The sequence below is a fragment of the Nasonia vitripennis genome, chromosome 2 (genome assembly GCF_009193385.2).
Source record: "Nasonia vitripennis strain AsymCx chromosome 2, Nvit_psr_1.1, whole genome shotgun sequence".
Lineage (NCBI taxonomy): Eukaryota > Metazoa > Arthropoda > Insecta > Hymenoptera > Pteromalidae > Nasonia > Nasonia vitripennis.
Genome location: NC_045758.1, coordinates 20,446,293 through 20,576,764, shown reverse-complemented (window position 1 = coordinate 20,576,764; position 130,472 = coordinate 20,446,293). Strand labels below are relative to the sequence as shown.

The 130,472-nt window shown below is 38.5% G+C and overlaps 5 protein-coding genes across 24 annotated transcripts; 3 read left to right on the top strand and 2 right to left on the bottom strand.

Annotated features, from left to right (window-relative positions):
- Positions 1-41,777: 41,777 nt before the first annotated feature.
- On the top strand, positions 41,778-46,080 carry LOC100116538 (replication protein A 70 kDa DNA-binding subunit). The gene is made up of 13 exons (XM_031923414.2): positions 41,778-42,191; positions 42,488-43,040; positions 43,148-43,195; positions 43,302-43,498; positions 43,578-43,753; positions 43,827-43,923; positions 43,993-44,155; positions 44,226-44,430; positions 44,492-44,604; positions 44,682-44,848; positions 44,929-45,247; positions 45,330-45,524; positions 45,601-46,080. The coding sequence occupies exons 2-13, from the start codon at positions 43,011-43,013 to the stop codon at positions 45,709-45,711; spliced, it is 1,821 nt and encodes a 606-aa protein (XP_031779274.1). The 5' UTR covers positions 41,778-42,191; positions 42,488-43,010; the 3' UTR covers positions 45,712-46,080.
- Positions 46,081-46,792: 712 nt separating this feature from the next.
- Arpc2 (actin related protein 2/3 complex, subunit 2, 34kDa) lies at positions 46,793-48,973 on the bottom strand. 3 transcript variants are annotated; one of them, NM_001167807.1, is made up of 7 exons: positions 48,759-48,973; positions 48,401-48,494; positions 48,220-48,319; positions 47,922-48,129; positions 47,503-47,723; positions 47,191-47,392; positions 46,793-47,115 (listed from the first exon to the last, which is right to left on the bottom strand). In NM_001167807.1, exons 1-7 carry the CDS (start codon positions 48,830-48,832, stop codon positions 47,088-47,090), a joined length of 927 nt encoding a protein of 308 aa, NP_001161279.1. In that variant the 5' UTR covers positions 48,833-48,973; the 3' UTR covers positions 46,793-47,087. The 3 variants fall into 3 exon arrangements, with proteins under 3 accessions (NP_001161279.1, XP_031778318.1, XP_031778319.1); XM_031922458.2 differs by having other exon boundaries at positions 46,797-47,115; positions 48,401-48,506; positions 48,759-48,967; XM_031922459.1 differs by lacking the exon at positions 48,759-48,973 and adding an exon at positions 48,610-48,703 and having other exon boundaries at positions 46,797-47,115.
- LOC100118376 (UDP-glucose 4-epimerase-like) lies at positions 48,553-104,034 on the top strand. 3 transcript variants are annotated; one of them, XM_031923419.2, is made up of 8 exons: positions 48,553-48,716; positions 59,530-59,687; positions 84,459-84,712; positions 84,789-84,902; positions 84,965-85,141; positions 85,220-85,400; positions 103,508-103,789; positions 103,856-104,034. In XM_031923419.2, the coding sequence occupies exons 3-8, from the start codon at positions 84,461-84,463 to the stop codon at positions 103,930-103,932; spliced, it is 1,083 nt and encodes a 360-aa protein (XP_031779279.1). In that variant the 5' UTR covers positions 48,553-48,716; positions 59,530-59,687; positions 84,459-84,460; the 3' UTR covers positions 103,933-104,034. The 3 variants fall into 3 exon arrangements, with proteins under 3 accessions (XP_031779279.1, XP_001602357.1, XP_031779280.1); XM_001602307.5 differs by lacking the exons at positions 48,553-48,716; positions 59,530-59,687 and adding an exon at positions 83,220-83,495; XM_031923420.2 differs by lacking the exons at positions 48,553-48,716; positions 59,530-59,687 and adding an exon at positions 83,588-83,779.
- On the bottom strand, positions 61,680-67,252 carry LOC116416160. 2 transcript variants are annotated; one of them, XR_004226690.1, is made up of 5 exons: positions 66,699-67,251; positions 66,552-66,617; positions 66,394-66,465; positions 61,922-66,121; positions 61,680-61,842 (listed from the first exon to the last, which is right to left on the bottom strand). XR_004226690.1 is itself a non-coding variant. In XM_031923413.2 (4 exons), the coding sequence occupies exons 1-4, from the start codon at positions 66,828-66,830 to the stop codon at positions 66,092-66,094; spliced, it is 300 nt and encodes a 99-aa protein (XP_031779273.1). In that variant the 5' UTR covers positions 66,831-67,252; the 3' UTR covers positions 64,575-66,091. The 2 variants fall into 2 exon arrangements, 1 of the variants encoding a protein (XP_031779273.1); XM_031923413.2 differs by lacking the exon at positions 61,680-61,842 and having other exon boundaries at positions 64,575-66,121; positions 66,699-67,252.
- Positions 69,259-74,504, top strand: LOC100113496 (40-kDa huntingtin-associated protein). 15 transcript variants are annotated; one of them, XM_008213905.3, is made up of 8 exons: positions 69,259-69,384; positions 70,534-70,585; positions 70,700-70,794; positions 70,866-70,912; positions 71,004-71,408; positions 71,477-71,692; positions 71,766-71,944; positions 72,029-74,504. In XM_008213905.3, exons 3-7 carry the CDS (start codon positions 70,706-70,708, stop codon positions 71,933-71,935), a joined length of 927 nt encoding a protein of 308 aa, XP_008212127.1. In that variant the 5' UTR covers positions 69,259-69,384; positions 70,534-70,585; positions 70,700-70,705; the 3' UTR covers positions 71,936-71,944; positions 72,029-74,504. The 15 variants fall into 15 exon arrangements, with proteins under 15 accessions (XP_008212127.1, XP_032452258.1, XP_032452259.1 ...); XM_032596367.1 differs by having other exon boundaries at positions 69,276-69,324; XM_032596368.1 differs by having other exon boundaries at positions 69,276-69,324; positions 70,531-70,585.
- Positions 104,035-130,472: the final 26,438 nt, after the last annotated feature.

The following is a 130,472-nucleotide window of genomic DNA, read 5'->3' as shown; positions in this document are numbered from 1 at the left end:
CGAGGAAAAATCGTTTTTGAATCACGATTGAACCTTCCACTCGTGTAGAAATATACTATTTTAGTTTGTGCGAAAGGAGACTCCTCCCAAAATTTCAGCCCGATCGGTCGAAAATTGCGTAAGATATCGCATCTCACACATTTTTCGCTGACAAAACTGTAAGGCACTTCCGTTTCGCGGTCGAACCTAAGAGAAAAAGAAAAAACGAGGCTAGAAAGATTAAAATTCATTTTTTCCAACACAGGCATGAAATGGGCACTTTTTCATGCCATAAAGTAGCGTAGAAAATGCTAACTAAATCCAAGATTTTAACTTGATTATTGCCTTTTTAGTAAAAGGCAACTGAGTTTGTACTCCAGTATACGCGTCTCGGCTGTCATAACCGCCGCACTTATAAAATGTAGCGGCAGACTAGCAAATAGCTGTGCTAGTCTGCCGCGTACTCATGTGCCTAGCGTTGAGAGCGTGAAGAGAGATCACCATTTAAACCAACATGATTATTCGCATAGTTATGGCGAATTTTGCAAAACCTAAGGCATTTTTACAATCTCTGTGAAAAAAGTTAAGATAGATCGATTAAATTATCAATGAATTCTATGCTAATTCTGAATCCCAATTTTTCTATAAGGACTCGATTAAAATTAATTAGAATCAACAGTAGTCAATCGATTTTAATACGGAAAACAACAATTGAAGTCGATGGGTAATACCGAATTTTAGTTTCTAGACCTTTTTTTATGGAATTTCATCGATTCCTATCAATTCTATCGATTTTAATCAAGTTCTTATGTAAAAAATGATATTCAGATATAACTTAGAATTCAATTAATAATTTAATCGATTTCTATTGACCATTTTTAACAGGGATCCGCAATTAAATTGCAAACGTTTCGTACTAATCTTACGCCAATGTACAGTTTTTATATCGTAAAAATAGGTTATCTCACCGCAAAAATCTAGAAATAGCATAAAACCTTTGTAATTTAATTGCGGATTCTACAAGTGCCTTGGTTTTGCGAAAATCGCGGTCATTGTGCGAAAAATAATGTTGGTTTGAGTGACGGCTCTCCTTAATGCTCTCCACATTATACATTTGAATTCGCGGCAGTTTGCATTCTATTCTTCTATAGGTACGTGCAGCCATGGCAGCCGAGACGCGTACTGTCGCCACCTGGGTCGAGCTTGCAGGGCAAATATCCTTGCAGGGCAAAAATACCAAGCGAATTTCTTTTTTATTAATTACCTCGAAACTTATTGCATTCATCGGAATCGAGTGAAAAATCGTTTCTAATGCAAAATTGAACGCCCCTCCGATTGGTGATAGCTATTTCGTTGTAGGTTAAGCCACTGTCGAGATACAAGCAAAAATAACTTTTGAACGCTGTTTTCGCATAGAACCCCTTGTTTTAGGAAGCTGCAAATTTCTGAATCGGCTTTTTCGACCTAGATTTACCTAATATCCAAAATACAGTCATTTCCACCGCAGGTCGATTTCAGGCCTAATTTTACTGGACACGCGCGCGCATCACGCAGATCACGCTACCATCTTTGTCAGTGCGAACTCTCAAACTGAAGCCGCTAGAAAGGCAGCCCTCAAAAATTTTCGTCGCGACCCAAACCTTCACACTAAACTACTTTCCGCTGAAGATCATGCCAGAACCGTCTTCACTCAAGCTAAAAAAGACTCCTATCGCTATAAGCATGTTCTTCTTTGACCCTTCGCTGTGACCCAAAAAGTTCTGGGACCTTATTCAAAGGTTTAGACACCGCAACCTCGGCTCATCTAACGCTCGCAACAACATGGCCAATATAGATATTGCAGAACGACCTAATTCCCTCTATCTGCCCTCCCTCATATCTCTACCCCAACTTCCCCTCTGTTTTCACCCCTGCTCTTCTTACTACTAATCTATTTTGCAAACCCTTTTCTCGTACCGAACCCGACATCGCCGTCAACCAGTGCATTGTCAAGACCAACATGGTCCCTGGTTTAGATAAAATCGACAACCTTCTCATCTCTCACTTTCCAGATATCATTCACGATCATCCTCTCTCCATCTTCAACGATTTCTTCTTGAAAGGTGAATTTCCGCCTTCATGGAAAGAATTTCTAGTTTTCTTCATCACTAAAAGCAACAGCGGCAAATTCCGATATATCTCTCTTGCTCAATCTCTTCTCAAAATCTTCGAAAGGTTGATTCTTTGCAGGCTCGACTGGTGGCTCGAGAGATACGAAATCATCCCTCGCTACCAGTTTGGCTTTCGCAAACGTTGCTCTTGCTCGACAACCTTTCTATCTTTACCTGCTCCGTCTATTCCAGCTCTGTTAATAACTCTTACACTGCGGCCCTACTTCTAGACATCAAGGGCGCCTTCGACGGTGTCGACCCCGGCATTCTCGTTCACATCTTCCGCGATCTTGGCCTACCTTAGCAAATCTGCAAATTCTTTTATAACCTCACCTGCTCTAGATCTGTTTACTTCAACGTTGGTGGCGAAATACAAGGGTCCTTCGAAACGCTCAAAGGTGCCTCGCAGGACTGCTGCAGCAGCTCTGTCACCTAAAACATCTACATCCATAAACTCACTGATCACATTGACCCCGACTGTCAATATATCTGCTTTTCAGATGATGTTACTCTCTTCGTTTCTTTTCTTGATCTCAATTTCTGCACCACTGCCTTTCAAAACAGTCTCAACACCATTGTCAGTTACTTTGACTCCCTGGGCCTCTCGATTGCTCCTGAAAAAACCGCTGCCAAGTCATTGGCACTTAGCTTCCTCCTATTCCGCTAGTGGAAGATAATTACATGTTTTCTAATAAATCTGTACGGATGTATTTTGACGATTTGAGAGTTTAGAGGCATGTACTATATATGAGTCAATCAGGTAGAGGGGTGGGGTGTCAGTTAAAGGGGTGAAACGAAAAATTTAATTATTATAACTTTTCCTCTAGGAGGAAGCTATATAGGAAAAATTGTAACACTAATAGTAAAATTTGATATAATTTTATTAATAAAATTTATAACCTTAGATAAAAAAATTTGTTAGTATAGCACTGTGTTTATTATCCAGGACAAAAATGTTTAAAAAATAAAAGAAAACTCAAATAAAAAAACTTTCATAATTTGCCTTACACGTCATGCATACGTGAATGTGTAATATAATCTAAGTTTTTATGAAGCTCTTTAATTTAATGTAGATTATAGATGCATTGCTTTTATGGAATTTTTTTGTTTGTTCGCTTTGATCAGTTGGAGAATCTTGCTTTTTTGCTTTGTATAACTGGAAAATTCTGTTACAATGCCGCTACCCTAAGCAGGTCTTGGGCGTTGTCGTCCAGATCGGACGGGTGGGTGCCTATCACCACTACACAGCGCGTCCTTAGGTTGCGGATAGAGGAACAGCCCCTGAGAAAGAGGTTAGCTGCGAATAAATTGAATAAGCAGCCGCGGACAGCCGATAGGAACAGGCGTGGGTGTGATGAGCCCACACTGTCGAACGCATTCATCTAGAAACACTACGCAAGCATCACAACAACAAAAACACTTCACATTATCTCTTATCTCTCAATCTATCTCTTTCATCACACATTACAAAAATGGGCAAAAATCCTGCTGCCGAGGAGGATGCGGGAGCGATGACAACTGCCCCGAAAGGGAATGTGTAGAATGATTCGTCACCTGGTCTTACGCGGTAACGATGCCAGCGAAGGCGCGCTGTCTTGCAGGGGGGCATTAGGATGCGAGAATGAAACCGTAGTGTGTCTGACGACGAATTGACACTGTCCTCGTCAAAGTCGGAAAGCTCTCATACTTAGTTCTAGAGAGGTATGGGGGTTATCACCTCTAGAACGGTGGACTCACCTGCGATCGAAACAGGATCCGAAGCGCGCGGGTTTAACATAACATCATGGCTCAAAAAAATCAAATCCGAACCAAAAGGGACTTAAGGATCGGAACTTGGAATGTTCGCAGTCTATACAGAGCAGGTGCGTTTAAAGAACTCGTAAAGGAAGCTGATAGGTACAATCTAGATTTGGTAGCAATACAGGAATCGCGGTGGCCAGCTGGTGGAGTACTAGCATCGGGTAACTTCACGTACTTGTATGGGGCCGGGAGTGGGGGATCTCTAGGCACCGGATTTCTCGTAAGCAAAAGCATCATACATTCGGTTAAAAGTTTCAAATCCGTCAATGATAGGCTCTCGTACATCATTATCGAAGGTAAATGGTATAGATATGTATTTATTAATGTACACTGTCCTACGGAGGACAAAGAAGAAGAAGCTAAGGATCTCTATTCTATTACGAAACTTTAGAGCAGGTAATCGACCAGTTCGCGTCTTACGACACAAGAATAATATTAGGCGATTTCAATGCTAAAATAGGTAGGGAGGAAATGTTTAGGCCTACTATAGGTAAGGAAAGCCTGCACGAAGCCAGCAATGATAACGGTATTAGGATCATAAATTTCGCGGTGGCAAAAGATCTTATAATCAAAACTACGTGTTTTAAGCACAAGAACATATAAAAGGCAACGTTGACATCGCCGGACGGGGCCACACAGAACCAAATTGATCATTTCCTCATTGAAAAAAGACGTCATACTAATGTTCTTGACGTAAGGGCTTACAGAGGGGCAGATAGCGACTCGGACCACTTCCTAGTAGTAGCCAAATTAAGAGCTAGACTAGTAGCGAATCAAAATAGTAAGCGAGCAAACAAGGTAGAAAGCTTCGATATTGAGAAACTACGAGATAGAACAGAGCGAATTAGGTACCAGATATAAATTAATAACAGGTTTCAGGCACTTGAAGAAGCAAACACATCGCCGGAGGGGAATGACGAACCGAATAGTTTATGGGGGGACATCGAAAAAACGGTAAAAGAGGCCGCGAACAAAGTACTGGGTAAAAAAAAAGCCAAAGAGCAAACCATGGTTTGACGAAGAGTGCGAACTCTGGGTTGAAAGGCGCAAAAAGGCTAAATTAGATAGCTTACAAAATAGAAGCGATAGGACCGTAGAAGAGTATTCTAACGTAAGGAAACAGACGAGCGCGATCTACAGTTATAAGAAGCGGGAGTATCAAAAGAATCTTATTAGGAGAATAGAAACTAATAGTAAGGAAAATAACCCCCGCGAAATGTACAGAGGGATTAACGCCATCAGAAAGGGTTTTAGGAGTAGAGCGCAATTGATGAAGGACGAAAACGGGGACCTCGTAACAAATGACAACGAATTACTGTCGCTGTGGAAAAATTATTTCGATAAATTATTAAACGTGCACGAAAATAGCGAAGAATTAGGGGACGAAATTCACACTGCTGAACCCCACGTGGAGGAACCGAGCTACCAAGAAGTAGAGGCCGCGATTAAAAAACTAAAAAACAACAAAGCCGCGGGAAATGACTCTATACCAGCTGAGTTACTCAAATATGGGGGCGTCGAGCTCACTTTCAAAATCTATAAACTAGTATGTGCCATCTGGAAAAATGAAACAATACCCGAAAATTGGAAGGAATCTATCATTATACCGATTTTTAAAAAGGGGGATAAGACACACTGCAATAACTGTAGCGGTATTTCACTTTTAGCAACGTGCTACAAAGTTCTGTCAAACGTAATACAAGCTAGACTCACTCCATTCGCGGAAGATATAGTAAGAGATTATCAGTGCGGATTTCGGCGCAACAGATCGACGAGCGATCAAATGTTTACCATAAGACAGTTGTTAGAGAAAAAGTGGGAATTTTGCGAAACCATACACCAACTATTTATAGATTTTAAAAAAGCGAACGACTCTATTAAGCGAAGCAAAATGTATCAAATTCTAGTACTTCTCGGTGTACCGAAAAAACTCACGAGATTAATTCAAATATGTCTGAACGGAAGCACGGGAAAGGTCCGAGTAGGCGGTAATGTATCAGATCCCTTCATGATACGCGATGGTTTAAAACAAGGGGATGGGCTCTCTACGGTGCTGTTCAACTTAACGTTAGAGTATGCCGTTAGAAAAATGCAGGTTAGCCAGCTGGGCGCAACGTTTAATGGAACAACGCAGATACTAGGCTACGCAGATGATTTGGATATACTGGGGGATTGTAGGGAAACGGTAGCAATAAACGCGGAAATCCTCATAAAAGCGGTGGAGTATACAGGGTTAGAAGTGAGTGAATCAAAAACAAAGTACATGATTGTGGATAAGCTAGGCATCTGCAGAGGGGAGGAAGATCTCAGAGTTGAGAATTTTACTTTTGAAAAGGTTAGCGAATTCAGGAATCTGGGTACGACCATAAATGATAGAAACGAGATTAATGTCGAAATAAATAAGAGACTCCATTCGGGTAATGCTTGCTTCTACGCCGTGAGTAATTTACTTAAGTCGAGGCTGTTGTCTAAAAACGTTAAAATAAGAATATACAGGACAATAATACTGCCGGTGGCTCTGTACGGGTGCGAAACGTGGGCTCTGACTAAGCAGGCGGACAACCGTTTTAGGGTATTTGAAAATAAAGTCTTGCGAAAAATATACGGGCCGAAGAAAGATGAGGAAACCTGGGAATGGAGGAGACTACACAATGATGAGTTACACAATCTGTACGCGTCACCAAATATTAACAGAATAATAAAATCGCGCAAATTGGGATGGGCAGGGCACGTAGCGAGAATGGGAGACGACCGTACGGCAGCGCGTGTCATGAAGGGCAGGCCGATGGCAACGCGACCTCTAGGTAGTCCTAGACGTAGATGGGAGGACAACGTAAAAGCGGATCTAGTAGAAATAGGACGGGTGGGTGTCGATCGGAGAGGTGCATCTTGGGTGGGGTTGACACAAGATAGGGCAGCGTGGAAGGCTTGCGTAGATGAGGCGATGAACTTTCGAGTTCCAAATGCCATGTAAAAAAAAAAATAAAAATAACTGGAAAATTAGTCTATCAATTGTAGAAGCATTTCCATGTTTAATTTGTAATATTCTTCTAGTTGTAATTAATAAATATAATGTAAAAAATAAACAATATATATTATAAAATAATATGATGATGTATCTGTGGTTGACAGGCAAAATGACTGCGCGCATCGCCGCAAAAGTATCGAGTTATGTCGTTATTTCGGAAACTTTTGACTTATTTAGACTGCGGTACTTGCCCGCGAAATACGACAATACTGATTGCAAGGCAATCGGCCCACCCATCTTTCTTATCATCCTTAATCACCATGATTTGTAAAAAGTTTCGCAGTGTAGTTATGAAGTTAAAACGGTTTTGAAAAAAATTTTGTAAAAATTAAATCTTAAATATCTCAAAATCTAATGGAGTTAAGAAGCAGCCCAAAGAAAGGGATCAAGGCACCAAGGAAATCTATCTAAATCTAAATTTTTAATATGATTCATGCCTTTTTTCTTGAGTTATCGTTGGGAAGAGATTATCAGTAATTAAGATTTTTCTCGGGAAATAATTGATGAAATAACTTGATATTTGTACACGAAGTAGTTCTCATTATTCTTAATCACCATGCTTTTTTTGAAAAGTTCTATTATAGAGTAGTTATCGAGTTATAAAGATTTTAACAAATTTTACTTTTTGTCGTATAACAAAAGAACGACGACCGATAATCTGAATTCACCGCGGTAAAAAGATAGGTAATTTTATTCTCTTTCAGGTATACATATTCAGTAATTTACTTTTATGAACTTTTTTAATAACTTTATTAGAAAAAACTGAAATCTCAAAATTAAAAAATCGCTATAAAAAAACGCGTCTACAAAATGCAAAACGGACTTTTTTCCCATTATGCTATAGTAAAAACAAAAAGAATGAGCCTTGGTGGGTTAAAATCCACAAAGTAGAAGCTAAGATACAGCGGTATACAAAAACACTATATTTCGACTAAAAGTACATCAAAACACATTTTCAACATGTTTCTAGACAACCTCAAAAAGTCACTATTACAATGCTTCCTCTATGAGGGAGCAAAACTCAGCTCATCATTTTCTCATGCAAACAGACCGACACCTCGGAAGTCTCTCTCACATTTGGCGACACGACCATTCACTCCATCCCTCAAGTCAAACTTCTTGGCGTGACCTTCAACTTAAAACTCTCCTGGACTCCTCATTATAAATCTCTTATACAAAAAGGCACCCTTTACACCAACCTTATCCGCTCGCTCTGCGGCACTTGGTGGGGAGGCAATCCTCAATCTCTTATTCAAATTTACAAGCCTACGGCTCCATAGTCTTCCTGCCCCGGGATAGATCTCTCCACGAGAAGCTGGGTGTTACGCAACGTCGAACACTCAGATCTTGCCTAGGCCAGAGGTCTTCGCCGCTCTACCCCTAACCGCATCGTTTACGCAGAATTTTGTAAACTCCCTATCTCTCTCTGCCCCAAAAAACTCGCTATGCAATTTGTCCTTAGAGCCCTCGCGATCAACAACAACCCTACGATTCACTCACTCGAATCACTCTTAATTCGTTAGTCGAGGAAATAAAGCACTAAAAACGGCCTGACACTGTCGATTTTTTGAGCAGTAAGAGGGATTGTAATGCGGTTTTTTGCATTCGATTCGTCAGAGCGTCAAGAAATTTTGTGACCTAGTGCGATCAATTACTTTTTTGAAAATGCATTATTGTATAAATAATAAGCATTTTAAAATTGCATTCCGAGAAGATACTGAATAAAAAATTTACAACTCGGTAAATATTGATGGAAATGAGTCCAGTTTTGCTACTCGGGGGTTTTTAGGGTCGCTGAACACAAATATGGCAACGGCAACGGCCTCCGAGGTACCTGGTACCCAGTGTAGACTGCATGAACGTCGTCTCCGAGAATTTTACGGAAAATTGTAACATAGCGACTAGAAACTCATTACTCGGGGTTTTTTGGGGTCGCAGAGCACGAATAGGGTGACAGGGACGGCCTCCGAGGTACCTAGTGCCCAGGGTGGACAGTATCAACGTCGTCTCCTAGAGTTTCGTGCGAATTTGAAACATAATGAGACGAAACTTATGAGTCGGGGTTTTTGAGGTCGCAGAACACGAATATCGTGACAACAATGCTCCCCGGGGTACCTGGTGCCCTGGGGGACCAGTATCAACGTCGTTTCCTAGAGTTTTACGAAAAATCAACAACATATTTCGTCAAGAGTTTTTATTTGGGGGTTTTCGAGGTCGAAGAACAAGAATATTGTGACGGCAATGCTCCCAGAGGTACTTTGTATCCAGGGTAGATAGTGTCAACGCCGTCTCCTGGAGTTTTGTGGGAATTTGATAGTAATTAAGTCAAATACGTTACTCGGGGATTTCTCGGGCCACTGAACATGGATATGGTGTTTTTCTCAAGATAATTCTAGGAGATGACGTTGATACTGTCTACCCTGGGCACCAGGTACCCAGGAGGACCTTGTCGTTGCTATATTTGTGTTTAGCAACCTCGAAAACCCTAGAGTAACAAGTGTCAACCAAATATGTTGTTAATTTTCCGTGAAACTCTCGGAGACGACGTTCGTACTGTCAACCCTGGGCACCAGGTACATCGGGAAGCGTTGCCGTCACGATATTCGTGTTCTGCGACCTCAAAAACCCTCGAGTCCCAAGTTTCGTCTCATTATGTTTTAAATTCAACCTTCGCTATCGCATTTCCTCCCATTCTTCTATTGCCACGGCTGAAGCCCTCGCCATTCAGATAACCCTCGAACACATCGAACAGCGCTCAATTCTCAATTGCACCATCTTCACAGATGGCCGACCAACTTGCCAAAGAAGCATCGCGTATCGGTATCACCCTCGATCTCCCTCTCCCTCATTCTGACTTCTCTTCGCTATGCCTCTCCATCTCCCGCTCAGAATTCAACAACTATCTCACTCACTATCGAACCAATACAGGTAGCTTTAACTTCTCTAACTATCGTCTCGACTCCCCTAAACCCTGATTTCACTCTCAAGGCCTCGACCGTCTCTCTATTACCACCGTTTACCGTATGAGGAGCGGTTACTACAGCCTCGCCATCAGCTTACATAACAAAAATCTTGTTGACTCTCCCTTGTGCCCTTGCAGCGAAGATGACGAAGATCTCAACCACATCTTCTGGGCCTGTCCTCGCTTCGGCACCCAACGCTCTCGCTTTCTTTTTTTCCCTCGCGAAACGCAAAATGTTTCCACCCTTTACAATCTCTTCTTTTATTCACCAACCTCGCAGTGACATTATTGAAATTCTCCTTTTCTTTTTAACGGATTGCGATCTCTATATCTAATTCCTCTCTATACCCTTTCCAGTCTCTCGGACTCCCTCGCCCACTGTCAGCACTTTTCCAATGCTCTTTTTTTTCGCGGTCAATCTCCCTTCAGCGAGACTAGGTTCACCCCCGTTGTCTTCCCCACTGCCCCGCACAACGGGAGAACCCTGGTTCTCCCGGGCCTGCGGGGTGGTCGGGAAGCGCTACCTTTTTTTCTGTTGCAGGCGGCGAAACTTCGGGAGTCCGAATGATTTCGACGTTCAAATTCTCCCACTTAATTCCACGCATGCGCAACATGCACCATGAGATTGTTGATAGCCGTACAGACCTCTTGCGCTACTAACCACAAAGAAGAAGAAGAAGTCAGTGCGAACGCGTTGGGTCAACAAGTCATTTAGCAACCTATAGGATTTTCTAAGGACATCACAGCCTGCCCCATATCCATCAGGGACATACATTGCAACGTCTGATTTCGCTTTCCGGCGTATAGAGCGATCTTACGCGTAGAATACGTCCTCGAACACCGTTGTAAAATACCGAATAGGACGCCACCATTAACCCTAAAACTGCGGATAACTCGCGACTTTTACGCTAGACACGGCGCGCGAAATTCAAAACGCACAGTATAAAAACGCCGAAACTCAAAAACTCAGAAAGGCCTTAGAGAACCGTAGAATGTTGGATTATCACTCGTCTCTCAGGAGGCTATAGAACAATAAAAGCGTAGATACACGGCGAAAAACATAGGCAGCCATAAAACAGAGACCCAAGTCGAGCACTAATGACGGTCTGGGGAAACCCAACGCCGTCCAACGGCGCACAGTGGGAGAAAATGGGCAAAATTCGAGCCACGCGTCATTTTTAATTGTAGAGTCATGATTTTTTTAAAACTCTTTAAAAAAGCATCAAGTTTAAGCTACAGGTGTGGAAATTATTGTATCACCTTCCCTAAACTCATGCGATCTCTAGAAGCCACCCCTACCAAACCACAAGCAGTCTAACTAGCCTAACCCTGGGAACAGCGAGTTAAATCGCTTTATTTTTTCTCAAAATAATTAAGCCATACACCAGAAGCCAACAAATCACCTAAATACTTACCCCTAACCCCTAGAAACCACCCTACCAAACCACAAGCAATAAAACATGGTTTAAAAAAAAATCTTTATTTATGTCGATTTTTCACATTGAAATCATTTAAGATTTAATGTTTAGAGCGAAGAAATCGTGTCCTCGAGACTTAAACTTCAGTGTCACAGTTTAAATTTTGAAAAAAAAGGTAAAAGCACATAAAATGGCGGCTAACACGGGAAAATCGTGAAAAATTTCCAGAATTTTTTACTTGAGAATGATAGACTTTAGAAAAAAATTTTACTGAAGAAAAAGTTCATAGATGAAATAAAAAAATACGTTGAAAATCTATCAGAATTTTTGGAAGATTTCTCGAATTTATTATATTATAGTATAATTTAATACAATTAAATCTATTGATCATACGGGTGTTTGATGGTTAAATGGCAACCTTGACGTGGTAAAGGGGCTTAAATCTGTTTCAACGCAGATGACTAATAGCAGTTCATTCAACAATTACAGCTAACAAATAATGTGACGAATTTACTTGTAATAATATCTTGAATTACGTGGTTATTCGATTCTGCGTGTTTCCGGTCTGGCCTGTGGAGTGGGTTTTTATTATTTTTAGAAAAAATAAAGCGATTTAACTCGCTGTTCCCAGGGTTAGGCTAGTTAGCCTGCTTGTGGTTTGGTAGGGGTGGCTTCTAGGGGTTAGGGGTAAGTATTTAGGTTATTAGCTGGCTTATGGTGTGTGGCTTAATTATTTTAAGAAAAAATAAAGCGATTTAACTCGCTGTTCCCTGGGATAGTTGAGTTAGACTGCTTGTGGTTTGGTAGGGGTGGCTTCTAGGGGTCGCATGGGTTTAGGGGAAGGTGATACAATAATTTCCGCACCTGTAGCTTAAACTTGATGCTTTTTTAAAGAATTTAAAAAATATCATGGCTCTACGATTAAAAATGATGCGTGGCTCGAATTTTGTCCATTTTCTCCCACTGTGCGCCGTTGGACGGCGTTGGGTTTCCCCAGACCGTCATTAGTGCTCGGCTTGAGTCTCTGTTTTATGGCTGCCTATGCTTTTCGCCGTAAAAATAATAAAAACCCACTCCACAGGCCAGACCGGAAACACGCAGAATCGTATAACCACGTAATTCAAGACATTATTACAAGTAAATTCGTCACATTATTTGTTAGCTGTAATTGTTGAATGAACTGCTATTAGTCATCTGCGTTGAAACAGATTTAAGCCCCTTTACCACGTCAAGGTTGCCATTTAACCATCAAACACTCGTATGATCAATAGATTTAATTGTATTAAATTATACTATAATATAATAAATTCGAGAAATCTTCCAAAAATTCTGATAGATTTTCAACGTATTTTTTTATTTCATCTATGAACTTTTTCTTCAGTAAAATTTTTTTCTAAAGTCTATCATTCTCAAGTAAAAAATTCTGGAAATTTTTCACGATTTTCCCGTGTTAGCCGCCATTTTATGTGCTTTTACCTTTTTTTTCAAAATTTAAACTGTGACACTGAAGTTTAAGTCTCGAGGACACGATTTCTTCGCTCTAAACATTAAATCTTAAATGATTTCAATATGAAAAATCGACATAAATAAAGATTTTTTTTTAAACCATGTTTTATTGCTTGTGGTTTGGTAGGGTGGTTTCTAGGGGTTAGGGGTAAGTATTTAGGTGATTTGTTGGCTTCTGGCGTGTGGCTTAATTATTTTGAGAAAAAATAAAGCGATTTAACTCGCTGTTCCCAGGGTTAGGCTAGTTAGACTGCTTGTGGTTTGGTAGGGGTGGCTTCTAGAGATCGCATGAGTTTAGGGAAGGTGATACAATAATTTCCACACCTGTAGCTTAAACTTGATGCTTTTTTAAAGAGTTTTAAAAAAATCATGACTCTACAATTAAAAATGACGCGTGGCTCGAATTTTGTCCATTTTCTCCCACTGTGCGGCGCGGAGAGGGCAGCACAACAGAGCCAGGTCAACGCGCGCATTCGCCGCCGGCTTTGCGACGGACCTTTCCACCACTCCAGTCACTCACGCGCGCCCTCCCTCAGGGCCCAAAACACCACCAAGGAGGGAGAAACCGAGGGGAGATTCAGAACGAGAGAACATCAAGCAGACCAATTAGGAATGTTAACATGGAAGCTCGGCCCAGAGGGCGTCTTGGTTCCCAGCCCCAAAGCTGTGTTAAATGTATGTGTATATATATATATATATATATGTGTGTGTGTGTGTGTGTGTGTGTGTGTGTGCTCACGGACACGCTCTTGCATGTGTGAGTTAGGTCACGTGATATACACACACACACAAGATCGTGTCCGTGATCATATATATAGATATACATTTAACACGGCTTTGGGGCTGGGAACCAAGACGCCCTCTGGGCCGAGCTTGCATGTTAACATTCCTAATTCGGGACGTGCTTAGGTTCACAATTCAGATTTTCTGTAACTTCAACGAAAAAAAACACAAGACCTAGTACATTATTCTTAGTCCTGTTCAACTAATTCAGTTTGCTGTTTCCATCGAACAAAATCCTGCTAAGATCAATTCCTTCTTTCACATAAACCTTTGTCGATTAACGAAATCTACTCGATTCAAATTGCGCGCGCGAATCACGCTACCATTTTTGCCAAAGAAACGCACTGGGTTATCACACCGTTCTGATTTTAAGGCGCGTAAGGAAGGGAGTTTGAATTGAATGGTAGTCTGAGTCCTCAGTAAACTCCAAACTGGAGGGTATACTTTGTAGGCGAATTATTAAAGAATACAAGTTGTTGTTCAGACTATGGAGTACAGAGATCGCAAGTCAGACTCGAATCGAGAGAGGCACACGCTACGAGAGCCGAAACCGAAGTGTCGTCCCTCGGTCTCCTTCCCAGGCTCCGTCGGCTTCGTGCTCCTCTCCTTCCTCCCTCCTCTCGTCCTCTCGAGTTTTTTTCCGACGTTCCTCCTCCGCCGAAGCGACCTCGGCCGTCGCGGAGGGAGGGAGGGTGCACGCACCGTTACCCCGATGCGTTCCAGGCATGCCGTCCTTTTACCCGTTTTTGAAGGCACGGGGCTGTAAAACGTCACCTAGGCGACTGCTGGGTTTTCCCCGCATTTTTATGGCAGCTCCAGTACGCGTTTGCTGCCCCGCACGAAGGACTATCCGAACTACTCGGTCCACAAAAGGGATTGTTGTGATTGCTCCGCGTTTTTGCGTCCCTCCGGATTTCCCAACTGGGGACGGAAGAGTTCTCGAGCACATGTTCGTCTTGTGCGGATTACTTGCTAAGTTTTTCTCTCTCCGATTTTTTTCGTTTTCTGCCGACGCGATTAACTCTACTGTTTTTAATGTTCGCGCTCTCTAATTTGAATGTTCGTGCTTGATTTCGGTTACGCGTGTAATAACCCGGTGCGTTCACTTGGTGAAAGGTGGTAGCGTGGAGCGCGCGCCTTTTGAGTCGGCGTTGCTCCCGGGAGATGTTGGGACAGGAGCCGCTCTTGGCAGGTTTTAGTTAGGAGGAAATAGCGTAGCTAGGATTTCAACTGTGGGCACAACTTAGAACAAGCTCTAAGTTTGCGTTTATTTAGTCTCAGAAGATACAGAAAAACTGCGAAGTGTTCTGGAGCGCGGCTCGAACCAATCTGTCTCTGGGGTGCTCTTCTCTGCCGTACGTAGCCACCGTTCCCTCCTCCTGGTCTGGAAAGGGATGCTGACGGCCGTGGTGGTGGAAAGCGGCAAGGCCGGGTAAAACCCCGGGGAAAAAAGGCCTCGTCCTAATCCTGCCAGATGGTGTCTGGACATTCCCAGGCCCTCCTTGGCCGTCGTCTCGGGTCTTGGTTTTTATGGCGTTTTATGGCCCTCTTTATGGCTCGCTCGGTTTATGTTCTATAGCCCTTCGAGCGATGAGTAATAATCCCACATTCTACGGTTTTCTAGGGCTTCCCGAGTTTTCGAGTTTCGACGTTTTTATAATGTGCGTTTGAAATTCGCGCCTAGTGTGAGAGTCGCGAGTTAGCCGCGGTTTTAATGGTGGCGCCCTATTCGGTATGTCCCAATAAACACTGGCGGACTTTTAGACATCTGAATTTGGAGTCGAGATTATCCGCAGAAAGGAAAGGAGCTGGAAGGTGGAGATCCAGGTCTCTGAATGAGTAGACTGTTCAATCTAAAAGCGCTTTTATTCTTACATCTAAACTATGTCTAAGTAATCAAATCTAAGGTAAAATCGAAATCTAAATCGAGTTGAAAGTGCAGCCTTGAGAGGACCGCTCTGGGAGACCACTCAGAACTATCTGAAGAAACGTACTCCTCGTCGCTACATCTGAGGCGGCTGTTGGCTCGAGAGATGTGGATTTTGCCTCTGGTGGTTTGGGGGTTCCGGCTCTATGATTCGTGGCTCAGAAGAGCTCTCTCGACACCAAGAGTTGTTTGCGCCTCGATCGCGGCGCTGACATAGCTGGTTGTGTCGCCACATGAATACTTATCTTTCTTGAGAGCTCTTTAAGAATTTCTAAAAGGCATCAAAAAGACGCCTTTTAGACAACTCACTGAAATTTGGAATAGCTTATTACCTATCTTTCGGAAGACTGATTTAAGATTTTCTAAAAGTCTTCAAATTGATAGCTTTTAGGTCATAGAAAAGGGTCATCAAACTTTTTAGATATCTTATGAATTACCTTTTTTTAAGAGTTCTTTTAGAATTTCTTAAAGTAGTCGACTTTTTCAGAGATAAGTATTGATGAACTAAAATAGTATTCATTAAAGATCACTTTCAGACATCTTTCACATTTCCTTTAAGACTTTTTTGTAGAAAAAAGTTTCAGAAATATCTTATATGAGAGCGCTTAAAAATTGCTTTAAAGTGATCATATTAGATATCTTTTAGATAAGTTGTGTATGACAAAATTTGAAATACATTCATAGTTTTCTAAAAGTTGTCTAGTTGACGTCTTTTTTTCCGCCATGTTTCCGCCGTTTGTCTCATAAAAAGTTGTCAAAAAGCTGTCTGCTAATATAGCTAAAATTTTTATACAAAATCTCTTCTGAAATTGTACAAAAAGTGTACAGAAAGATATCTCCGGGTGTAAAAAGTGACTATTGTGGAGCTGCCGCCAGGTGGTGTCCGGTTTTTTTCACTCACAAGCGGTAAGAATCTATGGTAGTTAGTATATAAGATGGTATAAGTATATAATTATATATTATAAAATAATACGTGTGCATGAATGTAGGCGTATGCGTTTAGGATTCGGCATTGCGAATGCGGAAATAATTATAAAGTGTATGTAAATTAAATAAATAACCCAATAAACAAACAAGTATTCTAAAAGCGCACTTAAAGATAACTTTCTCTAGGTAAACGAATGCTTTCAAGAAATTCTGAAAAGAATCGTTTAAGATGGCTTATAGGTAGCGGAGTGTCCAGTCGAAAGGTATCTTTATGGAGTCGCAAAGCTCTTAAAGTGATCTTTACGATGGCTTCAAGATTACATTTATAATTTCTGAAAGATATCTTTGCGAATGCATAAAGATACCTTTCGGCTGGACACTTCGCAACCTATAAACCATCTTAAATGATTCCTATCAGAATTTCTTAAAGACGTCTGTTTACCCAGATAAAGTCATCTTTAAGTCGCTTTTAGAAAACTTGTTGTTTATTGGGTTACACGCGCGATGCGCTCGCGCGGTCTAGTGTGAAGTAACCCAATAAACACTGGCGGACTTTCAGAGATCTCCGAATTTTATCTCCTTGAAATTAGCTGCAAAGTCATCCAAAAGTTGTCGACAAGTTATCAATTAGATATTCGGATTAATTATAGCCTCCGCTGCAAATGTTTCCCAGAAAAGTTGTCTATTAAGTCGTCTGAAAGTTATCAATTTGATAACTTCAATAGAGCTGCTAAATTATTTACAAACATGATGTCTTAAAGAGCGCCTATGAAAGTCAACTTTCTTGACATCTTCAAAGTTATCTGCTCAGTCCTCGTAAAGCTATTAAATCGATGACTTTAATAACCTCACTTGACCAGTACTAGAAAACGATATCTTTAAGAACGTCTGAGGAAGATAACTTTAGAATGAGATCAAAAAGCGTTCTGCTAGTGCACTTAAAAAAATAAAATTGCAATGTTACTTAATTAATAAGAAAAAAGTGCGCCTCAAGATGTCTTGATATAGAGACATAGATGCATAGATTTTTCGCGCGGATTTGCCATTTGCTACCCGCAAGTTTCCAGTGAGTGCATAGTCAATTATAAGATTCTGCAATAAATGAGCTTCAACGAGGATAATCAACAAAAATCGGAATCGTAGGTGTTTTTCAATAAAAAAGTAAGTCTGATTAATCTCAACTTTACGTAAAATCATAAAATATTATATCAGAGCTAGCTAACCTCAAAATCTGTATGCAGTATAATATATTATAGAATTCATGAATATTTATACAATTCTAATTTACACGTTGAAAGATGTCACTCCTAAAGCTGTAAATAATAATTTTCAATAATAAATTTCAGCAGAGTTTGTCCGAGATTGTCGACCGTGTGCAATCATCATCCCAGCATCAAAATACTCTGCGTAAGAGTATATATTAATTATTATATCCAATCGAGTGGACTACAAAGATGCAGCGATCATCATTAGGACACCTGTAGATGAGGGGTATCGAGTGTCAGGAAGATTTAGCGGCTACCATCGGAGACCATCTCCATTTTTCTCAATATCAAGACTATCAAGACTAACAAGTGAAAATTTTGTTTAAATATTATTTTTGGATTCTATATAAATAAGTAGATACATTTTTTAACAATGTCAGAGAGAAAAGACTATGCGAGTCTTAGTAAAAAGCAAAAGGTTAGACGTCTTGATAAGATTTATGAGAATACTTTGCATGATATATTAAATAATAGGCACGCAAACAATGTTTTATCGAATGAATCGAATGTCTCCTCAATATCTACTCCAAATATAAATGAAACTGAAAATGATTCTTTTATTTTAAATGTAGAAGAAGAAAGCCAATCCAGTTTTGAGAGTTTAGATGCCGAATCAGGTATTTTAAAAGACCCCGGCGAAAATGATAGGGAAATTGGGTCCCGGTAAATTTAGACATAAATATAACCAAGTTGTAGCTATCGGTTCCGTGAACAAAAGTCCCCATGGGCCCAAGTCTCAGAAATCCACCGTTTTCGAGAAAATAATGATTTTATGCGCCGATTTTGGCGAAGGTTAGAAAGGCCGGCGCATAACTTCAGACGATCTCCAGGCGCAACAGGTTATTGTTGTTGTTTACTTAACCCCCTATTAATGTGTATTATTCTCTATCGGCAGCAAGAATTCACGCGCAGTCGCTGTAAGTAATCCGGCAGCCTTAAGGAGTAATCGCGGAGTCTCGAGAAGTTTCAAGAAGTAACGTTGAAGTGTGCAGTGCGCTAATACTAAGAGTTGCAATGCGGATGATGGATGTAGGAACAAGCAAGCGCGTGTAAGTAATTATATTAAAATCATATGATACTTGATTGATTACTTATTACTGGCTCGCGCAATACCTGCAGAAGTTTCTCGCGACGACTCTAGCCGGCGACTAATGCAACGGCTTGGCCGAGAAGCGCAAGCTCTGCGAGGTGCACAAGAACCTACTGACCGACCAGCAGATGCTTATCCTGATGGTTCACTAGGAGGAGCGCCGCGACTTCACGATTATCGAAGAGTCTAATGCCCGAACTGCAACGAACCTGAACAACGGGAGCCTTGCTCGTATCATGGAGAGGTACGAAGCCGTGCAGACCGCCTCGCCGCCTAGAGGTGCAACAGGATCGATCAAAGCAAGCTGCTCTCCTAACCTATTACGGATGTCGACCGAGAAAGGGCTCGAGACGAGCAAGGCCATCAAGTAGTCAGCTATCAAGAGCCAGTTGGACTCGACGCAGCTGCACAAGGTCAGTCTCGTAAACTTCACGAGATAGCTCAAGGTGCGTGGTGTCACGGCAGGGCAGGGGCACGCGTGCCTCAGGCCCTCGGACATAAAAAGCTTAAACCAACAGGGCTTCTTCCTCCATCAACAGCACGGCGTACGCGCTCATACGTATCCGCACCGCGCGCCTTTATAAGGCGGACAGCGCAACACGGTAGGAGAGTTCTACTCGAGCTCCACTCCAGGTAGCATCGTGCGCACACGTTACTACAGGGAACGAGAGATAGATCTGCGCCGACGAAGTCGTCTCGTGAGCGCACGTGACGATTTGGTAGACGAACCGAAACCCGTATCTCCGAACCCCGAAACTCCGAATTGCCGTCGTGAGTACACGAGGCAACCCGGAACACCCGAGCGACATCGAGCCTCGTCTACGTGAGCACACGTGACGATACCCGGTGCCACCGTAAAAATCCTAACCAACAAAGCCAGCCTTACGCCGACATCTCACGGCTCGCTTTACCTCTGTGCGCATACAGGATAAAGAGAGGAACGAGACGAGCGACGAAGATTTGTGAAGCCCTGCGCACACGACTTCATAAATCCGAGGGATAACCTCAAAATCCCGTTACACTATCCTGGCCGCTACTGTGCGCACACAGGGCGGTCGAGATTGTTGTTACGCAAGTCACCCGGATCGGTGTAGCCATGCGCACACGACTCCACCGTACCGAATGAAATCTTAACCTTCAAACCCATCACCGATCCGCCATACCGTCACCGCACCGAAACACCGTAGCCGTAACCACCGACGCATTGTTGTAGCGAAGTCGCGTAGATATTTTCGTAAATTGTTAACAGCGCTAGTTTAAACAATTCCATTTGTAAAGGCGAAATATTCTTAACCAAGCGCATAATTGATTTCTGTTTCAGACGGGATTTAACGACTGATTCCCAATTGCTATTATCTACTTAAGGAAATATATTTTGTTAACATTAAAAGCATAAAAAGACTCTTTTATTGCCCCTTTCCCCAATCCAGATCCTGGAACCGACTGACTGTCCAACATCCTGGGAAAAGTTGAAGCGTTACATGGCGCTCGGACAGGGACCTGATTAAGAATATTTCGCCTAAAAAAAATTTTTTTTTTTTTTCGATAAATTGTACACAAGAATTCGCATCGAAGTAAAGCCAGTAATTTTTTTTTACGATGAGGGTCAGCTGGATTTACCGCCTCAACAAGGAGCAGCTTATCGCCGAGCAGGCTGAGAAATTTTTATTTATCGAGCGGTGAGCGGCGGAATCTAACCGGACAGGTCGCCGAACGAATTCAGAAACCGAACGAGAATATAAGGGCTTACTGCAACGCATTGACCACCCTGCTCAGAAGAAGGGGATGATATACGGGGATAGAGCAACTCGATAATATATACTACAATATGAAACCCGAGTTACAATTACGGGTGCGTCGGGAGGAGATAACCGACGTACCTCAGCTCATACAACGCATAGAAGAATACGAAGATATCGTCGCCAAACTCCACGAGCAAGAACGAAAAACCGCCATCAATAGCGCCTCCACGAGTAAAAACACCACGAGTAAAAGCACCACCGATTATTACAACCGGGCCGAATGCTGTTGGCGATGCAAACAACGCGGCCATTCCCGCACTGACTGCAAGAACATAGCTTGGAAGTTCTGCTCCGTATGTGGAAAGGACGGCGTTCTCACAAGAGATTGCCACGGGTTCCCGGATCGTTCGGGAAACGCACCAAGGGGCGGCTCAGCAATAGAGGGAGACCTCCCCAAGACTGCCGATATCTCGTAAACGTACAAATCAATCATGAAACGGTGCGGGCATTAGTCGACCCAGGAGCAGTGAGTTCGTTCGTGACACCAGAAACCGCCATGATAGGACGAAACAATGGTTGGCAGCATGGGAAGCAAGAGACAATCGCCACGCTGGCCGACGGCTCAACGACCGAACTGACAGACTACGTGGAAGGTAAAGCGACGACCCTCGGCGCCACCTTCAGGAGCAAGTTTATCGTCATAGAAGGGCTACGTCATGAAATGCTATTGGGGATGGATGCGTTACGCAAATTGAACATCCGTGTAATCATAGCCGGTAGGGTGTTACAACCCAACCGGTCCATTACCTCGGTACTCTCTATCAGCAGCGTCGGCATTCAGGAAATCTCGCAAGAGCAACAGGCACGAGTGGACGAACTCATCCAATATGAGAAAGAACTCTTCGGAAGTATCCAGGGCCCCACACCGCTCATCGAATACACCATAAAGGTAACCGAATCAAATCCAATCAAACAACGCTACTGGCCACGCAACCCCGCCATGCAACAGATAATCGACGAGGCAGTCGAGGAGATGAAGACGTGATTGAGCCATCCGACAGCGCTTGGAGCTCCAATATAGTTCTTGCCAAGAAAAAGGATGGAAAGAGGCGCTTTTGCATCAACTTCCAGGGCATCAACAAAATCAGCATCAAAGATGCGCACCCGCTACCGCAAGTTCACGCGACGCTAAACAAACTCCGGGGGGCGAAGTACCTAACCACGATCGACCTGAAAAATGGATACTGGCAAATCCCGCTGTCAGAAGAAAGCAAGAAGTACACCGCTTTCACTATCCTCGGAAGAGGTCTAATGCAATTCAAGGTGCTTCCATTCGGTTTACACTCGGCACCAGCAGCATTCATGCGGCTAATGAACGCAGTTATCACACCAGATTTAGAACCAAATGTGTTCTGTTACCTCGACGATTAACGACACTGACACGACCGAAGACTGGAAAATCTGCATACCCACCGAAAAGGGAATCGAAGTGTTAAAAGAATGCCATGACGATCTAATCGCAGGGCATCTGGGAGTGGCCAAAACACTACAGCGGCTGACCCGGAGATACTACTGGCCAGGTATGCTACAAGAAGGAGCTAAGTATGTACGTAGCTGCATAAATTGCCAAGCTTACAAAGCTCAGCAGCAGACAAAAGCGGGCACCATGCACGCAACCAACATCGAGCAGCCTTGGGAGATGGTCTCGATCGATCTTGTCGGACCTCAGCCTCGATTCAACAAGGGAAACATATGGCTACTGGTAATGCAAGACAGATTTACCAAGTGGGTGGAGCTAGCAGCACTTAAGAAAGCAGACAGCAAGGCCATAATCCGTCACGTGAAGGAAAAAATTTTCCTGCGCCATGGTTGCCCCAACACGCTAGTCAGCGACAATGGTGGGCAATTTGTCAGCAGGGAATTTGAACAATTTCTGAAAGAAAATGGGGTAAATCACCGGAAAACCCCACCGTACAGTCCGCAATGCAACCCGGTAGAACGGACCAACAGGGTGGTTAAAACAATGATCGCCCAATATGTAGGCAAACACCAGAAGAAATGGGATGAAAATTTACACGAACTAGAATTGGCCTACAATACCGCAAGCAGTACAGCCACCGGCTACACTCCGGCATACTTAAACACGGGAAGAGAGTTTAGAACGCCAGGTAGTTTTCACCAGAAAGTGAGATCGCAGCATACTACACCGTTATCCAGTAGAATTCAGCACATAAAGGATGCCATTGAATTAGCAAAGGCGCAAATGGCCCGTCAATTCGAAAAGCAACAGAATCATTACAACCTTCGGCGACGGGAATGGATGCCGAATATCGGTGACAAGGTAGTCAGAAAGTTGGTAACTTTGTCGAGCAAGGCCGACGCACGAAATGCCAAACTAGCCCCAAAATACTCAAAGCCACTTACGATCAAGAGACAGGTGTCGCCGGTTATATTTGATCTACAGGACGACAGAGGGCGCTACGTGCGGCATATACACGCGAAAGACCTCAAGCCCTTCACCGACGCGAAGCAGGAGCTATAAAAGCGCCAACAACGAGAAACCTCGATCAGTCGTCAGCTCAACGCCGAGAAGGATGGACAACCAGCTGGTAAGAAGCGCCCTCGTGAGAGCAACACCGATGTCAGTGGGGATGTCGGTATACGGTCAAGAGTTTATCGCCGTCATCGACACCGAAGCCCGGATTTCCACCCTAAGCTCAGAAGCCGCGGAGTATTGTTTAGAGCATGGGGCAGAAGCATTAACAGCAGAATCAACAGTCGAGCTCCGTTTCGCCAGCCATTCCAGCAGCAGCATCCGAAAGACTCTACTAGTACAAACACAGATAAAGGGACTCTTGCTGACGAGTCCTTGGGCAAAAATAGAGGAACAACAGCCACATTGGATTATAGGCATGAATATCCTAGGACCCGTACATGCACTAATCTTTATGAGCCCGGTCAACCGAGAAAAAAAGAACCAGAGGCGAAAATTCAACAGGCAACAGGCACAATGATTACGATGGCGCAACACCGACGAAGGACTTGGAAGTAGCTCCGAAGAAGAGGAAGGTAGAAATTTAGTTCATATAATAAAATTAAAATATTGTATTTTAGTTATAAGTTAGATTAAAGCGACAATAAGCGATTAGGTAGAATTTAAGTCAGGGTAAACCAGTAGTTTGCAACTAATCAAGCTGGTATTGTAGACTTAGCCAAAAATGTCACTAGGATATAGGAACTAGGCTAGTTCGACGCCTATGCGCACGGACATTGGGTCTGCAAACACAACCGCTACAGAAAACCTGAAACCACCGCGCCGAGCGTGATCAAAACAAATCGCCGAAGAAGCGAGAGATTTTCCCTGTAGAAGTAAATACACAACAATACGAAGGAATTGTCGCGCGTGGAGAAAATGTAAACATGCGAAATTTCGAGAATGTCTCACAAATGCACACATGTACACGTAGCTAGATTATAAATAGAGACGATAAAGGGCGCACCGGCAGTACAATGGAAAGCTTCGATATTGAAACTCTGGACGAGATTCTCGCGCTGCTGGAGGCCGATCTCCCAGCAAACGCACTGGAGTATAATCCGGGTGAGCCCGTATCGGCGCCGGACTATACTCCATCACCGATCGCGCCGCGTCCGCAACCGACACTGGCACAAGAGCCAGTGCAGGTGCCAGCAGGGGACAATCCGCGGCCAACGACAGCAAAAAGCGGATAATCAGCGACATCGTGGTGCCTCCTTTGCTGCACCTCAAACCGGCACCAAAAGTAAGAAGGACGGGGCCGAGGAGTACCGCACGCCGCGTGACAGCTGGGAGGAACCACCGGGGACCACGACAGAGCACGATTGCAGCTACGGTCGACGTAACAACACCGCCATCGTCACCGAAAAGTCATCTCCCGTGACATTTAATATATTCATTTACGGTAACATTATTTCGAAAAAAATTTAACGATTTAAAATTTATTATATATCTAAAGATACTTTTCTGGCTGATTTAACGGAATAATAACACAGCTGAAAAACCGAAGTATGATTTTCTACTTTGTTTTTCGTATTTTTGAGATTTTTCTTCGCTAATGCTTTGAGTGAACAAAGAGTAACCATCACCATGTAGTTGGTTTCTTTTTCATGTGGTTTGTTTTATGATAATGAACGATATAATACTATATTTAGATAGCCGCGCGTTAATTTGTATTTCGAATAATGCGATATTGCGTTACTATGGTAACTTTTGTTAAATATAAATTCAAGGAACTGTTGACATTTAGAGCATCGATAACATAATAGTATAAGCCTAGTTATTGCAGACCAGAAAAAGGTGGATGGTAATAAGTGGCAAAACATATGTAAAGCAATATTTTATTAAAAAATCCCACCGGCATGAAGTGATTTAATTTCAACCTATATCATCTAAACTTCAGGTATTATGGTGCACAAGTTCTTTACTTTTCTAACGTAAGGTTAGGTTATTCACTTTTTCGCCTGTTAAAAGCTAGTACAGAGCTAACACACACAAGCGCACATGTACTGCAATCACGCGTTTGTGCATACACACGCTTACGCAAACCAATGCATTCGCTCACATACACGCGCCCACGCACAGCCACACGTTCGCTCATATACACACGCTTATGCTAACAGGCCGGCCTCTCTTCCTGGCAAAAAAAAATCTAATAATACACGCGCCCAAACACAGTCACACGTTCGCTCATGGTTCGCACACGGCTCACAAACAGAAGCACACATACACACCACGCACAGCCACGCATTCGCTTGCGATAAGCCAGTACAGAGAGGCCGGCCTCTCTAAGTGGCTTTTAAAACAACCGCACACGGACACCCATGCACACCCCCGGATTGAATGACACATGCACGCTTATACACAACCTCGTTTGCGCCCGCGATAAGCCAGTACGAAGAGGCCGGCCTCTCCCCCTGCCTCGCGAAAAAAGATCACATACACGCGCATCCACGAACAGCCACACATTCGCTCATGGTTCGTTCACGGCTCGCAAACAAAAGCACACATACACACCGCGCACAGCCACGCATTCGTTCGCGATTTGCTAGTTCAGAGAGGCTGCTCTCTACGTGGCTTGTAAAACAAACGCACACACACCCCTGCACACCCCCGCATTAAATCACACACGCACGCTTATTCACACTTCTCGATTTGCCCACGATAAGACAGTACGAACAGGCCGGCCTCTCCCACTGCTTCGCGAAAAAAAGCTCACGTATATACTCTCTCACGTACAGTCACACGTTCGCTCATGGTTCACTCACGGCTCACAAACAGAAGCACACATACACAACACGCACACCCACGCATTCGCTCGCGATTAGTCAGTACAGAAGGGCCGGCCTTTTTACCTGCTTTAAGAAAAAAAGCTTACACACACCCATGCACATTCCCACATTCGATCACTTACGCACGCTCATACACACCCCTGCATTTGTCCGTGATAAGACAGTACGAAGAGGCCAGCCTCTTACCCTGCCTTGCGGAAAAAAGCTCACATACACACGCACCCACGCACAGTCACACGTTTGCTCCTATACACACGCGCATGCACACAGGCCGGTCTCTCTTCCAGGCATGCAAAAAAGAGAAGAAAAGCTTACACACACATGCACATTCTCGCATTTGATCACATACGCACGTTCATACACCTTCACTCCCCTCATTCACTCACGCACTAACAAATTCACCCGTTGATACTTACTCCCTAAGCAACCAGCATTAAAAATTTAAAAATGCTTGGCGGATGCTACAAATATAATATTTGGAAAGTACTGGCTGCTGTTAAGACGTTATTTATACAAGTGCAACCTCATGCCTGCTTTAGGTCGAAAGGATAAAAAAAATTCCACTAGTGGTAAAAAAAAAAAAATTCTTGTCTAGTATTTTTGCAGTATTTATCTCTGGCTCGCAATGTACAATTGCTTTCAGATCATACGTAATTTCAAGCTTATTGCAAATCTATTCTTGGCCTATAGTATCACTTCCGTTCTGCTATCATTTTATAACTTAATGTTATAGCGAATTCTTTTTTACAAAAAATGGTATGTAATAAAAGAATCATACTCATCTCAGAACTATACCTCCTAATATTATAAAAATGAAGATCAAAGAATTCCATGCGTTATTTTCTTTGATTGACTTACGACTAACCTCATCCTATTATTCTGTAGATCAGTCGATTAACTATATTTTACAAACATGTATTCTTTAGTGTTTTGGAAGAACAAATCAAATTGGAGTTTAGTTCTTACTAAAAATACAAGAATTCGCAGAAATTGTGTTGAAGCTAAATGGCGTGGTGATTGGTATCCCGCTGAAATTCTTCAGTCAAGCGGTAAATATGCTGCATTTTGATATATTTAGGTTATTCAAATTTTAATATCTTTTAATTCATGTTATAATTGTCTTATTATTTTATTGTTACAGATAACAAAACTGATTTGCTAAAAATAAACGTGATGTCAGACGGTTCGATTAGTAATTGCGGCCGTGTAAAAAGTAAATAAATATTTTCTTTACGCAATTAGAATTTGTTGTACACGTATGCGTGTACAAATATTCTCCCGCGACAAGCTAGTACAGAAAGGAGGCCTTTCTCTATATTATTCTCGTTCTCTCTTTCTCTCTCTCCCTCGCTCTCTCTTTTTCTTTCTCTCTTGCTCTCTCTTTTTCACTGGCCTGCGTAGATTAAGGTTCTTTAAATATCAACATCATTTACTTCGTATTGTGATTTCTTTATGATTTTTTTGTAACAGATAACAAAAATGATTTTTCGAAATAAGAGTTAATACGAGTTATTTCAGTCACTGATTGCCGCCCTGTTGAAAGTAAAGGAATATTTTTTTTAAGAAATCGAAATTCATTTTTACGTTTAATACATATTTTAGTTCAATTTATTTGTTTTATCACAATTTCGTAATGAAGTAGTGCAATTCAAATACGTAACATAATCGTAAGTTTCTTTGTGTACTGCATCTCGTATTTCCGCCACATCAGAGCCTCATCTACCCTCCTCGACGGGGAAATTGAGGCGAGTTCTCATTGGCCAAGACGACGTTTTCATCCTTGGGACCTGCCCCTGCAACACTCAGCGGATTGGACGAAGCCGTTTCTCCGCGGATCGTCAGAACAGTAGATCCCCTACTGAAAAAAATCAGATGACAATCAACTGATAATCAGCCGATAATCAGCTGATAATCATGCCAAAACGTCAGCTGATTATCAATTAAAAAAAAATTTGTTTAAATTAAATTAATGAAAAACAAAAATATTGGAGCTCACAGCTACAGTTTTCGTGTTATCATCCTGATGGCAACACCAGTACTGGCCCTCATTATTTGAAATTTATAAATTTTACTTATTTTAAACAACTTATAATAAATATATTAAAGGTTACAAATTTTGAATGATTATCACCTGATTATCACCTGATTATCATCAACATTTTATCTCACATAAACGCATATTTATAACTATCAGCTTTATTAAAAATACTGAGCCGAAATCACCTGATAATCAGCTGACATTTTGGCATGATTATCACCCCCCCCCCCCTACCCCAGCCTATAAAAGTATATTTTTTGTAATAATAAAAATATTGACCGATGTATTTTAATTAGCTATATCCAAAAACATCGCCAGATTAAACTGCTCCACCTTATATTTCTAATGAAAAATCAATAAAGATTTGGGGAAAAAAAATAAATTATCCTAATTTTGATATAGCCATATCTTTTTAAATAAACAATATTTCAAACTGCTCCAAAATGCTCCAAACTGCTCTACATCCATATAATACTGCTCCATAGTAATTTTTATCGGCTCCGCTATAGTTAACTGCAAAATAAGTAAAATTCATTTTGTCAGAAATGAGCTGACTGAAGCTCGTAGCGCGCAGGCGCGGATCTCATTCATTGCCGTATGGATAAAGTTTAAATTAAGGTAAAGAATTCATGTGTTACAAACTAAGTTTCTAACGAAATAAATTTTTTTATTATTATTTATTGCCAATGGTGTTTAATGAAAACGTATTTTATTTTAGATTCTGCCTTAGGTGCTACTGTATTAACTATAAGAAGGAGATTTTTAGTCAAATAATCTGTGATAATCTACGAAATAGCGATGGTAGTTTTATAATACTTCTTATAGTTAATACAGTGGCACCTAAGGCAGAATCTAAAATAAAATACGTTTTCATTAAACACCATTGGCAATAAATAATAATAAAAAAATTTATTTCGTTAGAAACTTAGTTTGTAACACATAAATTCTTTACCTTAATTTAAACTTTATCCCGGCAATACGGCAATGAATGAGATCCGCGCCTGCGCGCTACGAGCTTCAGTCAGCTCATTTCTGACAAAATGAATTTTACTTATTTTGCAGTTAACTATAGCGGAGCCGATAAAAATTACTATGGAGCAGTATTATATGGATGTAGAGCAGTTTGGAGCAGTTTGGAGCAGTTTGAAATATTGTTTATTTAAAAAGATATCGCTGTATCAAAATTAAGATAATTTATTTTTTTCCCCAAATCTTTATTGATTTTTCATTAGAAATATAAGGTGGAGCAGTTTAATCTGGCGATGTTTTTGGATATAGCTAATTAAAATACATCGGTCAGTATTTTTATTATTACAAAAAATATACTTTTATAGGCTGGGGTAGGGAGACTTGTGAAGTTAGCGCCCGGAATAAATAAATATTATTATTTATTAACTTACCTTACGGAAAACGATTCCTCCTCACTTGCGGAAATAATCTCCACTCAAATTTTCACTTGCGGATTTTCCGTTTTTCAATAAATGTAAAAAGAAAATCGCCGATTCAGGCGCGGCGCTAAAACTATACTTGATGCTATTACCTCGAAAAACAACATTTTGACATAAATTTTTTATTGAATTCGATTCCTCCTCATTTGCGGATTACGTAGGAATCATTATTATATGGATTATTAATTAAAATAATTTTAAAAATCATATCATAAATTTTACTCGGGAACCTGGTTTATTTTTAGTGACTTTTGTTCCGTCCGTTCCGATATTCCAATAATATCCCTAAACGTGCCTACAGGCGCTGTGACGATAAAAGTAATGTAGAATATTACGGAAAATCGGTGTAATCTGGCCTGAATATAAGTGCATAAATCGTTTCCTCCTCACATACGGATTATCGTCCAATAGTTGAAAGATGCCATTGAGCTGCATTATTATTGAAAAATATCGCCTAAATATCGCCAGCCACATAGGCCGATGGGTTATGTAGCATCAGCTGATTATTGTTTTCGTCGTGTAGCTTTGGCTCTGCAGTAATGACTGGACGTTCTGGATAATCTCTGTTTCTCATCACGGTTTGCTGAATATTTAACATCAGATAAGTATTACTCTATCAACATTTTTACAATCTGTGTAAAATTGTTCCGGGTACTTTGTGTTTTTCTATTTTTTTTTTCAGGATTTTAACGCTGCAAACACAGAGTCGGATGGACGCATTAAGGTTAGAAATTAAACACTTTACTCAAAATCATGTCTTATTTACTATTTCTTTTATGAATTTCAACAATAGTATTATAACAAATTTGCTTAATCTTATCAGATTCAAGTTTTATAATGTTGTCGAACATACAGTAATGAAGCTATTTTACACATCACAGGAAATTTATCCACTATTATCTTTTTGCAAACTGTTTCAGCTAATCCATCACGTATTTCCCATGTATTTTCACTATGATTGAAAATAGTAAAATAATGGGCTAAACCTCCACTAACATTTGAACCGGTGAACGCAATAAGTCCTGATAACGAGTAATTAGCATCCCTTATTTTTATAACCTTGGGAATCTCTTGAATATTGCTCGCTGTATTTGATCTAATACATTAATTTTTTTATTTTTCAGATTTTCTACTACATCATCTCTGTAACAGTCTTCTGTGTCTATTATTAAATAGGAATTAATGTTATACGTCAAACTTGCATAGTTAGAACAATTTTGGCAATACACGTTTGTATTATGTAAAGAATTTGTTATTTCTTTTTCCAAACAAGAGATACCATTTGTTATGATTGATAACAAATTAGGTACTATTACAGGTACAGTTTTTGATGATCTATATTGACAAAGATGACAATATATCTCTTGGGTGTTATTACAAGAAGATTCCGTAAGGATTGAAAACAAATTATTTACATTGTAGTTACAATTTAATTTCTTGGGCAATTCTTTTAATGTTTTAACTTGCAATATAACACGTATTCTCTCTCTGTAAAGATAGTCAATGGAACATTTGTTAATAAGATAACATAACAGTATTTTAAAAACATTCAAATTATTACCTATATTTACTGAATTATATAATAAGTTCTACATTTCATTTTCTTTTTGTACCGTAAGAATAATAAGTTCAAATATGCTATCAAAAGGACAGGTATGGATAACTGAAATTAATACATCATTGTAATTTATGCGATCCATCTTATTTCCATTTATCAGAAATGTGTGTTGAGATAAGTCTATAGCATTTATTTGAATTATACAAGATTCTACTGGTTAATTTTAAGTTTTAATAATAGTTTTACTTGAACTTTTAGTGATATTCGGTGTAGTAACTTTTTTTGTTGAATGTTTCTTATCTGTACTACTGTAGTTTTCTCAAGTTTTGAATTAATTAAAGTCTCTTGTTTATGCAATACAGGTAATAACTTTGATTGGAATTTACTATTTTCAACAATTTTACTTTCAGTCGTTTCATGAAATGGTAGACTTTCGGAAGATTCTAAATTGGAGTTTATAATTTCTAAAATTTCACTATTATGTAATTCTTCATTATAACTCATTTCCTGATCAATTACTTTAAGTGCCTCATTTTCACTTTTATGCAATTCTTCATTATAATTCAATTCATGATCGATTACTTCAAGTGCCTCATTTTCATTTTTATGCAATTCTTCTTTATGAGATACCGAGAGGTCTGACATTTGCATAAAACTTGATTCGTCATCTAAGGTTTCAAGTGTTTCATTTTCATCAATACAGAAATCATATTTTTCATTACCTAAACCCATTCAATTTTCATTTTGATGAAAATAACTTTCATTTAAATTTTTTTTCTCAGATTTTTTTAATGATTTTGGGCTAGATAATTCTATTCTTGCACTTCGAATTTCACTTTCTAGTTTTTTAATATTTTCTTGAATGAATTGATCAACATTAAATTTTTTTGTAGTAGTAACGGCCACATACGACGATGCCAATGACAATCGACTGAATTTATTTTTTAATAAAGAGGTCCATAATGAAAAATGAGTGCATAATTTAATTAAATAGTTAGTAAACTCTTTACACAAATAGGTATTTGGTATGTCATAAAAACTTTCTCCACTACTGCATAAAGATTCAATGTCTTTGCTTTTTTGTTCAAAAAATTCTGTCAATTTTTCAGGTACTTTTGTATTTATTATGTCTAATATGTTACCAATTTGTGTCTTATCAAAGTTTAATGCACCCTGTGATTCAAATTTTTTAATTAAGTTTTGTCTATATCTAATGACATGCTCATTTTCGCACTCACTTAGTAAAAGAACAAATATTTCTTTTAAAGCATTCAAAAGCCCATCCCATTCGTGTATTGAACTTAAGTATAAAATACTATGCATATAGAATCTTTTTATACTATCCTTTTTAAAGCACTCTAATTCTTCCATCCATGTGAGTACACTTGTGATCGGTATATGAAATGTGCACTTTGGTAAACGATTAGAAACCAATAAATTTGAAAGAACAAGAAAACATTGCTGAAGATACTGCTCATAAGTAATTGATCCATTGAATGCATCACAAACAGCGGATAAAACTTTGTATATAGGAGGACAAAGAATTTCTTCAGGTATCGATGCACCAGATCTTATCCATTCTGAGAAGAACAGATATAATTTATCAAAACTTTCTGAAAGCATTTGACAAAATGAAAACACTTGACTGGAATCAGAAGCTCCAACAATTGTACATAAATTTATCTTTCCACTCGTATTCTTTGAAATACTTATTTCATTAATACAATCTTCCAATACCAATAGTTCTAAATAGTTTATTTTTCTTAAAACTGATCTGTAAAACTGTATTTGTTCTGGACTCCACCACATTTTTTTCACTAACTTGAGTCCAAATTGCATTTGACTCTGGTAATAAGTTTTCATTTTCATCAAATATTTCTTTAAACTTTTTCAGCTCTTCTAGCCTCACAGAATGCTGTACAGCTCGTTTACCAGCAGACATCCTAATTTATTAAAAAAATTTAAGTTATTGTTATAAAAAAAGTTAAAATAAATATAAATAGAAATCATTTCATTGTTTACCTAATTTATATAACCTCCTTACGTATCCTAAAACATATAAACTGTTGAAATGTTCATTCAAGTGTCACTTATGTTTATTTCAGATTTTTAATGACTTTTTATGGCACTCATTATTAAATATGTATAATGCAAATAATGTTTTTCGATATGACTCGAGCGGCCGAAAGCTCAGAGAACAGGAGCATTTTAAAAACAAGGCCGGTAACAGCTGTATCTTCCAGGATAACCAACAAAGAACAGATTTCGTGGAATAGCGCGACCAACCCAACCGTCGCTTTTTTCGTGAGAATTCGCCCATAAACTTGTAATCACAGTTTAGACACAAGCTACGTCTTTTTTATAGTCAATATAAACAACTAGAATCAACTGCAGTTAAAAAGTATTTTATTGTTTGCATAAATATTAAGAATATTCAAACTTTGTTGACAATTATATATCCACCTTTGCGTTTGTATTATTCTTTTAAGATTTGTCAAATTGAGGTTATGTTCACATCTAATTCGAATAGTTTGTAACTATTATCCATTTTTTAATTCAGGATATTTGATAAAACTTGTATTAATGGAATATGATAGTGTTATTGCTAACTTGTTGAAAAATTGCCATAATATGATGAATAATATATTCTAAACAATAATATAAATTATGTGATTTTTTTGCAGATCAATCGCATCTTGAGATATTAACTATCTTATAAGTATTTGCTACTTAGATGAACAACTACACTTTTATAATGTTTGAAACGTCTTTTTTTATTAATTTTTTTTTTTTTTTTTACATGGCATTTGGAACTCGAAAGTTCATCGCCTCATCTACGCAAGCCTTCCACGCTGCCCTATCTTGTGTCAACCCCACCCAAGATGCACCTCTCCGATCGACACCCACCCATCCTATTTCTACTAGATCCGCTTTTACGTTGTCCTCCCATCTACTTCTAGGTCTACCTAGAGGTCGCGTTACCATCGGCCTGCCCTTCATAACACGCGCTGCCGTACGGTCGTCTCCCATTCTCGCTACGTGCCCTGCCCATCCCAATCTGCGCGATTTTATTATTCTGTTAATATTTGGTGACGTGTACAGATTGTGTAACTCATCATTGTGTAGTCTCCTCCATTCCCCGGTTTCCTCATCTTTCTTCGGCCCGTATATTTTTCGCAAGACTTTATTTTCAAATACCCTAAAACGGTTGTCCGCCTGCTTAGTGAGAGTCCACGTTTCGCACCCGTACAGAACCACCGGCAGTATTATTGTCCTGTATATTCTTATTTTAACGTTTTTAGACAACAGCCTCGACTTAAGTAAATTACTCACGGCGTAGAAGCAAGCATTACCCGAATGGAGTCTCTTATTTATTTCGACATTAATCTCGTTTCTATCATTTATGGTCGTACCCAGATACCTGAATTCGCTAACCTTTTCAAAAGTAAAATTCCCAACTCTGAGATCTTCCTCCCCTCTGCAGATGCCTAGCTTATCCACAATCATGTACTTTGTTTTTGATTCACTCACTTCTAACCCTGTATACTCCACCGCTTTTTTTATTAAATACAATTGATAATTCACGGTATAGTACAAACAATGTTTCCATAGTATACATATGATTTATACACACTGATATAAATAAAATTGTTAAAATATATATAATATTTTATGTCTTACAGCAATGCCTCGTTGCTCAGCAGTGTCGGTTGATCAAATTTTCGAGATCTTGCAAAAAAAATTGTTTTTGATAAAAATGAAAAAGTGCTAAAAAAGTCAGACAAAGTATGGAAAGAAGCAAGTTCAGCAATCAATCATTTAGTTTGTGGATCTACTTTATATTTTTATGTGTTCAAAGATTGGAAGGGATTAAGCTCAAAATTAAAACAGTATTATTTACAGAATCAAAATGTTGAATGTATAGCAAATGTAAAAAAAGAAAAAAAAAGCTATAGACAATTGCTCAAAAATTGAATTTACAATTTCCTTTGATAAAATAGAATGGCAAAGGATTGAACCAATATTGCGAAAAGGAAAAAAAGTACTGCCTGAAGGATGGTCACACGTTATAGTTCAGAAGATCTGCTCATGTGAGCAGATACCTTGTCCTTATAGTTTTGAGAAAGGATATGTAACTCGTAAAGATGATTCTATCAAGCTTATTGGATATTGCAAGGAATGTGGAAATTCTATGAGAGGAATTTGTCGTTACATGACATCTGCAGAAAACTATACATTCCAGATTAGCACACAAGACTCTAGATCTATTAAACATTTTACTAAAAGACCTCTATCCGGACCTTTAAGAGAGGAGTGTCAAAAGATTCTTATGCATGAAAAAGCGTTAAAATTCAAGAGGCATGAAGCTGAGAAAAATATCGCTTATGGAAATGTTGAAGGACCACTTGTTCACACAACTCCTGTGTTGCGAAAAGCAAGACAGGATGGTATTTTTAAAGCCTACGGTGTAAAATCTACTAAAAATATTGTTGATGCAATAATTTCAATGAAATTTGATTAAAAATGGTCTCCAATAATTAAACAAATTAGAGATTTTCCATTTAACGTTGTATTTTGGTCTCCTGAGCAGATGGATCTTTGGAACACTATTAACTCTAAAGAAGATGTCACTATATCTCTTGACGCAGCTGGACGTTTTGTGAAAAAAATAAGGATTGGAAGTGAAGTTTCGTCACATATATTTTTATATATTATAAGTGCATCAATTGGTGGAAAAATTTATCCAGTTTTTCAATTTTTATCTGAATATCATGCAGCAATTTTTTAAAAGATTGCTTGAGCTTATGGCTTGAATCCGGTGCCTCAAAACCTCAGCAACTAGTAACAGATCGATCGAGTGCTCTTCAAAATGCTGTATGCCTAGCCTTCAATAATTGTTCATACAAAGAATATTTGTTAACATGCCATAACAAAGTTTTAGGATTAAGAGATGATTTGCCAAAATGTTTTGATAAATACTCACCGAACATTAAAGATTTTTACTTGAGAATTATTCATATCTAAGTACGTCAACATCTTATCAAGATTTTATGAAAGTAGTAAAACTAGTTTTCATTGTCTGCTTAAGTCCTGGAATTGGAGGTGATTCATGTGAAGTGGCTCGAAGTTCTTCATATTTGTTTAGTGTTATAAAAACTCATGAATGTAAGTATTGCGAAGAGTCATGTACCTGTGATTTCTGTAATGAAAAGAAATTAAATGACGATGAATTGTCGGAGGAAGATGATCTTAACAGCATTGAAACTGAAATAGAGAACTTAAGATTAAGTGCGATGAAGTATATTGCTGAAACCAATAAAAATGATTTTTATTGTCCTGATCTGGTTAAGAATTTCAAAGATTTATGTTCTGAGTATCCCACGTGGACAAACATATTGACAGAGTCTTACAGCTCTAAGATTACCGTAGCTTCATCAGGTCGTTCAGAATCATTATTCAGCGATATGAGACATATAACAAATATACGTAGACCTATTTCAGGTCATTTATTTATAGCAATGTATTGCGTTTTTCTTGATGGTTCAATGAAACTTGGAAAAGCGTACCTTGTAAATGAAAAATTAATGTCTACAACCATTAGAAAATCTTTGTCTTTGAATAGTTCCAAGCTTGCAGGATGTACTGATCTTGACAACTCTATAACTCAAAGTAACGTTACGAAGAAAAGAGGAAAATATTTAGAACCATGCTCCGACATTCAAATTCAATATAGTCAATCTAAAATAAAATCATCTAAAGATATTATTGTGAATGGTATTTTGCGAAGACCTATTGAACATAACAAAATTATATACCCGTATACAAGTTCCTGCTTATTTGACAGTATAATGGAACTATACATTTCAGCATATGGAAGTTACGCTTCTTATGAAACTATTGTTAATGATACTTGCCAAAATAAATCATGTTTTGGAGCAGTGATGATAGAATACTTATTAACTGGAAAACAAAAAGTATTTTATAAAAAACGATTTGATTTATGTTTCAAATATTTTGATGTAAACCATGGTATTTCGTATTACAAAAAATCTATTGGTCATCTAATTCAGCAATTTTTTAATGAATGCACAACAGATGTTTTTTATGTGCTATTGCAACCAAAAACAATATCAGAAATACTAAATCTGAACAAACTTGATTGTTACATACAGGAATATACTTTAGATACACATTTATCAAAGTATATTTTTATTGATATGCAAAATTTTTCTGAAAGTCAAACCTTTAATATATTAAACATGCCTGTAAAACTAATGATACACAAACAAATTTTTATGTTAGTTGGCGTAATAGCTTATAGTGCATCAAAATTTAGCACTTTAGTACATTATACGACTTATTGTAGATCTGTTAAGAATAATTGGTATTTGAAAGATGATCTGGCAAAAACAACTCAATACCCAAAAAAAAAGTATACACACATTAAAAATAGCTATTGTAATGTACGTAGAAATTTGATAACATGTTATATGAAAAAAAGTTGCGTACTACGTTAAAAGTTAGTTAATTATTCTTCTTGCAAAAACACAGTTGATAAGAGTACAATTGGTAATCTGAAAATGTATAAATAAATTAAATAGTAAAAGAAGACATGATTTTGAGTAAAATGTTTATTTTCTAACCTTAAAGCGTCCTTCCGAAACTGTGTTTGCAGCGTTAAAATCCTGGAAAAAAAATAGAAAAACACAAAGTACCCGGAACGATTTTACACAGATTGTAAAAATGTTGATAGAGTAATACTTATCTGATGTTAAATATTCAACAAACCGTGATGAGAAACAGAGATGATCCAGAACGTCCAGTCATTACTGCAGAGCCAAAGCTACACGACGAAAACAATAATCAGCTGATGCTACATAACCCATCGGCCTATGTGGCTGGCGATGTTTAGGCGATATTTTTCAATAATAATGCAGCTCAATGGCATATTTCAACTATTGGACGATAATCCGCATGTGAGGAGGAAACGATTTATGCACTTATATTCGATTACACCGATTTTCCGTAATATTCTACATTACTTTTATCGTCACAGCGCCTGTAGGCACGTTTAGGGATATTATTGGAATATCGGAACGGACGGAACAAAAGTCACTAAAAATAAACCAGGTTCCCGAGTAAAATTTATGATATGATTTTTAAAATTATTTTAATTAATAATCCATATAATAATGATTCCACGTAATCCGCAAATGAGGAGGAATCGAATTCAATAAAAAATTTATGTCAAAATGTTGTTTTTTGAGGTAATAGCATCAAGTATAGTTTTAGCGCCGCGCCTGAATCGGCGGTTTTCTTTTTACATTTATTGAAAAACGGAAAATCCGCAAGTGAAAATTTGAGTGGAGATTATTTCCGCAAGTGAGGAGGAATCGTTTTCCGTAAGGTAAGTTGATAAATAATAATATTTATTTATTCCGGGCGCTAACTTCACAAGTCTGGGGTAGGGGGGGTATGATTATCGCTGATTATCAGCTAGTATAAAAATGGCGTCGTTATGCGATGTGACGTAAGCCGTAATCACGTGATCACGTGATTGAATATAAGCGCGTAATTCAAATTCTTATTAATAAAATCGAGTATATTTTATGTACATCTTATAAAATCATTTAGAGAAAGTACAAAAGCTTTTCTGTATTCTTGGTCACTCAACCGTTAGGAAAATAGAACATAAATTTTAGAAGTAGTGGAAAGAAAGATTGTGCGCTCGCTCTCAGTTTTTATAATTCATAAAAACTGAGGACTGAGAGTTAGGGTGGTCAACACGCGTGCGCGAAGTGCGTCATCATGTGCCTGCCCGCTTTCCGAATTTTCCACTACCACATAGACCCCCCTACCCCAGCCTATAAAAGTATATTTTTTGTAATAATAAAAATACTGACCGATGTATTTTAATTAGCTCTATCCAAAACCATCGCCAGATTAAACTGCTCCACCTTATATTTCTAATGAAAAATCAATAAAGATTTGGGGAAAAAAAATAAATTATCCTAATTTTGATATAGCCATATCTTTTTAAATAAACAATATTTCAAACTGCTCCAAAATGCTCCAAACTGCTCTACATCCATATAATACTGCTCCATAGTAATTTTTATCGGCTCCGCTATAGTTAACTGCAAAATAAGTAAAATTCATTTTGTCAGAAATGAGCTGACTGAAGCTCGTAGCGCGCAGGCGCGGATCTCATTCATTGCCGTATTGCCGGGATAAAGTTTAAATCCTCTCTTAAAAAAATGATGGACTTGGTTGTGAAGCCTTTAATACGTGATTCTGATCCTCTCTTAAAAAAATGATGGACTTGGTTGTGAAGCCTTTAATACGTGATTCTGATTGGTTGCTATGGTCGGTTGCCTAGGTAACAGATGAGAACCCGCACGCTTTAAATTCATAACCCTCATAACAGTCATAACCCTGGTAGAAATTTTTCAGGTGTTTAAAATAAAATGAAATGAGGTTAAATAGTATGAAATCTGAATAGCGGATTCAGAAAAAAATATATGCAATATTACCAACAAGAAATCTTGATAAATTAATCATTACCAAAAGTGTAGTATTGAAACATGTGCATTGAAAAGTGTCACCCTAACCCTATTTGAAGTAGGTAATAATGTGTGTGTGTGTGTGTATGTTATTTAGTTTTTTTTTAAATATAAGTGAGAAGTGCAATTAAAAGAATAAAAAGTATAAAGATATATTGTGTCTCCGTGCCCAAAGTCGCCCACGGTGAGGTTTAAGAAGTGAATTTAAAGAAAAGTTCAGTATCCGAGTCAGTGAATTTGAGTTTATCACTACAATGCCCTTTAAATTTTAAAATATGTAATCTAGATAATTGAACTGTTTTCATTCATATTTTCACACCAACGGCAATGTGAATTTTTTAATTTAGCGGCTCACATTTTGCTTATAGACAGTCACGCAGTAACTACTATCTCTAGCACATTGTATTTCCGGTTTCCGTATTTTTACCTGGAGAAAATGATAAATATTTTGGCTTTTTTGTTAAGGCATTAAATGAGAATATTTACTTTTAATAGTTGTGAGAGATTTTGAGATTTTTCCATTGCATTGCATTTGCTCTCATTTAAAAACTAATTTCTAGAGAGCTCATTTTTTGCATATATATGTCTGTTTTGGTTGTGAAAATATTTAAAGTTGAATTGACCTTAACTGAAATACTTTTGATTTCGACTTCAACACCCATGATAATTATTTAGTCGTATAAGTTATTCACATCAGTGTCGGAATCGAAATAAAAAGTATTTCAGTTAAGGTTAATTGAACTTTGTATATTGTTTCATTGACACAAAATAAATCTATATGTAAAATATGTACTCTCTAGACCCGTTAGTTTTCGAATGAGAGCAAATGCAAAAATAGAGAAATAGGCATCGATCTCAAAATCTCTCACGACTGTTAAGAGTTAAAATTCTTATTAATGTCTTGACAAGAAAGGCAAAATATTTATCACTTTCTTCATGTAAAAATACACTGAAAACCAAAAATACAATGTGCTAGAGATAGTATTTACTGCGTAATTGCCTATAAGCAAAATGTGACCCGCCAAATTAAAAAATTCACATGTGCCTCAATGTGAAAATATGAATGAAAACAGTTAAATTAAAATCATCTGGATTACATGTTTTTATAGGTAGCATATCAAGTATCTGTGTAAAATTTCAATTGCCTAGCTTTTTTACAATGCAAATGAATAGGGTTGTAATAATAGGCTTATACTCACTGACTCTTCTACTGAACTTTTCTTCAAATTCACTTCTCAGACCTTAACGACAACGACTTTGGGCGTTGTTAATATATTTATATTAAAAGTATTACAGAATATGGTAACATATGGTAGGTAATATGGTAAAAATATTAGCAGAAATTAGTGTACCCAAAACTTATGTTGTTTTTTCTACCAGGGTTATTAGACATAGATAGAATAAGGAGCGCGCGAAGCGCGCCTTCATTCCTAGTTAAGGTAAAGAATTCATGTGTTACAAACTAAGTTTCTAACGAAATAAATTTTTTTATTATTATTTATTGCCAATGGTGTTTAATGAAAACGTATTTTATTTTAGATTCTGTCTTAGGTGCCACTGTATTAACTATAAGAAGTATTATAAAACTACCATCGCTATTTCTTAGATTATCACAGATTATTTGACTAAAAATCTCCTTCTTATAGTTAATACAGTAGCACCTAAGGCAGAATCTAAAATAAAATACGTTTTCATTAAACACTATTGGCAATAAATAATAATAAAAAAATTTATTTCGTTAGAAACTTAGTTTGTAACACATGAATTCTTTACCTTAATTTAAACTTTATCCCGGCAATACGGCAATGAATGAGATCCGCGCCTGCGCGCTACGAGCTTCAGTCAGCTCATTTCTGACAAAATGAATTTTACTTATTTTGCAGTTAACTATAGCGGAGCCGATAAAAATTACTATGGAGCAGTATTATATGGATGTAGAGCAGTTTGGAGCAGTTTGGAGCAGTTTGAAATATTGTTTATTTAAAAAGATATCGCTGTATCAAAATTAAGATAATTTATTTTTTTTCCCAAATCTTTATTGATTTTTCATTAGAAATATAAGGTGGAGCAGTTTAATCTGGCGATGTTTTTGGATAGAGCTAATTAAAATACATCGGTCAGTATTTTTATTATTACAAAAAATATACTTTTATAGGCTGGGGTAGGGGGGGTACCACATAGGCCCAGCGGGCCGACGCTGATTCGAGCTGGTAGTTCTGTAAGGGAGATTCCACATGATTGTACTTCCCTACCCCTTTAGCCGTACCGCGTCCGACTTTGTCATCGAGTTTTCATCTACATGATTCTGTGGTCATTGGAGAATTCGATCTGTGAACGTGAGAAGCGCATCTATGTAATGTTTGTATTCATATTCCTTGCTCCAGTTCGTTTTGTCGACATCGTTCGTCGTCGTTTCCGTTTTTCTGTTTTGCTGTTGAGCAACTATATGTTTTTAGAAATTTGCTTTTTAACTACGCCAAAGTCATTTCGGAGCTGAACAGAAAAACAGAGAAAAACGGAAACGATGACGAACGATGTCAACAAAACGAATCGGAGCTAGCAACACGAATACAAACATTACATAGATGCGCTTCTCACGTTCACAGATCGAATTCTCCAATGACCACAGAATCATGTAGATGAAAACTCGATGACAAAGTCAGACGCGGTACGGTTACAGGGTAAGGGGTAGGGAAGTACAATCATGTGGAATCTCCCTTAGGGGTATCACACGTAAAAAGGAATAGCGAGGAATAGCAGCTGACAGCCAATCAGAAGTAAGCGTTAAACGGACTTGTTCCTTATTGAGGTGGTGGGGAGAGAACATGAAGGAATGAGTCCGTTTAAAGATTGCTTCTGATTGGCTGTCAGCTGCTGTTCCTCGGTGTACCTTTTTACGTGTGATAACTGATAGCCCTAAGTCCGCGCGGAGTCGCTCTGATTTGTCAAAACTACATCCCTGATCCCTTCATTCAAGGTCACGCCCTCAACGCCAGCAGCAGAGGTCTTGCAGCATCACCGCCACTCCGGAGGACAGTCAGAATCGCGAATCCGTAGAATTATCAGCTTAGCTTTAGAGTAGATAATTAGTAGATTCTTGGATTTAGGTTCTTTGAGACAATATACATCCTTGAAACTGGTTTGACTACAAACACTGTTTTAGTTTATTCACTACCTTCAAACCATTTCGCGATTGTAGAGAGTATTTTAATGCTCGTTCGAATGACCCGGGGTTAATATATTTTGTGCTCCTAAAGACATCGTCTAGGGTTTTGCGCGACGTCACAGCTATACAACATGTCAGTTGGCGGGAAATGGAAATGAACGCTGCTGCGTGACACTCAGAACGCCGAACCGTGCTAGATCCAACTGAGCTAACTTTTATAAAAGTAACGTGAATACATTTATTAACGTATTTTTCAGAAATAAGATTTATAATTTGAAAAAACCAAAACCGATACATAATCAAATATTATCGTCAAGAAAAAGTTAGCGGCAACATGTATCGACTAACTGAAGGCGCTTTAAATGTAAGTCTTTTGTTCTTCAAGATTTAGGTTATGACTCAATTTGTTTTCTTATTACTTTTATTCTTTCTTCAAAAAACATACCAATGATCATTTGTTCATGCTTCCAGAGAATTATGAAAGGAGAAGAAGTTGATGAACCAGTTTTCCAAATTCTGGTGGGGTTACAATGTCAAAATAACTATACAGATATAACTTATCAGCATCATTCACTTATAGGTCATTTTTTCATTTTCTAATTTTGTTTTCTCTTTTTCGAAACAGGGTCATAAAAAGCTTGCAAGTTCAGCAAGCGGTGATAGATATAGATTACTAGTGTCTGACGGCATCTTGTCTAATTCTTTCACCATGCTGGCAACTCAACTAAATGATTTAATCACAAATAACACTTTATCAGAGCATTCTATTGTTAAAATTAAACGATATGCCATAAGTACAGTTAACAATGGTGGTACCCAAAGGTGAGAAAAGTTTTTTTTGCACATTGACAGAATCTTATTGAAAGTCATAATCATCTACTTTTTTTGCAATTTTTTTTAGAAATGTAATGGTAATACTAAGTATTGAGGTTTTGGTTCCTGGTCATGAAATTGGAAGAGTTTTAGGAAATGTCAATGCAAACAATACAAGAACAGAAGAAGCGGCTCCAGCAGCTACTCTTGCAACAGCTTTAAGATCTAATAATCAACAGAATGCCAAACCAGCATCCCGAATAAGTAAGACTTGTTTTGAAATACTAGATAGAAAAAGTAACAATATACATGTACTCAATATTCTATTTTTTGTTAGATAATCCTGCTGTAAACCATTTAAATGAATCTCTTTTAAATGGTGGAAATGGTATAAACGCAACTCCCATAGCTGCGTTAAGTCCTTATCAAAACAGGTACATAAAATATCTGTGAATTCTCAGTATATTTCACGTTCTTTATTTTATGAGGTTTATAAATTTCAGATGGGTTATTAAAGTCCGTGTGACCAATAAATCCCCAATAAGAACATGGTCTAACTCTCGCGGTGAAGGAAAATTATTTAGCATTGATTTACTTGATGAAAGTGGCGAAATCAGATGTACAGCTTTTCGGGATCAATGTGATAAATTTTATGATATGATAGAGGTATATATTTAATACAATAAATAGCAGCTCCACAAGAATTGAAAAAATCAAACAATTCATTTTTTCATAGATAGGAAAGGTCTACTACATTTCAAGATGTCAATTAAAACCAGCAAATAAACAATTTAATAATTTAAAAAATGACTATGAAATGACTCTAACTAGTGATTCTGAAATAGCAATTTGTAATGAAGAAAATGAAGGAATTCCAACTTTGCAATTTGATTTTGTACCAATCAACACTGTCGAAGCTAAATCAAAGGATGAATTGATTGGTAAATGCATAACTCAAGCAGTATTTTATATTACATACATATTTTCGTTTTTTTTTTATAGATGTTTTAGGAATCGTCAAAACTTGCAGTGATATCCAAACTCTTACTGCTAGGACTACTGGTCGTGAACTTAAAAAAAGAGATATTGGTATTGTGGATGAAAATAATGACTTGGTATTTAAAAACAATATTTTATTTATTAAAAAAACAAAAATGTATAGTATCAAATTATGAAAGTTGTGTTTTTGTAGATAACTGTTACACTTTGGGGTACCCAAGCAATAGATTTTGATGGATCTACGAATCCTGTTATTGCAATCAAAGGAGCAAAAATTGGTGAATTTAATGGGGGGAAAAATCTTTCTTTGGTTGCTTCATCCATGCTTCAAGTAGATCCAGATATTCCACAAGCACATAGGTATGTTTTATTCAAATTTTTCTGCCATGCAATTTATATTTGTTATTAAATCGTAACAAATAATTAGAATAAATTTTTAGATTGCGAGGGTGGTTTAAGACTGTTGGTGCTACAGAAGAATCACGATCCTTATCCCGAACCCTTGGTGGAGGTGGAAACTTGAATGGACCTTGGTTAACATTTAAAGAAGTTGAAGATAATAGATTTGGACATCAAGATATGCCCAATATGTTCATTGCTAAAGCTACAGTTAATCTTATTAGAGCTGAAAATGCTCTGTACAAGTCTTGTCCATCTGAAGGTTGCAAAAAAAAAGTCATTGACCAAAGCAATGGAATGTACAAATGTGAAAAATGTTCACGAGATTATCCTAATTTTACTTACCGTTTGCTGGCTAGCGTAAGTTATATTAAAAATTAAAAAGTAAAACATTTCAACAATAAAAATGATATATTAATATTATGTTTTTCCAACATCATAGACTAATTTAGTAGACTGGACTGGTAATCAGTGGGCAACAGCTTTCAATGAAGAAGCAGAAGTTTTATTGAGTGCTTCGGCACAAGAATTAGGAGAACTGAAGGAAAAAGACGGTGATACATATATGGAAAAAATTGGAGCAGCAGCATTTAAATCATACATATTTAAATTACGTCTAAGACTTGAAAATTTTAATGTAGGTATATTTCACACTATCATAATATTTAATTCAAGAAGAATATATACTTTGAAGTTCTTGTTTTTTTTTACAGGATGAAAGTAGATTGAAAGCTACAATAGCTTCAGTTCAACCTATTAATTATAAAATATTTACAGATCATTTGTTGAGTAGAATCAATGAGTTATCTAATATCAAAAATTAAACTTTATAATTTCTTACAACGTAAATTCTAATGAGTAATATATTTATTTTTCAATAAAATATAATTCCATAACTTACAATTTTCAAAAATAAGACTGGACATCCTCTAGTGAAGGCTTTGTTTGTCATACAATAAAAATGATAACTTCAAATAGAAGAAGGATGCATTGCGATACTAAATTTGTAAAATTGAAATCAAACAAAATTATGAAAATACTGTAAATTTGTTGTCACGCAAAATTGCCCTTAAATCATTAGTTGTATAACATTTGTTAGCTATGTATTATTTTTTTTATTAAATAGCACGTTAAGAAATAAAAAAAATTCTAAGTTTTGATACAATAAAATGTTTTATAAGACATTCTTTTAATTTGTTCTTATGACATAGCCTTTAAGATTCCAAATTACAATGTAATACTTATATGTGTATACTCGCACGCACACTATATATATTAAAGGGCCTCGACACGATTATATGTTGTATTTATACATACTTATAGTAAGCGGGAAAAACGAGGCTATTTTTGTGCTATTGCACTAGCGTTTTTGAGAATAAAAAAAAATGAGGTGATTTAACATACATGTTTGGCTGAGAAGTGGGCTCAAGTCGCTACTACCAACCGTTTTTCGATAAAAAATCGTTGAAAATTGCAAAAATTTTCCTCGCTTAAGCCGCAAAAAAAGATTTGAAGTCGTCGCCGATATATAGGCAGAGTATCCTACAATTTAATACTAATAATATTTCACGTATAAATATCGAATGTTTATTTCAATTGTTTTCGACAACATAAGCGGATGAAATTTTTGCAATTCATGTTTTTTTTATAGAAATCCATGCAGACACCCTTGTTTTTCCCGTTTACTCTCTCTCTCTCTATATATATATATATATATATATATATATATATGTGTGTGTGTGTGTGTGTGTGTGTATGTGTGTGTGTGTGTGTGTTGGTATAGAGATGCTTATAGATACTTATGCATCTATCCATCTATCTATCTTGCTCAACATACAATAAAATATTCCCTGCGTTATTCTTTGTTATCCTAAGGGTTTCAAACAGCAATGAAATATTTATTAAAAACTTACATGATTGTACGTCGTTTTATTTATTCTTCATATATCATATTTGGCGATCTATTGCCATTAATTTTTAAGTTTAACTACAGATGGACATTATAGATATGAATCAATGATTAATGAGATAAACCAATCTTTTCTTTTGTGACTGGTATGCAACATAAAACAGTTTCTATGCAGGACTAAACCCAATCAGTGATACGAGTTAGCAGAGCTGTTATTTGTAGAAAAGATGAGGCAATATTTGAATAATCTGTAATTCATTTTTTTATTGTTTTACTGTCATTCTGTGACTTTCATTCTTTTCTAATAAATGTTCGACCCCTACACAAATTTAATTATTTTATAGTATTTTAATTGAATTATATGTATTAAAAAAAAAACTCTGATAGTACTTACGTAATTGTCTTTTTTTCTGTATTCTTTGGCTGGGAACGTGCTCTATTTAAAACTTTAAGGAAATCAGTAGTTTTGGTGCGCATCCGGGAATGAATATAAACTTTACTACACTTTATGTGGTAATGTAGATAATGTCGGAACATATGTATTAAATCAATTGTATTATTGCGTGCATCTTTATTTGTATGCCGTGGAAATAATACTGAAATAATATTATTATATTTCACACATAAATTATTGACATGGCAAGAAATATCATTATTTTCATGAACTCAATAAACATAAAGCACATAGAAAATTCAAAATCTTTACCAAAAGTTATGTAGCCAATGCAGTCGCTTATAGCTGTTCCAGCATCTTGTAATTCTAGAGGTGGTTCCCGATGGCTGAACAATACTTGTGGTGCAGTATGACTAGCCCTTCTTCCTTCTTTTAATTCTTGTAGAAACATTTTTCCAATTACTATGTCATCTACATCTTTGAATATTGTACTGAATATCACTGTTACTCTATCACTTTTGGCTTCAACATATCTAAAAAAGTTAAAATGCATTTTTTTGTCCAGTAATGAAATAATTTTTCAACAGTTTTTCCAGGGGCCCAACTTAGTGAGTAAATGTTTCAGGTATGCTAAAATTAAGCATTTTTCACTGCCATCTCACTTAAGCTAGACCCCTAGACACACCATTGTTGTTCTTAATGAACTAAATAATGTAATAAAAAATAATAACATAATCTCTTGATCCCTATACTGTATGATAGCTTTTTTCTGAAGTTTGCTAGTATCCTCAGGTGATTCACTAATTTTTTCTTGAAAATCAAAATACTTTTCAAATACGCTTGCAAAGCAGTGCCTTTTAAGCAATCCAATTTTTTTTACCAGAGCTTCCCAATCTTCTGGCAAATTTTCAAGATCAATCATGACTGTCACACTGTAACCTAAGGACAAATAAAATAGGATTTTCATGTGAGTAATAAAAATCGAACAGTTAGTGTATAGTCAAGAGTTGATTTAGGGAAAAAATTTACCTGTTTCTGGTTCAATCAAGTAACTACCATATTCTCTTTTCAATAAATCATCGGCTCCATGTTCTTGTAATTGTTTATAAAATTTGAGCAGAGCACTTATCTGCAGAGGGTACACAAATTTTAAATATATAGATTCAAGCATTGATTCTTAGACAAGATATCAGTCAAGCAGGATACTTACTCTAATTTTAGACTTGTCACCGCTCAAATTTGAAATATGAAATAATACTCCATCGAAGTCTGCTACCATAACATCTGTGGACTCTTGTTTACCACTGCAACATTAACTGATCATGAAGTAGTAGAAAAATATATAAGAAGGAGCAGTAAATAAATAAAAGATGGATTGGGATGTTGGACTGGTGAGTTTAGATATATAATAAATAGTACACTGGTGAATATTATTTTGTGTGAGAGCAGAACAACGACGAATGAGGTTAGACACCGCCCTGATCGGACCAATAAAGCCCGATGGCGAGTGTGAGAATTTACAAGAGGTAAGTCACATTGCAGCTACAAAGAACGAAAACTCTACTTACCCTGCTAAAGCATTCTTTATTTTATTGTTTAGCGTTTCTTCGATTATCCTGTTGTTTATCTCGAGTAAAATCATTGCGAGGCGGCGCTAATCTATTGTCAGGACTTACTCGGTTCAACAACTAAGCAGCATTTATAAATTACAACAATAATATATTATGGATGGACTTGAACGATTTTTAGTGATGTGTGTGTGTGTGCGCGCGCGCGCGTGTGTGTATGCATATATATATATATATATATATATATATATATATATATGTGTGTGTGTGTGTGTGTATATCTTCGAGCATACTACAGGGGCCGTATCCTCTAGCTTATATGTGGAATATAACTTTGTGGTTATGGAACCCTAAGACATGACTTGTCGGTGTGGATCTTTGTCGATCACATGTTTTGTGGTGGACAATAGACGGAACGCGACCCGTGACAGTTATTACTGTCACATCGCGCGCCAATTATGAAAATGAACTCGACTACAGGCGGAAAAGAAAGAATAATTGAATTATTTTATTTCCTTTTAATAAAATTGACGATGAAACGTTTTAAAAATGTAATTATGTATAGTTATGTTATTAAATAAAAAGAAATATAGATACCTTAGCTCATAATAGTATTTGTAAATTTATTGTATTCCCAGCCGCAATGAAAAAAGTTTATTATAAAGTTTAAGAGCTTTAACCTTATACATTATTATTAAATTACATTAATATTGATATATTTATTGTATAGACTTGACAAAGGATAAGAAATAAGTTTAAATCGAATTGCTCAACAATTTATATTGTTATTTACAAAAGTATTATTTATTATGAAAACCTTTTTTATTTATATTTCTATAATAGCATATTACGCATCTACGGAGGTAAAAACAAGTACTATCCTTGATGACAGTAAAATCAAAATAAATATATCAATATTAATGTAATTTAATAATAATGTAAAAGGTTGTTAAAGCTCTTAAACTTTATAATAAACTTTTTTCATTGCGGCTGGGAATACAATAAATTTACAAATACAAAGATGAGCTAAGGTATCCATATTTCTTTTTATTTAATAACATAACTATACATAATTACATTTTTAAAACGTTTCATCGTCAATTTTATTAAAAGGAAATAAAATAATTCAATTATTCTTTCTTTTCCGCCTGTAGTCGAGTCCATTTTCATAATTGGCGCGCGATGTGACAGTCATGACTGTCACGGGTCGCGTTCCGTCTATCGTCCACCACAAAACATGTGATCGACAAAGATCCACACCGACAAGTCATGTCTATAATTCCATAACCTGCACAAAGTTATATTCCACATATAAGCTAGAGGATACGGCCCCTGGAGGTATCAACCGGCCGGACGCGTGACTAGGTAAAGAGAGAGATAGCTGCTATTGCAGTACATGCTATCTCTCATTCGCTGAATCTGATTGGTTACTCGACGCGTCCTTCCAACTGTGACTTCTGCTTGATAAAACCTGCGAAAGATGTAATCACGATTTGTCAAGTTCTTGAAAAAAATTTTAGATTATACTACAAATCGACCAAAGGTATTTTTAAAAATTTGTGCTGTGATGCAACGTACCAAATACCGACAAATTTATTACCTATAAATCACACCGACGATCCGAAATTGCATAGATCTCAGTTGATCAAATACATTATCATAAAGTATTATCATATAAGAATAAATCATTATGAGCGTCAAAACAGACGCGCTGCCAAAAAAATTAGACGAACGTTTACAAAACTAATATTATTTAAGAATCAATAAATAAATATATATACATATATATTACCAGTTTAGTTATGATAATAAAGATTATAGTTTTTTGTCGAAATCAGTTATATGTATTTTATTTCAATTGTCCAACCCTGAAATAAAAAAATAAAAAAACAACATGCATTAAAAAAAATAATAATAAAATAAAAAAAATTTGAGTCACCGGTTTTGAACCCTAGGCAAAATGTTAGAAGGACAGCGCCTTAGCCACCATAGCCATGCATTAGGACATTACGACTAGTTTAAAAGTCACATGTAATCATCACCCCCCTGTGGGGGCTTGAATTTTGGTTTGGTTTGATTTGTTGGATCGAGTTTAGTTTTTTGAGTTTTAATTTATAAATTTAAGATTTTACACGTTCAAAAGATATTTTTGAACGTGTAAAATCCGAGTAGGATGGTTTGCCCAATTCGCCACGTCCCCGCTTCTTAAGAAGGAGACTATAAGAAGGAGATTTTTAGTCAAATAATCTGTGATAATCTAAGAAATAGCGATGGTAGTTTTATAATACTTCTTATAGTTAATACAGTGGCACCTAAGGCAGAATCTAAAATAAAATACGTTTTCATTAAACACCATTGGCAATAAATAATAATAAAAAAATTTATTTCGTTAGAAACTTAGTTTGTAACACATGAATTCTTTACCTTAATTTAAACTTTATCCCGGCAATACGGCAATGAATGAGATCCGCGCCTGCGCGCTACGAGCTTCAGTCAGCTCATTTCTGACAAAATGAATTTTACTTATTTTGCAGTTAACTATAGCGGAGCCGATAAAAATTACTATGGAGCAGTATTATATGGATGTAGAGCAGTTTGGAGCAGTTTGGGGTAGTTTGAAATATTGTTTATTTAAAAAGATATGGCTGTATCAAAATTAAGATAATTTATTTTTTTCCCCAAATCTTTATTGATTTTTCATTAGAAATATAAGGTGGAGCAGTTTAATCTTGCGATGTTTTTGGATAGAGCTAATTAAAATACATCGGTCAGTATTTTTATTATTACAAAAAATATACTTTTATAGGCTGGGGTAGGGGGGGGGGGGTGCTGGAACTGCTCCAAACTGCTCCAAACTGCTCTACATCCATATAATACTGCTCCATAGTAATTTTTATCGGCTCCGCTATAGTTAACTGCAAAATAAGTCAAATTCATTTTGTGAGAAATGAGCTGACTGAAGCTCGTAGCGCGCAGGCGCGAATCTCATTCATTGCCGTATGGATAAAGTTTAAATTAAGGTAAAGAATTCATGTGTTACAAACTAAGTTTCTAACGAAATAAATTTTTTTATTATTATTTATTGCCAATGGTGTTTAATGAAAACGTATTTTATTTTAGATTCTGCCTTAGGTGCCACTGTATTAACTATAAGAAGGAGATTTTTAGTCAAATAATCTGTGATAATCTAAGAAATAGCGATGGTAGTTTTATAATACTTCTTATAGTTAATAAGTTGGTAAGGTTTGTCTATCATTAAAATGTCATTTATTTGCATTATAAAAAAGTTATACAACTGAAATTTTACACAGATACTTACGATGCTACCTAGAAAACATGTGATCTACATGATTATGATTTAACTGTTTTCATTCATATTTTCACATCGAGGTCCATATGAATTTGACCTGCTCTTTTGGTTGTGCTTTCTCATATTCTATAACAATGTCTTCTCCTGCGAAAAAATATCGTATCGGTAGATGCGTTAATCCATTTGATATTAATACAGGACACAGCAAATCTCTTAGGAAGATCTCCAAAGAATTTCAAGATGTCTATCCTGATTATCCAACATCTTCACTGATTTGTGATACATGTAGAAAATCCTTTTACAAACTACATGATTTGTCATCTCCAAACGTCAGTATGAGTGTTGATTTTGAATCAGAGACTGACTCACCTTCGGTTTCAAACACGGATGCACCTATGCAAGATGATCTTACAGATATTTTAACTGGACTTAAAAACAAATTCCAATCCCTGTCGGAGAACGATCCATTACGTGTCAGTATTCTTACTATTTTGCCCGAACACTGGGCAATACGTAAAATTATGAACCAATTTGGTGTGTCTCACAGAATGGCTCGTAAGGCAAAACAGTTAAGAGAATCAGATGGAGTTTTGGCTTCTCCTGTTGCAAAACGTGGAAAAACATTACCTGCAGAAACTACTCAGAAAGTTGAAGATTTTGACGAAAATGATCTTAACAGCAGAATTATGCCAAATAAAAAAGATACCGTCAGTATTTATTTATATGGTGAAAAAATAAAAGTGCAGAAAAGATTATTACTTACTGATATTAAGAATCTTTATAATCAATTTAAAGAACAGTTTCCTGAACATCCGATTGGGCTTACCAAGTTTGCGGAACTGAGACCAAAATGTTGTGTCTTTGCAGGATCCTCTGGTACACACAATGTATGTGTATGTACGATACACCAAAATTTCAAAGCGATGATTGATGCAGTAAATATAGAAAAAATCTCAAACAATATTCTGAAGAATTATAAAGATGGTTTGAATTTCGTTCTATGTGAGGATCCCAAACCAAGTTGTTATTTGAATGAATGCAAATTTTGTCCGGACATTCAAAAGTTTTCTAATTACGTTGAGAATATTATGGATGAGCACAATATTGATCAAGTCATCTTCAACACGTGGCAATCAACCGATAGATACACTTTGATAAAACAATGCCTAACATCGCAAGAATTTATTGAAACTTTATGTTCTAGCCTAGAAAAGTTGATACCTCATCACTTCATCGCTAAGGAACTATCAAAGTTTATTTCTGGGAAGAAAAATAATCTTTCAGATGAAGATGTTCTTGCTCAATTGGATTTTGCTGAGAACTATGCTTTTACAGCCCAAGATGCTGCACAGGCATTTCATTTTAATAATGATCAAAGTACGATTTTTCCTGCTGTTGTTTATTATAAATCTGAAGGCAAGCTAAAGCATTTCAGTACAGTATCTATGTCCGACTGTACTACTCATGATGCCACTGCAGTATACATAATGCAGCAAAAGCTTATACCTGAAATTCTAGAATAGTAGAAATAAAGCAATTCTAGATGTTAAAGCTCTTTATTCATGGGCTAATGGGCGATCATTCAATATAAAATTTTTCTTATACACCAAAAAAGATCACGAACAAACTCGTCAATTCCTAACAAAGTGATTTAACTGTCCACCTGTCACAAACATACAAATGGGGCATGGATTTATCCCAGAATATAATGAAACGTAGAAATTCATGCATTACTCAAATGCCAATGAACCTAGGAACAGAGTAATTTATGATATCGGCGAAAGCCATTTATCACCAGTAAAAACTCCACGAACGAGGAGCCAGAATTGATAAGAGTGCACAAAATGTCATTAAAGATTGATTCATTTGGCTAATTTATATATTTTTTTCATCCACGCAGGCATATACATATACATAGAACAATAGAAAAATGTAAGTGCAAAAACCGCAGACAGATAATTCTAAATCTAATAGACTGGAAAAATATAAGATTCATGTGCACAAATACTGATTCCGATAATACATTTATAACCATTTACCTCACAAACCCCCATATCGATACTTTAAATTGATCTAAAATCATTTGTTGCGGTAAAATTGGTTTAGTGGCGGTATAATGTCCGCCATTTTGGATCTACCATATCGAATTTTGAAATGTCGAGGTTAAAATAAGATTCAGTGACCCTGAAAACCCCCATATCGATACTTTCAACTGATCAAAAATCATTTGTTGCGGTAAAATGGGTTTGGTGGAGGTATAATGTCCACCATTTTGATTCCGCCATTTTTGATTTTTGAATTCCGTCAGCATTGTCAATAATATGTCCTATCATGACTTGTACATGCTTTTTGGTGGGATATTTCACAAATTAGAACATTTTTACTATTGTTTTTGTTGAATGTGCTATGAAAACGTGGGTTTCAGGCTCCATATTTTATGCGCCACATTGGATTTTTGAAAAGGCCAGAACTTTTTCAAAAGCCCTTGACCAGACGATCATTTTGAGACCTCAAACGTCTTGTTAGGTTAACCCAAATTTTGGGTGCACTGATGGTCCGGTTGACGTGAAACGTCCCATATATATATATATATATATATATATATATATTCAACTTCATTAATATATATCAAATTTGTTTCATCTATTACATCGTGTACTTATTATAATTAAAACATTCTACATTAAGGCTACTTTATAATATGATGGTTTGATATAATACATCTCAATATATGATGAAGAACCTTAATAATTCTTTAAGTAATTTATGGTTTATATATTAATATATGCATACAGATATTGTCGTCATGATTTATGTACATGAAAGAAATATAGCTCTTATACATTCACTTATTGCGCGGCGGTTTTACTTTTTTTTGGTTTGCGAGTCTTTGAAAGATTGCGCTTTCTTTTAGAGTTTTTTGTTGCATTCGTGTTTTGCAATTGCAACTCTGTAGTATTGTCTGGAGTGTATGCCAATTTGCTTAGCTTTCGTTTTTCTCTCGTTCTTTCCTTCTCTATACAGTCATTTTTATTTTCTTGTTTGGCTGTAAAAAACATTCTGGTAGTAAGAAAAAAACTAATTATCCGGTGTGTAAATGATATTTTATGTACGTCACAACCGACGAACGGAATTGGAGCAAGCTCGTCCAAAGCTTTCGTTATATGGAATATTGTATCTGCGTTTATAGAACGCGTATTTAATACATTTAACGTCGCTTGCTCCAATAAACTTATTAAATTAAAAAGTTTGATCGAAGGTTCCTTCAGAAAGCCCTTAGTTCGCATGCGTATCAATTTTTATATGTCTGATTCCTCGTCATTTTTTGATCGTTCCAACGACGTTAAACAATCCTTACAAACTAAAGGCTTTCCGTCGCTCGATGTATATTTCGCAAACCTCGTAGCTTTTCGTACTACGAAGCCTGCTACGTACGCTAACACATAGTCTGATGTAGAACACTGAAAGTAGTCGTGCTCTTCCATCAATTTTACAGCGTCAGATAGGGTTTCGGCGTGCACACCCTTATCTAAAATAGTGTCGATTTGCGCATCCCACTGCTCCCGTCGATCATCCACATTTTTAATGTCTTTTATGCTGAGCAATACATCCACGATCTCAGCACCAGAAACATTAGAACCTTTGGGTGGTTTGATTAGGGAATATGTCGACACAAGTTTATACATGTGTATAAATAATGTTGAGTCGGGATGATCGTTCGATCCGCAGCAGTTGCGCATCAAGCCAAAAAATCTCTAAAAAAATGTCATAGTTTAATAAAAGTAAGGTTCAAGAATTAAAAAATGGTTTATGAATTAAAGTTGATTGGTGTGCCCGAAACAAGAAATAACGTGTTATTTAATAAGCACATACAGTGAATGAGTGAGCCTGTTAAAAAAACAATTATTTCTATGTTCGTATTCGTAGAAATCAGAAGAGTATACTTTAAAAAAAATGAACTGATGCAAATTTATATATACCTCCAAGTTATCCTGATTAAACCTAGATGTCATGACGTATTTGAAATCGCACTTTTCAACAAGAAATGTACAAAGCTCTAAAGCCGCTTTCAAGGTCACTTTCAAACCATAAAACGTCGAATCAGTTATAAATTCAAAATTTCGAGATTTTGCTTGCACTTCCCATTCTTTTAGATATACCAAAAAGGATTCACTACTCTGAAAAAACATAAATTAATAGGTTAGTAGATTACAATCAATGTTGCATAATATATTTGATAGTAATATAAATATTACGTATTTATTATTTTGGAAATGTACTTCGATGTATTATATGATTTTGAGAAAGGATTTATTAATAAATAAATATTTCGGAAACTCGGATATGACACCGCTTAAAAGCTAACGAGTTATATATATGACTAAATTGCAACTCAACTATTCATTGCTTGCAGCGTTGATAGTGAAATTACATAAAAGACGTAAAAATAATAATAATCACCTGCCACATTTCGTTGCCTGGCTTTAAGCTATTTAAAGGCGTTCTGCTATTCATGGCGGTAATAAGTGACTTAATCCTTCTACAAAACTTAATAGATCCCTCACAATCTGTAAGATCCGGATGTTTATTTTGAAAGATTTGCATACTATCAGCAACTCCAAAGAACTATGCGGGTACATAAAATAGTTGTGAAAACTTATTATTATAATTGAATTGTAAATAGCGTAGCATAATTATAAATTCTTTTTAAATTGCCCATCAAATTAAAATGTTATAAAATGTTTTGCTTTACCTGAAACACTAGAGCAACATTCATTTTTTGGTAGTATTGCGGATTAATATGCTCTTCTCTTAAGTGATAATTTACTTTTAAATTATATGCTTTGGGATTTTCAATAGCTAGGAGAGCGTACCAATGTTTTAAGGAAACATGTCCATCGGGTGTCTAAAAGAAAGTAAATCAGATGGTTCAACAGCATTCTTTATTTACTCACTCATATATATTTACCCAAACGATAGTATGTTTTTCTTGCTTCGAAAAGAAATTGCGCAGACGCTTTATTAGATGTGGAAAGTCCGAAAAAAACCATAATCTGCGTTCTGGATCAACGATGTGCTCTATACTGACGCAATCTTCCGTAACACCAAACAAATCCCACATCGTACGGTTCCACGATGCACCATCATTGGCAATTGCATCGACTTTTAAGCCGGCTTTCTCGGCTAAGATGATGGCCTCCATCATTATATGATGTAAAACTGTGCCGTTCGCACTACCTTTACTGATAAAGCAACCTAGTGCTTGCACCCATTTCCCTTTGAAGGGTTGGAACATGATTACAAGCGCGTGGTCATCTTTTTGTCCCTTCTGATGTTCAGGTGTGTATATGCCAAGATCAGTGAAACCCTCCATTTGTAAATTTTGCCGATTAAAAGAAACGCTTTTCGACAGCTTCATTTCATCGACTAGTAAAACACCTATTGATATATAAAATCAGTTGAAATATTTTGAAATATATCTTATAAAGGTAAAATTATAAAGGTAAAATATCTCTTATACAAGAGAACGATATTTTATCTTTTTGTAAAGATATTAATATGCGTGTGTGTGTGTGTATATACATACATATATAGATATAATTATGAATGTCTACGATAAATGAACGGAAGGAATTTTTTCATAACAATCGTCGCGTTAAGCAGTAAAATACACAATAAAGAATAAACCGTTTTCTTCGTCATAGTATAAGTAAAAGCCTGACAACGGTTAACGTTTTGCATACGTAAAATTTAACTTCTGCCTTTGATTATAAATTTTTGTTCGGATTTCGGGCCTTTAACTTGACACCATTCACTCGGGGACCAATATCGTTCGCTCAAATTACAAACATATTATAGGGGACACAAAACCTTCAGGCCCGCCAAATAACTGAATGAACATTTTTCTGTCATTTCCGATTAATATGACGATAAATATTTTCCGTAAGTAGGGGTAGTAGAACGATATATAAGACTCGTATGATCGTACATCCCTGGGTCGGCTGTACTTATCGGCTCAAGTAATACTGCCTAATCAGGAAGATCGACAGAGTCAAACAAAATATATGAAAAAGTAATATTAAATAGTTATAGCCAAGCTACCTCGTAAATTTTCCTTGAATTTGTATTCGTTCGTGATAAAGAGTAGTAGGGCGCACGTTAATTTCATCATGAAGTATTTCGAATTAGCGACTTTAAATACATAAAAAGCAGCAAATAATTATAGCCGCCGATAACGATCGTAAAGACATTGAAACTGTTACTCTGTTAGAGCCTAAGCACAGAGGTTTCATTACATATTCACGCATGCAGTGATTAAAATATAACTTACCATGTACATCTGATTGAGCCATGGACTCGACTTTTGTCTTCAAAACATCCAAAGTTTTTGCATCGAAACCATAAGAACTTTTTATTACTTTCATGTAGCGATTTAATGTTTGTAAAGATGGCAACGCTAATATATTATGATTGCGTAAATGATTGTACGTTTTTCGACTCTTAATTCTTAATAGAAGGCATATATCCATCCACTACCAATGGCACTCATATATCCATTGGTTTGTATACCTAATACCTCTTTTATCTTTTACTTTTGATGCGTTAAGACATGCTTGCACGGCAGTCCGTTGACCTTCGGGTAACGACTCACAAGCTTTTTGTACTGCTTTCTCATCTGCCATAGCGCATTTACTTTTCAGACTTTGCACTTTATCTTTCAGATCAGCAATCTGAAATTCATAGAATTATAAGTGTCATAATAAAGTTATATAGTTGATTATTCATCCTGTTAAATTAATAACTTGTACTCAACGCAAAAACATACCTTTTTTATCATTCTATTTTTTGTTTCTTTTATAATTACGACTTTGGAACGTACGCCTTCTGCGGAATTCTCTAAGCTTGCGAATCTGATCAGTAGCAGTAAGTATCTTCTTTCGATTCTGTCGTAGAATTGTGCAATCCGTGCATGTACTTAATTTTGGACCAGGTGCAGAAATCTTCGTTACAATATACCCAGGGCAAGTCGGTGCTCTGAAAATTGAGATACGAATATTAGTAATAGATTTTTCACGGATATTGAAACAAATGCAAGGTAAATAATTATAGTGACATAAAAAAATATTATACTTTATGCCGTCAATTTTCTGGCAAGGAAACACTGCCTGAGCAACAAAGGATATTAATTCATTAATATCATCGACATCTTCCACTTTGTTGATTTGGGCGATAGAAATAAGACATTCTTCGATGTAAATCTGATCAAAGAAACATAAATTAATGTTATTGCAATGTTATTTTTAGACTGTGCCTACTCAATAATTTTATGACTCATTACTTTTACACTCATATCCGGAAAAAGGATGATACGTTTATATATTCCACTGTATTGTTTTTTTCATTCCGCCCACATTATGCATGGTTGTCCAGTACTTATTACCTGTGGAATCCACGTTGCAGGTAAAGGAATTGCTTGAGGATTTTTGATGAGATCATTACAGATTGTTTGAAACTGTGCATTCGCCGCAGGAGGTTCCGATTCACGTAAAGTACCAGCAAGATCGTGCAGTGTACCATGTTGCCGACAACTATCCGCAATTGTTGGTGTAACTGTTGAGGTAAAATATATTATTGTTGTAATTACTGTCGATGAACAAATATTTTTTTTGTATAAGAAAAATATAAATGCATTTTGAGGCAACTTTGAACAATACTCACAATTGATTTCAGCGCTATACGTTAATTCTTTCGCAGGCTCAATTGCAGTTTCGTCTAAACATTGTCTTTTAAACGTTTTGTCTAAAAATTATAATGTGTTTTCATAATGATTTTAATGCAATAAGGATACATTCAGAAATGGATATACCTAGTGTAATCTCATAACTTCGTGAATTTCCGTTATTTTCAAAAACTTCGACCTCTTGGTTACTACTTCCTGAAGGTAACAGCGGACTAGTTGACGAAGCATCTATAACATATATTAATTAACACAGTAATTATTATGATACACATTGTTACTCCGCGTAATATCTATAGATTAGTTAACATTTTCAAGTAAAGAGGAGCACTATTGATTGAGAATGTCCCACAGAAAGTGGCATATTTAAAAAATGCTACACAAAACGTAGCACGTCTCACGAATTTGCAGCAAAGACTAGCATAACTCGCGGAATTTCCGTAAAAAAGTAATTTACGCATTTTCCTAGACTACTGGCTCGAATTCATTTTTTTTTGTTTCATTCAAATTTTTGGGGTAAGCTATTTTCTCCGATACTCGACATATTTTTTATATCACATACTGCAGTCCATTTCAAATTCTGGATGTGGTTTGCCACTTTTTAAAAACATATCTCAGATTAAAACTCGCGGTGGTTAAATTATACATACATTTTTTTAGGATCTAAATTGTGCAACTTTTCAACGCTGGATTGCAAATTCTGCTAGTAACTGCAAGCAGGTTGCAGTGATCTTCGCGAAAATATTTAGCTCTGATGGTTTACCACGTTTAAATGGGCTAGCTTTAATAAAAACTTTTCAACTGTGCTTCTATAAACCGATAATATATTGTACTTTTCGATATACGGTGTGGAAGCATATAAAAATAAATATTTGTTCACCTGTTCGCAAACTACTATACAATAATTATTATTAATATTTATATAAAACCACATACTGCATGCACCAATTGCTTTCGGCAAATAATTAACTTCTACAGAGACTGCAGCACAGCATACTGGTTGTCGATCTTCTGCATTGGTTTCTTTCTCAATTAATGGAAAAATAGACGGCACCGAACCTTTTTTTAGGGAACATTTATCCTTTGGCAATGTATATCTACTGCTATCGGGAAGAACGTGGATGAATTCTTTCTCGACTTCATCTTTTTTAAAATGAAGTTCACAAATGCGATGGTGCTTTCGCAACGAATTGCCGTTTGGAATAGCTTTTTGCCATAAACGAAAAATTTCATCCTATAAAACAAATATATTACATCGTCATTAAATAGATACTTATCGATGCGTAGAAAGTCTGCACAAAATCCTAATGTATTATAGTCTAAGAGCTGGCTACATAAAAATACAAGGTATAAGGTACATGCAATATTTATAGTTAGAGAGGTTCTATTAGCTCTCCCGAACATTGAGTGGCCAGTCTGGCAGCGCGCTCAGGAAGATTAAAGCGGGGGCGGGCGGTCAAACATGATAAATTTAATAAGAAAAAAAATGATAGACCTCACGGATAATAATTATACAAATATGAAGTATTTGTTATTACAAAACGCGGAAAATTATTGGCAGACGATTTCGTGGAAGAGAAATGGCCGGCAGACTGCAACAAAGTGGCGTTAATATATGTGACAAAAAAACGATAAACCTCATGACTAAAAATTATTGGAAATGATTACTGAGTTATTAACTAAACTATATGCTGAATGGAAGACGAAAAAATGGAAGATAACATTGAGGCAGACAGTGATGAAGAGCGCGGTCTCGATCGCTCTTAACGAGTTGGTTCCGTACAATGCGGTACTACGATGTTATTTTCTAAATTATATTATTGATGTTGATAATAAGATATCAATTCCTATATATATTATATATAAAGTGCTACAGAATATTTTAAATTTTTATTTTTTTTTATTAACAAAACAACACTATACAAATTTTATGATTTATTCAATTTCGCTGTTTTCATTGGACTCATCATACTGCATATCTTCTTCGCTTTCATAATCAGTATCCTCATCTTCAGATTCGATTTCGTCAATATCCGCTGAAAATCAACATTAGAAATTAATTAAAAATGACTTTTAACAAATATGATATTGAACGCATGTGCAAAAAGTTGTTACCTTCAGACTGATCTTGATCAATTACAACGTCTTTAACAGTAGATGGCATCTGCGGTCCATCGAACCATTGGAATTGGTATTTAGAGTCGATTATAACCCATCCGCAGTCTTCTGGTACCAAAGATGTTGGAATTTTTTTGTGAGCATGGCTCCATAATCTAGCGATATACATTGCTCTCAAGAATTGCGGTCTTAATTCAGCTGCACAAGGCGGTATCGATGAAGCGTCAAAATGTTGTAGCTTTTTTTTAAACGGTTCGTTAACGTCCTTTACTTTATAATTTTTTTAAAAAAGCGAAAAGCGTGCACTATTTACAGATTCAACCGTTTTCATCGCATACAGTGAACATACAAATTTTTCAATTTCTCGGTATACACTCTCTCTATCGCAATCTTCACTGCCTAATTCAGCAAATGCGCTTTGACATTGTTCGCTTAATATTAATATTTTTAAAGGACGCTGTTTTCCTTTCCTAAAAAAAGCTGGGTTAAAATCACACCCAGTCAGCGCATGAAACCCTGTTAATGATTTACAAAATAATTCGCCGTGTCTATTGTACAGGGCCGACACGTCAATTACACGCTGTTTACTTAAAATACCGGTTTGAATCCAAACTTTGCTATTTTTGTTTAGGTGATTCATATTAGCTAGCATTATAATAAGTATGTCCGTGTCGGAACATTTTATTATAATGTTAGCTTCTTCCGGAATATTACACGCGTGATAAACTATTTTAGTATCAGCTTCTTCATGACCTTGTAGCGTATACATATCATTTATCGAAAATAAAACAGTTTCATTATAAACTTTATATTCATAACACTGATCAAAGTTCAGTAAAACTGTTTTATTTTCAAAAAATGGTATCATTTCTGAACTCTGCCAATGTACAATTAAAAAATGCACAAGAGCTTCCTTAAAATTGCTATTTCTAATCTCTTTGACAAAATCTACGGGTCTCGTTTGATCAGGCCCAGAAATTACGTACGCACGCTCATCACCGTTACCGCCTCGAAGCGATCTTTCGTAATCTTTAATTGAGGGAGTGAAATATCTATCAAAAATAGTGTGTATTTCTCGAGCTTTATTATTATTTGTTACCATCTGCAATATTTTTTTAGATATATTTCCGAACGTTTTTGGTATGTCTTTCATGCTGTGTACTAAATAAAAACCGTCGATCAAACAAACGTCCGTGTGTGTCGGAGCTACGCTTTTCACGTCATTTTCTAACAGCTTCATTAAAACTGATTTATCGGTTTTGAATATTGATCCATCTAAATGGCACAGAGACATCGGAACGGGCGTTAATGGAAATGTAAGAATTTTTTCTATATTAGTATTTTCATTCATTGAAATAGTTAACATGCGGCCAAATAAATCGCGTTGCAATCTCACCTCTTGAACTTTATTATTTATTTGTATTTTTTTCTTTGCGGTTGAATTTGCAAAATTGAGTATTTTGTTTTGTTTTATTGTAGCTTCAAATCTATCTCCCGATTCTACGCATTCAGAAATAAATTTCTCTCTCAATGCATTGCCATTTTGTTCCGCTTTCAATAAGAAGTTGGTAACTTCTTCAGAAGCTGCTCGTCCAGTAGCAATGTTATACAAAAAATTACTTTCTATACTTTCAGAATTAAATGGATTAAAATTTTGTTTTAATAACTTAATGAAGTTTTGTAACTGAACAGAATCTTTCTTAATCTGGTGTTTTTCCAAATCGCCGGTTATATCTTGCGCTTTTTTTAAACCAATTTCTTCGTAGGTATACGATATTAGTGTTGATCGAATGCTGTGGCTTTTTGACCATCTTTGACGAGCATTAATCGAATTCGTAAAATGCGTTACACCGGTTAATCGTCTTGCAGCATCCGCGTTAACTGTTTGCTCAAGTGTCAAATCTACAGGACTTCTAGAAAACTTTTTATTCGTTCTTTTGACACCGAAATACCCATTCTTAAATTGAATTGCTAAATCTGGATGTGTTTCCTCAACTTTTAATAAATTGTCGTGGTATTTTAATAACCACCGAGAATAGTTGCCTTGATTGAACATAAAAAACAAATTAGCCATTTTTGGAATGACTTCTTTGAACAGTTCAAAATCACCAATGCGGATGCTGCGCGTAAACATTAAGTAATAATCTACAAAATTAATGTAATTAACATAGTACTGCGGCGTTTTTCCGAAGTCTCCATTTAATGCTTTTTTTTTATAATCTAAAAAATCTTCTAACAATTTTTCGAGAGTTGCATTTGTAATTTTAGAGTTTGAAATCTGATTAGACTGAAATTCTTTTACGACTTCGGTTACACTTACTTCTATACTGATATTTTGCTTCGTTACAAAATCTTCAAATAATAAAACCTGCAAACCTAGCGACACTAAGGGATGTAAACGTTTACATCGGTTAAAATGTTTGCCACTGATGAAGCCATTAACCGAACCGGAAGCTAATAATCCGCTTTCTACCATAATATAAGTGAGCCCGTACTCATTTATAAATTTTCCAACAGCCTTAAAATACGCCAGCATTATATGAAATGCGCCAAGATGAATAAATAAACTACTAAATTGCGGATGCTCAGCTGATTGAATTTGATAAGCAACTTTAGCTATCGCTAAATCGTAAGTGACTTCAATATATTGTTGTTGCAACTCTTCGGCAATACGTTGACTTTGACGCATCGTTTCATATACAACGGAAATATTTGTCGGCGAGGCATTGATTGGTGTAAGGTATGATACTTTTTGTTTCATTGATTCATCTACAACGATCTTACTATTAAACCCAACCCACATTGGCGTGTTTGCAATTTTTAAGTGATGAGATAAAACCCACATTACATCTAGCTTTTCGTAAAAATTGTAATTACTGTTATTAATTGTACGCAGTTCGCTATCAATGGGCAGCAATTTGTCAGTCATTTTTGTTTTTTTTGCGTAAGTTTGAATATCCGGACATATAGCGTCAAACGTCCGTCTCCTTTTAGCGAGGCTCATTTACAGCACGTTCTATTTCGCACGTTTGCACATTACTAATATTTGCATCAATATTTTGGTAAATGATACCTACAGTATCATGCAAGGTATCAGAGCCGTTACAAGTTTCAACGAATCTATCGTAATTGTCGAAGGCTACTCCTGTACAATAATTAGGCGCTAAGTGAATATCTTCAGGACAAATGCTCGATTTACTACAAGAAGTAAACGTAGCTTCCGTTTCTAATTCCTCGATAATGTTATAACTACAGCAGTGTCCGTATTTATTAATTATATCATGACTTTCCTACTGCTTGTTATGCTTTTTAATGTCATTCCAAGCGTTATGTGCTTAGAAGTTTTAATTTTTCCGTGGCTTACTGCGTAAATAATATCTTGCGCGATAGACTTAACTTTGCGGGCACAGTTGCAACTTTTTGAAGTTCTTGGATCATTCCCGCAAATCACGGACCGTAAAAACTGCGAAAGATCAGCGGGGATTTCGCATTCCCCCTTCATTAAATCTTGTGCTGTTATATTTCCTGACAAAGGCTGAGCTTTAATCGACAACAGTTTTTTTTTTAATATAAATGCCGCACGCTCTAATACTTCCAGCTCCTCACACTCGCTGAAAGTTGAACTTGTAATCACAGAGCCGTCTCTTGCTGCAATAATTTTGTGATTGTAAAACGTTATCACTTGCAACTCATCGCCAAATTTTTTTTTTAATTTCTCTAACAAATAAGTGCTCGTTAAGCTTGATTCGTAAGATTCGTAATTATCTACACCTAACTTATACAAAGCATTTTTGGCATACTCAACAAGATATTTCAATGAATAGCACTCCTTGTTTGCTATCGTATTATTTGATATTAAATTATAAATTTCATTGTCGATTATGACATGAATATCTCGTATAGCATGCAACTCTGATTTTTGAATAGGTTTAGATACAATTTGCTTAAAATAATTTAATTTACACATATTGTGATAAGAAATGACATTTTTCGACCGGGCATTTTCAATTTTAGTTAATATCTGTTTATCGTTTAGAGCAATGGCATGTGTAACAATTTTTTCGATTAATATTGGCAATTTACAATCACATTTGACAATTGGAACTACTTTGTAGTTGTGAATTTTACGCGATTTATCACAAAAAAAACAAACTACATTGTCGCTATCTACTCCTTCTTCCAAGTTTTGAACATTTTCTGGAAAATGAAATACAATTTATTATTACATGACTTTACTGTTCAAATATACGCTTTGATTTCAAAAATTTATATATTTCGAAAACGAAACTAAGAAATATACGACAGGTTTTCCGGAAACCTTCCACGTGAGGGGGCGGAGAAGCAAGCGACGCTTTCCTTGAGTCAAGGGAGGGGGAAACAGACGCCAAGCCGGGCTCATAGCGTTACTTTTCGTGGCTCTCTCGGCGTTTACTTCTACACTAACTGAAATATAAATAAATTGCAATTACCGTTACTTGTGCTGGAATGACAAGGCAGTGTACTTTGACTCTCAGATGACGAAGCAGTCGATTCACTATTAGCTACATAAAATAAATAAACAATTATACTCTCGGCGTGTATTTCTATAATAAGTTAAATGTAATAAAGTGTGATTATTTATATGTACCTGACGAACTCGTGCTTGGGTGACAAGACAGTGTAGCTTGACTTGCAGAAGATGATTCGTCATTAGCTACATAAAATAAACAAAAAATTATTTATATTATTTATCAAAAATCTATTGAAAAATTGATATTAGAATATATATACTTACGGAGATCAGGCTCTGGTAAATTAAATGCATTATATTTGTCAACATAATTCCTTTTAACAGCAGTGAAATTACTGTAACAATTCGTATGGTACCCGTCGATTTTATTCGGTGATCCCGGTAAATGAACTTCATTATACTTTAGCTTACAAGTCACACGAATTTTCAAAATATGTCTGCATTTTTCCAAAACGTCATGATTGAAAAACGTGATTTTATTTTCACTATCACTGTTGCACTGTTGCAACACACACTTTGGTTCTAAACTCATTTTGCGAGTTCAGTAGAATTTCAAGAAAAATAACATTCGGCCCGATACGCAAGCTGATGCTACTGAAGAAAAATAAAATTCCGCACAAAACGAGAGACGTCTGTTCACTGTTGAGTTTTGGAGTACACTGAACCCTCGTCTAATGAACGACCTTCGCCAACCCCCCCTACCATACGGCCGTTTCTCGGCCGCTGGGATCCCTTTTCAAACGGCTGTTATACCTGCGTTGAATTTGCGAATATAATTTTCGAATCTCTCAATCTTTTAAAAACTCTATATATTATTTTAAAATTAATCGAAAAATGTTCATACATTTTTCAAGTGCAGTCAAAAATTCTATGACATTAATTAGTAACCATTTAAATTCAATATTATTATATTGTATTTATTAATAAATAAACAATTTTATTTTTCGCAATAAAAGAATTAACAAAATAAATCCATTACTGAAAAAAGAAAGACTTAATATATTCATAACTAAATAACATCGTCGTACCGCATTGTACGGAACCAACTCGTTAAGTGCGATCGAGACCGCGCTCTTCATCACTGTCTGCCTCAATGTTATCTTCCATTTTTTCGTCTGCCATTCAGCATATAGTTTAGTTAATAACTCAGTAATCATTTCCAATAATTTTTAGTCATGAGGTTTATCGTTTTTTTGTCACATATATTAACGCCACTTTGTTGCAGTCTGCCGGCCATTTCTCTTCCACGAAATCGTCTGCCAATAATTTTCCGCGTTTTGTAATAACAAATACTTCATGTTTGTATAATTATTATCCGTGAGGTCTATCATTTTTTTTCTTATTAAATTTATCATGTTTGACCGCCCGCCCCCGCTTTAATCTTCCTGAGCGCGCTGCCAGACTGGCCACTCAATGTTCGGGAGAGCTAATAGAACCTCTCTAGCTATAAATATTGCATGTACCTTATACTTTGTATTTTTATGTAGCCAGCTCTCCGTCTATTACTGATGTGGCCCTAAACATAGCTATACGCAGTTCATTGTCGTTGTCCTTTTTTGATTTACATCCACTTATAAAACACGACATTTTTATAGTGTCACGGACGTAACCCACCACCACTCCGTAACAATAGTAATGCAATTATCGAGCCTAGTAACGTAAAATATTAAGCACTCATGTATTGCACATTAATATAACCATGTACCCTTCCTTTAACGCACTCACGTCTGAACTGATAGTCGACTGTACTCTTGCAGGCCTACTGTATTACTGTGAGAAAAAAACACAGTCTAATGTTTTTGATCGGAGTTGCAATGTTTGGCTGTATATACTCCACTAACGCTGATCTGGAGTCGCGAAATTCCCGGATTTCTCGAACGAGCGAGCTGCTCAACATTTCACGGAAAAACATTTTCCAGAAAGTCGAGACAAAATACGATCGTTTTAAAATATGATTGAAAATAAGTTGGAATATCCATCCTTTTTTTCAATGTTATTAATAAACTTATTATGTTTAATTTAATCTTTCTTATCGTTATAAGAAAGATTAAATTTTTAATATATGTATATGTATATGAATATAGGTACTTACCATACATTTTACAATTTAAAATAGATTGTATAATTGTTTTAGCAAAAAGAATTAAATTTTGTTTAGAAACAGGAAAAATTTTGAAATACAGAAAAAAAAATTGACGAGAATAGGATTTGAACGTGCGGACAAAAGATAAGAATCTAGCATCATAACCGCTTCGCCACGGTGACAACAGTTAGTAATCCCTGGAAGTAGCATATGTTCATCGCTCAGGTGGGCGTAACTAGATGGGTATAATTTAATTAAATAATTATTAGAAACCAACTTTTAAATAATTAGGTTTTGATATTATTTTTTTTTATCTTATTCCAAATATTCGTAAATCAGAGTAACAGATATACTGCTTCATAAGATATTTACCATAAGTGGTATATAGAAAAATTATTATACTTAAATAGCTTTAATAATAAAAAAATCTTATTAATTTATCACAAAAATGCAACAATAGCTAGAATTAACTATAATATCGAAAGTAACATGAAGACTGAACGTAAGAGGGTATATAAATTTTAGTATCATTTGTGTAATCTGGTTTATTTTGAAGTACACACTTTATTTTTAGATATCAACAATTAACAAAAGTAATATAAACAAACATATATATATATATATATATATATATATATATATATATATATATCGTCGGTAGGTATGTACAATCACTAATTCGCTTATAGTACAATCAGCCACCAACAGGTGGCACTGTTACTCGCTAGGTCTCGTCCGTTCCGCCAAGCGAATCTGGCGATCTTCGGCGGAAAAAGCAGTCCACTTTTGCGACGCGACCCCATAATAGTTTGGTCTCCTTCTCTCTTACTCCCTGATAACAACGGAGCTGACATCACCAACATGGCGGTACGCATGGCGTCCGAGTGTAGGACTAGTATACGCACGGTACACGGGGATGGAAGCTTTATACAAAATTAAAAATAGCGTACATCACAAAAACTTTTTTTGGCATCAGTGTGTTTTAGGCAATTTGACAATATAGTTCAAAAGGTTTGGTAAATTTCTGTCTAATTCGATCAAGAAAAAATAATAGCCGTTTTGGATCAAACAGCTGATCGTTGTTGACACCAGGATAGTTATTGGAATTATTTGCGCATGTATAATCCTATGTAAAGACAGTTGTAGATATGCAAAAAAAGACAATTTAATCATTAAATATTTAATTTTAAAGGTATTTTGTATATTACACTATAAAGTGTAATCTAACTTTTTGCAGGTATGTCTGCAATCAAGTATACATATATCAATGTATTAATTTATATAAATAATTAATAATCCAGTACATAATTAATGAATATATTACCTGGCATCATATAATCATCTTTTATAAAATGTAATGAGCATACTCTAGCAGTAGGGCTGTACTTTTTCATCTTTAAAACTTTTTCCCAAGCATTTCTTCAATCAACCACTTCATGTTAACAAAATTTGTTGATAATCGTAACATGACTTCCAACAGCATTGGGAAATGGATGAAATTAAACTGTAGGCTCTGTTTTGGAAACACTTTTGCATCCAAATACATAACAGGTAACGTTGCTGTTATTTTTATGAGGTGAAAATCTCATACATATTTTTCTGATCCGCACTTACAGATTATATTACACTATAATTGATTAAATCTATTAAAATATCTTTAAAACAGAATATTTCACCATTTAATTGTCGTCTGCATATCTACAACTGTATTGATATAAAATTATACTTGCACAAATAATTACAATAATGATCCTGCTGCTTGCTCCAAAATGGCTATTAATTTTTTTTGGTCAAATAAATAAAATGCGTTGATACAAAAAATTTTGGTGATATACACTATTGTTAATTAATACGATTCTATAAACTTTCCATCCTCGTGTATAGTGCCTATATCAGTCCTACACTAGGACGGCATATGCACCACCATGATGGTGACATCAGCAATGCTGTTATCTTGCCAATAGAATAGAAGACAGACTCTTAATTAATTACTTATTTACATTTTACCTAAAGTAGCAGTGCACTGCAGACAGTGACACAGTGGCAGTGCAAGCATAAAGCGCTGCAGGTATGTATTTGTACCTGTGCATAGGAGTATATAGCCAAAACTCAAAAACAACATATACAAAAATCAGTGCATCTGTTAATCGTTGTTATTTACAACATATATTCTCCTTTATAGAGAATAATGTCTCTACAAGATCAAAATTATCAAAAAACATCACATCGAAATGATTTTCTCTCCAGATATCATATAATATCTAATAAGCTTAAAAAGTAAGGTTGTAATCATTATACTAATAAATTGATTGTATTTACAATTCAGGTTAATGCTGCTTTATTTATAGACGATTTCTTCGAAAGCCAAATGTGTCTGAAGCTTCTGAGCAGTTTGGTAATTATTTGTTGAATATATTTCAATCAAGTGTCTTTCTTACAAAATAAGTAGATGCTTTATTTTATTTTTTATTTTTTATCCATTATAGAGGCTTTGGCAGTCAGTTTCGAACAAAAAGAACTTGATCAATATGCTGGCTGGTGTTGGCTAGCAGCAGCTAGGTGCCAAGCTACACTGGAAAATCAAATTTCTGAGATAAACCTTCTTGCTAGAGCAGGATGTCAGTTTATTATTGCAAATAAGAAAAACAAGGATATTGGGTGTCTTTCTATAAATAAAGAAGATTTACAAGCAGCTATAAATGCTCTTAATCATGCATTGACAAGGTGTAACAATCAACAAGGTTTTGAAGTTCTGTCTTCAGGATTGGCAATGAAATTGTCTATGAACCTTGGAGCTAACTCAGAAGGAATTGAGTACATCCGAAAGGCAGCGCACTCAAATCCTTCTGTACAGGCAATAAATATTCTTGTTAGTTATTATATAAAACAAGGTAACTTCAGATTTTATGTTGAATTTGAAAGTTAAGTATATAACAATACTTTGTATAAAATTTATCAGGTGACTATGTATCCGCATTGCAAGTTCTCACAGAATTGGTAGAAATGATAGAGAATCACCTTGGCTCCAGAGCGATAAGCAATTATAAGAATGTGTTGCATAAATGTGAAATCAGTAGAGTATTGCTACTCTTGATTCTGCAACCAACGCCTCAAAGGTTGGCACCTTCACTAGTTCAACTATTAGAAAAATATGCTTGGGCCGAGGACAGTCCTGGTACTTTCTTAATATTTTTTTAACGATGTCTAATGTTAAAAGTGATGACCACATTGTTTATTTTGTTTGGCAGTACCCAACATGATGGAAGATGAAATGTTGCTTCTTCAGTCTCTTGTGCTTGCTTGTCAATCCCATGATTATGAGGCTTTGTTGGCACTTGAGAGTGAATTGTGGCCATTCTTCGACTCAGAACAGAAAGAATTACTGCAAAGCCTTGTTCAAACATTTAGTAAAGCGTGAAAAGAGCCAGTAATTAAGTTATCATAAAGTTATAACATTTATTCAATATTGGAGCCGAATTTGTTATTTCTAACAAAATTTATTTTGTCACAGACGCACACGTTTGCAACGCAAGCTGCGAGACGAGTCAGAGATATGAGTCCGCGCAGAGCCGTACTACGATGCATAGCATGCGCTTGCATCGTAGACGTTAACTCATTGGTTAGAGCTCCCGCTTGTCAATTTCGAGGTCTCAAGCCCGCGTCTACTTTTCTTTGCTTTCCAACTCGCCTTCTCTTCGTCCGTTACGCTTGGGATCTCTTACGGAGAAGATCGCCGGTTTAGAACCCGGCAAAAATAGATCTCCTCAAACGAAACCTCAAACCTACTACAGATTCCTACCTGTGACGTCGCGCAAATCCCTAGGCGATGTCTGGGAGTATAAAATATACTAATCGCGGTTTATTTGAACGAACATTGAAATACTCTCTACAATCGCGAAATGGTTTCAAGATGATGAATAGAATAGAACACAGTGTTTGTAGTTAAACCAGTTTTAAGGACGTATATTGTCTCAAAAAACCTAATTGCAAGAATCTACTAATTATCTAACTCTAATGCTAAGCTGATAATTCTACCCTGTTAAAAATAGTCAATAGAGATCAATTAAATTATTAATTGAATTCTAAACTATATCTGAATCCCATTTATTGCATAAAAACTCTATTAAAATAGATAAAATCAATAGGAATCTATAGGAATCGATAAAATTCTATACAAAAAAGGACTAGTAAAGTTAATAGAAACCAATGTTTGGTATTAACTATCGACTCCAATTCTTGTTTTTCGTATTAAAATCTATTGACTCTGGTTGAATCTAATCGATTTTAATCGAGTCCTTATACAAAAAATGGTATTCAGAATTAGCATAAGATTTGTGCTCTATTTTCCAAACGGCTGAGTGATCAAGAATACAGAAATGCTTTCCCGGCTGAAAATAATCATATGAGAATCATATGAGCACTCATATGAGGATCATATTATAATCGTATGAGAATCATATCAGCACTCGTATGAGAATCATATGATACTTTCGACCGAATTCTCATATGATATACCGCAAGTTTTCATAAAAATTGATTATTTTACTTATTTCTACCGCGCTCTGACGCTTATTAGATTTCTTTTTTAGTACTACTGCTTTGTTAGCTGCTTTTAGAATTTATTTTTGAATAAATATTGCCGTGGAAAAAACTCAGACTCGCGGAGATTTGAGAACCCGGGATCTTCTGATTATGAAGCAAGCGTTCTACCACTGAGCCATCGTGGTCTTTGATATCTTTAGATTAAAATCGTCCTTACAACTTACACGTCCTTGTATGTTCTATTTATTATTACTCGATTACAATTAATTAGTTTATTTACAAATAATTAGTTTACTTCTTAGATTACAACTTATTAGTTTATTCTATTAAAACATATTAAATGAAATCGAGTAATAATAAATAGAACATACAAGGACGTGTAAGTTGTAAGGACAATTTGAATCTAAAGATATCAAAGACCATGATGGCTCAGTGGTAGAACGCTTGCTTCATAATCAGAAGATCCCGGGTTCAAATTTCCGCGAGTCCGAGTTTTTTTCACAGTAAAATTAATTCAAAAATAAATTCTAATAGCAGCTAACAAAGCAGTACTCAGTAGTATTAAAAAAGAAATCTAATAAGTGTCAGAGCGCGGTAGAAATAAGTAGTTAGATAATCAATTTTTATGAAAACTTGCGGTATATCATATGAGAATCATATGATCCTCATATGAGTGTTCATATGATTCTCATATGATTATTTCCAGCCAGGTTTGTACTTTCTCTAAAGATTTTATAAGATGTGTATAAAATATACTCGATTTTATTAATAAGAGTTTGAATTACGCGCTTATATTCAATCACGTGATTACGGCACACGGCTCTGGACTATGTGTGACGAAACTTTTGGTTATCACGTCAACGAGGACTAGTAGTACATTAGGTATGCTCTGAATATTCCTCTTCTAACATACCGAATAGGATGCCACCATTAAAACCGCGGATAACTCGCGACTCTCACACTAGGCATGACGCGTGAAATTCAAAACGCACAGTATAAAAACGCCGAAACTCGAAAACTCGGGAAGCATTAGAAAACCGTAGAATGTAGGATTATCACTCGTCTCTCAGGAGGCTATAGAACAATAAAAGCGTGGCTACACGGCGACAAGCATAAGCAGCCATAAAATAGAGACCCAAGCCGAGCACTAATGACGGTCTGGGGAAACCCAACGGCGAGGAGAGGGCAGCAGCCCAGCAGCACAGCAGAGCCAGGTTAACGCGCGCGTTCGCCGCCGGCTTTGCGACGGACCTTTCTATCACTCCAGCCACACACGCGCGCCCTCCCTTAGGGCCCAAAACGCCATCAAGGAGGGAGAAACCGAGAGGAGATGCTTCAGAACTAAAGAAGATCAAGCAGACCACTCCGAGACGCGCTCTGATCCACACCACTGTTTATTTGTAACCTACAGCCGAATAAACACAAGATCTAGTACATTATTCTAAGTCCTGTTTACATTCAATTCATTTTGTTTCTCATATCGAACAGAATCCTGATAAGATCAATTCATTTCTTTGACACAAATTCACCTCGGTCGACGAAATATAGTCAATTCGAATTGTGCGAGCGCAGCACGCTACCATTTTTTGCCAAGCAAATGCACTGGGTTATCACGCTCTCTTAAATCTCCTCTCTTAACAAAGAGATGGTCGGATGTTGTGAAGTTAAAATTCGATTTGATAGATTATGGCTAGACATTTGGTTGAATGGCGGCAAAATTTGAAATGTTTTAGTATGGCCTAAGTTTAATATTTTGATTTGAGTCTATGATTCAGTTGATTATGTTTAAAACTTTAATTCATAACATGATTGTTTAGTTTATATAAATTATTTTAGCTTATTTTGTATCACATTAATATGTTTTTACCTCAAAAACTAGAATGTTTCGTAATCTGCTTTGTTTTATGTGATACCACTTATTTTTTTGAGAAGGAACATCAATCAAATACAGATTTATACTTAATTCTGAAGTATGTGTTAGAGTTTTGAATACTTTTTAAATATCATCATAAAGAGACCACGTGCAGTAAAAATGAGAGCGCGAAGAGTGCCTGGATTTTGGTATGTCTTAAAATCACGTGATTCAAACTTTACTCTGTGAGATATTGACATATAAACTTTAAACTTTGTAAAATTATGAATAATTACGTTACGGAGGGCAAATATGTCGTGGTTTATCGTAATTTTGATTTAATTATTTGTTACAAGCAAATTGATTTCTTTTATAGCACAGTGTGGCTTAAATCCGCGTTTAAGTCACGCCTATCCGTGACCTAAGTAGTCCATTATTGCACCGTGTATATCGCTAACCTCATGGTACAATAATGGACTGCTTAGATCACGGATAGGCGTGACTTGGCGGATTTAAGCAGCTGTGCTATAAAATTATATACGATACTCGTGAACTAAACAGCCCATTAGCGCACGGCGTTTTATCACCCTCGCTGCGCTCGGGCGCTAATAAACACCTCGTGCAGTAATCGGCTATTTAGGTCATACGTATCGTAATATACTATTATAGCACTGTGTGACCTAAACCCGCACTTAGGTCACGCTTATCCGTCACCTAAGGAGCGCTTTATTACACTGTGTAATAACGAATTTACTTAAGTCACACACTCATACTAAGCGACAATAAACACTCAAAACACTTAAAAATGTGTTATGATTGACGTAAATAAAAGAAAGAAGTAAATCTCTGCAAATAGCCTCAAAGAGCACCCAAAATTGAAAAAACGCGTTCTATTCACTTTGATATTTATAGGTTAGTTTCAAGATGGCAACCATGCATGAGATATTTTTCTAGGAGGGAAATTAAAATATCTAAACGCATTTCAAATTTTTTATTCATAGGTTGAATTTTAATATTGATTCACTAAGAAATTTTATTTTGTTAGATAACCTTAGTGGAAAGGGGATGTGTAGAATGATTCGTCACCTGGTCTTACGCGGTAACGATGCCAGCGAAGGCGCGCTGCCTTGCAGGGGGGCGTTAGGATGCGAGAATGAAACCGTAGTGTGTCTGACGACGAATTGACACTGTCCTCGTCTAAGGGAGATTCTACATGATTGTACTTCCCTACCCCTTACCCTGTAGCCGTACCGCGTCCGACTTTGTCATCGAGTTTTCATCTACATGATTCTGTGGTCATTGGAGAATTCGATCTGTGAACGTGAGAAGCGCATCTATGTAATGTTTGTATTCATATTCCTTGCTCCAGTTCGTTTTGTCGACATCGTTCGTCGTCGTTTCCGTTTTTCTGTTTTGCTGTTGAGCAACTATATGTTTTTAGAAATTTGCTTTTTAACTACGCCAAAGTCATTTCGGAGCTGAACAGAAAAACACAGAAAAACGGAAACGATGACGAACGATGTCAACAAAACGAATCGGAGCTAGCAACACGAATACAAACATTACATAGATGCGCTTCTCACGTTCACAGATCGAATTCTCCAATGACCACAGAATCATGTAGATGAAAACTCGATGACAAAGTCAGACGCGGTACGGCTACAGGGTAAGGGGTAGGGAAGTCCAATCATGTGGAATCTCCCTAAGTCGGAAAGCTCTCATACTTAGTTCTAGAGAGGTATGGGGGTTATCACCTCTAGAACGGTGGACTCACCTGCGATCGGAACAGGATCCGAAGCGCGCGGGTTTAACATAACATCATGGCTCAAAAAAATCAAATCCGAACCAAAAGGGAGTTAAGGGTCGGAACTTGGAATGTTCGCAGTCTATACAGAGCAGGTGCATTTAAAGAACTCGTAAAGGAAGCTGATAGGTACAATCTAGATTTGGTAGCAATACAGGAATCGCGGTGGCCAGATGGCGGAGTACTAGCATCGGGTAACTTCACGTACCTGTATGGGGCCGGGAGTGGGGGATCTCTAGGCACCGGATTTCTCGTAAGCAAAAGCATCATACATTCGGTTAAAAGTTTCAAATCCGTCAATGATAGGCTCTCGTACATCATTATCGAAGGTGAATGGTATAGATATGTATTTATTAATGTACACTGTCCTACGGAGGACAAAGAAGAAGAAGCTAAGGATCTCTATTACGAAACATTAGAGCAGGTAATCGACCAGTTCGCGTCTTACGACACAAGAATAGTATTAGGCGATTTCAATGCTAAAATAGGTAGGGAGGAAATGTTTAGGCCTACTATAGGTAAGGAAAGCCTGCACGAAGCCAGCAATGATAACGGTATTAGGGTCATAAATTTCGCGGCGGCAAAAGATCTTATAATCAAAACTACGTGTTTTAAGCACAAGAACATACACAAGGCAACGTGGACATCGCCGGACGGGGCCACACAGAACCAAATTGATCATTTCTTCATTGAAAAAAGACGTCATACTAATGTTCTTGACGTAAGGACTTACAGAGGGGCAGATAGCGACTCGGACCACTTCCTAGTAGTAGCCAAATTAAGAGCTAGACTAGTAGCGAATCAAAATAGTAAGCGAGCAAACAAGGTAGAAAGCTTCGATATTGAGAAACTACGAGATAGAACAGAGCGAATTAGGTACCAGATAGAAATTAATAACAGGTTTCAGGCACTTGAAGAAGCAAACACATCGCCGGAGGGGAATGACGAACCGAATAGCTTATGGGGGGACATCGAAAAAACGGTAAAAGAGGCCGCGAACAAAGTACTGGGTAAAAAGAAAAAGCCAAAGAGCAAACCATGGTTTGACGAAGAGTGCGAACTCTGGTTTGAAAGGCGCAAAAAGGCTAAATTAGATAGCTTACAAAATAGAAGCGATAGGACCGTAGAAGAGTATTCTAACGTTAGGAAACGGACGAGCGCGATCTACAGAAATAAGAAGCGGGAGTATCAAAAGAATCTTATTAGGAGAATAGAAACTAACAGTAAGGAAAATAACCCCCGCGAAATGTACAGAGGGATTAACGCCATCAGAAAGGGTTTTAGGAGTAGAGCGCAATTGATGAAGGACGAAAACGGGGACCTCGTAACAAATGACAACGAATTACTGTCGCTGTGGAAAAATTATTTCGATAAATTATTAAACGTGCACGAAAATAGCGAAGAATTAGGGGACGAAATTCACACTGCTGAACCCCACGTGGAGGAACCGAGCTACCAAGAAGTAGAGGCCGCGATTAAAAAACTAAAAAACAACAAAGCCGCGGGAAATGACTCTATACCAGCTGAGTTACTCAAATATGGGGGCGTCAAGCTCACTTTCAAAATCTATAAACTAGTATGTGCCATCTGGAAAAATGAAACAATACCCGAAAATTGGAAGGAATCTATCATTATTCCGATTTTTAAAAAGGGGGATAAGACAGACTGCAATAACTATAGGGGTATTTCACTTTTAGCAACGTGCTACAAAGTTCTGTCAAACGTAATACAAGCTAGACTCACTCCATTCGCGGAAGATATAGTAGGAGATTATCAGTGCGGATTTCGGTGCAACAGATCGACGAGCGATCAAATGTTTACCATAAGACAGTTGTTAGAGAAAAAGTGGGAATTTTGCAAAACCATACACCAACTATTTATAGATTTTAAAAAAGCGTACGACTCTATTAAGCGAAGCACAATGTATCAAATTCTAGTACTTCTCGATGTACCGAAAAAACTCGTGAGATTAATTCAAATATGTCTGAACGGAAGCACGGGAAAGGTCCGAGTAGGCGGTAATGTATCAGAACCCTTCATGATACGCGATGGTTTAAAACAAGGGGATGGGCTCTCTACGGTGCTGTTCAACTTAACGTTAGAGTATGCCGTTAGAAAAATGCAGGTTAGCCAGCTGGGCGCAACGCTTAATGGAACAACGCAGATACTACGCTACGCAGATGATTTGGATATACTGGGGGATTGTAGGGAAACGGTAGCAAGAAACGCGGAAATCCTCATAAAAGCGGTGGAGTATACAGGGTTAGAAGTGAGTGAATCAAAAACAAAGTACATGATTGTGGATAAGCTAGGCATCTGCAGAGGGGAGGAAGATCTCAGAGTTGGGAATTTTACTTTTGAAAAGGTTAGCGAATTCAGGTATCTGGGTACGACCATAAATGATAGAAATGAGATTAATGTCGAAATAAATAAGAGACTCCATTCGGGTAATGCTTGCTTCTACGCCGTGAGTAAATTACTTAAGTCGAGGCTGTTGTCTAAAGACGTTAAAATAAGAATATACAGGACAATAATACTGCCGGTGGTTCTGTACGGGTGCGAAACGTGGGCTCTCACTAAGCAGGCGGACAACCGTTTTAGGGTATTTGAAAATAAAGTCTTGCGAAAAATATACGGGCCGAAGAAAGATGAGGAAACCGGGGAATGGAGGAGACTACACAATGATGAGTTACACAATCTGTACGCGTCACCAAATATTAACAGAATAATAAAATCGCGCAGATTGGGATGGGCAGGGCACGTAGCGAGAATGGGAGACGACCGTACGGCAGCGCGTGTCATGAAGGGCAGGCCGATGGTAACGCGACCTCTAGGTAGACCTCGACGTAGATGGGAGGACAATGTAAAAGCGGATCTAGTAGAAATAGGACGGGTGGGTGTCGATCGGGGAGGTGCATCTTGGGTGGGGTTGACACAAGATAGGGCAGCGTGGAAGGCTTGCGTAGATGAGGCGATGAACTTTCGAGTTCCAAATGCCATGTAAAAAAAAAATAACCTTAGTGGAAATGGTTTTTGTGCCAAAGTGTGCCAAAGTGTGCTATAGTGTGCCATAATGTTCCAAAGTGTTCAAATTCGAAAATTTACTACCCTTTGGCATACCTTGGTATACTTTGGCACATTTTGACACACATGGTTTCCCCGCCCGGCCGATAACATGATGTCGGCCGAATGACGGCACGGAGACTGCACGGAATGGGCTACGCGTGACGTCCAGGTACCCCTGCTCCGGGACACGGAAGTGATGGCATTGTGCTGAGCACAATGACGGCACGCGGTGCAAGCATCGTGCCGGCACTTAAATTAAGCGAAAAAACGAAAACCCTAACGGGGATCGAACCCTGAACCTTTCAGTTAGCAGGCTGGCACTTTACCACTCGACCACGAACACTTGTTACAAGTCGTAGCTAATTGTGTCCTTATGTACTGCGAGCAGCTGTTGATGTTAATAAAGTTGCAAGTTATTGTAATAAACAATCACCAAAATTATTATCAACGCGATAACAACATCGATATTCGCCGCTTATTTCGTGTATAGGCGTGAAACTGGCAGGCTGCTATAAATTCGGTAGTTATAAAAGAGTCGTCATAATAATATGATTAGTGAAAATTGACAACGAAAAAAGTCCGGTGGATAAATAATAGCCCAAATTAACAAAATCAACAGCCTTAAAATATAATACATTGAAAAGCCTTATTTCGTGAATTGTGCGGCTGAACATTTTCTAAGTTTCGCAGCCAACAAAGGCAGCATTCTGCGGGAATTTCGTTCCGACAGAATGCTGTCATGGCGAGCAGCACTCCCAGCAGGCATTCTGCTAGCACTCTGACAGCGCCAAATGTTAACCCCGATAACATCGCGTGCCGGGCATTTTGGGGTCACGCATGCTGGCCGCTCGTGCCGTCATTGTGACGTCCCCAAGACATCTTTCGTTGGAATTTTCAACAATTTTTTTTTTCCTGCCATTCGGGAAGTCATAATGTTGACATTTTGGCGGCACAGCGTGCCAGCACGCGTGCTCACATTGCGACGGCACGAAACTTTGTCAGAATGACGTCCATGAGTGCCGACTGTATGACACCGGCACGAACGAAGGCAAAATGTCGGCATTTTGCGGGCACGCCGTGTTGGCACTCATGGCAGCATTATGAAGACATTTTGAGGAGCTACCTGACGGCATTGTGCCGTCGACCCGTGTTCAAAATTTATTAACATTTGGCGCTCTCAGAGTGCTAGCAGAATGCCTGCTGTGAGTGCTTCTTGCCATGACAGCATTCTGTCGGAACGAAATTCCCACAGAATGCTGCCTTTGTTGGCTGCGAAACTTAGAAATTTTTCAGCCGCACAATTCACGAAATAAGGCTTTTCAATGTATGATATTTTAAGGCTGTTGATTTTTTTAATTTGGGCTATTATTTATCCACCGGACTTTGTTCGTTGTCAATTTTCACTAATCATATTATTATGACGACTCTTTTATAACTACCGAATTTATAGCAGCCTGCCGGTTTCACGCCTATACACGAAATAAGCGGCGAATATCGATGTTGTTATCGCGTTGATAATAATTCTGGTTATTGTTTATTACAATAACTTGCAACTTTATTAACATCAACAGCTGCTTGCAGTATATAAGGACACAATTACCTATGACTTGTAACAAGTGTTCGTGGTCGAGTGGTAAAGTGCCAGCCTGCTAACTAAAAGGTTCAGGGTTCGATCCCCGTTAGGGTTTTAATTTTTTTGTTTTTTCGTTAATTTAAGTGCCGGCACGATGCTTGCACCGCGTGCCGTCATTGTGCTCAGCACAATGCCGTCATTTCCGTGTCCCTGAGCAGGGGTACCTGGACGTCACGCGTGGCCCATTCCGAGCAGTCTCGGTGCCGTCATTCCGCCGACATCATGTTATCGGGGTGTGCCAAAGTGTAATAAAGTGTGCCATGCTGTGCCATACTGTGCCAAAGTGTCCCAAACTGTGCCATGGTGTGCCAAAGTGTCATAAAGTATGCCATGCTGTGCCATAGTGTGCCAAAGTGTCATAAAGTGTGCCATGCTGTGCCATACTGTGCCAAACTGTGCCAAATTGTGCCATACTGCGACATACTTTGTCAAAAAGGAGATGTTTGTTTCCCAAAAATCCATGTGTGTTAAAGTGTGCCAAAGTGTGCCAAAGTGCAGCAAATTTCCGAATTTGAACCCTTTGACACACTTTGGCACAGTATGGCACACTTTGGCACACTTTGGTACACCCAATTACTTCCACTAGGGAATAATTTCATTAATCATTAAATAATAGTTTGAAATCATATGATAGTATGAAATTATTAAATAGTAGTTTAAAATTATTTGTTTCATAATTTAGCAAGAGATTATTTTTTTGTACTTAATTGTATAATATAAGGGGTTAGAATTTTTTATTTTTTTCGTCTCTTTTTTCATTTTTTTAGGCGGGGCTCCGCCCCCCCCCCCCCCGAACCCCCGTTCCATCACCCCTCACCGCTGCCTCTCCCCGTGTCGGTGGCGGGCTTATGTCATACGTGCTACAAAATAGTATACGATACTTGTGACCTAAGCGGAACGTTTATCACACGGCGCGACCGTATCGCACTCGCCCCGCTCGGGCGCTAATTACGCGCCGTGTAATAAAGTGCCGCTTAGGTGACACGTATCGTAATATACTAATGTGTCATTATGTGCCAATATTGTGCAATTTTTGGTCAAGATTGTGCCATTCTGTGTCAGTATTGTGCCAAACTGAGGAAAAAACTGTTCTGTGATATATGAAAAATAAGCACGGAAGTTTGACTATGCCATATTGTGCTAAACTGTGCCAAACTGTGTTAAAACCGTACCAAATGTCCGAAATTTATATGGTTTGGCACAGTTTTGGCACAAATTGGCACATCATTTATTTTCACTGGGCTGTAAAAATAGTCAATAGAGATCGATTAAATTACTAATCGATTTTTTGTTCCTGATAGTATTATTTTGCAAGCTGAGGTAGGGTAGGAGAATTTGCATCGAAAGGTCAAGTGGTTTTAGTATAACTTACAGAGCTCATAGCAGCGCCCTCTTACAACGCCTTAACTTGCAAATACGTATATGGTTCGACACAATAGCCATGCGAGCTTGCTATATGTTTTTATTAATATAGAATAATTTAGTTTATGCCTACTTTTAATTTGTAAATACTGTTTTTGATTGCAATATAGTATATATTATACATGTAGGTAACGATAATTCGATATGAACGAAATTATACATGCCAGTGAATCGGCAGCGGTTTTATTATTCTTAATTTATTTGTTTAAAAATTCATGCAAATAATACTATCTAACTCAAATTCCATTCTACCCAATTAAAGTTTTCATTTCATAAACTATATAAGTAAAAAATGTAATTGTTTTGTGATTTAAAATTAATTTCATGAGGCATCTATTATTAACAATTTTTATCTTGAATCAAAGATTTTAATTTCTTTACAGTTTAATATTTATTTGAGTCCATCAGCTTTTGCGGTACACCTATTTACCATCTATACACTTGCGCTATATACTATACCATAGCTACAGGATAGAGCACGGGATGTAGGGAAGGGATGGAAGCATCAGCAGCCTAAACACTTGGTCTTCTCTGTTCTTACTCTTTAGTACATCGAATGCTGACGCCGTAGCATCTGTCGTTTTCTTATAGCATTCGAGTTAATACAGTAATATCAAATCGCAAAAAGCGAAATTGCATAAGGTGAAAGTATTTTGCAGGTTAGTATTGCACTTGATACATTAATTTATTGTATTTTTCTTATTTTTTTTTTCTTTAATTGTTACAAGTTGTATATCTATAAAATCAAATTGATAGTTGTGCAGTTATTGACGTGGTTTGTTGTGATTTACATCCTGCTTTTTTTCTCCAATCAAGAGAAAAACAACTATTTCGAAAATTATTAAAAAATGGGATGTAAACCAGAACTATATAGATGTGCTAGTATGAGAAATGCAGGAAGAATCTTGTTGTACACGTTTCGGCTGATCTCATGCGCGTATAGGTATGTCCATGTTGTGTGCACAACAGTTCTTCGAGTAATAAAAATTAGTTTCAATGTTTGTTAGGATTACTTCTCAAAGTTCTAGTGCTGGTTTTATGATAGATTTGTTTTATTGGAAGCAAAATTAAGCATAATTGAAAGTGACTTGATTACTCTGTAAAAAATAGAAACTTTTAACGAGGCTCACTGGAATTCTAGCGGTATCCGACATTAATGGATGGAAAGCATTACATTCGTATATTATAGTAGTGAGCATGCACATACCGATCGTCGAAATCGTCGTTCTGTGCACGTGCGCACCGGACGAGCAATTATCATTTTGATCTTAATTCTTAAACTTTCTTTACTACGCAAGGATATGGGCATACAAAAGTGCGCGCACGTGTTTCCGTGTGCGTGTTTGTGTGTATGCGATGCACACCTAAGCTACCGTTCTAATAGACAGCTTTAGACCTAGGACTTATTATTTTAAAGTTGATCCGAGGTCAACGTCCGTTTAGTTCTCATGTATAGCTACACAAGCATACATGTATTTCAGCGTCCTCCTGTATTCTTGAGTCCTTGTTCAAAATATTTTTATTTTAACACCTATATGGAATAATTCATTTTCCATATTAATTGTTGTCGATCAAGTGATTTTTACCAAAAATATTCTTTTAACTGCTACGTTCTTTTATAGAGATGCCACCTATTAATGCATGGAAAACAATATTTGTGACCGGAGGTGCTGGCTATATTGGTAGCCACTGCATTGTCGAACTCTTGGAATCCGGTTACGATGTCGTGGCAATCGACAATTTTGCAAACAGCGTAACCGAAGGTGACGGAGAGTCTGCTGCACTTAGGAGAGTAGAAAAGATAACTGGGAAAACCGTCAAGTTCTATATTTGTGATTTGCTCGACAAAGACAAGCTCGAACAAGTTTTTAACAAAGTAAAATATGCAATTTTGACTAAATGAACTTTACTGTTTATTTTAATATTTCACATGTATTTTTAATTTTTTTCAGCATAAAATAGACTGCGTTGTTCATTTTGCAGCCATCAAAGCTGTAGGTGAATCTATGCAAATCCCCCTACATTATTACCGAAATAATATTATCGGTGCTATAAATCTATTAGAGGTACACCTTGCATCAAAACTAAGAAACATATTTTGTATTTAGTAATGCCTTTACATTTATAGGTGATGAAAGCTGCTGGCTGCTTTCAGTTGGTGTTCAGTAGTTCATGTACAGTCTACGGTGAACCAGAAAAACTTCCAATTACAGAAGGCCATCCAACTGGTAATATTACTAATGTTTATGGTAGAACCAAATATTTTATAGAAGAAATGCTCAAAGATATATCAAGAGCTGAAAGGGTAAACAGAACTAAGTTGCTAAAATCAACATCTTTCCTATTAATTCATTTTAACCTTAAAAACCTTAAAAACTTGCAGAAATGGAATATAATTTCATTGAGATATTTTAACCCTGTTGGTGCTCACCCCAGTGGTTTAATTGGTGAAGATCCAACCAAACAATTCACTAATTTGATGCCATTTATTGCCCAAGTTGCCCTTGGACAAAAATCAGAATTAACTATCTTTGGGGGAGATTATCCTACAAAAGATGGAACAGGTATTTCGAAACTCATCTGCCAAAAAATTTACTTTCTTCTTGTTACAGTACACGTTGTTACTTACATAACAGGGGAAAAATTTCAAAATTTGTTTTGATGAAAATTCAAAAAAAGTTGATTAGCAAAAAACACGTTTAGCAGAGAAATATAATATAACGTTCTTGTTATCATATCTTTCAATAACTATTTTTATTCAACACTTTAAATAGTACAATAAATAATAGTAAGTTTGAAACAACGAGCGCATGCTGGCTCGCATCGACGCCATCTGATATATTTCCTGGTGAAAATATTTAGTCACATAAATAATTAGTTCTAAATAATTATACCCTTGAATACTTTACATTTGTTAAAATGAGTGGCCGTATAGGTGTTACGATTTGGATGGTAGTAAAATGAGGGCTAATGACTAATGAATTAATCATTTTTAATACTTTCACTAAATTAAAGAATACAAAAAAATAACATTTATCAAGTGGCGCGGTAGCGCCACGAAGGCGAGTTTGAGAAGCAGACGAAGCCGCGGCGCCCGTGACACTATTTACTTCTATATTGGTGTTCGGATTTTTCATGATACAGAAAAAAATTCTTATTGTTACTGTTCGTAAGATTTTTTGGCTTATTAGTATGTTTTCTGAGCTAAACTATGATTTCCAACAAAAATATTAGTGAAAAGGCTGCTTATTTTTATAATATGTGAGCGTATAATCCACAAATGCTAAAATTACGTTTTTCTTCTTCAGCCCGAAATGTGAAAGAACCGTTAAGTTAGCCGCAAGAAGTGTTAGGACCGTGAAGTTGGCCGCAAAGCTATATACAGATGAGAATTGCTTTCTCAAGAAAATATAATAATATATTACGATATTTCGAATTAAGCAGTTGCCAGTGCATACTCTGCGTTCCGGAGCTGTAACAGTAACTAGCTTGCCAGGGTAGACGATGACAAAGTCTAGGTGGCGCGCTCCGTGGTTTTTTGTGCCTAGGTGTAAAAATCATTCGAGAAAGGTGTCTAGAGGTACAGGGTGGCCAATAACGACGTCTAGGTAGTTAGCCCCGTGGTTTTTGGTGTCTAGGTGTAAAAATTATTCAAGGGCGGTGTCTAGATGTACAAGGTGGCTGATGACGGGGTCTAGGTGGTGCGCTCCGTGGTTTTTGGTGTCTAGGTGTAAAAATCATTTAAGGACGGTGTCTAGGTGTACAGGGTGGCCGATGACGAGGTCTGGGTAGTTCGCACCGTGGTTTTTGGTGTCTAGGTATAGAAATAATTCGAGGGTGATGTATATTAGAACAATCAGTGATTTCATCTTAGTAATAAAAATGTTACAAAAAAGCTGTGGTCGAATGGTGCTAAAGATGCTTATATTTTATTTTTACGACTTTGAATATGAAATACTCTAAACAATTTTAAAAAAAGGATTGAAATCTCTAACAAAAATTAACTCTTAAAAAAGTAAAAGGTTAGGCGAGTTTGATTGATCTCAGTTCTTTTCTATCTGTAATTTTGTTGCGGAATATATCAAACTTGCCTAACCTTTTACTTTTTTAAGAGTTAATTTTTTTTTAGAGATTCGTCATTAGCCCCCATTTTCCATACTACTATCCGAATCGTAGCACCTATATGGCCACTTATTTTAACAAATTTAAAGTATTCAAAAGTATAATTATTTAGAACTAATTATTATTTATGTGATTAAATAACATGTTAAAACAACGTAAAAGTATTTCAATTTTTTAAATATAAGCCGAAGAAGTAGTACGTAATTTTAATACATCACAAATTTACGTCAATATTTTCACCAGAGTTGTAAAGTTTGCTACATACAAAAACGACGGAACGTGAAATGCGAAAGTGATGACTCTATTACGACACAAAATTTTAATTAGTATACTCATAGACAATATTTCCTCCATCCTATGGAGAATCTTCTCGCATTACTGATCTTGATGAAAACAGTCGCTATGGTTTATGTTGTCAACGTAAAGTTTAAGGTGGTGTGATGTCCTGTTGAAGGCTAATCACTGGCGCTTCGATATTAGGAAGTCGTGGAATTAGCCGTACTCGTGGCGGTGATGCTGGTGCAGCATCAACTCGTTGGTCACAGTGAACTTCAAAAGTGCACTCTTTGACGAATCTCTTCTCGGGGCAAAAACGGTTGGATTAGGTGATCTGATCGTTCGTCTATCTTCATTTCTTCGAAATTTACGATTTGGTCTATATAGCGTTTTTAAAATTTGCCGCGGACGTTTCCTAGGTGAGTTATAATTGTTTCTGAAATTCATTTGTCCATATTTTGATTTCCAAAGAGAAAATAGACCCTTAATTTTGTGGTAAAAATACAGGAAACGTTGAATTGAAATTTGCTTGTTGTTTTTTGTAACATTCGTTTGTGTACTATCCTGGTCGAACGAGATCAAGACATGAGTACGTAGATTGCGGCCTAAGAGCAGCTGGGCTGAAGGCAATATAGTTGCCGAGTGTGGTGCTTTTTGGTACTATTTTAAAAATTTTTAAATCTTGTATTAACGATCCTCTTGTTGTTTTAATTTTATGCCGGGCATATTTATCATCGTCCATACAAGAGCTCGCGTCCAAGTTATTAGTCAGAACAGCTTGCGCGGTACGACGACTTGCTTGCGCCGTCGTCGAGAGATAGCATCTGGTTCAGTGCTATCGGTTGTGCGGAGAGGTGGTGCCGGTCTTCATTTTTTGTAGATGAAGTCTCCGGAGCCGCCACATCTACTCCCCCTCCAGAATCCTGGCTAATCTTAGGATTTGGATAAAACCTTACCCTTTGCTGTTGTTTTTGCGGGTTGTTTGATAGGTCCCTTTAAGTTAGTTGTGTGTCTTCTTGAGCTAGAATGTCCTCTTGTAACGTGTGCTGCTTTTAGTCGTTCTATTGAGATGCTTTTCCTCCATAAACCTCGATTTTGTATAATCGATCAGTGATGCGCTCTACTATGCGATACGGTCCCTTCTCTACTGAAAAAAAACAGATGACAATCAGCTGATTATTAGCTGATAATCAGCTAATAATCTGCTGATAATCGTGTCAAAACGTCAGCTGATTATCAGGTGATATTAGCTTAATATTTTTATTTAAGCTGATAGTTACAAATATGCGCTTATATGAGATAAAATGCTAATGACCCTGGTAGAAAAAGTCCGATTAAAACTGGGTAAAAACCTAAGAACTAGGTAGTTAAAATGTATAAAACCGTTCACATTTTACATGGCTGAAAATGGCCGGTAACTACCCATTTTTAATGAGATAGAAATATGATTTGTATAAGTATTGATAATTATCATTAATTATAATTTAACAAATTTGAGTGGGATACAATAAATATATGTTAGTATTTAGGCGTTAGGTAAATACTGCTCTTAATTTCAGCAAATAACGCAGTCTGTGCACATCGTATAACAACGTTTGCGTGGCTCAAATGGCTAAGGCGCGTTTCATACGAATTTTGCCTCCTGCACTGAGAGAACTATATATTAAAATTTACTACATATGTAGGAAAAATTACTATATTAGATAGTAACGGCAGGTCATACTCGCTCCATGACGGTTTTTACTATATTCATAGTAAAAATTGTTAGACTTATATTAAAATTTGTTACGTGTTTACTATAAATTACTACATTATATAGTAAAAATTATTTTAAGAATTTCTCCGTGTGCCAGAATTTGAGGTTATAAAGTTGATTTATGCAGTAATCAGATACCAAAATCTATAATTTTTTGCTTATCTGGTATTATTAATGATAAAATATAATTCGCAGCTATTGTTTATACCCTGACATGATGTACCCAGTCTGGCACCGCCTACAATCATGTGTTGGGGCCATGTCAGCTGCCCCCATAGACGGGTGGATCCAGGGACACATGCCAGGATGAAGAAAAATGCTTATAATATGGGAACCACAAACGAACTCGGGGAAACCCACAGGAGAACCTGGAAGTTGAAACCTTAAGGGTGCCAACAACATAAGACGGTGGATATCCAATCCACAAATCAAGCAGCAGTACCAGTATAGGCAGCGCCATGAGTGCCGGTATGACAAGAACGCAGCGGTAGGAGAAGAGAGCCAGACCATAAAGGATTGGCAACAAGCCCACGCCAGCCTGCGAGACAAGCTACGGGAGGTGCGTGAAACGGCCAGGGAAATGACCAAAACCCTGGAAAAGCAAAAGGGCGTGAATATCAAGATCAAAGAAGGCATACCCTTAATAGGATCCATGATGATCGAAGCTTTCACGCTTCTTGACCAGATGAAAAATGTCGCGAAGAGGCAGTCCCCCAAACAATCTAGTGAGTACAATGCAAAGCCTCAAAAAACGGTAGAATCAAAGAAGAGGGTACGGGCATCATCTGACGGAGGCGGCGGTACCCCCGCCAAAAAAGACAAGAAGGATGTAAGTGCTCCCTCGACGAGTAGGGACAGCGAGGGGAACGGCCAGACACAATGGGAAGTAGCTGCTGGCAGGAAGGCTAAAAAGAAACAGAAGGTAAAGCCGGAGCAGATCCAACTAAAGAAGAGAGAAGAGAAGGCTCCACGTGAGAGGACGGACGCCATTCTGATAAAGCCGGAGAGTGGCAAGACCTATTTTGACATTTTATCTCTGATGAAGGCACAGGTAAAGCCGGAAGAGCTAAACACGGTGGTTAAATTTGTTCGCAAAACGAGAGAAGGCGGCGTTCTGGTCGGGGTGGGCAAAAGCAATGACGAAATGAAGTCATTTCAAAAGGCCATCCAAGAGGCAATCGGACAAGCAGGCACAATTAACGGCAAGATCTCCAAGATAATACTAGAGATCAGAGACATCCATGGACTTAAGACGAAGGAAGAGGTCAACAGTGCTATCACAGCCGCAACAGGCTGCGGCAAAGAAGATGCCAAAGTCCATCTGTTTGAGCCAAACACGAGAGAGCAGAGGATGGCGATGGGCGAATTGAACCAGACCAAGGCCGCCGCACTGCTCAAAAAGGGAAAGATTCGCATCGGCTGGGTAAACTGCTGAGTGCGGGTGCGAGCGAGCGTCACGCGATGCTACCGTTGCCTTGGCTACGGGCACGTGAAAGCCAAATGCAAAGGCCCTGACAGGAGCACTAGCTGTTGGAAGTGTGGTGCGGGTGGACATAGAGCGGCGGCATGCAATGTACCGACCCAACAAATAAAGTGTTTTCTTTGCAAGTACGACAAGACCCCTGAGGATAGGACGATGTACACTCCAGGCATCGGAGCGTGTGCAGTCTTCCGGACGGCCCTAAACGCAAGTAAGATCCAAAGATAATGGCGAGGATACTCCAAGGAAACCTGCACAGAAGTATGCTCGCACATGATCTGCTAACCCAACATGTGAACCGAACAATACAAGAACCTAGACCCACCCTTTTGGGTGTCAAACGGCGAAAAAACCGCAGCCATTAGGGTGCCCGGGCGCGGGTTGGCGAATACGGGTACGGGAGAAGACTACGTAAGGGAAAGAATGGGTCGCATAACATTCTTCAGCGTATATCTGTCACCGAACCTAACTGCCGCCGACTTTACAAGGAAACTAGGGGTATTGGAGGACGCTATTAGAGAGGTCCCCGGGGAAATCGTGATCGGGGGCGACTTCAACGCGAGGACCACAGAATGGGGCATGCCGACGACGAACCCAAGAGGCAGAGCCATCCTCGAGATGGCAGCCAGGCTGAACTTGATTATAGTGAATGAGGGTAATACCACTACCTACTGTAGAACAGGCTTTGGGGAATCAATACCGGATGTAACCTACGCAAGCGAAATGACGACCCGCAACATAAGGGACGGGCACGTCACAGAAGAATATACAGCTAGCGACCACCAGTATATTCTATTCAATATCAACGAAGACCGTGAGACCAGTACAAGGAGAAATCACAGTCGAGCGCCAAGATGGAACACCCGACGCATGAACCGAGAGACACTCGCGATGTTAATTCAAAGCACAAACCTTCCATCCAACGGGTCCCGCACGAATTAGGCGGACGCGAAAGAGCAGAGACAATAGTAGAGAAAACTACTAATCTGATAACTGAAATCTGCGAAGCGACCATGCCCAGGGTGTCTACCAGCCACCAGAGAAGATCGGTGTATTGGTGGACAGAAGACATTGCGGAGCTTAGGAAAGAAAATTTCTACTCTAGAAGAAGGGCTCAAAGAGCCTGGAAGCAGAAAAGACTTGAAGCCGGAGACGACGTCGAGAAAGATCCAATCGGCGATGGATATGCGATTGTTACACGAAAGATGGGCGAAATGAAACGCACGGAACCCATGGAAGCTGAAACGATGGAAAAAGTAATCGATGGGCTGTACCGCACACATCCCGGCAGACCCCAGACAGAAACGGCGGAAATACCGGCAGACGAGATACCTCTTTTTACAGAAGGCGAACTCATCGCGGCAACTTCGTCCCTTAAGAGTGGCAGAGCACCGGGACTGGATGGCATCCCTGCGGAAAAATGCTCAGGATCGTCGCGTCGCAGCGGCCTGAGTTGCTCTTGGAGATGTACAACCAGTGCCTGGTGCAGGGAGTTTTTAGCTCGCGGTGGATAAGAGCGAGACTTGTACTGATTGAAAAACCGAAAAAAGAAGCGGATACGGATACTTCATATAGGCCACTGAGTCTTTTAGACACAATGGGAAAGACGGGGGAAGCACTGGTTAAACCGCGAATACTAAGTGCTGTACGCAAAGCAGGAGACCTTTCCGATAAACAGTATGGCTTTAGAAAAGGACGATCCACCATAGGGGCCGTTAGAGAGGTAACAGACACGGTAAAGAAAGTAGAGGAAGTTAGACACGCGACTAGACATGGTGATTCTGGTAACGTTAGACGTAAAAAACGCGTTCAATTCGGCAAGATGGACCGACATACTTGCTGCCTTAGAATCATTCGGTATGCCGCGATACATTATGCGTCTTACGGAAGATTATCCGAGGGACCGGGTTATCGAGTATGACACGAAAAAAGGGCGCAGAAGAAGGTCTATAACTGCAGGAGTTGCGCAGGGTTAGACCTTGGGGCCAGACTTCTGGGGTATCTTGTACGATGGGCTTCTGAAACTCGAAATGCCGGGGGCCGTGATGCTCGTTGGATACGCCGACGACGTGGCCGCGGTTATAACAGCACGGAATATGGGCATCGTGCAAGCGAAGTTAAACGCGATCATAAGTAGAGTGCTATGGTGGATGGCGAACAACGGATTGACTTTAGCACTTGATAAGACCGAAATTGTCCTATTGACAGGAAAGCGGATACCGACCATCATACCCATGAAGGTAGGCAGCGAGACTATAACGACAAAACCATCAGCCAAGTATCTAGGAATAACTCTAGACACGAAGTTGAACTACGGGGAGCACCTAGATCGCGTCTGTAAAAAAGCCACGACTAGAATAGCGCAACTTAGCCGACTCGTGGCTAACGTCCGTGGGCCTAGGCCAACAGTTAGGCGGCTACTCATGGCGACCACTATCCTGTTATATGGAGCAGAGGTGTGGGCCGACGCTATGACTATGAATAAGTATCGGAAAAAGATTATGGCGGTACAGCGAAGGGGGCCCTTAGAATAGCATGCTCCTACCGGGCGGTCGCGGCCGAGGCATCGATGGTAATCGCGGGGGTAATCCCCGTAGATCTTCTTGCGATTGAACGCAAGCGGATCTACGAGGCTCGTTTAGCGTCGAATAGCACCTCGATTGCCGTGGTAGAAAGAGAAATAACAATGCGCAATTGGTAGACTAGGTAGACCGATTATCCAAAGGCTAGATGGACTAGGACCCTTATAAAAGATGTGGGCCTGTGGGTGGACAGGAAATGGGGGGATGTCAATTTTTACCTTACCCAGTTTTTCTCCGGTCACGGATACTTTAGGAACTACCTGTTCGCGATGAACAGGGTGGCACCACCGGGGTGTAAGTACTGCGGTGACGAACGGGACCACGTGAGACACACGTTTTTTGACTGCCCTCACTGGGCTGAAAAGCGTAGAGCACTGGAGCTGACGATAGGGCCGTTCACGCCCGAGACTGTAGTCGAAACGATGCTTGACAGCAAGCAGAACTGGGACGAGATAACGGCGTACGTGGAGACGGTTCTCCGCGCGAAAAACAATGACGATTGTTTACAAGACTAGTTGACGGCTAGCACAGCTACAAGACAGGCGACCCCCCGAAGGAATGCGAAAGCGGTTACCGGGGGGGTTTTCGCGGCCCTACGAGAGGTGGAGTTTTAGTGAGTTAGTGAGTATGCCTGGCGTTGTCGCGTTGTCCCGCGTCAGGAGAGTCTCACACACGGGGAGGCTCGCACGGCTCGCAATTTATTATTAATATTAACTCATGAGTAAATGTGATTAATATATCAGATTTGAAATTTAGTAGATAACAGTACTGTTTGGGTAAGTGGTCAGCGCGCTCGACTCCCATTCCAGAGGTCCAGGTTCGATTTCCGTCGCCGCAGAAAAATTTCTTTCTTTCGTTTATTTCTTTCACTTAACAACATTAAATATCAATAATAATATGTAACGGTCTGAATGCAATTCGACATATTCGAAAAGCCCGCGTCTGCGAAGTAGGAGAGGACGAGACGTGCGCAGGACGAAATGTAGGTATCGGTATGTATGTATCAATACACTGCATATAAGGCTATATAATGATAGATACTGCTTGCGACTGAATCGAACACTGAGTTGAGAGGATATCTGTCAAGATCATCACTTTTACACTTCATTGTTGATAATCTTGAACACACAAATTTCACCTGATGTTGTTTCTAATATTCACACTTACATAAAAACATGTATGTCAGAATAGTATACATATATGTTAGTGAGTTTTGAGTGTGATTATATGTAAATTTGTATGTATGAATATTCAAGGTTAGGTTACTGCTCTTAACACATTGCCTTGTATTTTCAAAATTTATTGTAAAATCCTTTTTTTAAACGTAAATGATTTTAGAATTTACTGCATTAAAAGATATTTGATTATTAAGTTTATGAATTTTAGGTTATAAACCCATTGGTGGAGTCAAGTACTCAACATAATGTGGGCATATTATGTTGACATATTATGCTGAGAAAAATATGGCCAGTAGTTATTCACCGGCCATATCTTATGGCATATTTTCTACGAAGGAACTGGATTCCAGTTTTTTCCTAACTATTATGGGAAGTTACTATTAAGCATAGTCAATCTAAGAAAAAGCGTTACATTTTGTAACACAAACTGGCAAGTAAAACTACTAATTTCTTAGATTGAGACCCTAAGAACTTGCTAGGGGTTTGTACCAGGGGATAATCAGCTGATTAGCTGACCGTATTGGCCCTCATTATGTGAGTTTCAGTATTTTGGTGTTATCATCTGAATGGTAAACCCGTATTGGATCCCTACTGGCCCATTGTAGCATTCGATGCAATGTTTTGTGAATTTGTTCACTGTCCGTAGGATTCCGAGTGTACAAATGGTTCTTCTGTGCTCAGATTCAAGGAGGATACTTTGTACACCTGAAGTTTTGGTATGAATGCAGGAATTTTTAATTGAATGCTTAGAAATGGTTTGGCGATAAAAATACTGAATTTTTTTCTTTTTTTCGCTTATTATACCACCTTTTTGGGTATAAAACATTTTCTAAACATTCAAATTAAAATCCCTGCATTCATACCAAAACTACACTGAGAGAAAAGAATCCTTGACACAAAGAAGAATTCTTAACTGTTAAGAAAATTGGATTAAAATATGGAGAAATCTAAGTGTCTTAACAGTTAGGTTTTCAGATTTTTGAATTTTCGTAACTTTACCTGTAATTACTTGTTTTCACTTCTTATTATCATTTAGTATCGTTCTGAGACTATTCGATGTTGAAAGATTCTTTGTTTTTGCAAAATATATTCGAATGATAGAACGATAAGTATCATACGAATATATCCTTACAAATAACCCCGCTTTTCTGTGTGCATGAAACTATCACAAAAGTATTTATGCATACAGAATCTTTGACTTCATTGAACAAGCCCTACGATATTTTAAATGTTGTGCATCAATATGCTTTCTTCCAGGTACGTAAAAAAAGCATATCACACGTGAAATAGTATAAACGCATGTACGGGTCTCCGATTGCAGCCGACACGTTTCGACGCCTCGCGTTGTCACGTGCCGACGAGTCGCGCTGTTGCTGCACTCGGTCGATAAGTTTTTACCGACAGTGCGCCACAATCGCTCAAAAATTCCTAAATCATTAATAGTTAAGAATTCTTCTCTTACTATGAAGAAATTTTCGTTTGCAACAAATACATGAAAAATAAGCTGTGGTTAAGTCGCGAATCCTTTGCGACAAGGATTCTTTTCTCTCAGTGAACAGGCGTACAAAGTATCCTCCTAGAATTTGAGCCCAAAAGAACCATTCCGGTTTCGATCGAGAATTTTTGCCGTTCTTAGTGTCTATAACATGGAGGCAGTATTCTTGTGCTCCGTTGGTAAGACTGTCAGTCGCAACTCGTTCGACGACAGTGCCATTAATTTCCCGAGTTTTTTTTGAACGTGCATGGGTCTCGGAAATTGCGCGCTTTTTCTCCGAAATGAGCATGGTAGAATCAAAGGTCCTTGTCGTCACTTTTGGCTCCATTTCTGCTTTTAGATCAAGCGCGTTATCGGTTATTACTCTTGCCGTCGAGTCTTCGATGCATCGCGGCGAGTTCACACGTGATGACTGCCATGCCTTTCTGGAGTCTGAGAACGCTGCGGTTGCTTGAGCGCCTTTGTTGATGGCGCAAATGTCGAGTGATTCAGGACGCATTACGTCTATGATATTGTCCGCTTACAATGCGAGTCTTGCCAGATCTGATGTCTGGTGGGTATACTAGGTGAACCTGCTCCGGGAAATGCTCCATAAATATAGTTCGGAGAATCGAGTTGCTGCATTCCCCTCTCGCTAGATGTCTCAGTTTCTGGAGAATGGGTGTCGGTTTTTCGACTACAACGTTGGTTCTGCGTAACAGGCGTCGGAGTTTTTTCTCAGTGCTTTCCGCGAACGTCTCGATTATGCGTTGTTTCACGGCGTCGTACTTACCTTCTGCCGGTGGTCGTTCCACGATGTCTGCGAGGTATGGGAGCATAGTTTGGTCCATGTTTACCACAACTTGTCTGAATTTTGTGATGTAGGATGTTACCTTGTGCAGCGCAAAGGATATTTCTATATGTCCGCACCAGAGATTAGAATTTTCTTTTCAAAAAGGACGTAATTTTAGCTTCATCGTTGACACTTCATATTCCACCTGTTCTGCGTGTGCTCGAGCTGCGTTGAGATGCGTCTGCAGATCCTTCAGTTTAGTTTGTAGATCAGCCTGTTGATCTAGGAGAATCTTTGCCTCTTCAGCAGTTAGTGTTCCGTCTTGTCCGTTCGGCATCTTGATTTCGGGGTCACCGATGTAGATGTTATCGCACGTCGCACGTAAAGATTTTACTTTATCCACAAACTTAAGCTAAATACAAATACACTTTACTATAATCAATTAGATTTAAGGCAGAGGTAATGAGTCGCTACAGCCGAGGCGGATCGTCTGAAGCACGTCTGGATCGTACAAGCGCTCGCGTCGAATTATGAGCATTTTTATGATTTAATGTCAATCGAAAAAAGTTGTATTTTTCAAATATTTATAACTTTTCCATTTAACTTTTTTTGTAGAATGCTTCGAATTCAAGTTACAACAAAAAAACCGTTTTTAGCGATTTTTGAAGGTAATTCTGCGTATATGCCCCTGTCAAAAATATCAAGGTTGATACTACCTTGATTGAACCTTTCTTTCAACCTTGATTCCATTTTAATCGAAACGAATATTAAACGTGAATTGCAGGTTTAACAGGATAAATATTGATAATGCATAAGTAAAAGCATCGATTGTTGAAACTTATAATCTATACGAATAACAATTTAAGAACAAAAATTGAAAATAGCCGATCCAAAATGACCGACCACGGCATGCGTTTTTGTACTATATGGCTCTGAAAATTTGTGTCTTGTCTTTTTTTTGCCATCGCTAAACCAAAATTTGACAATAAAAATTCAAAATGGCCGATGTAGAATGGCCGACCACTGCATGCGTTTTTGTACTATATGGCTCTGAAAATTTGTTTCTTGTCGTATTTTTATTAATTGAAACATACGGAGAAATAAACGACAAAGCACATCAGTCTTATGGTTTTTAGGGTCGCTGAACCCGAATCTGATATCAGATTTGCAAAATTATTTATTTAAATAATGCTTTTTATGCAAATTATTGCAAAATTGAGGATTTAACAAACACTTGTGTTATTCTTGGGGTTTCGAAGGACGCTCATCGCGAATCTGATATCACATGTGCAAAATGCACGAAGAGGATCAAATATATACCGTTTGTGGGGTTGCTAAGTACGAATCTGATATTAATTGATTCATATTGATTAATTTATTATTTTAAAATTGTATTGGCACATCAGAGAGAGGCGAGGATAAAATGTAAGGCCAAAATTGTTCAACTAACGTTCTCCACACGTCCTTTTTTTCAAAAAACATTCACCAAAAGACTACGTTGGCACATCGGAGGAAGGCAAGCAAAGCGAGGAATAAATCCAAAACCAAAATGCGTAATCCAAACTACCCAACGTTCCCTAAGTAAAATAATTTATTTAAACTACACCTCGGCACATTGAAGGAAGGCGAGCGAAGCGAGAAATAAATCTAAACCTAAAACACTTAAACCCAATGACCCCACGCTTCACAAGTACAATAATTATTTTTAAAAACACATCGGTACATCGGAGGAAGGCAAGCAAAGCGAGGAATAGATCAAAACCCAGAATACGTGAACCCAAGTACCCCACGCTCACCGAGTGTAATAATATATTTTATACGATACTCTTGACTTAAATGGTTCAGTTTTACACGGCGCTTAGCGCCCTCGCTACGCTCGGGTGCTAACTGCGCCGTGTAAAAATGAACCATTTAAGTCACACGTATCGTAATGTACTATTATAGCACAGTGTGGCTTAAATCCGCGTTTAAGTCACGCCTATCCGTGACCTAAGTAGTCCATTATTGCACCGTTTACTCGCTACGCTCGTGCGCTAACCTCACGGTGCAATAATGGACTGCTTAGATTATGGATTGACGTGACTTGGCGGATTTAAGCATCTGTGCTATAAAATTGTCTACGATACTTGTAAACTAAGCAGCCCATTAGTGCACGGTGTTTTATCACCCTTGATGCGCTCGGGCGTTAATACACGCCGTGCAATAATCGGCTTCTTAGGGCACACGTATCGTAATATACTAAAAACTACACCTCGGCACATCAAATGCTTCCTTACTTCGATGAACAGAGGTGTAGCTTGAATAAATTATTAAATTCTGGGATCGTTGAGTAGCACATTAGTCTTAGATGTATAGACTACAGATATACTGAAACTGCGCTCCTCATGAAACTAGCGGGTGAGGTATCATACGGCCCGTAAACGCTGCCAATAAACGAGTAAATAATGCTCTTAATATTATTATCGCGAGTATATAGGGAATTCTACGGAAAAAATGTCATTTTCTGGTGGGAGAAACCGAAAAAAAAACAAATGTTGGGGCACACTTCCGCAACTTTTTTTTCTTATTGTACATGTTTAGAACCATTCAAACCCACGTTCCAACATCGAAGAAGTGCCTTGTGACACTGATTTCTAGGCCCTTTAAATACGTCGAAAAATGGCCATTGCTCAACGGCATGTACCTAAAGGATTAAGACACAAACAGAAAATGTATTACGGTAGAAAGAGAATATGGGAGAAGAGCTTGATTTGGTCAAAAGTTACGCACAATTGAAAATGCGGAAAAATCATGAAAAAAGACACTAATTTCTAGACTTCGAAAAATCCCGCAATTTTCATGATTATGAAAGTGGCGGTTTACGCATTTTGGTTGTGAATGTATTCCTCGCTCAGCTCGCCTTCTTTTGATGTACCGACGTGTTTTCAAAATAAATTATTTTACTCGGGGGGCGTGGGGTAATTGGGTTTACACATTTAGGTTTTAGATTTATTCCTCGCTTAGCTCGCCTTCCTTCGATGTGCCGAGGTGTAGCTTAAATATATTATTAGACTCGGGGAGCGTGGGGTACTTTGGTTAAAATATTCAAGTTTTAGATTTATTCCTCGGTTTGCTCGGCTTTCTTCGATATGCCGAGGTGTAGCTTAAATAAATTATTAAACTCGGAGAGTATGGGGTAAGTAGGTTTACACATTCAGGTGTTAGATTTATTCCTTGCTTCGCTCACCTTCCATGAATGTGCCGACGTGTTTAAAAAAAAAATTATTGTACTCGGGGAGCGTGGGGTAATTGGGTTTACACATTTAGGTTTTAGATTCATTCCTCGCTTTCCTCGCGTTCCTTCGATGTGCCGAGGTGTAGCTTAAATATATTATTAGACTCGGGGAGCGTGGGGTACTTGGGTTCAAGTATTCTGGGTTTTGATCTATTCCTCGCTTTGGTTGCCTTCCTCCGATGTGCCGACGTGTTTTTAAAAATAATTATTGTACTCATGGAGCGTGGGGTCATTGGGTTTAAGCGTTTTAGGTTTAGATTTATTCCTCGCTTCGCTCGCCTTCCTTCAATGTGCCGAGGTGTAGTTTAAATAAATTATTTTACTTAGAGAATGTTGGGTAGTTTGGATTACGCATTTTGGTTTTGGATTTATTCCTCGCTCAGTTTGCCTTCCTTTGATGTACCGACGTGTTTTTAAAATAAATTTGTGTACTCGGGGAGCGTGGGGTAATTGGCTTTACACATTTAGGTTTTAGATTCATTCCTCGCTTAGCTCGCCTTGCTTCGATGTGCCGCCGTGTTTTTAAAATAAATTTTTTTACTGGGCGAGCGTGGGGTAGTTTGGTTTAAGTATTTTGGGTTCAGATTTATTCCTCGCTTTTCTTGCCTTTCTCTGATGTGCCAACGTTGTCTTTTGGTGAATGTTTTTTTAGGGCGTGTGGAGAACGTTAGTTGAACAATGTTGGGCTTACATATTATCCTCGCCTCTTTCCTATGTGCCAATACAGTTTTAAAATAAAAAATTTATCAATATGAATTCATTAATATTTTTTCGCCACAAAAACGGAATTTCGATATCAGATTCGTGCTTAGCAACCGCAAAAACGGTATATATTTGATCTTCTTAGTGAATCGTATGAAAAAAAGTGAATTTTGCCATAATTTATGTAAAAACAATCGTTTAAACAAATAATTTTGCAAATCTGATATCAGATTCGTGATCAGCAACCTTGGAAAACCCCAGAATAACACTAGTGTTAAATTCTTAATTTTGCAATAATTTTCATAAACAGCATTGTTTAAATAAATAATTTTGCAAATCTAATATCTGATTCGTGTTCAGCGACCCTAAAAACCTTAGGGCTGATGTGCTTTGTCGTTTATTTCTGCGTACTTTCCCATTAATAAAAATACAACAAGAAACAAATTTTCCGAGCCATATGGTACAAAAACGCATGCCGTGGTCGGCCATTTTGGATCGGCTGTTTTTAATTTTTGTTCTTAAATTGTTGTTCGTATAGATTATAAATTTTAACAATCATTCCTTTACTTATGCATTATCAATATTTATCCTGTTGAACCTGCAATTCATGTTTGACATTCGTTTCGATCAAGGTGGAATCAAGGTTGATATCAAGGTTGAAATTAAGGTTTAATCAAGGTAGTATCAACCTTGATGTCAAGGTTGATATCAACCTTGATATTTTTGACTGGGTGTGCAAATCCACGGAAAACCGGACACTTGGGGGTCTGAGTGAAAAAAATTTTAATTTGAGGGCACACCTACCAGACCAACTTTTTGGGTTCCTTAGGCCACCCAGAATACGGAAAACCTTGGGTTCCCGCGATTTCGAAATACCTATTTTTTTGCCGGGCAGTTTAAATTCTCTTATGGGAATTTAACAAGGGAAAAATTAACGAAAACTAGCTACGATTCAACTTTACCCACTTAGTGTATGAAGGCGCAATGGAAAAATTTGTATTAGTGGGATCAGAGTATCCGAAGAGAGCTTCAATTTAAGGGATGGTGAGTTAAAAATGGCTGCCTAGGGAAAAGTTGTCTAGGCTTGAAAGTAGCGAAAAATCACGAATACTTGGATTTTTTACAAAAATCAGCGATTTTTTCCATTTTTAACATCCTTAGAACTTTTGATCCCAGCAGTAAATTTCAACCACCCGGGACTTAAATTGTAGCTCATTTTTTCCTCTTTCGCTTTCAAAAATCAGATTAAACATTTTACTGGTTTCATCAGCTATATATATGGCAATGAAAAAGATCAAAAAACAGCCATAATTGATGGGCATATATATAGCTGATCGTAAAATAAAAATGTTAATCTAAATTTTCATATCGAAAGCTGTAGAAAAGAGCTTAAATTTGAGCTTCGGATGGTCGAAATTGACCGCTGGGATTAAAAGTTATAAGGATATAAAAAATAAGAAAAATCGCCGATTTTCGTAAAAAATCCAAGTTTTCATGATTTTTCGCTATTTTGAAGCCTGGACAACTTTTTACCCAGGAAACCATTTTTAACCCACCAGCCTTCAAATTAAAGCTTTCTTCGAATACTTTGATCGTATTAATACACATTTTTGGATTGTGCGTTCATACCCTGATTGAGTAAAGTTGAACCATGGCTAATTTTCGTTAATTTTCCCCATGTTAAATTGCCGTAAGAGAATTTAAACTGCCCGGCAAAAATAGGTATTTCTGAATCGTGGGAATTCAAGGTTTTTCGTGTTCTGTGTGGCCTAAGGAACCCAAAAAGTTGGTCTGGTAGGTGTGCCCTCAAATTAAAATTTTTTTCACTCAGACCTTCCGAAGTGTCTGTCTTTATGTGGATTTGCACATATGCGGAATTAAGCTGAAAATAGGACCATAATGTTCTGGTGGTGAGGGGAGTTCGCACACAAATTTTTAGCCTGATCGACTTAAGTCTCTCAAAGATAATCGTGTAACACTAACATATTTATTTAAAAATGCACGCAAAAATCAAACAAATTGTGCCCGCATTTCAAAAAAACATATAGGATTGGGATAAAAAAATTTAGTTTTTTAGTTTTTGCGAGACTCCTTCGAAAATTTCAGCTCGATCTTTCGAAAAATTGCGTGAGATATCGCATCTCACACATTTTTCGCTGACAAAACTATAAGGCATTTCCGTGTCACGGTCGTGCCTAAAAAAGTACTTATTGTTTTTTTTTTCTAACTTTATAGAGCGGTCACCCATCCACTTACGAACCCCGGCTAACGCTGCTTAACTTTCTTGATCAATTGTCTATACTTCTGTCATCAATGGTATACTTACAATATATAATAAAACCAAATTGTGGATGGCCAAATTGAAATTTTTGGTCTAGATGGAAATACTATTCGAGGGGCGTGTCTAGGTGTATAAGGTGGTCGATGACAAGGTCTAGGTGGCGCGCTCCGTAGTTTTTAGTGTCTAGGTATAAGAATAGTATTAGTTACACGTATGTCACATATAATCAGAGAGCCTGTACTTTCAATCTAGTAGTATATATTTTCAGTTTACGATAACAAAGATTTTGATAGGTTTCAATGTTTTCAAGGTTCCTGAGTCAGGAAAAGTGGTTTTTGAAGGTTTTAGGCTTCAGACATTAAGTACACTCGATGGAAGGTAATTGTGATGAAACGCTTTTGAAATCGTTCTTTCTCATTGGTTAGATTTTTTTAATAGAACAATCGTATATAGATGCATTTCAAAAACGTTTTAGCAGAATTACCTTCCATCGAGATACTTGCCCTTGAACAATGGCTACTTTTTGTGAATACTGACGTGAATTGATGCGGCCACTAAATTGGGTCGCCATTCGAGTTTGCGTTACAATCAGGGTATTTAGTGCTAGAATGATTTAAAAAACCGAAAAAGTTTGTCCGTTTGATAAGCCTCTCAAAAAAAGTTAAAATTTTTAACATAGTTATGTTTACATAAATTTTAGTGGAAATTCGTATATGCGTATAACCATGTTTGATGTACATTTCATTTTTACAGGAATCAGGGATTATATTCATATTATGGATTTAGCATCTGGTCATGTAGCTGCTTTGCATGCATTGCACAAACAGCATAATAGACTTAAAATATATAATCTTGGCACAGGAAGTGGCGTTTCTGTCTTAGAACTAGTTAAAACTTTTGAAAAAGTAACTGGAACTTGTGTACCATATGTTATTAAGGATAGAAGAGACGGCGACATAGTATCAATGTTTGCAAACACAAGTTTAGCAGAAAATGAATTAGGTTGGAAGGCTAAATATAGTGTAGAACAAATGTGTAAGTAAATGAAATAATTACCTAATACATCTAATATTGAATTAGAAAAAAAATTAATATTTTTAGGCCAAGACTTTTGGCGATGGCAAAAGATGAACCCCTGTGGATATCGAATATCTTATAAAAATGGAAATTCTATTTAGCGACGCTAACGTTATTCAAAAAATAAATCTTATTGTGTCAGTATGGATACCAAATAAAATAGAATTATCAAGTGCATTTTTGATAACTCAAAGTTAATCAGATATGTTGTATCAGATCTTAATGATGTAAACAATATTTACCTAAGGAATATGTGTATATATAAATATTTATGCGCGCGTATGTGCACGCGTGCGCGCGTGTGTGTATAGGCTATTAGGAATGTTAATATGCTCACGGACACGCTCTTGCATGCGTGAGTTAGGTCACGTGATTCACACACACACACACACACACACACACACACACACACACAAGACTACAAGAGCGTATCCGCGAGCATATATATAGATATACATTTAACACGGGTTTGGGGCTGGGAACCAAGACGCCCTCTGGGCCGAGCTTGCATGTTAACATTCCTAATTCCATGTCAACAAGTGGAAAATTTGTTCAAATCTCGGCAAAATTTTTGCACTAGTCCGGGATACATCCAAAAGAACTATTAATTTTAGACCTCTGAGTATTCCTAGAGCAGAGTTATGCAAATTTCCTGTAGAATTTAGAAAACATATTTTATGACCTATATAGCATTTTTTTTCAATTTTTTTTTCTTATAAAACCTTTTTATTTATTTATTTATTTAAAGTCGCATCCTCAATAGGTATTAGCGACTTATATGCAGTAATTACAGAATTGATATAAAATATATATACAGGCGTCAGTTTGCATACAAATACCATATTGCGTACAATACAAGTATTGGTTTGCTAATACAGTTACAGCTCTGTCAATGTATTGGTGTATAATTTTAAAGAGATGTTATATTCATATACATGTACATAAATAGTCACTGTATTTTACAGTATAGAAACTTACAGAGGTTCATATACATAAGTTATAATATAAGAGTGTTACAGAATTACTACAATATAAATAATATAGGATTGCTACAATGTCCGAATAATACAAAATTGAATTGATGTAAACATATAATTGATATTCTAAATTAGAATTGTACAATTAATTTCTTCTAAAAATTTCAGTTTATTTCTATATTGTTCGTGATTGTTTAATATTTCATTTAGACTGTTCTTAAGCTTGAACTTTTTCCTTTCATTGGCAAAGGTCTGGCATTTTAACAGTATGTACCCCACACTTATCGCATTATTACAATGTGTGCATGTTTAAGGTGTTGATTTTTTGAGTAAATGCTCATGTGTGAATTTTATGGGGCCAATCCGTAATCTGGTTGGTCGAAGACCGTTTAAGTTCCATTGAAGAATATTAGCCATTTTGATATTTTAATTGATTTAATCTGTGTCGAACTGAACTGCAGTGGTTTGTGGTGTCGAGTTAGTATTGGTTTGATCGATGTATTTTAATAATCTAGTGCATCTCTGTTTTATACTTGAGTTTTGGACATTTGGATATATTTCCTCACTATACTGAATTTAGCCAAAGCATAAAAGTCATTTGTGTACTGAGAGATAATATCGGTTGGATTTTTAACGCCTTTCGTGGATCCTAAAAGACTTTTAAAACCTTATAAAACCTTGAAATATAAACCTAGTGAGTTAAGCTCTATCTCTGAGTAATTGCATTTTTACTACTTCTAACTTATTATTCTTGATTATATAGCCATTTTTCTGGGTTGAGCGCCGAATGATTTATTCAAAAATATTTTTCACTTAAACCCTAGATAAAAATATTATAGTAACAAGTATTTTCAAAAGTTTACATTGATTTCAATGTGCAAGTAAGTAATTCTTATAATAATTATCTGATTTGGATGCAATAGCTACCCGATTTTTTTTTTTTTTTACATGGCATTTGGAACTCGAAAGTTCATCGCCTCATCTACGCAAGCCTTCCACGCTGCCCTATCTTGTGTCAACCCCACCCAAGATGCACCTCCCCGATCGACACCCACCCGTCCTATTTCTACTAGATCCGCTTTTACGTTGTCCTCCCATCTACGTCTAGGTCTACCTAGAGGTCGCGTTACCATCGGCCTGCCCTTCATGACACGCGCTGCCGTACGGTCGTCTCCCATTCTCGCTACGTGCCCTGCCCATCCCAATCTGCGCGATTTTATTATTCTGTTAATATTTGGTGACGCGTACAAATTGTGTAACTCATCATTGTGTAGTCTCCTCCATTCCCCGGTTTCCTCATCTTTCTTCGGCTCGTATATTTTTCGCAAGACTTTATTTTCAAATACCCCAAAACGGTTGTCCGCCTGCTTAGTGAGAGCCCACGTTTCGCACCCGTACAGAACCACCGGCAGTATTATTGTCCTGTATATTCTTATTTTAACGTTTTTAGACAACAGCCTCGACTTAAGTAAATTACTCACGGCGTAGAAGCAAGCATTACCCGAATAGAGTATCTTATTTATTTCGACATTAATCTCGTTTCTATCATTTATGGTCGTACCCAGATACCTGAATTTGCTAACCTTTTCAAAAGTAAAATTCCCAACTCTGAGATCTTCCTCCCCTCTGCAGATGCCTAGCTTATCCACAATCATGTACTTTGTTTTTGATTCACTCACTTCTAACCCTGTATACTCCACCGCTTTTATGAGGATTTCCGCGTTTCTTGCTACCGTTTCCCTACAATCCCCCAGTATATCCAAATCATCTGCGTAGCCTAGTATCTGCGTTGTTCCATTAAGCGTTGCGCCCAGCTGGCTAACCTGCATTTTTCTAACGGCATACTCTAACGTTAAGTTGAACAGCACCGTAGAGAGCCCATCCCCTTGTTTTAAACCATCGCGTATCATGAAGGGTTCTGATACATTACCGCCTACTCGGACCTTTCCCGTGCTTCCGTTCAGAGATATTTGAATTAATCTCACGAGTTTTTTCGGTACGCCGAGAGGTACTAGAATTTGATACATTTTGCTTCGCTTAATAGAGTCGTACGCTTTTTTAAAATCTATAAATAGTTGGTGTATGGTTTCGCAAAATTCCCACTTTTTCTCTAACAACTGTCTTATGGTAAACATTTGATCGCTCGTCGATCTATTGCGCCGAAATCCGCACTGATAATCTCCTACTATATCTTCCGCGAATGGAATGAGTCTAGCTTGTATTACGTTTGACAGAACTTTGTAGCACGTTGCTAAAAGTGAAATACCCCTATAGTTATTGCAGTCTGTCTTATCCTCCTTTTTAAAAATCGGTATAATGATAGATTCCTTCCAATTTTCGGGTATTGTTTCATTTTTCCAGATGGCACATACTAGTTTATAGATTTTGAAAGTGAGCTCGACGCCCCCATATTTGAGTAACTCAGCTGGTATAGAGTCATTTCCCGCGGCTTTGTTGTTTTTTAGTTTTTTAATCGCGGCCTCTACTTCTTGGTAGCTCGGTTCCTCCACGTGGAGTTCAGCAGTGTGAATTTCGTCCCCTAATTCTTCGCTATTTTCGTGCACGTTTAATAATTTATCGAAATAATTTTTCCACAGCGACAGTAATTCGTTGTCATTTGTTACGAGGTCCCCGTTTTCGTCCTTCATCAATTGCGCTCTACTCCTAAAACCCTTTCTGATGGCGTTAATCCCTCTGTACATTTCGCGGGGGTTATTTTCCTTACTGTTAGTTCCTATTCTCCTAATAAGATTCTTTTGATACTCCCGCTTCTTATTTCTGTAGATCGCGCTCGTCTGTTTCCTTACGTTAGAATACTCTTCTACGGTCCTATCGCTTCTATTTTGTAAGCTATCTAATTTAGCCTTTTTGCGCCTTTCAAACCAGAGTTCGCACTCTTCGTCAAACCATGGTTTGCTCTTTGGCTTTTTCTTTTTACCCAGTACTTTGTTCGCGGCCTCTTTTACCGTTTTTTTCGATGTCCCCCCATAAGCTATTCGGTTCGTTATTCCCCTCCGGCGATGTGTTTGCTTCTTCAAGTGCCTGAAATCTGTTATTAATTTCTATCTGGTACCTAATTCGCTCTGTTCTACCTCGTAGTTTCTCAATATCGAAGCTTTCTACCTTGTTTGCTCGCTTACTATTTTGATTCGCTACTAGTCTAGCTCTTAATTTGGCTACTACTAGGAAGTGGTCCGAGTCGCTATCTGCCCCTCTGTAAGCCCTTACGTCGAGAACGTTAGTATGACGTCTTTTTTCAATGAGGAAATGATCAATTTGGTTCTGTGTGGCCTCGTCCGGCGATGTCCACGTTGCCTTGTGTATATTAATGTGCTTAAAACACGTAGTTTTGATTATAAGATCTTTTGCCGCCGTTGCTGGTTTCGTGCAGGCTTTCCTTACCTATAGTAGGCCTAAACATTTCCTCCCTACCTATTTTAGCATTGAAATCGCCTAATACTATTCTTGTGTCGTAAGACGCGAACTGGTCGATTACCTGCTCTAAAGTTTCGTAATAGAGATCCTTAGCTTCTTCTTCTTTGTCTTCCGTAGGACAGTGTACATTAATAAATACATATCTATACCATTCACCTTCGATAATGATGTACGAGAGCCTATCATTGACGGATTTGAAACTTTTAACCGAATGTATCGCGATTCCTGTATTGCTACCAAATCTAGATTGTACCTATCAGCTTCCTTTACGAGTTCTTTAAACGCACCTGCTCTGTATAGACTGCGAACATTCCAAGTTCCGACCCTTAAGTCCCTTTTGATTCGGATTTGATTTTTTTGAGCCATGATGTTATGTTAAACCCGCGCGCTTCGGATCCTGTTCCGATCGCAGGTGAGTCCACCGTTCTAGAGGTGATAACCCCCATACCTCTCTAGAACTAAGTATGATAGCTTTCCGACTTTGACGAGGACAGTGTCAATTCGTCGTCAGACACACTACGGTTTCATTCTCGCATCCTAACGCCCCCCTGCAAGGCAGCGCACCTTCGCTGGCATCGTTACCGCGTAAGACCAGGTGACGAATCATTCTACACATCCCTTTTCGGGGTAGTTGTCATCGCTCCCGCATCCTCCTCGGCAGCAGGATTTTTGCCCATTTTTGTAATGTGTGATGAAAGAGATAGATTGAGAGATAAGAGATAATGTGAAGTGTTTTTGTTGTTGTGGTGCTTGCGTAGTGTTTCTAGATGAATGCGTTCGACAGTGTGGGCTCATCACACCCACGCCTGTTCCTAACGGCTGTCCGCGGCTGCTTATTCAATTTATTCGCAGCTAACCTCTTTCTCAGGGGCTGTTCCTCTATCCGCAACCTAAGGACGCGCTGTGTAGTGGTGATAGGCACCCACCCGTCCGATCTGGACGACAACGCCCAAGACCCGCTTAGAGTAGCGGCATTGTAACAGAATAGCTACCCGATAAAAATATTAATTTTAATTTATATTCTCAGTTTAAATTACTTTGTAAGTATAGTCGTCATTTGTAAATAAATTCGGTTATAATAAATTAAAAAATATTTGTGCAATAAATAAGAAATATGTGAGATTATCTCAGTAAAATTAATATACGGTAAAATAATAAAATCAATTACTTTATAAAACTTTGATTTATAATAATTACATTTGAATAAAAATAATTTTATTAACTGAAATATTCATACAGCAGTATTGATATTGGTGTGTCTACTGTGAAGGTATTATGTAATTTTGATTATAACAAACTAAATAGTTCAAAATTAATTTATTTTATTTAAGATTTTAATATAGAGATGATTATTAATAGGCTAGAATAACATAATTTACACGTATTACAAAGTTAAATTATATCTTTTTTAGGTTGAAATGTAATTAATATTCCTTTTTTATAAGTTCCCGTGCTTTCCTACAAAATCAGTAATTTTTTTAAAAAGAACTTAATTTAATTTTCATCTCCTCCAATTACCTCCTTCCTATATCAGCTAACAGGGTTATATTCACAAATTTCTTTACTGTGACTACAACAAATATCTGGAATCAGCATGTGGTAAATATAACTTAAATTTTACTTTGTTTTTAATTATAAGCTTGTAACGGGGTGTAAATTCGGTCAACGGATAACTCGTTAAACGACTAGATCACGTTCCGTCGATGCGGCGGAGGGCTCCTCTCCGCCCGCGAAACACCTCCGTTGCATGCAGCTGTCTCAGTTGCTTCTGTTTTGCTGGGTCTACGCGTCGCCTGGCGCGTGCTCGGCTGCTCAACTGCGTTAAATAAGTACTAATAAATAAAGCCCGCGGAGGCGGCGGTATTCGCAGGAAGGAACATGAATCGGAAATAAGCGAGCGAGGTTTAGAAATGACGACAAATCACGTAAAATAATAAGACTATGGTTATATTTACCAGTAGCGAAATAAACGTGAATTTACAATAATGAAATAATAATACGCGAGTCGCCAACAGCTTTGCGACTCGCCGCGATGCCAGAATAATCGCGCTCGCACGCGTGTATCGTCGTGAAGGTCGCGCGCGCCGGATCACCCTCGCATGGGTGATACACACGCCGCACATACACTCTCTCCCATGCACTGCGCGTCACACAAACCTTCTCTCTCGTCGACGACGTTGCTAATCCTGGACAGGCCGCAAGACTTGGTCACTGCGCTGGACCGCTAGGCAAGATCAGGAATACCCAGACTCCGCGTCGCACTCACACACAAGGTACACTTCGATCCGCTGGACACAGCACTGCACACGATACCACGAAAGTTTTCGAATTGTTTTCGAGCGAAGTCCCGTGTTTACCTTCCGAAGGCCGAGAGCTATCTGAGTGCGCACCTGAAGGATTAGTCCGCGCGCTCGCTCTCTCTATCTCTTTCGCGCCTATTGCCGAATTCGCACGTGTTTATTATCGCGCGCGCGACTCTACGCTGTTTCGGCGCGGCGTAGCAGTACTCATACCGCTACGAGTTGGCTGTGGTGCTCAACTCGTTACAAGCCTCCCCTAGAATCGATCTATCGACCACATGGCGATTCTACCCCCGTACGTCCGCGACGAACCGTCGTATAGTGCGTCGTGACAATGGATCTGGGGATGCTGGGGTAATAAAAGAAAAACACGCTATTCTGGGTATACTCGTGCCTAGGCTTTTATTTGGCCTTATGCAGCCGGACATTTGGGCACTTATTGCTCCTCGCCACATTGGGATGTCCGCAGACGTAACAGGACTTCTGAGACGTCCTGTCTGCGGTACCCGGTGTTGCTGCGCGCACCGCGCTCTTTGCGCGTGGACGCGCTCTGCGTCCGGCGCGCTAGACCGCCCGGGCGACTTCGCGCTCGGCTTCTTCGCGCTGACGCCGCTCCTCAGCCAGCTGTCTCTCACGGCCCTCCCGCTTGCGGCGCTCAGCGACTTTACGTCGCATGTCTTCTGCGGCGTAGAATGCCGCTCGTCCCTCCTCGAGCAGGCGCGCCCATTTGCCGGCGCACCGGCGGAAGGCGTCGCCGTGTTTGCGCACCGACTGCGTATAGAGCCGGTACTCCTCGCCCTCCAGCCGGCGCGTATCCAACGAGGCTTCTAGAGCCTCCATCAACGTAGCGCGGTGTTGGTTCCACGCCGCTTCTGCTGCCTCTTCGCTCGAAGGCAGGCGTCTTCGCTCGTTGCCTTCGAACCAGCCGGCGGCGCTCGTCTCTCCGCGGTGTTGGTTTCGCGGTGGATGGGCTCGCGCTCCAAGCGCGCAGCGACGGGTCGCCCGATCCGCGACGACGCTGGTTGTGGTGAACTCGGGCGGCGCAGACCAGTTGCGGTCGTTTCGCCCACGCCAGCAACCAGCGCAGGTGGCTCTTGGCGGCGTACCACCAACGCCCCCCCCTTCTTCCTTTTCCATCTCCGGGGCGAGGTACGCCTCCACCTTGACATCGGGAGGGAAGACGCTCGATGGGTCTTCTCCCTTGCCTACCTCCCGGATGACAACGTGAGGCCGCTCGCATCGCGGGTTAACGCGGCTAGCACACGCTCGAAAGCTGCTTGCAGCTCCTCGGGACTCATACCTAAGCATATAAAATTTCTATCTTAGGTCCGCAGCTCTTTGTGCGCGTGTTTTCCGCCGTGACGTCGACGGGTTATTAATCGTCGTTGCATGCCCGCGGTTGCGCAAACCCTTCGGGCGACCAGGCCTCCCTCTTCTCGGTGTCGACTTTCACTCTAGGAGTCTCTGACGTAGGTCTCACACGCCTAGCCGTGTACACCTTTTTTCCCGAACGGCCTCTCTTCTTGGTCGCAGGGTTTACTACGATCACGCGCGTCTTTTTTGCTCGCTTCGGACGGTCGGCGACTTCACTCGTTTTGGACGCGATATCGCTCTGTTCGCAGACAGAGTCTCGCTCGCTTTGCGCTGGTACTTCGCTAGCACCCGCGTCTGCGCTCGCATCCCTCGGAGGTTGAGCGTCGCCATCTTCTTCGCTCTTCTGCGACTCTTCGTCCGTCGCTGACGAATAGAAGGGCTTCAGCTGTGCAGCTGGTGCAAGATCTACTTGCTCGCCCACCTCATAGACAAGTCGATGGTGTCATAATAGCGCTTCTGGCGATCTTGCGCGTCCTGCGTGCTCTGCGACGCTTGCTCGCGCAGCTGGGATAAATCCCACATGCGATCATGCCATGCATCGATCGCGCGTCGCTGCAATTCTTCTTTTGCGACGGCGTCCTGCTCGTGCCTCGCTGCAGAAGGCTTCCTCGGTTGAGTCCCGTACATCAGGATCGCCGGACTCACACCTATCGAGGAATTGGGTACGGTATGATACCCGAAGGCGATGTCGCTCAATCGCTCGTCCCATGTGTTATGGTTCTCTTCGATGAGCGCGCGCACCATGTTGTTTATGGTGCGATTCACCCTCTCCACTGGGTTCCCCTAGGGGTGATAAGGTGGCGTCAACTCATGTCGCACGCCTTGTTCTCTGAGGTATTGATCAGGCGCACCGTTCCGCAAGAAGACTCGCTCTCGGAGATACTGCAGGATTGTCTTCGCGGTCGCCCGCTTGATCGGAATGCACTCTATCCAGCAGGTGAACAAGTCTTCGAATATGAGAATATATTCGTTTCCTCGAGCGGTCTTCTTGGTTTCGGCCTCATGACATCTCCCGCTATGATCTGTCATGGCCGAGTAATCACTCGTTTTCCTATCAGGCCGCTTGGCGATCGCTGCTCGACTTTGCATTGCTGACAAACAAAGCATCGTCGAACATACTCAGCGACGTCGTTGTACATACCGGGACAGTAATACATTGCGACGCGCGCACAAGTTTTCTCACGCCCTTGGTGACCGGCTGATGGCTCGTCATGACACTCTCGCAAGAACTCTGCTCGCTTTTCTTTTGGCACGACGATTTTCCGTGCCGTATTGTCATTCATAGACGCTGGCAATTTCTCATCCGGGCAGAAGTAGTACATCTGCCCGCCATACATCTTATACAGCGGATCTTTGTTCGGATGCAGCTGTATCTCACGGACCTTTTCGCAGTACCATTCGTCCTGGGTTTCGCTTGCCCATCCGACTGCCTCGACTGGTACTGCGTCTTCTTCGTATATACGCGACAATGCATCTGGTACGGCATTTAGCATGTCTTTTCTATGCTCCACAGTGTAGACGTGGCTCTGCATTTCTAGTGCCCATCTTGCTAGGCGTCCGGTGGTATTATGCAAGTTATATAGCCACCGCAAACTACTGTGGTCCGTGACGACCTTAAATCGATATCCCTCAATATAAGGTCTGAACTTCCGTATAGCCCAGATGACAGCGAGACATTCTCTCTCCGTGACACAGTAATTTCTCTCGGCTTTAGACATCGTGCGGCTCGCGAATTCTAAAACCCGCTCTTCTCCGTTGATTACTTGGAAAAGTACCGCGCCGAGACCGGTGTCACTGGCGTCCGTCTGTACACGAACTGTGATTCGAAATCTGGGTGATGAAGAATCGGTGCTGTTCCGTCCCCCACTCGTATTTTCTGCCTGTCTTCGACAGGCGATGGAGCGGTTCAGCGACGGTCGCGAATTCTTGCAAGAATTTGCGATACCACGACACCATTCCTAGGAAACGTCTCAGCTGTTTCAGGTTTTTCGGCGCTGGATACGCCACAATGGGCGCTATCTTCTCTAGATCTGGCCGAAAACCATCGTGATTAACCAGGACGCCGAGGTACTTCACCTCTTCTCGGCAAAAGACACTTTTGTCCCGGTTGATCGTCAATCCAGCCGCGTTCACTCGCTGGAGCACTTTCTCTAAGTACTCGAGATGCTCTTCGAACGTCTCTGTCGCGATGATAATATCATCGAGATACGAGTACGCGTATGGCTGGAGTTCTGGGCTGATCACTTCGTCGATCATTCGCTAGAAGGTCGCTCCAGCGTAGGCTGAACCAAATGGCATCCTAGAAATTACTTCGCTCAGTAGTTTCTGCTGGTAGCCTTGCGCCTGCCCGTACCATCGCTTGACGCACTCGCAGAAATCGTCCCAGCTAGACCATTCTCCCTGTTCGGAGAGCCGGTTCTGTAACCACTCGTACGCATTATCCGTCAATACTTCTTGTAATGACGCTAACATCTGCGCATCGGACAGGTCGTCCAGCATTCTGCGTCCTTCCACGCGTTGCAGGAAGTTCTCGATGCTCTGTGACGAGTCCCCGGTGAACTTAATCCCCCATTTGTTCACCGCAGGACCGATGGGTGTATTGTTCTGTCTTCACGACCCATCGTAGTTGCTACTGTTACTCAGTGCTTGCGTATGCGCGTTCGTCGCATTCGCATTCCTCCCCCCCCCCCCTAGCAACTACTGGGGGTTGCGAATAGAGAGGATTCACCGGGATCCAAGAGTTGGAAGCTTCACCAGCCACCGCACCCGCGTCTTCGCGGAAGCTGCTGTCATTCATGTGATTGATACTATACGTATCCTGGAAATTCATATGACCGTCTCTGCGTGACTTCTGTGGATTACTCTCGCTTGCTGGTGGCTCCACCCTTGTACTGGACGCTATGTTAGTCGGACATTGTGACATCATAGCCTCCATCTTGCACACCAGCGCCCTCATCGTTACGGTATTCTCAGCTATCGACTGACTTAGCAGGTCATTCTGAGCTACTGAATTTTGCGTTGATACTTCGTGACTCTGGGCGTATTATGCGCTGCAACGCTCGTCTTCACCGTACCCTTGGTTGAGCGGTCAATTGCTCGTTGTTGCAGCGCTTTGCTGAGATCTGGTGTCTAATCCGCCAGTCACTGCCGCTGCGCCCATGACTGCGCGTGGTGCAGTGACCTTCACACTGCGGAACTTTCCGTTTTGCAAGACGTATTCGCCTTAACTTTCGCTCGCCATAGCTGTCGTTGTCGTCATTGTCGTCGTTGTCGTCGTTGTCGTCATTGTCGTCGTTGTCGTGGTTACTGTCGTGACCAGATTCCCTGTCGGCACCTCTATTGTGACGATTCTATTCTGGTCTCGACCTTGCGCCTCCTGCATTGTTATCGAATTTAGCAGTTGTAAATTAGGCCCTGTCGGTTGGCCTAATCCTTGCGCCGGTTGACAGTAGTTTATCTCGATCGCCGGCGTCACCACGACTTCGTTGGCCTCGATCTCTTGTTGTAACAGCTTCAGAGGGTGCGGCTGTTCGGCGTCATAATCGCCCGTATAAATCGAGCGTGTCGATACTTGTTCAGCCATTGCGTCGATGAATGACTTACGCAGTTCTTCCCTCTTCACTCGCGCCATTACTGTCGAGGCGTCCAGGCTCTCTCTAAAATCTGACTCGATATACTCTCTGAGGAGCCATCTGTTTAGCCTAGCAACGCGATCTAATCGCTTGCCGTCTGGCTTCAACTGCATACTCTCGAGGGCATCGTCCATCTCTTCTTCGTCGATGCCCAAGCACCAATTCTCGACGACCTTCTCTACTTTCTTCGTCATATTTGGTGTGTCTTCTACGTCTATCGACGTTTCGCGGTTGCGCAACAACAACGTAGCAGCTCCCTATCCTATGCACTCACTCCAGATAGCCCCTAGATTGTATTCTTGTTGCTACAACGTAAGCTGCAAAAATACAACCTTTCTACTCACACACTTGCACACCTAAGCGCGTCGCTGTGACGTAGATTATTACGCGAAATCGAATAAAACGAAAAATCAAATTCGTATAATCGGAGCGAAATCCGTAAAAAAAATTTAATTACGCCAAATAAGCACGAATTGCTTCTGGCGCGCGCACTCGTAGCACCGCTGTGCTCTCACTTGCAACGCACAGTTTGTTCTACAGGCATATACGCACTCATACACCCGAAAAAAAAAAAATCGGAAAAAAGATGAAAATATTTTTCGCGGAATTACGCGTATATCTCAATCTGCGAGTCGAGTGTGTTCTCTTCTTGAGAAATCTTGAGGTCTTCTTGGCTGAAAACTGGGCGTATACTGTTCCGCGTCTTCCCGTGGAAGTGACTATATACCTCGCGCCCGTCGCGTTCTCATAGAATTGCCTCTATGTAGCGCCGCAAGCGTTCGCACTCTCTCTCTCACACTCGCGCCGCTGCGCGCTTCGCTCCACTATAGCGTGCATCGACTGTACTTTGCGGCTACTCGCGTTTGTGTTGCCGCTTTGCTGCCTTTTGTTGTTTAATTGTTAAGAATTAAACAACTTACAATTTTGCATATACGCTCTGCTTGCACACGAGACGTCACGAAAAAATAATTATGCTACTCTCTATCCTAACGAGAGTGCTTTAAAATTCTCCAGAAAACAAATAGAAAATTATTCGACTCGGAGAGCATGCGATACTAGTGTCAGCTTCAAGTTTCGCTGCTCCGAGTCGTTTAATTTTACGTCGTGTGATAATATCGGTAGATATTTGTTCTCGGCTTGGCAACAAAAATCTCCGATTATTATCCACAGACTTCTCGTGTGAATTGTGTTCGAATTATTCGTATACGCCGCACGAATAAATTCGAACGTCGCTCAAATCTACGCTATTTCGACGCGGCGTAGCGGTACTCATACCGCTACAAGTTGGCTGTGGTGCTCAACTCGTTACAAGCTATAAAAGCTATTAATTTTATGGTTTAAATTAATGTCAATTATATTAATTCTTAGAGCATGAAATTTGCATACGAAATTCAATAACATTATAACTAATCCACACTGAGAGAAAAAATCGTTGTCGCAAAGGATTCGCGACTTAACCGCAGCTTATTTTTCATTTATTTGTCGCAAACGAAAATTTCTTCATAGTAAGAGAAGAATTCTTAACTATGAAGGATTTAGGAATTTTTGAGCGATTGTGGAGCACCGTCGGTAAAAACTTATCGACCGAGTGCAGCAACAGCGCGATTTGTCGGCACGCGACTACGCGAGGCGTCGAAACGTGTCGGCTGCAATCGGAGACCCGTACCTGCGTTTATACTATTTCACGCGTGATATGCTCTTTTTACGTACCTGGAAGAGAGCATATTAATGCACAACATTTAAAATATCGTATGGCTTGTTTTCGGCAATGTTAAACCTACGACAGAACTGTTGTACGCTATAAATTTCTAGGTAATTTTATGACCCATGCCTAATTCGTCCCATTCCGTATCCGTATTCCGCGTTTCTTTGTCGGACGTTGCGCTCTCACACCCATCATATTGGGTGAAGAGTGAAGGGGCAAGGCGGTCGTGAGTATTAAAGTATTACTTATTTTTGCAATGTATCTTTAAAAAAATAATTTACAGTTAGTTTGTTTACGAATAGTTTACTTGTTTATAACAAGCATTCTATTTCATAGAAATAATGTTAGTAGTAGGGGCTGCGCGGCTACTGGGCCACCAAATACCAACGCATGGTAACTCATATTAGTAGGTCCCTGTTTTACCGAAAGATCATTGCATATCGACCGTGCTGCCAGCGGTGGCGCCCCCACCGACGTGTGGTAACTCATATTAGTAGATCCCTGTTTTACCGACAGAGCATTGCATATCGACCGGGCTGCCAGCGGTGGCGCCCCCCCATAAACCAGTGTTGTCTACGGTGGCGCCCCCGTTACCGACCCCCCCTCCATAGCTCAGAGTGAGCATCGGTAATTTACTTTATCGACCTGGGATGCGATGGATAATTTGGAATAGGATTTGTAGGATTAAAGGTTGAGATAAACTAGTGTTGCCGACGGTGGCGCCTCCGTTACCGACCCAACCAGTTTTATCAAACATGATTGGTTGAAATTTCAATGTGGCTGATTTGTTCAGGAGCTGACATCTAGACGCTGGCTGAGTCTCTGAGCAATGAGCATCTAGCCATCCTGAGGGCTTATGAAACTTCTAATAATATTTAGGCAGGGCATATACAAAGACTTCATCAATTTTTAATGCTACTGATGAAGGAATAGGATTTTAGGATTTGGTGATAGTACAAATATAAATCCAGTATTCATGATATATTTTATGCTTTATTTATACAAATCCTTCTTTTTTATTTGAGTATACATATATGAGTATATATTCTTATAACTAAAATATATGTATTAAAAAATTTTTTAAATAAATACATGAAAATTCTTGAAGAAATACAATAGTGATATTGGCATCTAACCATGTTAACCCTTAAGAAGAAATGTGAAATACCATGCCTATATATATGGGACGTTTCACGTCAACCGGACCATCAGTGCACCCAAAATTTGGGTTAACCTAACAAGACGTTTGAGGTCTCAAAATGATCCTCTGGTCAAGGGCTTTTGAAAAAGTTCTGGCCTTTTCAAAAATCCAATATGGCGCATAAAATATGGAGCCTGAAACCCACGTTTTCATAGCACATTCAACAAAAACAATAGTAAAAATGTTCTAATTTGTGAAATATCCCACCAAAAAGCATGTACAACTCATGATAGGACATACTATTGACAATGCTGACGGAATTCCAAAATCAAAAATGGCGGAATTAAAATGGTGGACATTATACCTCCACCAAACCCATTTTACCGCAACAAATGATTTTAGATCAGTTTAAAGTATCGATATGGGGGTTTTCGGGGTCATTGAATCTTAGCTTGACCTCGAAATTTCAAAATTATAAATGTTGGATCCAAAATGGCGGACATTATACAACCACCAAAACTATTTTACCGCAATGAACGATTTAAAATCAGTTTAAAGTATCGGTATGGGAGTTTAAGGGGCCGCTGAATCTTATTTTAACCTCGAAATTTCAAAATTCAATATGGCCAATATAAACTGATGGATATTTGTCATAACCCACCCGCAGGCTCTCTCGCGAAAAGACCCAGCTAACGCGCGACCCGCCGAACACGCCACGCACGCTGCAGCGCTTATCACCGCGGCGCCAGTACCGCGGCGCGCCGCTTGTCGGCTGCGCATTACCCACAAGTGAAGTAGCGTCGCGGAGGGCACATGAGGAGGCCGGGTCCAGCGCTGTACCTCGCCCCTCTTCCAACAGCCTAATGCTGCAAGTACACGGTTCGTGTCCAATGACAACTTGTGCAAAGACTTCAGCAAATAAAACTGTTTTGTGGCAAAGGAATTTATTGCTTTCAAGTGATTTATTTCATCCCTCTTTTTTACCTACACCCCCAACCCCTTCCCACGTTTAGCAACCCATAGAAAGGAATATTTTCTTCAAGGAATGCTTTATTCATCGGCGACTTTTTCTCCAACAGTCTTTTTCAGGATAGTTGGTGAGCAAGTCCATCAGAGGCTTTATTCATAGGCGACTTTTTCTCCAACAGTCCTTTTTAGGATAGTTAATAAGTACATTAATAGATACATTGTCGACTTCTTCTTCAACATCCTTTTTAAGGCAGTTGTTGAGTAAGTCTTACTTTATCGGCAACTCCTTGTTCAACTGTAATAGCCGTAATTTTGTTATTTCTAACATTTGTTTTTGTTTTGGTTGTGCTTTCTCATATCCTACAACAATGTCTTCTCCTGCGAAAAAATATCGTATCGATAGATGCGTTAATCCATTTGATATTAATACAGGACACAGCACATCTCTTAGGAAGATCTCCAAAGAATTTCAAGATGTCTATCCTGATTATCCAACATCTTCACTGATTTGTGATACATGTAGAAAATCCTTTTACAAACTACATGATTTGTCATCTCCAAACGTCAGTATGAGTGTTGATTTTGAATCAGAGACTGACTCACCTTTGGTTTCAAACACGGATGCACCCATGCAAGATGATCTTACAGATATTTTAACTGGACTTAAAAACAAATTCCAATCCCTGCCGGAGAACGATCCATTCCTTGTCAGTATTCTTACTATTTTGCCCGAACACTGGGCAATACGTAAAATTATGAACCAATTTGGTGTGTCTCACAGAATGGCTCGTAAGGCAAAACAGTTAAGAGAATCAGATGGAGTTTTGGCTTCTCCTGTTGCAAAACGTGGAAAAATATTACCTGCAGAAACTACTCAGAAAGTTGAAGATTTTTACGAAAATGATCTTAACAGCAGAATTATGCCAAATAAAAAAGATACCGTCAGTATTTATTTATATGGTGAAAAAATAAAAGTGCAGAAAAGATTATTACTTACTGATATTAAGAACCTTCATTTCAATCAATTTAAAGAACAGTTTCCTGAACATCCGATTGGGCTTACCAAGTTTGCGGAACTGAGACCCAAATGTTGTGTCTTTGCAGGATCCTCTGGTACACACACCAAAATTTCAAGGCGATGATTGACGCAGTAAATATAGAAAAAATCTCAAACAATATTCTGAAGAATTATAAAGATTGTTTGAATTTCGTTCTATGTGAGGATCCCAAACCAAGTTGTTATTTGAATGAATGCAAATTTTGTCCGGACATTCAAAAGTTTTCTAATTACGTTGAGAACATTATGGATGAGCACAATATTGATCAAGTCATCTTCAGCACGTGGCAATCAACCGATAGATACACTTTGATAAAACAATGCCTAACATCGCAAGAATTTATTGAAACTTTATGTGGTAGCCTAGAAAAGTTGATACCTCATCACTTCATCAATGAAAGTTTATTTCTGGGAAGAAAAATAATCTTTCAGATGAAGAGGTTCTTGCTCAATTGGATTTTGCTGAGAACTATGCTTTTACAGCCCAAGATGCTGGACAGGCGTTTCATGTTAATAATGATCAAAGTACGATTTTTCCTGCTGTTGTTTATTATAAATCTGAAGGCAAGCTAAAGCATTTTAGTACAGTATCTATGTCCGACTGTACTACTCATGATGCCACTGCAGTATACATAATGCAGCAAAAGCATATACCTGAAATTCGCAAGGTTAGTCCCACAGTAAAAAAGGTAATATATGCTACTGATGGTGCTAAACAGCATTTTAAAAATCGTTATCAAATGAGTAGTTTAATGAGTCATAAGAGAGATTTTGGCGTTGATGCTGAATGGCACTGTTTTGCAACAGCACACGAAAAAGGTAGTTGCGATGGAGTTGGAGCGATAGTAAAGAGAGAAGCTACAAGAGCGAGCTTACAAGCTGCAAAAAATAAAGCAATTCTAGATGTTAAAGCTCTTTATTCATGGGCTAATGGGCGATCATTCAATATAAAATTTTTCTTATACACCAAAAAAGATCACGAACAAACTCATCAATTCCTAACAAAGAGATTTAAAAACTGTCCACCTGTCACAAACATACAAATGGGGCATGGATTTATCCCAGAAAATAATGAAACGTTGAAAGTCATGCATTACTCAAATGCCAATGAACCTAGGAACAGAGTAATTTATGATATCGGCGAAAGCCATTTATCACCAGTAAAAACTCCACGAACGAGGAGCCAGAATTGATAAGAGTGCACAAAATGTCATTAAAGATTGATTCATTTGGCTAAATTATATACTTTTTTCATCCACGCAGGCATATACATATACACAGAACAATAGAAAAATGTAAGTGCAAAAACCGCAGGCAGATAATTCTAAATCTAATAGACCGGAAAAATATAAGATTAATGTGCACAAATACTGATTCGGATAATACATTTATAACCATTTACCTCACAAACACCCATATCGATACTTTAAATTGATCTAAAATCATTTGTTGCGGTAAAATTGGTTTGGTGGTGGTATAATGTCCACCATTTTGGATCCACCATTTCGAATTTTGAAATGTCGTGGTTAAAATAAGATTCAGTGACCCTGAAAACCCCCATATCGATACTTTAAACTGATCAAAAATCATTTGTTGCGGTAAAATGGGTTTGGTGGAGGTATAATGTCCACCATTTTGATTCCGCCATTTTTGATTTTGGAATTCCGTCAGCATTGTCAATAATATGTCCTATCATGACTTGTACATGCTTTTTGGTGGGATATTTCACAAATTAGAACATTTTTACTATTGTTTTTGTTGAATGTGCTATGAAAACGTGGGTTTCAGGCTTCATATTTTATGCGCCACATTGGATTTTTGAAAAGGCCAGAACTTTTTCAAAAGCCCTTGACCAGAGGATCATTTTGAGACCTCAAACGTCTTGCTAGGTTAACCCAAATTTTGGGTGCACTGATGGTCCGGTTGACGTGAAACGTCCCATATATATATATATATATATATATATATGGGACGTTTCACGTCATATATATATAGTTTGCGACGTTGCAAACGTCGCAGCCGCGTCGATACGAGGAATCTCGTTCGATGCGGCCAAGCTCTGAGTGCGCGGAAGAAACAAGCGAGTTGGATTGTTGTTGTCGGTGCCAGCCTGACCTCGAGTTCGAGGAACGGGCCGGCTAACCGTCCACGTTAGCGCGAGAGTGAGCATCGTTGGCGCGAGAGTGAGCCTCGACGGCGCGCGCGCTGATTGGTCCTCCGCATGTCGCGAGCCAATCAGCGGGCGCCGATGTGCGACTCCGCGCGGACTGCCAGCCAATCAGGCGCGAGGAAGATGCGCGGGCCCGACGAGCGCGAGTGGAGAGTGAGCGCGAGAACGAGCGGGAAATCAGAGAGTTCTCTCACGACTGTCGACGGAGTACGTCGACGTGCGAGAGAGATACGTGGCCTCCTCTGTTAAGAGGAGAATTGGGAGAGTCTCCCGAGGTTGTGCGAGTGTGCGAGAGTGTGAGAGAGTCACAGGTGCAGCGCGTTGGCACGAGCAAGTGCCGACGCCCGGACGAGCCAGCAACCATCCGCACGAGAGGAAGGAAGCTAGCCAGTCCGCCATCATCGTCTGGAGGACCAGAGCAACCAGCAGCCTTGGCGTGGGAGAGCCGAGGAAGCTAGCCGTCACCAGGTCCACGAGAGTCAGGGAGGCGCCGGCGGGAGGACCGACGGACGTCCACCAGGGAGAGAGCGAGTAAGAAAGTATTATAGAAAGAGAGAGAGAGAGAGAGAGAGAGAGAGAGAGAGAGAGAGAGATAAAGAGATAGAGAGAGAGAGAGAGAGAGAGATAAAGAGATAGAGAGAGAGAGATAGAGAGATAAAGAGATAGAGAGAGAGAGAGAGATAAAGAGATAGAGAGAGAGAGAGAGAGAGAGAGAGAGAGAGAGAGAGAGAGAGAGAGAGAGAGAGAGAGATAGAGAGAGAGAGAGAGAGATCCGAGAGTGAGGCGAGTGTCGTGCGGGCACACTAGAGAGATAGAACTCGAGAGACCAGGGTGTTGATGTGCAGTGCGGGCGCACACCAAGACGTCTTCTGCGCGAGGCGTCTGGCCAGCGCACGCGAAAGAGAGAGAGAGAGAGAGAGAGAGAGAGATAGAGAGCAGTGCGAGGAGACGCGTGTGCGTGAGATAGAGACAGCGCGAAAGAAAACCCTATAGCTGCGCGGCTGCAGCAGGTCGGGCTTGCCACAAGCGGGAGGCATAGCCCGCGCGCGCGCGCGCGAGGGAGAGAGAGAGAGATCACACTGGCCGTGCGGCGACCGGCGAGAGCCGAGTCGAGCGCGTACGTGTGCGAGCAAGGCCGCGAGCGCGTACCACGTGACGCTACAGGCTACGGCTTGGGGGCTAACGTGCAGACGCGAGAGAGAGAGAGAGAGAGAGAGAGAGAGAGAGAGAGAGAGAGGGAGAGAGAGAGAGAGTCAGCCGTCAGCGGACTGGACCTGGGCCTGTGGCCAGCCGTCTGCTGCACGAGCGTGGCTCGTGTTTGAGCGTCCCAGCGTACGCCCTGCGTGGCTAAACTGTGCGCGGGAGGCACTACAGCCACCGTGTTGTAGGGAAGGGCTGGGCGAAATACATGTGCAATAAAACTTAACCATTGTGTGTGATCATTTTCCCATCTCCCTAGCGTTCTCCCAAACGTGATGATCGCAGTCAAATCCTACGTTTAGAAAAATCCTAGTGCATGCGAGGCTCTAGGTGTTGTGCACCTGTGTTCGGAGGCACAGCGTCGCAAGTTACTTAACCTATACGTTGATGTGACCATTTCAATGCAATTATAAGTACGCAACTAAACAGCTAAAGCTAAACGCAGTATAAATCTGTGCCATTTTTTCTTGACTATAAACACTTATCCATCGATCCATTGTTGTTAATGTTTCTATGTAAATCCATTTTTTGTAATTATATATATCATATCAAAAATCCTTAAAGTTAGTATAAATTATAGAATTTAGCAAATAATAATAATAATACAAAATAAATGTATATATGAGATTGCAGTGCGCTCCCGACAGCACAGTATATAAAACTTATACTTGCCATCTGGGCGCTCCCAACGGTACAATGTATACAACTTATACTTGCTATCGGGGCGCTGCCGCACTACTTGACATAGTCTTAAGCTAAAAGTTATCGTCTATAAATAGCGTTGTAAATAGCGTTAGAACAGTTGGAGTACATTGTAAACTTATATGAATCTAATAGTAATTAAATTGTGATTTATAAATTGACATAGTCTTAAGCTGAAAGTGATCGCCTATATATATATATATATATATATATATATATATATATATCAAATATTCGTTAGAAATAGCATTAGAGAACCGTTAGAGTACATAATAAACTTATATAAATCTAATAGTAATTAAATTGTGAATTATAAATTGGATAATACTTTCAATGTAAGATGTTATATAAAAATCCTACTCATTAAGAATAAATTTATAAATAAAATAATAAAATATTTAAAATATACTTACAAATTTTACAGCTTTCTCAACTATTGTAGAGAACAGTATACTGCTTGAGTACACTCGGAAATGTATACAAACACGGATCAGCGGACTGCTTAAATATACTAGAAATTTGTACCCCTTCCACTAAAAAAGCTTCTCAAGCTCGATTCATTCACGCTTGCGACGTGCAACGTCTCTTTTCATGTTTCTTTGAACGACATCAGCTACCCCCTCATATACGTTTATATGCATTTCCCATAGTCCCCACTCAGGCCTCTACAAGCAGTATTTTCGTTCAAAGCGCACCGACTTGTATATCGCGCGCGGTACAGCAGATACAGCTAGATCCTGGGATTTTTCGACTACCCTCTCTCTCGTATTTTTAAATGCGTTCCCCATAGTCCCCACGCAGACACCTGTAGGCTTATGTTTTCGGTACACTGACTCTCTACATCGAGAGCTGCAACCGAACGTCTGGAGACGAATTTTCGAGCAAAGCGCGCCGATTCTCTACTCTTTTTCTCGTTTTCTCCGCTACCCTCTCCCCCGTACTTTTAAATACGCTCCCCATAGTCCCCGCGCAGGCGCCTGCAGGCTTGTGTTTTCTCTACACTGACTCTCTACAGCGAGCGAGAGCTGCAACCGATACAGCTTGACCCTACACAGATGCTCTGCAGGGTGCATCTTCGCTGTGTTTTTTTCGGACGAGGTCAGCTCCTCTCTCCATCGTACTTTTAAATACGTTTCCCATAGTCCCCGCTCAGACAAATTTTCGTTCGAAGCGCCTCAATTTTCTACTCTCTTTCTCGCCTTCTTCGTTACTCCCCTCCTCCGTACTTTTAAATACGTTTCCTATAGTCCCCACGCGGGCGACTAGAGATGAATTTTCGATGCACTGACTCTCATCGATAGCCCTCATTTTTCACACATGAAAATAATGAAACGCAAATGAAAAATTATCCCCACCCTTGCATCTATTATATTATTTAAGTCAGAGCGCTGATGAAATTTATTTTAATTGTCTTTCTACAGGGATTAGTTTATTATCACATTGAAAGAAATCTTCTACACAGATTATATCAGCAACATTAAAATAAACTAATAGTGGTATGAATATTACTATTTATATTAAATTAAACAAATTATTTAAAATATCAGTATTCTGAATGTATAGAATTGAGTTGAAGCATCTAAAACACTTAAAAGCTCAAATTTCTTTGGTCGAAACTTTCCCAATCCCTTAAACAGATACGGCTAGTTTATTTGACAATTATTGCACGCAGATGCGTGAGAACCAAACGCTTTGGATACACTTGCAAGTCGATAGAACCATTCCAATTATATCTCTCGGTGAAGTAACATCGTGCGTACGTGTGTGGGTGCATGTGTAAACAAATACGAAACAGTTAAAAAAATTTTGTTTATACAAGTGATTTAAAAAAAAATGTATCCTCATCATCAACATCAGCATGGAGAATAAAGTAAGTAAATTTGTATACATCTCTATCTCACTCTCTCTCTCTCTCTCTCTCTTGCTCTCTTTCTCGTTCTCTCTCTCTCTCTCTCTCTCTCTCGCTCTCTCTACTGCATACACACACGTGCGCACTAGCTTTTTCTCTCGCGCTTTGCTCACACATCTGACAGTGGTCAAGTAGTAGGCACACGCACACTACTCTCACATTGGGCATTAGACCTCTGTTTTACCATCCAACACTCGTTTAGTCGTATCTGCTGGTTAAGAATAGATCTTTTTTATCTACTTTTATCTTATTTACTTTACAATATCAATCACAAATATCCGCATTAAAATATATAAATTAAACAATATTTTGTTTATTTTATTAATAGATATCAACTGTGAAAATGGAGGATATTATAAATGAATGCCTACAGCTAGTTAAGCTCTTGGAAGAGGTCGAAAGATTATTATTTTCTGCTACAAGTACAGTTGATTTATCCACTGTAACACGATGGAACCATCAATTTCTTTTAACATTAAAGACATTTCGTAAAGTTTTGAGTAATAAAAAGCTTACCGTTCAAGAACGACAAAGCATTATATGTACAATGGGAAAAATAGAATGTATGAGAGCAAGACTTGAAATTATTAGAAGAAAAAGCGGTGCTGGAGTACAAGTAAATAAACAAAATACTGTCACTGATCGCGTGCGTTGGATTGATATGGATAACGCCTTTGAAAACCGCATGAGGCCTGCTGTTATAGCAAATTTGACACACATTGATATAATTAATTTCCTACGAGACTCTGCAATATTATTTTCACGAAGAATAAAAAGTATGATGCACTCAAATGATAAAGCTTTTAAAATTAACACTGTTTTATCATGTAAATTTACAAAAACATGTGTAGAGAATAATGAAAATGTCGAAGAAAAAGAAGGAGAGTGCATTGAGACTAAATATTTTAACACGAAAAATCATGAAATTTGATCTACAACATTGTTAAACAAATGGTTCAAGTCTAATGTTATTGAACCTCTACTCACAGATATTGAAGAATTTCAAGAACGTGATTCTGGTTGGACTCTACATTCTATTGAAAACATACAGATAAATATAAATAAATTTAATCCAATGCGTGCCGGTAGTCTTATATACCATTACCAGCATTCGTAGAGAAAAGGAAAGCATGCATAAATGTTAAAAATTATGATAACAAATGCTTTATATGGGCAATTTTATCTGCATTATATCCAGTAAAACATGGAAATCATTCTAATAGATTGAATAGTTATATTCAGTATGAAAACATTTTAAATATGAAAGGTATTGAGTTGCCAGTATCATTGAAAAGTATCCCAAGATTTGAAAAGCAAAATAATGCAATATCAATAAATGTGTTTGGTCTAGATAACAAAGATATTACACCTCTCTATTTAACATCATGTAAAAAGAGTAATCATATCAATCTTCTTTTACTCACAAATGATAATTTAGATGGTGGTGATGTTGATGAAAGTGATCAGTTTTTATCTCAATCACATTATCTATACATTAAAAGTCTGTCACGTTTAATCAGTAATAATTTGACAAATAGAGAAAAGGACCTCTATGTTTGCGATAGATGTTTAAATGTTTTTTATAAAGAAGATGACTTAATAAAGCATGAAGAGCATTGCAAAATATTAAATAAATGTAGAATTAGACTGCCTAATGAAGAAAATAGTTTGATAATGTTTAAAAATCATCGCTACAATGAAAAGTTACCTTTCATAATCTACAAACAAACACGCAACCAGTACAAAGTCATGAAATTTATAGTATAGGTTACTATCTGAAATGTAGTTACAACGATTCACTATCAAAATATGCCTTTTATAGAGGACCTGAAGCGTCAAAATGGTTTGCTGAACAGTTAAGAAACATAGAAAAACAAATAAGTGATTTATATGCGAACCCTTTACCTATGCCAGTTCTATCTCAGACTGAATTAATAGGTTATTATGATTCAAAAACGTGTCATATTTGTAAAAAATTGTTGAATGATGATGCAAAGGTGCGTGATCACTTTCATCTCACTGGAAAATATCGAGGACCTGCACATGCTACCTGCAATCTAAACTATCAAGATTCAAAAATAGTTCCAGTTGTGTTTCATAATTTAAGTAGTTATGATGCACACTTTATTATTACTGATGTATCAAACCATTTTCCAGGACAGATTGATTTACTACCTCTGACAAAAGAAAAATATATTTAATTTACGAAGCATGTAGAAAACAGCAAAATTAAGATAAGATTTTTAGATTCATTTAGATTTATGCCTACATCACTTGAAAAATTATCATCATATCTTCAAGACTATTCAATTGTTAATAAAGAATTTAGTGATCTGAGTACGACACAAATAAACTTGCTAACAAGAAAAGGTGTTTTACCCTATGAGTTTATAAGCTCATGGGAAAAACTAGAAGAGTGTAAGTTGCCTGAAAAAGAGAATTTTTTCAGCATTCTCAATGACTCATCGATATCTGATCGAGATTATGAGCATGCACACAATGTATGGAGTACATTTAATATACAAACACTTGGCGAGTACTCAGATCTTTATATGAAGATTGATGTTTTGGTGTTAGCAGACGTTTTAGAAAATTTTCGAGATCAGAGCATGAATGTTTATAATCTAGATCCTGCTCATTATTACACTACTCCAGGCTTTTCCCGGGACGCTATGCTCAAACATACAGGTGTACAATTAAAACTTCTAACAGACATTGACATGGTACTTTTTATAGAACGAGGAATTCGAGGTGGTTTGAGTCAGTGCTCTAATCGGTATGCAGCAGCTAATCATAAGTGCATGCTTGAAAAGTATGATAAAGCTAAAGCAAATGAATACTTGATTTATTTAGATGCAAATAATTTATACGGCGGAATTTCAGTGGCTTGAAAATTGTGAAAGTTTTGAATTGTTTTCCATCGCATCAGACGCTTCTCATGGTTATATTTTAGAAGTAGATTTAGATTATCCTCCTGAAATACACGATGATCATAATGATTTACCATTCTGTCCAGAACATGCAAAACCTCCGGGATCTAAGCAGGAAAAACTTTTAGCTACATTTCAACCTAAAAGAAATTACGTTATTCATTATATTGCTCTGCAACAAGCTCTTTCAAACGGTCTTCGACTCCCTGGCTCAAATCATATATTGATTTGAACACTAGTATCAGGGCAGTAACAAAAAATGAATTTGAAAAAAACTTTTTCAAACTAATGAATAATGCTGTATTTGGCAAGACCATGGAAAATATTAGAAAACGAGTTACAGTCAAACTAATGAGTAAATACGATGGAAGATATGGTGTCGAAGCTCAAATTTCGAAGCCAAACTTTCACAGTAGTTCCATATTTAATGAGAATCTAGTTGCAATACAGTTAAATAAGACTGATATACTTATGAATAAGCCAATCTATGTTGGGCTTGTTATCTTTATCTCTCCAGTACACTGTTGTATGATTTTCATTATAATTATGTACGGCAAATGTACAAAGATAATTATAAATTATTATACACAGATACTGATAGTTTTATATATGCTGTTAAATGTGATGATTTTTATGAAGATATGAAGAAGAATATTCATAAATTCGATACATCAGATTATCCGGCAGACAATGTATTTAATATGCCATGTGTTAATAAAAAGGTCGTAGGACTTATGAAAGATGAATGTAATGGTCAGATTCTTACAGAATTTGTTGGATTGAGAAGCAAAATGTACAGTACACGTGTTAATAATCAAGATAGTATGAAAAAAACCAAGGGTATCAAAGCTTCACTTGTAACGAAAACCATTGAATTTAATGACTATTTGGACTGTCTACAAAATTCACGCATTCAGAGTCGAGAGCAGTACGCTATAAAATCCAAACTTCACAAGGTGGAGACCATTAGACAGAGGAAGATTGCTCTCAGTCCTTACGATGATCAAAGATTTCTTCAAGATGATACTACTGATACGCTTGCCTGGGGGCACTATAAAATATTACAAAATGGGTCAGTTCGAATTATACACATACACACATATTTCACGTAAAATTCAATTTAGAAACGTCTGATTCCAG

Bases quoted from the DNA above. Each gene is read 5' to 3' on its own strand.
- LOC100116538 (XM_031923414.2), top strand. From the start codon at position 43,011: ATGTATCGACTAACTGAAGGCGCTTTAAAT. The intron at 43,041-43,147 runs GTAAGTCTTTTG...TCATGCTTCCAG, and splicing joins TAACTGAAGGCGCTTTAAAT to AGAATTATGAAAGGAGAAGA. The intron at 43,754-43,826 runs GTAAGACTTGTT...ATTTTTTGTTAG, and splicing joins CAAACCAGCATCCCGAATAA to ATAATCCTGCTGTAAACCAT.
- Arpc2 (NM_001167807.1), bottom strand. From the start codon at position 48,832: ATGATTTTACTCGAGATAAACAACAGGATAATCGAAGAAACGCTAAAC. The intron at 48,495-48,758 runs GTAAGTAGAGTT...TTAATGTTGCAG, and splicing joins ATAAAGAATGCTTTAGCAGG to TGGTAAACAAGAGTCCACAG. The intron at 48,130-48,219 runs GTAAATTTTTTC...ATTTGTCCTTAG, and splicing joins CTTGATTGAACCAGAAACAG to GTTACAGTGTGACAGTCATG.
- LOC116416160 (XM_031923413.2), bottom strand. From the start codon at position 66,830: ATGAAGTTCATTTACCGGGATCACCGAATAAAATCGACGGGTACCATA. The intron at 66,618-66,698 runs GTAAGTATATAT...TATTTTATGTAG, and splicing joins TTTACCAGAGCCTGATCTCC to CTAATGACGAATCATCTTCT. The intron at 66,466-66,551 runs GTACATATAAAT...TATTTTATGTAG, and splicing joins CCCAAGCACGAGTTCGTCAG to CTAATAGTGAATCGACTGCT.
- LOC100113496 (XM_008213905.3), top strand. From the start codon at position 70,706: ATGTCTCTACAAGATCAAAATTATCAAAAAACATCACATCGAAATGAT. The intron at 70,795-70,865 runs GTAAGGTTGTAA...CTTTATTTATAG, and splicing joins ATATCTAATAAGCTTAAAAA to ACGATTTCTTCGAAAGCCAA. The intron at 70,913-71,003 runs GTAATTATTTGT...TATCCATTATAG, and splicing joins TGAAGCTTCTGAGCAGTTTG to AGGCTTTGGCAGTCAGTTTC.
- LOC100118376 (XM_031923419.2), top strand. From the start codon at position 84,461: ATGCCACCTATTAATGCATGGAAAACAATATTTGTGACCGGAGGTGCT. The intron at 85,142-85,219 runs GTAAACAGAACT...AAAAACTTGCAG, and splicing joins ATATATCAAGAGCTGAAAGG to AAATGGAATATAATTTCATT. The intron at 85,401-103,507 runs GTATTTCGAAAC...TCATTTTTACAG, and splicing joins TCCTACAAAAGATGGAACAG to GAATCAGGGATTATATTCAT.